The sequence below is a fragment of the Tympanuchus pallidicinctus genome, unplaced genomic scaffold, assembly GCF_026119805.1.
Source record: "Tympanuchus pallidicinctus isolate F22 unplaced genomic scaffold, pur_lepc_1.0 scaffold2, whole genome shotgun sequence".
In the NCBI taxonomy this organism is placed as follows: Eukaryota; Metazoa; Chordata; class Aves; order Galliformes; family Phasianidae; genus Tympanuchus; species Tympanuchus pallidicinctus.
Window position 1 is genome coordinate 14553618 of NW_026294721.1, and position 136383 is coordinate 14690000.

Sequence of the window (136383 nt, forward strand, 5' to 3'; positions counted from 1 at the left end):
AAAACAGGTCTGGAAGTAACAAAGAACACAGGAAGAAGAGGGCTATGGCGGAAAACTGTAGAGAATTTATCTTACAGCTCCAGATTGATTGTGGACTTTATCTTCCATTTTCAACGCCTCTTCCCATTAGCCAAATAATTCTTCAGATACCAGCATCTCAGTCACAGTCATTCCCTCCCTTTCTCTCCCCATTCCTTTCTCTAACTCTTCCTTGCACCTCTAATATCTTCACAGCAATAGTAACTGTTTTGGAAAGCAGGGAAGAAGATGCCAATAGTCAAAAGAACCCCATTTCAATCTCTGTAGTGATCTTATAGGTATTCCAACTCCCAATGTGAGCAAAAGGATGTGGAATTCAAAGGCATTTGTTTGCCCTGGTTTCAGTTGGATGAGACACAGCCGGGGTCATCTCACTCAACTACATCATCAAAGAGACATGCTCACCACACATTTCTTTGCAGCCAAAGTACATAGTACATAGATACTTTAAACTTAATTAGAAAGACTATTTTTTACCTTACCTTGATTGCTATGAGCTGAGATGGGCAGAGCCTTCTTTCGGAAAGGAAACTTGAATGTTTTCCTAGCAAAAACTGAATGTGCTCAGGCTGGGCAGAATATGTGAACACCAGAAAAATGATAGAAAGGGAGAAAACCCGCTGGGGATTTAGCAAACCCGTACTCTCACCACTCAGGCAGAGAACAAAAGCAAAGACCACCCTCAATCTGCAACTTATTATCTGTAACTTATCTTCAAAGCCTTTTGTTTCACCATATTTCTCGCATTCTCTTTGCCTTAAAAGCTAAAAGCTTTAGTGTGTGATTTAGCCAAATGTAACATAAGGGTGCAGCAGTCTCCTGCAGTGCAGCTTTCAACACTGAAGTCTATTTTCACAAAAGCATGGCTGCCTCGGAGCTTTTGCACAGAAGATGGGTAGTGAAAAAGCAAGAAACAGAGTTCTTAAAAAAACCACATACTTTGGAAAAGATCAAGACATGTTGGAGAGAAAATGAGTGTGAAAATCTACAGTGAGCACAAGACTCATACTCATTTTTTGTACAGGGGAGAACATTCCCATCAAACCAGTGTACTGTCTTGCTCCCACATAAACTACAGGTAGCTTTGTGTTACTACAAGAGGCAAGTTAACAACATACAATAGCCTAGTTTATTCAGGAAATAAAAATCCAGGGTTATCATGTTCTTTTTTAATTGTTACAAGTACACTGCTTCTATCTTCTGCCTGATAATAACTTACTCTGCGAGAGCGACCAACTGTAACACAATGAAAAGCACAGCAATGAAAGCAGAGTAGCAAGGTCCTACAGCAAGTAAGGACATACTCAAACGCAACAGCTGTGGGCACAGACACAAAGGAAAGAGACTGCTTACCTTTGGAAAGCTTCAGGTACACAGGGGTCAGCAGCAAGATACCTTTGTCTCTACTTCCAACCTTTAAATGAGGTCAGGCAAGGGGTGCATCCTGGCTCCAACCCTTTCAATCACTTAGGTGCACTACATGCACCTGAGCTCCCCTAGGTTGGCCCAGCCTTCCCACCTGGTGCTCAATCACTCAGGCCACCCTACACCAAGCTATGTGATATTTTCACATTTATATTAAGAACACCTGGTGTCTTGGTTCCTTAACCCAGAAAGAATAAAGACAATAAAACACCTCATTAAAATTCATGCCTGCTTCATCTGACTCCTAACTCAAAAATTACCTCTTCCAAGCTTTCTTCCCCCTCTTGATCTTGAGCTCAGATTTTTTAGATCTTTATATAGAACCTTCTGTATGACGACTATTAACTTTCTCACAAAAATGTGCCATTTACTGCAACTTTAAGAACTCTGTTTTTCAATAGGAGAACAGAGGTGTTACACAGCTCAGCTTCTTGTATTACACTGGTGTTTGTGTAATACTTCTAACTTGTATTACACTTCTAACTTTGATTTGAAGATTAGCCCCCTTCTTCCTCATATCTTTGTTTGATTTTCTCAGTTCTGTTATCTGCTTTACCCACGTATGCAGTATCACCACCACCTCCTTGTACTACTCACATTTGTTCTGCATTAGAATAAGCTGTGCTTTAATGTACTCATGTTAGGCCACCCACACCAGGGACCTTCTGTTGTAAGCAGTTTCACTTTGCTCAGCAACCCAAAGCAACCTACAATCACTGCCGTTGGAGTCATGTCTCACATAAAATGTTTTTGAATGAGATTAAAAAATAAAAATAAAAAAAGTTAATGGGACAAAGAATAATAGGTTTAACAATAAGCAAGTGGAACAAAACTACTTAAGATCACACCCTTTTTTACCTGCTGAACTTAAAAATTACCTTGTGAATGCCACCCTCAGTGAAAATCATTAAGCAGAAAAAAAATACACCTCTAAACACTAAGAATTTTCCTAATCACAGCACGTTTAGTTAGATTCAGTCCCTGCATGAAACCCAGAATGCAGCACTGCGCAAAGCAACTGTTCTGTTCTAGTCTGTTCCCCATGGAACAGATGAAATTAATGATTTTAACTATGGAACATAACTCACATCTGCTGCAGTGTTCAGAAGTTTGTCTTCCAGAAGGTGCCCACCCAAGTCACTGTATTGTAGCTGCTGCAACTGATATCTCTGCAAATGGGAAGTATCAACTGGAACCACTTAACTCCTGATCCAGAAGAACATGAGGCGCCCTCCCTCCCCCATTGGAAGTCCAGTGTTTTTGGTCATTTGCTAACTGGAAGGAAGTAATTTGCCAAAGTGCAGTGATTCTGGCAAGTTAGAAACTTGGAATTTGATGGCTGAACTTGACCATGGAGGCTTTCCCAGCCCAAATGAGTCTATGATTTTAAGCATGAAGAATAACAAAAAAAATATTCACTTGAAAATTCAGCCCACACTGAAACTGAAGCGTGAGCATTTCAAGGGTGACAATTTCTGCTTGTTTTGTTTTGTTTTTGAGTTTTTGAGTTTTTCAAATTGAAACAGCATTTCAAAAGGCATCAGATATCAAGATATCAGACGTTCACAAGGAAATTAATTGTTGCCATGCCTGAGAACTCCACTCCTCCTCTCTCAAAAAGCCTCTCACCACCCTGGTGGCACTGGCCTAAGGTCAGAGCTCACAGCCATCTGAGTGCCTCCACACACGGTTTGCATCACCTGGTGGCTACTGGAGCCCACACAGTATTCCACTTACTGATAAATATAACAAAAAGCATTGTGAGAGAATACATAACTGCATGCCTACTTTCCTCTCTGTATGTCTTCCACATGACTTTCAGATCCTTTATCCAGCATTCAGAATATTTCTGTGACGTGTGACTCACACCCTTCCCTGCACCAGCACAGCAATGCCCTACACCAGTAACGTGGTGCATATACTGTAAGCCCCATTTCATCTTTAACTCATCCTGTGACCAGAAGAAAAAAATCAATAAAAACTCACCTTGCTGGTTCCTCACGAGGCTCCCAAAGCAGTCCTTTTTTAACCATTTCCTGTGGTATTCTTCCCTCTGCAGCATGGAAAGGTATAGAGCAGTGGGGCACGGCAGCCATGTTAGGGAGCTGGCTGGGGCAGGCTGCAACCCCTTCCAGCCAGCTCAAGCACTGCTGGAAACAAACCTCCGGGCCCAAACCTTGTTAAGAAAGATCCTGGTAGCAACCTCCCCCAGACGGGATATCAAAACCGAACGCAGGTTTTCACGAGGAGAACAGCTGCCTCAGCACCTGAGGGGCTGCTACTGCCCTGTGTAGGGAAGGGGCAGCTGTGAGGGGAGTGCAGCTGTGGCCCTGATGGTGCACTCAACCAATCTGGGCTGAGAGAGCGTAGCAGCAAAAACAGGAAGGCTGAGATTGGGGAGAATACACATCTTTATGCTTTTATGTAGCATCATATTGCTAATAGCGTGATCTCCATACTCACAAACTCCACAGATTGTGTTAAGGTTAATGGGATAACGCTTTGACTGAAGATGGGCCTGCAAACAGGAAGTTTGGGGGTTTTGGGGATACTAAACAAGAATAATAACAACAAGTTGTTATTCATAAAAATTAAAGCCATTTTTTTTTCAGGTAATGTGCATGAAGTAGTTCTTCTCTGCCGGCTGGATGATCTACTTTGTTAGTGCAATGTACACATAAGGCTCCTATTGCAGCCTTTCAGTATCTAAAGGAGTGCTGTAAGAAAGGAGGTGGGCTCTTTAGTAAGATCTCTTGTGATAGGACAGGGGGAGAGTGTTTCAAACTCAAAGAGATTTTGATTGGCTACAAGGAAAATTGTTTTTATGATAAAGGAAGATAGGGAAAGACCAGCATGGGCTGCCTAGAAAGGTGGTGGGTGCCCTGCTCTTGAGGGCACACAGGGTCAGGCTGAGCAGGGCTCTGAGCAACTTATCTGTTTGTAGGTGTCCCTGTTTATTGCAGGGGAGTTGGATGAGGTGGTAATGAAGGGTCCCTTCCAACACATACAAATCTGTGGTAAGAGCATATGCTCTCCTTGGCATTTATTTTAGGTGTACGTGGCTGTTCCCTGATGTGTGGGATAACACAGATGTAGGTGACTAACAGCTGGCATTTTTAAGACTCTGGTCATTCTTCACATGAAAAGTGCAGGAAAAAAAACTGGGAGTCTGAGCATGCAAGAATGAGCTGGAAAATTTACTTACTTGGAGGTCAAAGAGGTCCCTTTCTTCCATGTGCTGTTTTTGTACAGTCTTACATGAAAAACCTAACTTTCATGTTACATTGTGTGGATCAAGCATCTAGTATGGGCTGCATTTCTGTTATTTACTCAGCCACATCTTGCTGAGAATTTCAACTTCTGGTATTGCAATTGTGAAGAGAGAATTGTATTTCATTCATACGTCCTAGTTTTCATCTGTGGATCTCAAAGCACTTTAAAATCATCTTTTATATGTCTGGGAGATAAAGCAACAGGTACAGATTTAAAGATGTGTTTGAAATCTTCCTGCAGACCAGTAGCCAGAGCAGGAACAGAATTGAGGGACCCCAGTCTCTGGGTATCCTTCTCATTTGTAAGAATTCTGAAGTACCTATTTAGTAACTGTATTTAAGAGGAAATTCATAGATGAAAAGTACTATGATTAGCAGTGTAGTTCATTTATCTACATGAGACATTGAATAATGAATATCCAACTATAGAAATGACAGTCATATGGCTTGCTACCTTTTTTTAATCCTATCTATTCTTTCATTCTGCAGGTAAAGGAGTTAAAACTTTTACACTTAAAACCGTATACTAATTAACTTTTTGTTTGCAAGTTCCACCTGTTTAATACTGGTCTTGTGTGAAAAGAAGTCAGATTTAGGGAATAGGAGATAAATAGAAAATTTTATGGGTTCTTATAATCCTTAAGCCCAGCACAGGATTTTATCGCTCTTTCTCTTCCTCTGTTCAAGCCCTTGAAGCTATGTATCAGAATATTGACTGACAATGCACTTGCTGATAACACATCAACAGTAATGCTCCGCTCTGATGTGGGACCCCACACAGCCTGGGCCTCTTGTCTGTCTTCTTGGGACAGAAGAACAGCAATCACTGAGGGTTTTTCTGTTTGCTTGTTTGTTTTTAAACAGAAGGAATGCTTTTCAGAATTTCTGGATGCAGGACATGTAACATTCCTACTTGTACTGAAGTGTACAGAAGTCCACGATGTTTGGGCAATAAAGCAAGAAAGGAAGATGAGCCCCTCAATAGAGACTGTGGCACAATTAATATCCTGACAAAAAGAACGTGTTGCATGTTCAGTAAAGAAATATCCCCGATGTATTGGAAGTTTCTGCCCTCTACTGGCATTCTTGAAGATCAGTCTCAACCCAGCTGTGGCTGTCTGTGATCGTAACCCAGAAGAGTCATCACAGACTGTGATGGAGACCGGCTGTATTTATGAAGCAAATCCTTTAAAGCATGGTGCTTCAGGAACTGTAGGAATGACAGTGTCTGACAGGGATCTAAATCTCAGCTGACACCTGTACTGACTTCTGCAATGCTTTTCAGATGTCTGTCTACTTTTCTCACATTGTTCAGCACCACGAAGGTTAGACTGATGCATCTTTGCACACCGTTATAGTCTCCATCTGTTTTTTTTCCATGCAGCCATTGAAGGGAAGAACAAATACAAAAATAAGTGCTACTTTTTATTAAGGTGGGGGTTTCCATTTTTCCATTTCACTACTGGAAGGAAAAGTGCTGGTTTAATATAATGTATTATTTAAACAAATGATTTCACTGTGCGATTTGAGGTTAATTTAGAACTGCACCTGCTAACTCAGATACCATAATATTCAAAACCATTTCATGATGTCGAGGGGGAATCATTTATTTGTGTGCAAAGCATAATTTTAAATCTTCACTTTGTGGCAAATGTTGTTAGCCAATTTGAAGAAAGCTGATTTTGTCATAAAAATACACCTTGGAAAAACTAGTTAAATCTGTTGATAAGTGAATTCTAAATGTTCTTTATCACTGACTGACTTCATAGTGAAACATGAAAGCATTTCAGATGCAGCCCTGCAGTGATCCAAAGCTTCTGTAAAGCAACTGGTCTGTACGTGGATCATGGTTCACAAGATGGAGGGCTCAGCCTGAACAGCAGCTCAAGTTCTCACCCTCTCATCTAGAAATGTTTAAAACAGCTTATTATTCAGTATTCTCAGATACTTTGATTTTCAGTGATGCTCTTCCATACAATCTTATTTTGCACTTGTTCTTTATTAAAATTGATATTTTCTAAACCTGAGGGAGAAAAAGATTTACGTAGATTGGACTCGTCCCTGCTGTCAAGGAATTCAGGAGAAGTTATACTTCAAGAGGTATATCTACACCTAGTGCTACTGGGTCAAAGCTTGCTACAATTCACAGTAACCCACCTGTGCATACCTGAAGGCACCATGTAATTGCCTCACCTTTTTAAAGGCACCTTGGCTCAGGTCTGTAAACATTCTTTTTCTGAGAACAAGGGGTAGATTGCTACATCTGTAGAACAAGAACGAAGAGGCTTACAGCATAAGAGAAGGACTGATCCACATGGTATTATTTGGGTTTTACTTTTCTCCAGACTTCACTTCTTCAATAAGTATTACATGCATCATCAGAAGATTGTATAAAAATGTGCCTTACTAAACCGGCTCTATACACGTGAATTTTTGAACATGACACCAGCTGTATTATGCTAAATATAAAACTGGTATATTAATCTGCTTAATACAAGCATTTCAGTTAGCATATTTCACCACTCTCCCATTGCTACAGCCAACATACTGTATTTTCCTATTAGATGCATCACCACTTCTTACCCAGCACAAACTGAGTGAGGACACCGAGGTGGACGCCTTTTGTACAACAGGCATTTTCTACCATTCTTCCTCCTTAAAGCAAGAGTGAAAGAAGGGAAGCTCTGTTGCAGATGTACCTGTTGTTATATTCACTTTCAAAAAGGATTTATTGCATCTCATGAGCTTACACAGATAATCTTACAGTAACTGGGACCTCTCATTTAATTAGCTAGGAAAGAAAGCAGTACCCGTAGCTGGTTCAGTGCCGGATGGATTCAGGGCTCTGCACTGGAAGCTCCAGGGGCTAAAGACACTTCATTTTCAATGCTATCCTGACACAGCTGTTCATCTTCTAGACCCACGCTGGTCCCTTCATACACCTTGATGTGGGGGAGAGGCAGCTGATGGGTTTCCTTCCCACAGGCTTAGCAACCCTCTCCCTAGCATAGTGTACACACCACTCATTTTCCAAGCTCTGACACTGGCACCTGAAGCAGCTAAGGATAAACAACAGATTTGCTCCAGGTTTTCCTATCAAGACTACCAGATCTTCCCAATGGAGAAAATAATCTGTGCAATGGATCCCATATCATTTTCTTTTTTTGATATTTTGATCTCTTCGGCAAAACAAGACAATTTCCATCTCTCCCCCTGTATAATCTCAGGATTGGTTATTTAAGACCTTCAAATTCTATTGCCACATGACAAAAATCCATTGCCTTTTTTCACCAGGTTAATAACAACATTAAGGTAAAGGTATGTGTTTGTAATTCAAAGATGCTTGAAGAGCCCTTGTAGCCTCTAGCAATTAAAAGATTCTCTGTTCATGTCTTAAGTCCCATTCACCGCATTACTGTCTCCTCTCACAACATGTTCGACAAAAACACCTGAACCCAGCTGTGTTTCCAATGCAAAGTTTGATCTGTTCTTTGAGGGAACTTCTGAGACCCAATTCAGTAACTTTGCAAGAAGGCAACACAAGCAAATTGAAAGCAACTTGGAAATTTAGCTAGCTTGGCAAAGGGAAGCCTTCAAATAACGTAAGTGTGTTCTCCAGAATAGTATCAAACACCTTATGCTTCATTCCTCATCAGTGCCTTGCCATTTTTATCTGCACTCTGAGCCTGAAGAAATTGCAAGTCAAACAGAATGGTTGCTAGAAATCCAGTTAAGAACAAAAGCAGCTCCATCATTTGACAGTTCTTAAATGATTTGACAGGACATCAGATTTCCCCTCCATGCTCTCCAGAAAAACAAAAGGAGTAAAGGGACTGTCATACAATAAGAGGCAATCACACAGCCGTCCGATCTGCTGAAACTGGCATGGACACATGTAAGTTTTTTTCTGTTGGGAAGTGGGGAAATGTTTCCTGATAGATGGCAGTAGATCTATGCTCAACACAACCCAGAATGCAATAAATAAACTTTTTTTTTTTTTTTTTTAAGCACATAGATAGAGTTTGATACAACTTCATGTGTTCATTTTTCAAGATGTTCCCAAAAAAAACTTCACGTTGGTTCCATGAAAGCCTGTGCTCAGAAGCAGCAGCAATACTTTCATTCTGCAATCAAACTTCCCACATAATGTAGCTGGATTAAGGAACACATTTTCTCCATCTGAAGGCCTGCCCCTGTGCATGATTAGCAGACCTTCTGCATCCCTACTACATCACACACAAGCCTACTTTACGCAGCATGATCGGAAGGAAGCAAGACGAATATGAATTCCTTTGCCATTTCTGAACTGTAAATTCAACTAACAAATTGATCAAAATATTACAGATGTTTGGATTACAGTTCAATATGTAAAACAATATATATTTATTTAGCACAAAATATTCATGTTCAAATAGAAGTATACACTTTTTCCTAGTATTTATGTACTAACACAAAGGCATTTGGCAAAACTGCTGTTTCATCCTACAACTGTAGGCCTGACAGCAGTTTATAAACTGTAAGGCAAATTAGGAACTCCTCAAGTTAGTAATCCCTATACAGTGCCACTAACTCCAGCAGAACATACAGAAGAAAAGTGTTAGAAGACTAGGACATACGATCACAGTGTTTCCTATAACTACAGCCAACATAACAGCAGGGGTAGAGCTATATTCCCAGACAGAGAAAGAAAAGACAACTGACAGATTCACGGTAAATTGCTAGAAACACTGACTGAGAAAAGTAACATTACATATGAGATCACACAACGTTAATGCAATTCCCATTTCAGAGAAATGACCTTATAATGCTCAGGATTTAGGACATCTGCAGACTCCAAAGCCTGCAGCTTCAATTTAGAGACAAATGCTTGATACTTTCTGGTAAATAAGCAGAGATAGCTCACAATGGACAGCACAGAAATATTACTTGAAATTTGATTCCAATAACGACATCGTTACAATCACTGGATACACACGAGCACTCAAATTATGCCGGCAGACAGACTTTCCATAGCTTCTCCTTTGCTGAAGTTCCAGTCTTAAGCATCCGACATCAAAGATGTGCTGGAACGAGTTCAGTCTTCCCTTTGGCAGTTATCACCTGGATTAGACTCCCTGAGTTTGGTCGATTCTTTCCTGTTATCCAGTCATAAAAGGTTCTATTTTTAAATAAACAGATAAAATAGGATGGGGAGGATAAAAATAAAAATAAAAAACACTATCAGACACATCAACAAGAAGTATAAAATAAAGGCCCAATTATTTTCCTTTTTTTTTTTTTTCTTCCCCCTGTAGCAATTTCTACATTATGTCAAACACTGCCAATGTGATCATCAGATTCAGAACTTCAGTTAGATGGGGAATCTGGAGAAATCAGAAGCCCTGTAGAGCACACACGGGATTTGCAGAACATCTCAAAGGAAAAGGCCAGGTGTTTAAAATACCAAAGGTTTGCCCAAGTTGAAAAAGTAAATACACTGAAAGGGGGAGGCAGGAGCTACAGAAGTTGCCTTTATAGCATACATCATAAACACAGACTTAGGGCTAAAATAGGAATTGGTAAACCTTGGAGCTGTTAAAAGTTGCAGATAAAATGATTGGTTTTTCGTCCCCATATCTCTGTATTCTATTCCTATTCTCTCCTCACACATCCCTTACTTTTCAATCTATCTTCTCCAGTTCTTCTTTCTTAACCCATTATGCTGCCAACAAGGCATCTTAAGTGTGAAAAGAAGTCTTGGCAGAAGCACATAAAGTTTAAGATACCCAAAATACGCCAAGTGAGATGGGCTCATTCTGGACAGCACACCAGAGCACTTCTTAGCAAAATTAATTAAAAAAATATTTTTCAGGTCCATCAACCTTTCCATCATTGCAGACTTAGTAGCTACCATTTTGGAACATCCTGCCATCTGACAGAGTAGTTTCCAGGATACAGCAGACCTCAAAATGCAGACACAATACGAGAAACATCCTTCCTGAGATGAAAATGGTACCAATGTTTGACACCACTGGAATTATTGTCTCCAACACCAGTGAAACTGTCAGTTTTCAAAGCTAGATTTAAAATTAAGAGAATTAGAAGCTAAAAAAAAGCAGAACATTCAACCTAATTGTCCCACAAGGAAAATGATCTTTAGAAGTCAAAAGTTAATTTGTACATAGACAGATGTTAAGGCTTTTAGAATACAGAACTTTTTGGGAACATTTTTAAACTAATTGAAATCAACTGATTGGACCCTTGTAGACAGCCACATTGAACAGCTGCACGGGCTTCTTGCACCAAAAACTAATTTCCACTCTGACACGCAACTGAAAAAAAAAAACCTCACATCACAAAGAAATCAAATGCCAACACTAAACTACTCTCTGGGAAATTAGCATAAGGTGATAAGGTGAATGTTATTTCAGTGCCAGTTTTAAAAGCTTTTAAATTTATAAGAGTAAAGACACATTGTCCTCTACAATATGTGAAGGCAGATACATCTGTCCTCAAAAAGGCAAGACAACTGCGTCCGTGCTTTTCTGCTTTCATGTGACCAACCTCAGCAGAATGTTTGCTACCCCCCATCACCTCACAGAAGGCAGTACTTCTCTGAGAGCAATTAGACACAGTAAGTCTTTTAGTCTCAGCCTGTTGTGCAATAAGCTACAGCTGAAATTTCTGCATTTTGCAACATTATGCAGGACCAGCCTTTGTGGATAACAGAAGAAACAAACAAACAAACAAAAAAACAAAAAAAAAAAACCAGAAAAAACCTCTGACTGAATTATGCTGAACAAAACTAGGAATTTTCCCAGCTTTAATAAGTGGATTAGCACATCAGAAAGTGGGCAATAAAAAATATCAAATCAAACAACGTTGAAGTTTACATGCTTATTTGCAGTTTACCTTTAAGCTAAACTACTGACTCCTGCATCTGCAATTTAATTTGTCTAGAGCCTTTACTTTGGATTTCAACTGCTTAAGGCTCTCTTATCATAGTAACTGACGTAGAGACACTGAAGTTGATGGAGCTGGGCTAATTTTTTCCATTTAAGGAAGCTTGCAGGCCCAACGTCATCTGAAGATCTACAGAATCAGGGAAATTATGGGAAAAAATGCCCAAACCCATGACAGCCATTTAGAAAGAGCAGGCAGGAAGATGCAACAGCAAAAGTGACAGTAAGAATTGCTTAGTTATCACAAGCATACTCACTCAGCAATGAATTCTAAGGATGTCCAAGAGCTGAAATCTGCATCAGGCATTGATTTCCTGTTCGCTGGTGTATCCAAGGTAACTCTGTGATTAAAACAAGATAAACCTTTATTTATTCATCATGTTTCTGATAAGAGCCACCTGCTTCTTTTCGTTGTTGTAACATATGCTTGAATTTTATACCACGCAGTACAGATCTCCCTTGTTTTCTCTACATGTTAACAGCATAAAACTATCAGTTTCAGTGTACATCAAAGGCTAGAGCCTATAACCCCTTAGCTCCCTGCCTTGCTGATGACATCCAGCCCACCAGGCCTATAACCCTGCACACAGCTCCCTCCCAGCCTCTCTCATGCAGTCCGTAGCAGTAATATTCTTGCCCATGTGTATCACATGCACGTGCCCTACTGCTATTGCCCTCAATCTCTGCACTTGCAGCTCGCTCAAGTGAGTGCACAGGACCAGTAAGTTTTGACTTTCATGACATTAAAGGCTGAAGTCTTCAGAACTGTCTTACTGCTATGCTGGGGACAACACAGGGTATAATTACTCTCAAGAACTCAAGAAACTCAAGCATAGGGTTTCACAGGAGACCTATGCAAATCCAGAATGGCCAAAAGCGCAGTGTTCTTGGTGTCTGCCTGTCTGCAAAGCTCTGCAGAACACTGCGTTAGTGATCCCAGCACTCTCAGAACTGTTGCTTTCTGACCTGAAGGAGTGTGCGTAACAGTAAGCGTATGAGGAAAACATGCTGCTAGATTTTGGGCAACATTCCAAATACCCATACAGAGCTGTTTAGTCTTAAGTTTTGGCTCCAAGTATGAACCTGGCAAGATAAATAATTCTTGCAGCAATACCAATGGACTTTGATACAGTGAAGACCTACCGGTCCACTCATTTTTTACTAACTTTTCTCAAAGCATCAAAAAGATAGCTATGACAGGCAAATACAAACTGGATTTCTTTTTCTTGCAGAACCTCAATACTGATCAATCCCAGGTGCTTCTGTAGAAAATGTTCATATCTTCATCCAAGCAAAAACTTGTCCAGTAATCCTTTCTTTGCTATAATCACACAATTCAGTCTAAAATTGTTCTGAACAGTCCTTTTCATCTTCTGACTGTACTGAAAAAGTTACCCTTACATTGTTTAAAGCTGAATCAAATTTTAACCCCAACACCCACTGCTGTTTTGCACAGCAACAGAAAAAAAGTTATTCAATGTTAGGACAACTTGTGGACTGCTACTTTCATATGTTCGAGACACTTCTCAGTCTAAGCTATTGGAGTAGCGGGGACAGGACATCACAACCACACCAGTGGGACACCAGGTTACAGCAGTAATCAAACCATGCAGGCAGAGGTAACTATTCAAGCACTTACGGTAAAATAGCAACAGCAGCAGAGCCAGATGGCAAACCGCTATTGGCACCAGCCAAACTCTGACACAGCTGGTGCACTGCTCCCTTAGCCATGCCATAGCCAACCATCCCTAGCAACAAAAAACAGGAAAAATAAAGCACAGTTCTCAGTACTATCAGTAGTATGACACAAACTCACATTATTTAATTAATAATAAGTTTTAAATCACTTACCGTAGCCAGAACAGAATCAGATTTAAAACATAAAGAAATATAATTAAAGAAAAACAAACACAACCCAAATCCTAATAGGCATCCAGGAACAACAAAAAAGCTTTGAGCATTACAGAACTGACAAACTTACTGCTTTCAACATATTTAATTAACACTTCAGAACATACCCTGAAGGACCAACAGAGTTAACCATACTAGTTTAGTTTTGCTGTTTTCTAAGTGTGAAGAGACTCAATGACTTTAATCAAGCAATCACCTGTTAGCTTTGAGCACAAGATTGAAGCATTTACAGGTCTGGACCTGAGCAGACACAACACACTTCTCTCCAGAATAGTAATTCACTGCAGCAGCATCCTAATTCTGACGGGCCCTCTGGACAAAGCTACAAAAAACTAACAAGCAGAAAACCCAGTCCTGGAAGAATGCAACTAAACAACCTGCGTGTAAATCCAGCTTCTTCAGGAGCACTGCTGCTTTTTAGACAGCCAGTACTCAGCAGTGTAAGATGTATGGGAATGAGAGCATGCAGCGTACTGCTCAAGTACAAGAGCTGGACAATAAGGAGCTACAGATCTCAGCTGTCTCATGGTACACACCTGCCAAGCAGCCTAGACATGACATGATTGAGCACACAGGAAAAAGATAAATGTATTCTGTCTACTCCAACTGGATGACTTTCTACATCTTTGTACAACTCCTTTTCAAAGTACCTGAGGAAGCATTCTGCAATGAAGGTACAAAGATAATTTTGCATTACGTAAATGTTTCCATTATATTCAATTAGATACACTGTATAATATCCACATTTATTAGGAGGAATCACTCTCAGCAGTAGCTACCTCATTTTATTTTATTGTAAAATATTTACACTTCTATCACATTCCCCTCTTCTGTAAACCAAATACCAAGTCTTCTTAAACCTTTTCTATGTTTCTTAACCATCACTGTTGAACTACTTACTGTAGCTATTGTATTATTTTCAGTTTTCTTCAATTGGCATTGAATAAGTCAACATTCTCACACAGAAAAAGAAAAATCACAGGAAGAGCAAACAAGAAAAAGAGGATTCCTTCCTTAATGGCTGGAAACAACAAGCCAGCAAGTCATATTTGCAAAAGTTGAGTAACAATTCTTTCCCAATTCTTCCTGAAGTTAATAAGCTGCATGTGTTTGCCCAAAGCACTGCTGTGTTTTTCGTTTTTTTGTGGTTTTGTTTTGTTTTTTTTTTAATCCAGACTCATTGAAAACTGCTAGTTGAAAACATGAAAGCAAATCACTGATTCTTCTGTTGTGGTCCCTACCTCCCAAAAAGACCCAAAAGACATTATGAAAGTTTGCCAAAGTTCACAAGATTTAATTTGTAGATAGTCAGTAGTAGACAGTAAATTATGCATCTGTCTATTCACATAAGCCTTTTGTCTTCAGACCATACCAGATGCAGCTGTAAACTTAGAAGGTAAATCATTAACTAGAAAATACAGCATATTTCTCCTGAACCACTTTAGATGTGGCTTTCAGGAATATTCATTAATTTTATGATGTGCTTTACAGCATTAGTAGCCATGTCTCATCAAAGTATTGTTCAGTCTCACTAGTAAATTGGGAAATAGAAGCATTTGTCTCAAAAAACTTTCCTTGCCTGTGGACTTGTGTGCTTTTTTCTTTTAAACTGCTCCCAGATTTCTTTCCCCACGCAGATGGGAGTGAGATTTATAAAAAAAAAAACTTAGAAAAGTTTGTTCTAAATAGGTTGGAGGGCGAAGCTAAAGGTCAACAAGCTTATCTGTGCCTGAAGCGAAGGTGGACTGGAATCAGAACATGAACAGGACAAGCACAACTAATAGAATCAGCTGCGTCATCACTAGTAGAAAAAGTGGGCAGCGAGGGACTTTACTTTTTAGAAAGCAAATAAGAGATTTAACTTCTCTTTAAGCACTACACTTACAGCTTGCTGCGAACTTTTATTCTTCACTATTTTCCAAATTATTTTTTACTGTATCCTATATTAGCCAAGTTCATTTCACCAATGCATATCAACTATTAACTAAATACTGATTCTGTTTGTGCTCCAGCTTCAAGAAATTCAGTGTTGCCACCTGTAAAATTACACCTACATTAAGCATTTCAGCAGCAAATTTCCATTTGTAATGAATGTCAAGAAACTGGCGAGTGAAACTACTCTTCATGAGCAACACTGCTGAGATTAGCACAGAGGTAGAACTACTCATGTCTCAGCAGTTACCACACACAACGGCATTTTACCTGGAGTTCCAGATAAAGCAGCTTGAGCTCCTGTCAAAGTCAAGAGACCTCCTTCTTTCAGATGTTTTGTGGCTAGGTGACTGGAAATAGTGGATGTCCAAACACTTTGTTTCCACATCAGATCACAGTTTTTGTACAAAGCTGATTAGAAAGATAATTAGTTACAGTAACCATAAGAAAAAGGATCCTCAATTCTGTTTCCTTCCTATCACACATAGTACAACAGTATTACACAAAGTACTATAATGATATCTCAAAGGATATTTTTCACTTACACATTGAGTAAAATATCAATTCATATCTTTTACATCTCTGGGTGTCAAACCCCAGTTCTACAGCATGTATTCTAGGCAATTACCTGCTTTCTATAAAAAGTAAAAAATACTATATATAACCATTGGATAGTTCCACCATTAATGCTTATACTCAGTTCAAAGACTTCCAAATTTTTCAAATTTTTGTAAGGACTGCTTTAATCTATGTCAAGGATCTGAAAATTCACACATTAATTCCTTCTCACTCTGTAGCAGCATGATTTCTCTTTCCATAACTTCCCCACTGGCTGCATACAGTTACCTCCACTAGAATGCAGAAAGAAGACTCCAAGAGACAAAAGAGTTAAACAAAAATATTTCTTATCACCAGATTATATCACAAATCAAGAACAACACACGTGAAAGTAATCTGTTGGCATAAATGTACTAATCTATTAATCTACACTATACCAAGCGTGCATCCCAGTGCCTCTATACACCACAGAGCAAATTCTACTTCAGCAGCCCATTAGGACCAGGGAGAACTTCACAAGCAAGCCAAATTCAAGCACTCATCACTGTTTTTTCTCCTTTCCATGCAGGTACTGCAAAAATGCCTAGCCACCGTTCAGAAAGAATCCTTTTCAGAACGCAGCACAAACAAGTATGAGCAACGCAGTGAGGTAAGCTGACCACTTGATTCCAAGATACCCTGCTATCCCACCAGAAGAACTACTATAAATCAGGGTTATGACCAACCACCTTATTTCCAATACTGTGCATATTTATTACAACCCAATATAATGTAATTGTGGAAATGCATTCGCTTTGATTAAACTGTGTATTCCGTCTCACATTCTCTTCATAGGTGAAAATTTTGCCTATGATGTCTGAGCTGAGAAATGGGAGGAAAATACATTTTCTACTATTATTATTATTTTTTGTACTAGTAGGAAAAGCAAAAAATTGCTCTCCGAATATTACATGTTTAAAAGTTTTGTAAATCTGTGGACTTTTTTTTGTCCTCTAGAGTGGTGTTGAGTTGTTATCAGCTCTGGATTATATAGTAACAGCTCAGAGAGCTGCAGCAAGCAACTGCAGCTTTATCAGCAGCTATCTTATGGAAGCTGCCTGCCTTGTCAAAAGTTAGTTCACAGATAATAACACTGCACTCCTTTATATGGTGCATCAAGATTCACCAGTAGAAAACGGTGCATTAAAAAAACCTCTTCTGAGAACACTGAAAATGTAACAGGCCCCAATAATTCAGAAATGAGCTAAGATGCATTGTGATTGAGCTCTTCTGTACTGTTAGGCTAGCATCCTCTTCCAGACTCTGGAAGAAAGACGATCTCAGACTTTTATAACCATGATTTTTAACAACTCCTCTGAGATTTCATTCCCATATAAACTGACATGCACAGGCTTACATTTAGCTTTGGCACTGCCTCCAGCCCATCCTCCTGCTACACATAAGATCGCATCCACCTTCTCTTCACCAAGCAGCTTTCCAACCTCTGCTGTCACCTTCAAAACACAGAATAAAAACACTCTGAAGCCACTGTGAAGATAAAGGAGTAAACGCCAATGTAAAGAAGTAAATATCAAGATTGCTTTAAAGTTACTCAACTATGTAACCAGAGGAAAAAAATACAGCACAGAACAATTTAAACAACTGCAGAAAACTAAGAGGATCCATTAACTCGGAATAACCACATAACTAAAGATGACAGTCAGATCATACAGTGTGTGATGTCACTGGAAATAACTGATTTGAGCAGGATCAAGACATCCAACCTTACCTACATCATAAACCATCTTTTTAAATTATTATTAGACATTTCTTTTCGAAGGTACCTCTCTGCACACTGTCCCGTTTAAGCACATGGGACAAAAAGCTCCAGATCTGCAGAGCCGCTTCCACAACAATTCTGATGACAGCACAAGGAACGAACAACTGAATATCTGCCTTCCCCTTCTGCCTTAACCACACGATCCGTGCATCGCACCCCCGCACCCGAGGCGGAGGCTGATGGATGCACAGCACCTTTTCCTCCACAGCCGGTAACGCGATTGGTTGTAATTCCTGCGCCGCGGGGAAACGGGACCCCACTGCAGCCCGCAACCGCGGCACCGTCCCCGCGCGCTCCCACCTGCTCGGCCTGCTCGGTGAAGGACTCTGCGGCTCTCACCACCACGCTGGCGCTGGCCTCCTCGTTCTCGGACAGGTCGATGCTGGCGACCCACTGCGCGGCAAGAGAGCCGTTAGCGCCGGTCCCGGGGCACGCAGCGCCCCGCCGCCCCGCCGCCCCGCCGCCTCCCCGCACCCCGTCCCGCTCCCGCCCGGCGCGCACCCAGTTCCTGGACTTGAAGTACTGCACGCACTGGGACCCCAGGGCCCCTCTACCGCCGTACACCAGCACCCTGCCCGCCACAGCCATGCTCGCCGCCAGCAACCTGCAGCCCGCCCGGCAACGCAACGCAGCACAGCACAGCCCGACCCTCCCCGCCGCCCGGCGCCGCCTGCGCATGCGGAGCGGAGCCAGGTCCTATCGTGGAAGAGCTCCGCCCGCCTCCGAGAGCTTGGGGGAAGGACCCGCGTTTGCACATCCCAGCGGCGGGTTGTGTTACTGCCCTCGGGGACGTTGGGAGGGTTCATTCATTAATTAATCGACCAGTGGATCTATGGGGCTTGAGTAGCAGTAACCGTGGAAGCCGGCCCGGCCGTGGCTGTGTGCGGGTGGGGCACGCACAATCACAGAACCATTGCGGCTGGAAAAGACCTGTAAGATCACTTAGTCCACCGCCAGCCTGTCAGCACCGTGCCTGCCGACCAGGTCCCTCAGTGCCACACCTCCATGTTTCTCGAACACCTCCAGGGTCGGTGACCCTCCCACCTCCCTTGCAGCCTGTGCCAATGCATCACCACCCTTCCTGAGGACAATTATTTTTTTCTTTGTTATTTTCCAACCTGAACCTCCCCTGGCACAACTTAAGGCCCTTCCCTCTCATCCTGCCGCTGTTACCTGGGAGAAGAGGCCTACCCCCACCTGCCCACAACCTCCTTTCAGGGAGGTGTAGGGCAATAAGGTCTCCTGTGAGCCTCCCCTTCTCCAGGCGGAACAATCCCAGCTCCCTCAGCTGCTCCTCATCAGACCTGTGTTCTGCCACATTAGCAGTCCCCTGAGCTCTGGCAGCAGTGACATTTAGGCTGGCACAGAGTAAGCACCAGGAGAAGCACGCAGCAGAGACGTCAGCAAAACTCTGCTGTCGATTTCCATGCTTGTAGTGCTTTGTAGCTATTTATGCTTTTAATAGTCTTAAATAAATACAATTCTAGTCCTCATTTTCTTCCCATGTGGTTAAGGTATAGATCTCAATGTCATTTGAGCAAGACAATTAAACCTCTGGTGAAACATTAGCTTTGCAATAGATATAAGATTACTTTCGGCAGAAAGAAGCATCGCGGCGCTGCAGGGTAATGAAGCCGATGTTTGCAGCCATCTCAGGATGCTGTCGTAGCAAGATGTATTTTTTGACTTGATTTTTAACCGTGCAGTTTAATTTCTGGAGCTTCAAAATATAATGAAATGTATTTCAAAATACCTGCTGTTCAATTGTGGATTTTGGAGCATCAGAAAAAATTGGGAATGTGCTTAATTGCTGCAGAGAGGCCTTGGCGATGACTCCCTGAGACCACTAGGATGCCTGGCTGTTTCAAAAAGACTTTATTTGCCTTGGCTTCTGCAATAAGTTTTGCATCTTTTATCTTGATTGTTGTTGCAATGGGGACCCCGAAGTGGATGACCGGAAAGATCCTGTGCAAAACAGGAGCTGAATTAGTCAATGCCACAGATCCAGAGCTGGTCAAGTTCATTGGAGAAATTTACTATGGACTCTTTCGAGGCGGCAAAATACGTCAGTGTGGGCTGGGCGGGCGACACTCCAAATTCTCAGGTAAGTGCAGTTGTAGTTGAATCCCTAACTTGGATGTCTATAGTTCAACTCTAAAGGCACTCAGTTTTGTTTGCAGAGCTTGCAGCATGCAATTCATTATTATTAAACTGGCTTTCTTGTGTTCCGTATGGTTTGGGATTTGGGTGGGTATGTAAACTCTCTACCATTTCACGCTAGTTTTTTTTCTCTGGTTATGTTCCATAATCCTGGAATCAAGAAACAAAACCCCTAGGGCTCGATTGAGGGTTTCCCCTTTAGTCTTGAAAAGTGAGTGAAAGTTACTGCTTGTGTTCCAGGCTGAGCTATAGAAGGAAGTACATTCAAGGTGACCCTGTAAGTCACACTATCCCCTTAACTGAAGCTTTCCTCTGATGAGTGTTGCTCTTTAGTATTTCTGCGCCTTCTCTAATGTTGCCTTCTTTGTTGAGCTCCTCACTTTCTTTATGTGCCTGTGGTATTTTTTTCCTTTTAAGAAGTGGAGATGTATTTAGCTGTCCACACTAATGCATTTCTCCATCTCTCCCAATGCAGATGTTTTCCATTGCAGATCCTCCTAACTTTGTTAACGTGTTTTAGAAGTTTGTAACTTCTTTTCTGGTAACTCTGAAGACAAAACATCATTGCTGAATGTGGATTAGTCACATTTCAGTAACCAAAGTGACTGGCAAGTAGGAAAGCAGGGCAAAGTTGTTGCTGTGCTTAGCTGCTGTTTCTTTGCAAGACATACAGAAATACAGTCCCATTTCTGTCACTCTATCTGCAGCAGTGACACAAAATGATAAAAAAAAAAAGTAGCCAATACCCTTTTCAATCTTTCTCCAACTTTCTGGACTCATTAGTATACTTCCTGATTAATTACAGTGTAAGCTGAGAGGAAGGCCTAGCATTCCACCGTCACTATGGAGTGTATTGATACATATCTGGAGGATGTGATCCTATCCTTCTTCGACAAACAAAGCTCTCACTTATGCTAATAAGAATTTTCCCAGTTAGAACTATAAAATTGGGTCATTAACTGCAATGGACACAGCTATGTGGTTAGGAAAACAAATGTGCAAGAGATTTTCCCTTTTAAATACTTTAATCGCTCTGTAAAGGTTGAAAACTTTGCAGCACTGGCATCAAAATCGTGGTAGTCCTACAGAGCTGTTAGACTCACCCCCTCCCGGGGGTGTTTCCATTCGCACTGCGTCATCTATATGAGACCCATGTGGTTTTTCTGGAAGTCCTAAGGCACATAAATTGGTGTGAGATACTCATGTTTTGACATCTGAATCGAGCCCTGGGAACGAGCTGGGGAAGCAGACATTTGTCTGTGTGCATGGCAGACACAGCTGGAATGTGTCAGCAGCCCTCACGGCAATGTTCTTCCTGAAGATTCTTTCTTCTTTATTAAACTAGGCTTACTGCTCATGGATTTGGAAGAGAAGCAAAAAAATCCTTACAACTACCCTGGTGCTGGTTTATAATAAAGCTAAATACTTTGCTTTTTTACTGCCAGTTTTTTTTTTTTTTTTTCCTGTGAGAAAGTAAGCCAGTTTCTGGCTTCTTATTTCACAGAATCACAGAATTATGTTGTGAAACCAAGAAGGGAATTTGGAATCTGAAACCTGTGGAATTAGGAAATACGAATTCAGAGTAGATTTCACTGGAGCCCGTAGGAAGAGAGAGAAAGAAGAATCACATGAAAAAATAAATTAGACAGGAGCAACACTTTTTCAGGCAGCAAAGAACTGGATAAGGAAACTGGGACTTCTGTACTTCTAAGGGATGAAATTAAAAGCATGGGACAGAAATGGGAGACTGGAAAAGAGGAGTTTGGAGCAAAAAACGAAGGTGATTTAAACATTAACTGAACAAGTTAAATAAAACAGTACTTAACCCTGAATCCTTACTCACAGGTCCTCTGTGAAGGATTTTTCCTGTGGCAGAATATATCCTGTTTGTCTGAACAGTGAGAAATAAAGCATAATGAACTATGATTAGGGTAACCACCCTTCTTTAAAAATAGCCTTGTTTAGGTATAATTTGAGTTTGTTGTATGAGCATAGTGTGCTGTTTTTATTGTTGTCAAGAAAAATTACACGCTGAATAGATTATTTTTTTCTTGCCAGTTTTCCCACATATGGTGAAGAAACTGAATACAGGCCTGCATGTGATGATAATAATGTTCCTTTGTGTGGCCATTTCCTTTTGTCTGGTCAGTTTTGGATTCTGCATCCTTAACGCAATAAAAGTTCCTTACCGTGCCATTAAGGGTCCGGCAGGAATATGCCTTTGGAATTTCCTTGCAGGTAAAAGAATTTACCAGTATTTTTCATCAGGTCACATTTGTTAAAAAAAAAATAAAAATGTTAACAGCAAAACTCCACTTGCTTTACTAAATATCTCCTTGACTTAAATATTTGTGAATAAAATGAAGTTGCAGTTAACTCTCATCTACCGAAACAGATGTGTCAGATGGCATTTCAGCTTACTGTACCTAGTCAACTTATTACAGGAGCTGCAAATGTTGGTCTTTGCAATCACTGATAAAGGGACTTTGTTGCAAACACTGGTATAATGCTTGGCCAAACAATAAAGGCTAAGCACTTTGAAGATGTTTAAGCCATGCCCAAGTCTACCTCATTTTGCTCACTTTTGTATTTAGTAAGTCTCTCTGAAGCACAACCGAAATGTTTTGACAGCAATGGTGAATGCTGCTTTTGTTTTGTTGCAGGTGGATTCGTAGCTCTTGCAGTCACTGGCTTTATGGCAGCTGTAAAACTTCACCATCTCACAGAAAGGATTGCCAATTTTCGGGAAAATGTCTTTCAATTTGTTATCTTAGAAGAACAGTTTGAAGATTGTTTTTGGATTTGTGTGGCGAGCGCCACAGCACATGCAGTGAATTTGCTGCTAATACCCATTAGTTGTATCAATTTCCCTAAAATTAAGACTAAAACAGAAGAGGCAAATGTTACAGCTGAAGATATCATGTACTAATAAATCTACTTAAGATTTCTTTGGTGAAGAGAACTGTCATTCAGAAACGGCTTCTTGGCTTTTCTGCTTCTGGCTTGGATGGAGAGTTTTGGTTTAGACGTGAGTAAAGATGCCTGGTGTGCAATTCTGCAGTATTTTTTAAGGTCAGTCTACAGCACCAGCAATTAGCACACATGGGAAAGTAGGATGAACAAATGCTACAAACATTATTTTCAAAAATGAGCTGTATGTGCAATATATGCTGCTGACAGTTTTGATAAAACTTACATTTAAAATACTTTAGAAAAATAAGGTGAAGAGTAATTTCACCTAAACCAAATGTCTTCTTTTGTTTAGAAAGAAAATACGTTCAAGCATAAACCTTTGAAAACATAGGATAATTAAGAACAAAAAGACTGGATGTTTGCCAATTGCCTTCTCAGAATTATCTGGAAATGTTTAAGAGAGCCATCAAGGACATATTTGATGATGGTAAACTGATTTGAGGAAGGAGACCTCACTATCTGTGGGGCTAAACTTAGGGGGGGAGCACAGGCTGTGTGACAGTGTTTAAAAATAGAGATTTCATCAAACTCCACAATGTAAAGAAGTGAGAAGAGTGAAGTTTATGGGATGCTGGTAGGCTACGAATAAACGACTAGCTGCATGATGAAGGTTTCAATGCAAGTTCAGGAAGTAAAGTAAATAGAATCTAAGTAACAGTGCTTTTAGATAATCTGAAAAGTGTAACGTTAGTGGTCTTCAACCTGCTTCTGTCTGAAATCAAGCAAAATAAATATATGATGAAAGAGGACAAAAATGAATAAAAATGGTTACGTGGATGGAAGGCACCAGGAAGTACCCTAGTTCTGACAAGCATATAAGCAGCTCTTGCACCACAAATAATTAATATTTCTCTGAAAAGAACATACCATTAAACATGTCCTTTTTTCCCCCTTTAATTACTGTAGTGAACATATACTACCTTTTTAGCAATAGGAACTACAGGTAACTTATGAATTTCTTTGAATGAATGAAAGAAGATATTATCTAAGTTAATGTCAATGAATTATTTTGTAGTCAGTTGTGTGACTCCACTCTTGTGACAAGTTCTTTGTAAAAAATAGTAACGTTTGTAGGATTCAAAGTGTTTTTAAAACATCTCAAGATATTAAAAAAAAAAATATATATTTTTTTCAGTTGAAAACAACTCTTCACAAAAATAGTATTGTAAGGGTCATTTTCAGTAGTGCCTAACACTGTGTTTTATGTACCCAAATAACTAGTTTCATCACTGAATTGTGCAGAACCCTCAGTAAAGCAAGTTACCAGAAAAAGCTGATATTGAGCATTTTTGCTGACTAAGCTGCTTATGTAGATATTTAAATGAGGATAACTCAGCTTAAGTCAATGAGTTTAACATCTCTGACCCAGATACTTACTGTCCTCTCTCTTTTTACTATGTTTACATCTAAAGACCAATGAAAAAGCTGTCTTATGAAGAAAATTCTACTTTCAGTTGGTTTTTTTATAAAATACGTTTTGCTACTAAAATATGTTTTGCTACGTACACAGCAGACTCAAGCCACTGAATGCTGCAGCAGTTTATGTGCATGTTCTGTGGGAGGTAAGAAATTAAAACGATTCAATTAATCTTCAGCACATACTCAGCATGACCAGCAGGCATTTGGAAAGGCAGTATCACAGCTTCAAAGGAAATGTCATAAGCCAAAGTCAACCTATAGCTAAGCAGTCTCTCTGTTACTGTGTGCTATACCATCTCTGGTTTTGGCCCTACAAGGTCAGCAGGATTATGAGAGGAGAACTTTGTGCACCTGCTGTTGCAACAGGTATTTATCATCTCTTCACTGCAGTGTTAGCCATCCTTTTTTTTAGGAGCACAATAAATAAATAATAAATAAATAGGCAGTTTCAAAGTTTTGGTAAGTCTGAAGCACTTCCTATAATTTTAGCATAAAGAGGACTCGATAAAGTAGAAAGAAAAAAAGATTCCTAATTTATACCACATACTTCAGTGTTCTCATTTCAGTGGTGTTTTCATCCATCTCTACAGTAAGTCACAACTGCAGGAGGATGGTGCCATACCCTGGTTCATGGGGAGGCAGCAGGTTAACCCCTTCTGTCATGGTGCCTTTGGTGCTCACTGCAGTGCTTCTGTGGTACCACCACCTTCCCCCCCCAGAAAATTCAGATTGGCTCTGAAATGCAAGACCTTGATCTGACAGATAACTGAGCAAACAGAAAATGGAATACTTGTTATTTGTAAACATTCTATGCACATATAATTCAGAAGTAGTTGTTATACAAAAATAATTATACTGTGACCTGTAACTTAGCCTCTACTAAATGTAATTCTCTCTAGGAAGTGAAAAGGAAGCAGATTAAGAGGTGCACTGTGCTGAAAGATAACTTTGGCAATGCTTTTCAGTAGTAGTACTGTGTATGTACTCCCAGTGGAATATTTAATGCCCCAAGGGTTCCTCAACAATTATCATTTAAACTGTTACTGAATAAGAGCCGTGGGAGTACTTACTTGGATAATGGCAAGATTGCTGGACTGTTGAACTGGATTCCTTAGCAGGTTGCAGTCGCTATGAAAGAACCAAGAGAGAGCGCTGTGTAAGAAAAGAAGGACAGCTGTGTTGACCAGCTTTTGAATCTTGTTTTGAATCTACTCACCAGTGGAGCATGCTGTGCAGTAATAGTCCAAAAGATGTCTGACACCACATCTATGAAATATTTCTGAATCTTACTGTGGGATGTTACAGCTGCCTGAGCTGGATGATGAAATAGCATTACCGTCCAATTACTGCTGGTGAGAAAACAGTATTTTCAGTTCTCTTAGAGTGAACAGAAGTATTACTTTGCATGAATCAAACTGAATTGAACATAAACAAGGCTAAATTAACATTTCAGCTGCACAGGTTGCCACAGTTAAGCACAGCTGAGACATATTGATGGGAAAATACATAGAATGTTTGCCCTTTTGTTCCCTGTTGGGGGAAAAAAAATGGTTAAATGCAATCACACATGGTTAAGCTGTATAATTACAAAGCACTCCTTAAGATTAGCAACAGCCAGTGTTACCACTGCTTTCCCTTTTACATCCTAGAACACTTTCAGAAAACTGGAACTTGATTTATAAAGAATGATTTACATCAGCAACACCTATTAGCTACACTTCAAATAGAGATGTCCCTAATCACATGCATACTCAACATGTGGAAATGAAGGCTTCTTTGGGGGGACTTTTTACTCTGGAAGATTTGAAACCCCAAGTGGGTAAATTTATGAGGTTATCTGCCATTTGTGAAGTATTCGTCCAGAACTTTAAAGAGGTAACACATCAAATCCTGTTCATCCATACAATTAAAGATTACTTCAAATGCTCTGAAAACATTCATATCAGAGTATGGAGATGCTCCATGAAGGAGGTAGGGAAGCTAAGGGGCCATTCCTCAAAGAACAAAGAAACTATTGTTCTCTCCAAAATAAACAAAGATAAGAACTAACTCCTGCTTTGATTCTTTATTACTGTTCTGATTTAACATTAAAAAATGGATGCAATTTCCATCAGTCATTTTCTGAGTGACACTGCTGTACTAAGGCTCTCATACCAATGATACTACATATCAGCAAACCCCAACACTTTCCATGTGGTGATTTTGCTAGATAAACATATATCTACTTCTAGCTGAATTTTTCTGACATAACCATCTTTTTTTTTTTTTTTTTTTGGGGGGGGGGAAGGGAGGAGGGTAGGTTTGGGGTTGCATTTTGTTGTTGTTTAATTCAGGGATTATAACTGCTTTCTCTCAGAACCTAATGAACTCATGCTGAGATGTTATCACAGAATCATTTGAATTGGAAGGGAACCTTACAGGCCATCTAATCCAAGTGCCCCGCACTGAACAGGGACCCCTGCAGCTGCATCAGGTTGCTCAGAGCCCTGTCCATCCCGACCTGGTGTATGTGTAGGGATGGGGCAGGACCAGCTCTCTGGGTGACCTGTGCCAGTGCCTACCACCCTCATCATAACAAACTTCTTCCTTATATCCAACCTAAATCTCACCTCTTTTAGTTTGAAACCATTTGCTCTATCACAACAGACCGTGCTAAAGAATCTGTCCTTTCTTACAGAACCCCTTCAGATACTGAAAGGTGGCATTCAGGTCTCCCTGGAGCCTCCTGTTCTCCAGGCTGAACAGCCCCAGCTCTCAGCCTGTCCTCATAGGAGAGGTGTTCCAGCCCTTGGACCATTTCTGTGGCCCTCTGGATGCACACCAACTCCATGTCTCTCTTGTACTGAGAACTCCAACCTAGATGCAGCACTGCATGTGATGTCTCAGCAGCACAGAGTATTGGGACAGTATCACCTTCCTCGCCTCGCTGGCCACAATTCTTTTTATGCGGCCCAGGATACGGTTGGCTTTCTAGGCTACAAGGGCGCAACGCCGGTTTACACCCAGCCTGAGCACGCAGCCTTCTGATGCAAGCAACCCTGCTCGTCGTGGCCTAACGTCCCCGCGCGGTCCCGGCCTCGCAGCAAAGCTCGCTCTCAGAGCCCCGCCTCCCGCTCCCCGCCCTCCGGCCCGGCCCCGCTCGGCGCGGGCTGATGAGGCGCGCGGTGCGCCGGGGTCAGGTGTCGGCCCGCCGCGCGGGGCTGCGTGCCATGCTGCTGCCGTGGGTGCGGCGGGCGGACGCGCGCCGGCTGGCCCGGGTTCTGCCCTTGGCGTGCAGCTGCTCGCAGCGGAGTGCCCTGCCGCGGGGCTACAGCCAGGGGGCGGGCGGGAAGGTGAGGGGTGAGAGAGAGCCGCGCTGCTCGGGGATCCTGGCTGAGATCCACGTTTGGGGGCCCGAGAAGGAGAAGCTCTGTGTGCTTGTAAATTACAAATCGGAAGTATTTTCGTTAGTAGGGACGCAAAGCGGTCGTTCCTGTAGTTACGCTGTATCTGTGGCGGTTCATCCTGCTCCACCGGCGTCGCTCTGCGCTACAGCGTCCGTCCCAATCTGTTGCCAGCACTAACGCGTGCTCTTCCGCAGGCCCTGCTGCTGGGAGCCTACGCGAGCGAGCGGGAAGGCGGCGGCGCGCAGCTCAGCGCGGCGGGGGACGCGTTCGACGGCCGCGTGTCCGGGAGGCTGCGCGAGCTGCTGGCCGCGTGAGTGCTGCGTGCCGCGCTGGGGGAGGTGGAAGCGCCTGTAAACGCCAGCAAGAGCGGGGCGGTGTGCTTGGTCCTTGTTAGCGTTTAAACACGTAACCCTTCGCAGGCCGCGCGGCTTGGAGGGAAGCTCCTGGGGAAGAGATGCGAAGTATCTGTGGGGGCTGCTCTTTATCGGGATGAGCCGGCGCAGTGTGCGGCGCTGTGTGGCTGTGGGTTGAACGCAGCAGTTTAACTTTGTTACCGTACGGATCTGTTCACTGGAAGAAGCTTCTTGTGTTCTAGATGCGGGGCCCCTCTGAAGAAAGGCAAAGCACGCATATTCCATGGTTTGCATCAGGTACGGGCAGTGCGTTTTCGTATGTGTATTTCTGATGTGTGAGATTTGCCCTTATGGCTTACTTTAAGCTTGGTTCATTGGTGTGCATCACAGATATGACATATCACCCGCTTCAAGGTGTGCTTTTGGTGCCGTTTGAGAGGTCCCAGCACATCTAATGCCTCTGCACGGAGCTAACGAATACGATTTGTGCCTTGCCGAAGTGCTGCTAGGCAGCCGCTAGGTGTCCCCGTGTGAGTAATTGCATCGTATTTTAGGGCTATGTACAGATTTTAAACAAATCAGGTTGTAGGAATTATTGCCTGTCACCTGTAAGTTCCCATGTGCACAACAGACGAGTGATGTACCCAGCTAAAAGGCTGTCATGGATTCGTGGAAGACCCCTGGAAGGTCCCATTGCCCCAGCTGTACATACAGGATGGCCCCTGAAGTAAGCAGTAAATCTCCGCAGGTGAATGCAGTCGAAGGTGACCTTATGCACTTTTCTATGCGTGTAAGATAAAATCAGCTAAAAAAGGATAACCTGAATCATTGATCTTCTGGGAAGTTTGCACTAGTTCCACATTTTCAGAATTAAGACACTTTGTGGTGTCGTAGTTTGAAAGCCAACAGAATGTGACAGAGCTACTATTTGCAATGGAACGAAAAGGAAAGTCTAAGATTAAATTACTGCAAAATCTATTCACATACATAACCTTGAGTATGGTTTTATACAGATTTGAATTCATCCGTAAAGGTCTCCCTTCATCTTTGTTGTCTTTGCCTTTTTGCCTCCCGCTTCTGGTTTGTCAGGCACGTGGCTTGCCTGAATTCTGGATCTGCGTACCCCTGTGCAGCTTTGGTTTGGCACTTGGCTAATTGTGCCAGCTCCACTCCTGAGCTGAACTGCTAGGCTTAGGCTTTGAAGAGACTTTTTTAGATTGAATGTACTACTGAGCTAAAATGGTTGCACTTAGGCAGCTCACATCGGGCCTCTGTTCTGCAGCAAAAGCTGGATTTGTTTTTAAGACTTTTAGACTTTCCTGTAGAAGTATCTTTTGCTGTATGGTGAGCATAAAGCCATATCTGCTACAACAATTAAGTGTAAACAGTGCCCAACTGTTTGGATCCCTGTGGCAAATGACTGAGAGTGGAAGACGGTGTTACCACACTTTTTTAGAAGAAAATCTGTAACAAAGAGAATGTATTTTAATGCTGTTTGGCTTGATTTGGGAAACGTAGTCTTTGTAACAACCCTGTGCTGTGGCTGTAACAATGAGGAATCCATTTGTGTGTTGACTTTGTGTAGGACTTTCCAAGCGTGGTTGTAGTTGGTTTGGGTAAGAAGAATGCTGGAATAAATGACCAAGAAAACTGGAATGAAGACAAAGAAAATATCCGTGCAGCTGTTGCAGGTTAACTTTTCTAATTTTCTTAAGCCTTTCATCTAGAGAAGTCTTTTAATGGTGCCACATGTTCCATCATAACCACGTGAGCTATGAGCTGAGACAAGAGGTCAGTCGCACGCGTATGACGGCTCTCTGTCCCAAGAGCTAGACCAGACTAGCTGCCATGTTATACTGTTCATAAAAGCGTGGATGAAGTATTTTGTGAGAAAAGAATACAGAGCCTTAGCAAAAACTAAATCACAGCAAATATCTGATACCTATACTCATAGTCCATAACACTCCAGAATAATGGAGACTTTCTTTGGTATGGGCCAGGCTTAAAGGAATCAGAAGTTTAGGGCCTAATTGTTGCAATTTATCAAGTTACATTTTTCATCACCATTTGTCAATATGTGGTAATCAGCTTTTAAAATTGTTTTACCACGTGTTCATTTCAGTTAATTTATTTATGAACTTAGGTATCATAAGTAAACTTTTTTCCTGGAGGTGTTACATAGATCGTATCAGACACCTGTTTTGCTTTTCTGTGCAATATGACCTACTCATCCTGTACTGTATTTTTCAGTTGGTTGTAGACAGATCCAAGACCTGGAAATCCCCTGTGTTGAAGTGGACCCTTGTGGAGATGCTCAAGCAGCAGCAGAAGGTGCTGTCCTTGGATTGCATGAATACAATGAGCTGAAGCAAAAAAAGAAACCTGTAGTTACTCCTCAGCTTCATGGAAGGTGATGGCAAAAGGAAAAGTTGCTTGTATATTTATCCATTTGTCTATTTCTTAAATTATGCATGCTTGTTCATGAGAAAAATGAAACTGAAAGAACAGGCCCAGCAGCAATCTCTCTCTTATCTCCTCCTAATCCTTTGAATTTCCTTAATTATTTTACACTCCAGGTACATTAATGGTGTTTGTTCCACACATTTTGTTAGTATGCCATGTTCTGAGGCTAAGAGTAAATAAATTCTGCTTCATATAAAAGAAGGGCAAGGATAAAAATAAAAGCAAAGATTACTTGAAACATGGTTCTGATGTAAAAGGATTTGCACTGGTACTGCATGCCAAAATTGTGGAGCAGAGACCAGACCATAGATACGTTTTACATAGTTCACTTGTTATATTTGCATTCACAGAATAAAATGCAAGGAGAAAAGCTTGGCTTCTAAGTAGATCTCACTGTTGCTTGAGAGGAGAAAGCAGACATTCCCATTTCCTATGCAGTCAGCTCTGTCTTTTGCTAGTGAAATTCTTGAGTGCAATGTGAGATGAGATCCAAATTCTACTCTTATCATGTAACCGTACTTCAGCAATGTGAAAAACAGAATTGAAGGCTTTATGTGGTAAATGAAAACTTTCATAACATGATTACAAATTTTGGAAGGCATATAAACCTTACGTTTAAGGATTTAATTCCAGAATAGTAAGGATTAGGAAAAGACCAAACGTATTAGGCAGTTTCACCCCTGCCTGCTCTGGGATTCTTCTAGCTTTCTCTGAAGCACTTGAAGCAGAGATGAGAACTAGACTAGATACACCATGGATCTCGCCTAGAATTTCTCATAGTCATGGTAATGGAACATTCTTGATTGCCTTAAATTAATGCTGATGTACTTTTGAGAAGGAGAGAACAAATGAATGCTGACATCTTTTTTTAAAGGTTGATGATCACGATTGTTACACATTGTTTTGTCTCTTTAGTGCTGGAAGTGAAGCCTGGCAGAAAGGTGTTATCTATGCGGAGGGTCAGAATCTCGCTCGGTACCTTATGGAGGCTCCAGCTAATTATATAACTCCAATCAAATTTGCTGAATGTATTGAACAGAAGCTTGGAAATTTTGCTAGCAATGTGAAGGTCCATATAAGGTAAAATCCCTTGACACTGCTTTTCTATTGAGTAAAAAAAGACCTTCCATGTTACTGAAATTAGTAGCATGCTCTCATTTTCATTCTGCTATCTCAAATAACAAAAGCAAGTGAAGTCTTTGTTGAAAAGGCCTAAAGGTGCCCAGACTGCAGGCTGCTCTCAGAATTAGGTGAGCAGAATAAGCAGATACTGTGACACAGCAAAATGATTAACTGCCAATTAGTCATGCTGTCAGTTATCTGCTTAATTGACACAAGGGCTGTGAAGGAGGAAGCCTGGTGAAGAATCAGTGAATAAATTACAGATACCAGATCCTTTTTACACCTCTTTTGTTCCCAATCGTTATATATACCTTTCTTTTTCTTGTTTATTTGGGTGTGGTAATTAAATATCCTTTATTGCTTTTTTTTGTTTGTTTGCTTTTTGGTTTTTAAAACGTTGAGATAGGGCCCTAAAAGCCTTTGCAAATTGAATTTGCACAGCTAATGCTTCTTGTCCCTGAATTTCTAGTTACTGGCCTTCAGCAGAAATGGCTGGTTGCATTAATAAGTGCTGCAGGGTGTTCTGGTGAAAGGGAAAAGACTGAGGGAAATCAACTGTACACATAGTATCTGTTCTGATGGCAGAAAGCAAAAAAGTAAGGGGATGCAACACTGTTACTTCGTGCGCCTTCAAAGACACAGCCTGATAGGCAAGTTGAAGTTCAACGTTTCTCATGTAGAAAGTACAGATCTGGTCTTCTTTGAAAATAAAAAAACAAACAGTAACTTTGAGGCAGGACTTTTCTGTTTCACAAAAGAAATAACAGTGGGATTTGAATGATGGTTTCCAGTGTAACTAAAATTGAATTAATTGTGCACAAGCCTTCGAGAATCATAGTCTGTCAAAAAGAAACAAAAGCTCCTTGGTCAGCATCCCATTAAAAATATATATATATATATTTCTGTTCCAGGCCAGAGTCTTGGATAGCAACACAGCAGATGGGAGCATTCCTGAGTGTAGCCAAGGGTTCAGCTGAACCTCCCATCTTTCTGGAGATTCACTATTTAGGAGGTGCTAATGCAGATGACTCTCCCTTGGTATTTGTAGGAAAAGGAGTTACGTTTGACAGGTACGTATGGTGATACTCTAATGGTTTGGGGACAAGGGGAAACTATGCTTTAGTTATTAAAGGGTGGAGCTCAGATGGACTGTGCGTAACTCAGACAAAAGATGTGCACTTCAAAGTGTAATCCTGTAAAACACAGAGGTGAAGCCTTGCTTGTACCTTCCTACTAGTTCTGTTGAATGCAAAGATGCTTTTTCTTTTCCCAGCACATCTTTCAATGCTGTTCCAGTGAACCTCTCTATGTAGCAGATTGTGCTGCATTTCCCAGGAATAAAACAAGCTTCAGTGACTGAACAGTGTAAAACTGATGTGCTTTTGGCTTGTGAGGCAAAATGAAATCCAGGGGAAAGAAACAAAACTTTTTGTCTTTTTTTAATCTGAGTAAACCGTGGGATGAAGAATTCACATACTTCAAATTGCAGTCTGCCCCTGGACACGTAGATCACATTTAAGCCAAGTAGAAACAGTTGGTTCTTTGCAGCAGGTTCTCATGTGGGACAGAAAAAGCAGTTACACATACTGAAGAATTTATCAGTCTGTTCTCCTTCCATATGATTGACTTTACCAAATCTACTATTCTTCTTTTTTACTCTATTATGAAGACTGCAGAGTGCATGAGAACTGGTTTGTTAGTCCACTGCAGATTACCTGAATTCTTATGGTGCAGAGGAAGTAATTTAGGTGTATTTTAGCTGAAAACTAGTCTGCTTGGGTGTTGTAAGAAGAAACCACAGTCTAGTATTTACTGATTTTTATTTATTTATTTATTTATTTATTTATTTTCTCCATGCTAAAACATAGTGATGGACAGAGTGCTTGTGTTTACTAATGTATGTAACGTCTAACATCTCCAAGCTGGCTAACATTTATTCTGTTATTTCAGTGGTGGCATTTCACTGAAGCCATCATCGGGTATGGATGCGATGAGAGCAGATATGGGAGGGGCTGCAACGGTCTGTTCAGCCATTGTGACAGCAGCAGCTTTAAATCTGCCTCTTAACATAATTGGTAAGTGCTTGGTAAGTGTGAGAATCTGAAAGCTTTCATTCTACAAGATTCTCTGTAGACAAAGGCATTTTCTATATCAGCAGTGATAACTTGTAAGACACTGTCTTACAGAAATGTCACAGGCTCTTACAGACCTGCTTCTCTCATTCCCTACCTCAGCCTCTCTTCTGTTTTCACTTGCTTATCAAAAATCCTTACTTTTGCAATATAATAATGCAAGGCAGAATTAAAAAAATAAATAAATAAATAAAAAATTAAGGCATGATTTTTAGAATTTAGAAGAGGGACTGGGGCACCTCACCTGTGAAGAAAGGTTGAGGGAACTGAGCTTGTTTAGCTTGGAGAAGGGAAGGCTCTGGGGAGATCTCACTGCAGCCTTCCAGTACTCGAAGGGAGCATGTAAACAGGAGGGGGAATGGCTGTTTATGAGGGTGGATAGTGATAGGACAAGGGGGAATGGTTTTAAATTGAAACAGGGGAGGTTTAGGTTAGACATTAGGAGGAAGTTTTTCACACAGAGGGTGATGATGCACTGGAACAGGTTGCCCAAGGAGGCTGTGGATGCCCCATCCCTGGAGGCATTCAAGGCCAGGCTGGATGTGGCTCTGGGCAGCCTGCTCTGGTGGTTGGTGACCCTGCAAGTAGCAGGGAGGTTGAAACTAGGTGATCAGTGTGGTCCTTTTCAACCCAGGCCATTCTATGATTCTGTGACTTGATTGTTAATAAACCTGTTTTTAGTGGGTTTTGTCCTGATGCTTTGTTACAAGAAGGAATTTGGATACCTATAAAAGCCATTAGAAATGAAAAGGAGTTAGCTGAGCTACCTCTGTTTGCCAAAGCTGAGGAGGATGGTGTATCAGCTTTTTCCTTCGGAGCGTGTCTCAGCAGAAATTTTAAAACAACAGAATAAGCTGTCTGATACTAGTTTGTAGTTATGAACAGTGGTTATTGCTTCTCCAGAAATGCTGTACAGTTAGAATTAAATCAGTTGATTCAGAAATTGTTAAAAAACCATTCCCTGATGAGATGTAGTCCGTTCTAGGTTAAGTTTTATGTTTGAAAACTGTAGCTTCCAGGTAATATTTTAGTTGCTGACGTGCTTCAACCAGTAGAGGGCAGCGAACCACACATTCTCACAAGATTCATGCTTACAAGTATCCCAAGGGAAGTAGTAAGCAAAAATCTGCAGAGCAGAAATCTGTGTACTTAACTCCAGTGAATAGCAGCAGTTTGCAGTTCTCTCATTGCTCTCTCAGTGCTTCATGCTTTGGGCAGGACACAGGAGGGGGTTATCCATGGGAATGGGGGCTGTCTTTCATCCCATTCACTGTTTTCACATCGACTGAGAGCTCGTGTTTGCTCTTATGGTTGGCATTCTATGGCAATTCCTTGGACCCCTCTTGACATTACACAACGAGGAGAGCTTGAACAGCTCAGAGTTCAGAAGTCTGATTTTCAGAAAGAAATAACTCCCTTTATATGTTACTAGTTCTTCATATATGGAAGAGATAAGGTAGTACCTCTTGACAGAAGCTTCGGTGAATTTTAAAGCTCCTCTGCTTTTGCTTGCCGGAGTATATGAAGTAGAAGTAAATCCTAGTGGTAAAATGGTGTAGGGGAAAAAAAGCTCTGGTGCAACACGCAGAGAAATCCCACTGATTGAAAATCAGACCATGTGACTTTCAGCGACCAGGAAAATTCAGATATTGAGCAATTCAAGGTGAAAATCCTACTGCTTTCTTAAGTTTGTTGTTTGTTTCCTAACTACTTTTTTAAATCTCTTTTGAGAAAGATGCTAGTAATGCACTTTTTTTTTTTTCCTCTCTGAGGTTTGGCACCCCTCTGTGAAAACATGCCCAGTGGTAAGGCAAACAAGCCTGGGGATGTCGTTAGAGCCAAGAACGGAAAAACAATCCAGGTATGCCTATGAAACTTGGATTTTTGAGTACTCTGAGTGAATTGGTTCAATCAGTTGCATCACTGTAGTCAGAGGATATGCAATGCAATGTAAGTTATTTACAAATGTATGTTATTAATTAGGAATTGCAATCACAGGCTTTTTTCAAACATATTTAAACATATTTGAAGAGGTTAGACATGTTCTACACATCCCTAATAAAAACTGGAAAGTATGGTAACAATGAACATGCTACAAAATATTGTCAGCTCAAGAGGCTGCAACGATGCTTATAAACACGGGCTCTCAGAATGAGAAACACAACTTGCTTCTGGCACACCTTTGAGGACAGTCACCTGCTGTCTGGAGTAAGATGTAAGTGTATTAGTTCCCTGTTGATATAATTAAGGTCTTTACCATGCCAGCTGCTCTGTACAAGCAGAACATCGTAAGATCTGTCAATTCAAAGCACACTGCCATACTATTATTTCATATTTAATCCAAGCTATACTAATTCAATATATTAAATGGTGCAGAAAGTTACTGTGCAGTAGACTGCTGACTTTGTGCAGAAGAAGATGGCTTACTCAATATTTCTGTCTGGATTTCTGTGATTCAAGCTTTGACCTTGAGGTTCTCTCTGCAGTACTGAGTTTGGTGGCATTCAGCTTGGAGGGAGAAGACTGCATGCATATTCCTCCTGCAATGAGAACTCTAGAAGAAATAGCTCGTGGGTCAGAGTGCGTGCAATTGATCTTGCAGATTTCATTATAAGCTTTCTCTGAAAGGAGAAAAAATCAGTAGCCCATGCATCTATTTTCTTCTTTAGAGGAAAAAAGTTTCAAGATTCAAAGAGAAAGCAGTTTCACAAGGAAGCACTTCCTGGCACACATCTGTGCATTCTTGCAGATCCCTCTCCTTCACAGTTTCTATGAGCCATGTTTCACTGAGTAAATTTTGATTAATTTCCTTGGGCTTGTGACAGTGTAGTCACAATCTGACAGCTGTTTAAGAGAATGTGCGAAAAATAAGTCGGTTAATGGGGTGTTTTCAGTAGTTAATCTCTTTTTATTGATTTTTTTTTTTCCACCTGGAGGTTGATAACACAGATGCAGAAGGAAGACTGCTATTAGCTGATGCTCTCTGTTATGCCCACAGTTTTAATGCAAGGGCTATTGTGAATGCTGCAACATTAACAGGTAAGCAGTCACCCTTCCCTGCTTCACTTTGGAAGCCAACTTCTTGTTATTCTCATATTAAATATTCTCATATTAAATGGTCTGTGAATTTGTTGTACTATGCATACAAAGACAGCCTGAAGCTGAAAGCAGGTGAGATGACTTGGCATGCTGCAGGACAAGAGCTTGTCCAAATTCTGTTCTAACAGCTTGTACAGCTGCAGCATGTCTCCAAGACTGGGGGTATTGGCATGCATGGAGCACAGTAAGCAATGTAGATGAAGTTGGGCCTGGCCCAGCTGAGCTGGAAAGGATAAGTCCAGGAGGACTTATGCAGACTTGAATGTCTCTGCACAAAGTTTTCCCATGCTTCTGTTTCTGGCTGAGCTTAATAGTAGATTCCAGGCAATTATGTCACTCAACATCTTGCCTAAGCACATTCAACCCCCAGAGATGGCTATGTGGTGCAGAGATACTGGTGAAGCTGTGGAAAACTTTGCTAGTTCTGGCACTAGCCGTGCTGAAGCCAAAACAGCTTCTTTGTGAACAGCCTCCTGGTTGCCTGAGTTCTGACCTACCCAGCACCACTTCTTCCATTACCTGAGCTATCTCAATCTCCATGATCCTACCTAATAGGAGAATCAATACCATCTTCTCAGGAAGTCACTTCAGTGAAACATCACAGAATGGCCAGGGTTGGAAGGGATCTCAAGGATCATGAATCTCCAACCCCCCTGCCACAGGCAGGGCCACCAACCTCCCCATTTCATACTAGACCAGGCTGCCCAGGGCCCCATCCAACCTGGCCTCGAACACCTTCAGGGACGGGGCATCCACAGCCTCTCTGGGCAGCCTGTTCCAGCACCTCACCACTCTCATAGTAAAGAACTTCTCCCTGAAACATCTCTTATTTCATGTGCATATTTTGCATAGTCGCAAACATAAAACATTCTGTTTCTTCTCAATAGTTATATGCGAATGGAGTTATAATTTTAAACATGTAAAAATTAGCACTGTGTACGCATCTCATGAACTGCAGCAACAACCTATCATAGCTACAATCACTTCAGGTATGACAGATTGTTGCTGAAATGTGAGCAAATATGGAAGAACAGATCAAATAAGAGTCCATTGTTTTGCTTAATAAACAAGCTGAGAAAAATAATCACCTCTCTCTCTCTGCTTTAAATCATGTTCCTCAAGCTTAACACATTCAAATGTTTGGAAAATGTTTATAGAGAGAAGCAATATTGATTTTAAGATGGTTGACTTGTGTAAAAGTATTTCCATGACAGGAGAAATGGGCTTCTCCCACTCCAGGCTATTGTTTGGGATCCTTTGGCACCAGGCAGGAAGGAGGACAGCTCCTGCAGAAATTTCTGACACTGAGTATTTTGCTTTTTAAATCTCCCTGGGATTGAGTGCCTGAAATAGCATCAGCGTTAGAGAAGCACATCTGTGACAACCAAAAAGTAACTGTGTATGTGATCGCTCTGCTTTAGGCGTGGTTTATTATTTTGATGGTGATTATTGTCATTTAAATTAAATTTGTGTATGCTGTGCAACAACCTCTGTGGGTGAAGTTCACAGAAGGAAAAGTACCAGATAGAAAATTGGATGAGTTCATAAACTTGAAAAAGTCTGATTTTCTATGTAGAAACTGTAATTATCTGTAATCATTTAGTGGGGTTTTTTTCTTTCTTTCTTTCTTTCTTTTTTTTTTTGAAAAAGACTTATTGCTGAATGCATTAGATTAGGTACATTACTATTAAGCTGAAAACAGTCAATTTTTATGAGATCTGGAATGCAATTTTCATGAATTCTTGTCCTGTTAGTTTAGCCTTTAAGCAACTTTAATTTTTATTTTTTTAAATAAGTGAAAGTGCACTAAAATCTGTAGGTCTTATGGACTTCAGAAATCATTGGTAGTGAGAATTAGAAAAGGAAGTACTGTGAGGAGTCTGTATGCAGGGTAATAACTCCAAAGTCTAACTAATGTAACTGCAAAGTCCACCTTTGCACTCACTGTATAAATTTCAAGCTGTCTTTCTATAGGTGCCATGGATGTTGCACTGGGGTCTGCTGCAACTGGAGTGTTCACAAATTCATCTTGGCTTTGGAATCACCTTTATGAGGTAGGCCATCAGCATTATTATCAAATGATAATTTTGTTAATAGCTGCTGTTTCTAAAAAATTAGTGACTTTCTTTAAAGAAAGTCTTACCTGATACAAATCTAATTGTTACTGTATTTGAAATCTCGTAGGAATGTGTTAGTATTGTATTTAATTGAAAAATACATAATTAAGACCCTTAATTGCTGCTTCCTGGATTTATATCACACAGCACAAAGCATGCATCATGATTTTGAGTGGTGTTGGCACCCTTTGACAACATACTGCATGTGTAGAAGCTCTGGATTATTGACAGTGATTAGATTTTGTTAAAAAGGTAATTGGTGTTGTTAAAAGCCAGACCAAAAGAGACATTCACACCTTGCAAGTGCCTGAGATGTGATGGACATGGGGAGTCTCTGAAGGGAAGGATCTGTGAAAATGTATATTACCAGGAAAATATGTTAATAGGGAAGAGAAGTATTCTTTATATTTTGCTTTTTGATTACCACCACCAAAATAGGATTCAGTTTTGTTTGCACTGTATTTCCAAATAGCTGACATTATTTTGGACCATAGAAAATTTTACAGAGTGGTCAAAGTTAGAAAAGGATAAAAATGCACAATGCTGATGCTTATAAATGCAGTTTAAAAATGGGAGGGAGAGGAAAAAACAGCAACCCCCTCACACAAAAAAGAGCAGTGAACTTTGCCCAGAGTCACCTTTTCTTTTTCAGGCCAGCATCGTGACAGGAGACCGAGTGTGGAGAATGCCTCTTTTTGAACATTACACAAAACAAGTAACAGACTGCCCTCTCGCAGACCTGAGTAACATTGGGAAGTACAGCAGGTAACGCTGCACCATCTCTCACACCCTCTCCTCACAGCCTGCAGCCCAGCGCTTGGGCTGGCGGTGTTGCTTTAGAAACGATCCCTCTTTCTGCTTCCTGCAGAGCTGGAGGAGCGTGCACGGCTGCTGCCTTCCTGAAGGAGTTTGTGACTGCCCCTCACTGGGCTCACCTGGACATTGCTGGTGTGATGGCCAACAAGGACGAGGTGCCATACCTGCGGAAGGGCATGGCTGGGCGCCCCACCAGGACGCTCGTGGAGTTTGCGGCTCGGTTAAGCCAAGACAGTCACAGTCCCAAATAAAATGCTTAAACGTTCATTCTAAAATCATCCGCTCTGCCTTAAGGAAAAAAAAATGCAGTAATGTCTGGGTAAGTGAGTGCCCCAGACATACTTTCACAGAAGTGATGAACTGCACATTTTATAAATCACAAACATCTCACTTGTGAGACTTTTCTTCCTCTGTTATACAGCTTTAAAGTAAAAATACGCTGCTGGACCTACCTGAGGTATTTAATACCAGACTGTGACCATGGGAAATGCTGTATGTATGAAGCAAGCACAGTTCTTGTAAACAATAAATCTTGCACAGTGTGTTTTGATTAAGAGAGAACTGACGGGGGGGGGGGAAGCGGAGCTGTGCGTGTTGGGGGTGCCCTCACCTGTGGTTGTGCTCCTGTGAGCTGTGGCAATGCTTGCAGAACCAGCGATGCATCACGCAGACTGGGCGTGATGTAGGATAGCGGTTTTGGTTTCAAGAACGGGGGAGGTGCCGTCAGGGAGGAAACCAAAACTGAAACGCGAAAAGTGGCGAAAAAGCCGCCGCTTACCTGTGGACCTGGGGAAGGCAGGGCTGGGGGCGCGGACTCCCGCCGTGCAGGCCCGCCTGCCGCCTTCGCTTTCTCCCGTCTCCGCCTGGGTCCGAGGAACGCCCCTGAGGAGCCGCCCGCCTCCGCCGTCGGCCTCGGCGCGCACGCGCGCTCCGCAGCCAGCAGCCGTGCGCCATGGCGGGCGCGCTGGGCGGGATGTTCGCCAACCAGCCGCCGGGACCCCCGCCGCCCGGACCTCCCGGCGGGGTCGGGCCGGCCGGCCTCATCCCGCCTCCAACGGGGCCCCGCAATCCCAACAACACGCTGGTGGACGAGCTGGAAGCGTCTTTCGAGGTGCCGGGGGGGGGAGGGAGGGGGGAGAAGGAGGGGGAAAAGGAGGGGGGCGGGGGTCCGTCCAGCGCCGCGCCCTCACCTCTGCGCTTCCCTCCCCGCAGGCCTGCTTCGCCTCGCTGGTCAGCCAGGACTACGTGAATGGCACCGACCAGGAGGAGATCCGCACCGGTGAGGCCCGGCGCGTGGCCGAGCTCCGCTTTGTGGCTGCGCGCTCGGGTTGTGTGCGCGGGTGGGAGAGCGTTGGTAGCGGCGTGGTGCGAAAGGGGAGCATCCTGTCAGTACGCTGTATTGTGAGCCTTACACTGAGCCGGCCGCTTGGGCTTGCTGCCAACGTTTCTTGTTCAGCCACAGTGCACGGATTATTGTACCGCTCTTTATCATTGTAGAAAACATGATAAAACTACTGGGGAAAAAAATGTTTTCTTGCACCTTTAAGGTAAGTGCTGAGAATTTGCGAAGCAGTGTTTGATGCAGAGAGTTAATACACACCTTGTGCTATTGCCGTGTGCCAGAAATCCCATCCAGAAGAGCGTAAGATTTATTCCGGATGGTGTAGCGAAAGGTGTACTTAGCAGCATGCACTCAAATGCCGCTATGGGCCTGCGGTGGCTTTCTGAGAATCTTTTCTGTCTTTCCCTGTTGCTGTTCTACCTGTAGGTGTGGATCAGTGCATCCAGAAATTTCTGGATGTTGCAAGGCAAACGGAATGCTTTTTTCTACAAAAAAGACTGCAGCTGTCTGTCCAGAAACCGGAACAAGTAATTAAAGAGGTATGCTAAATTATAATTGAAGAGGTATGCTAAATTGGTTTACCTTTGTTGCGCTGGACCAGACACAGTGCGCAGCAGTGCAGGTAAATTGCCTCATTTGCACTAATCTTGGGTTTCTCACTGTGCCTGAAGTTGGTAAAACCTGGCTGTCAGTGTAGCTCTCAGCACAAATCTAAGGAAGTGGGATAGGATGCCTGGTGGTCTGGGGAGAACAGAGCGCAAATAATGTTGATTCATCTGAAGAAACAAATGAGTTTGGTTTTGCTAGAGTAATGAGCATAGAACTGTTGGTTGGAAGGGACATCAGGAGACTTTCAGGTCCAACCCCCGTTCAAGCAGAGTCCCCTGGTGCACACAGCCCACAATTGGCCTTTTGAGTAAATCTACAGAAGGAAACTATGCAGCCTTTATCACCCACACAGCACAGAAGTGCTTCCTGGTTACTTCCCAAGCTCTGACATAGGTAACCTAGTGTATGTGCAGGAACTTGTCACTTAAGGACTTTTAAGCATCCCTTTAAGATTAGCTTGAAAAGCCAGGCTTAAAAATTTGATGTATGTTAAGCAAGGTTCTTTATTACTCCTAGCATTGCTGCCTGTTTACTAATACCTATTTTTTTCACCCACAGGATGTTTCAGAGTTAAGAAATGAATTACAAAGAAAAGAAGCATTAATTCAGAAGCATTTGAGTAAACTGCGGCACTGGCAACAAGTCCTGGAAGATATCAGCGTACAGCACAAAAAACCTGCAGAAATGCCCCAAGGTCCCTTAGCATACCTGGAACAGGCATCTGCTAACATTCCTGCTCCAATGAAGCAAACATGAAAACCTGATAGTCTTTTTACTTCATCTGTTTTTTTGTATAATGTAATTTGTACTACAAATATAAACAGATAAGATAGAATTAAGTTAAATAAATACTCTTTTTTTGGAGAAAAAAAACACTTTGGTTTTATACTTAAATTGAAAGTATACAGAGTTCCTGTTCAGAATGCTTTCTGGTAGAAGTGTACTTTCCACAGTACATCCTGTTCTTTCTGGAAAGGATGGTCCTAGCTTTGCCCTGATTGTATCTTGCTAGTATGATGCAAATATACACAAAGGTTCTTGTTAGGATGGATGGATGTCTCTCTGCAAGTGCTTAATTTCTTCATGTAGCTGAGGAGTAAAATGGGATTCAAATCCTCCAGCAGTTGCAGATGAGCTACCCAATGCATAACACTAGAGTGCTAGTTGGACAATTCCCTCTCCCTGTGTTTGTTGAGGAATTACCTGAATGTTATTTTATTTACAGGTGCCTTTTTGTGAATAGCACCATTCCTTCCAGCAATAAGGTGGTTGGTGTGGCTTGATAAATTCAGTCGTTCACCCACGAGGCATTTTGCTGGGCATCAGAGCAATATGGGGACAATGCATGCAGTTCCCATAAATCTGGAAGTCTGTGCCTCAGTCTGACTCACACTTCAGCATAACAGCACTATTTTGCAAGCCGTGAAAGTTGGTTACTTACAAGCAAGTTTTAATGTTCGTACTTACATACTATCCTGATTCATCAGGCTGACTGTTACATAAGTTGAAGTGCACCAGGAACATTACATGACAACGCTATACAAAACAGTCCATTAAGCTAAGCAGAAAACATTTTTAAAACAGCTTGCTGTAAACTTGCTATTCTTAGATGTGTATCACATGCTGCTCAGCATAAAACAACTTTACAAGAAACCAATTTAAAACAAAATTACATTACTATGCAAAAAACAGCTGATGAAGCAAGCATATAAACCTAGAGAAATCACTTACTTAGAAGTAATATCTTCATCTGGAGTCTGTAGCAGGACATTAGAGGACAAAATGAATATTTAATGTAATTGTGGAATGATACATTCTCTTGAGTAAAAAGTAATTTTACACAGCAGTATTAAGAATTTTGCTTTTTCTTCTTTTTTTCTTTTTTTTTTTTCAGAGGTTATTACAAAAAATGCATTTTGCTGAAATCTATGCCTGTAATTCCATTATAATTAGATGTAAGAGAGTGCTGTTGTTCCTAACAATATCCTTGGAAATTATTTCGACACTTTTTGTTGCAGAACTTATTAGATTAACATTCCCTAGCAGAAAACAAACAGCTTTTCTGGTAAATCTGAGGAGTATGTAAATTATCTGCTTTAAAAAGAAAAGTATTTAGTAAACCACTCTTGATGCTCAGGGTCTTGCATTTGGTCATCTTTGGTTTGTGGTGGTTCACTGCCATGCATCCTGTGCAAACAAATAAACGTTAGCATTGCTTACAATCTTAACAATATTTAGTATGTAGTTTGTTGGTTGTTTTTTTTTGTTTTTTTTTTTTTTCTTCAGAAAAACATTAAAATCCAATGAACAGATCTGTGTTCACATAACTGTGGAATCCGTGCCAACTAGACAAAAACTGGGCTAAGAGCACTGGAATTAAGACAAGGAGAGTGTGAAAAGGAGCTAAGCAGCAACAGAGGAATGTTTGAAAGTAATTCTTGACATCTCAGAAGTATAATAATAGGAAGTTTTGAAAAACAAAATGGCAGCTGCAATTCACTTAAAATATTCAGTTGGTGCATGAAAATTGGACAGAAGTTTTATTTAGAACTGAACATTTTATCTCAATGTTAATTGGCCTCTATAACTGATCCTATTACATAATCCCCAAATTTTCAGGATTCAAGATGCTTTTAATACACTTGTGTTAATTTCACTTAGTTTACGGTAGCACATGAGTTCATATCATAGTTCATGTTATCTAATCCCAACCACCCTGCTATAGGCAGGGACACCTCCAACTGACCAGGTTGCTCAAAGCCCCACCCAGCCTGTCCTTGAATGCCTCCAGCGAAGGGGCATCCACAGCCATGCTGGGCAACCTGCTCCAGTGTCTCACCACCCTCACAGTAAAGAATTTCTTCCTAATATCTAATCTAAATCTACTCTCTTGCAGTATGAAGCCATTTCCCTTCATCCTGTTGCTCCATGCCCTCTTAAAAAGCCACTCTCCAGCTTTCTTGTAGGCCCTCTTCAGGTACCAGCAGCTCACTGTAAGGTATCACAGGAGCCTTTTCTTCTACAATCTGAAGAGCCCCAGCTCTATCCTTGCAGGGGAGGTGTTCCAGCCCTCTGATGATCTTAGTGGCACTCCTCTGAATCCGCTCCAACAACTCCATGTCCTTCTGTTTGAGGCCCCAGAACTGGATGCAGTACTCCAGGTGGAGACGCATAAGAGCAGAACAGAGGAGCAATCATCTCCATCGACCTGCTTGTGACAATTCTCTTGATGCAACCCAGGATACGGTTGGACTTCTAGGCTGCAACTGCACATTGCTAGTTCATCTTCAATCTTTCATCAGTTGACACTCCCAAAGTCATATTGGTTACCACTAATCACGTCATCTTTATTTTCCATGTACCCTAGTAAGGCCTGGAAAATCTGCTCCATGATCTTGCCAGGCACAGAGGTAAGACTGACTGGCCTGTAGTTCCCTGGATCTTCTTTTTTTTCCCCTTCTTGAAAATTGGGGTTATTTTTCCTTTTCTCCAGCTAGTGGGAACTTCACCAGAGTGCCATGACTTTTCAAATAAGATGGACAGCAGTTAGGCAGCTTCATCTGCCAGTTTCCCTTAGAACCTGTGGATGAATCTCATGAGGTCCCACGGACTTGTGCACTTTAGGTGGTCAATCTTCATTTACAGTGGGCAGATCCTTCCCAGTTTTTACCTTTGCTTTCTGCAACCTGGGCAGTGTGGATAGAGCCTTTGTTGGTGAAGACCGAGGCAAAGAAGTCATTGAGTACATCAGCTTTCTCCATATCTCTCATGATCATGTCTCCAGTTTCCTTCCAGAAAGGCTCCACATCTTCCCTGGCCTTCCTTTTATCACTGGTAAACCTGTAGAATTTCTTCTTTTTCCCCTTTATGTCTCTGGCTAGATCTAATTCTACCTAGGTTTTAGCTTTCCTAACCTAATCCCTGGCTGCTCAGACTTCTTGGTAGTCATCCTAGATAACCTGTTCCTGCTTTCACTGCCTATACACTTCCTTTTTATGACAAAGTCCAGGAGTCCCTTGTTGATCCATGGAGGCCCCCTGGTATTCTTGCCTACCTTCCTCTTTCTTGAGATGTACTGCTTCTGGGCTTATAGGACATGATCCTTGAAAATACTGACCAGCTTTCTAGGGTCCCTCTTCCCTCTAATGTTTTATCCCATGTCATCCTGCCAAACCACTTTACGACTGATGGATTTAAAAGAATAAGCAGCAGTCAAGCTACTCTCAATGTCCCTATGTATTACTCTTTAAAATACAAATTTGATTTGCCATGGCAGTCATCTGGCATGACACAATGCTTTCAACTCTAAGACGTAGGAATTGCCAAGCTGGATTCAAGCCAGCACTCTGTGTTACTGTCTTTGGCAGGAGTCAGCACCATCTGCCTTCCAGGAAATAACTCCACAGTATTCAATGTACAGAGTAATTACTGTCCACTAGGATGTAGTTGGGAAGGCTGGCTTTTGTCCTGAAGTATACTGGTAATTTTTTATATGTAAGTATTATTGTACCTATATATAGTATTAACTACATATATTTTTAATTCTTTCCTAGAGTTAATTTACATTTGGAAAATCTTAAACCTTTAAATAATAGCTCATAAATTTGAAGAAAAAACAAGCTTTTCAGCACAAACCCACTAAACTAAGTTGTTTGAAATCAAGAACAGCAAAAGATCTTGATGTGACACTGAGAGACCACTAAGTATCTGCTAATCAGTTTTTAAGTCTCCAAACCCTTTGCCAAATGATTAGCCTAGGGTCATTCAAATGTCTCCTAATATAAAAGTTACATCAACTGGGTGCAAAACAAGGAGACAAAAGTAAGAAACACATCTTCAACAGAATTACTGATAGGGACTCAAAGCTTTAAACAGCCACATTCATTATTAACCACTCCAATATTTCCAGTGCTTCTCCCTTTGTATCTGGCATGCTTGTAATGATAAGCTCTGCTGGGCAGTTATTAGTCTACACTTGCAGTTAAATTCTGGGTCTATCTAGAGAAAAATTGATCACATGGAATTCACTAAGAGACAGGAATCTTGCATCACTGTTTATTTCCAGACCTGTAATGTGCTTGGATGTCTACAAGATTCAGAATACAAATTCACTGAAATTCCTTGAAACCACATCAAAATAAACAAATACCTTATGGAAGTGCTGCTGTCTGAAGTCTGTGCTGTTGGAGAACCCACTCTGAGGCATCCAGGACTCTGGTCTAAGCTCGTTGATTTTGTTATTTGAGGAGCATTTCTTTTTGATCTCAAGTCACCACTCAAAAAGCTCTTTGCGTAGGAAGCTAAATTTGGTACACTGACAACACGACTGGGCACCTCAACTGGTCTCTTCTGCTGCTTTAAAAAAAGAGAACTATCACACGCGTTTTTTACACTTATACTATAAAAACAATACTTCATTCCTAGGCAATGTGAGAGGAGCATGCAAAAATGAAGTTTCCCATCTTTTTCTAATTTAGAATACATTCTTTCCAGGGTATGCTGTAAGCACCTATGGGGTTAGGTAGTCTGATTAAAACAACTCGTATATTTAACTCTGAGGTTTTAGATATACACAGAACTCAGTTAGGGGCTGATCAGGGACAAACTGCAAGTAGCACAAATCAAAATTCAAAGTCCTTCTTGATACATACAACATCAAAGTAGCTTCCAATTACTTGCAATCGATAGCAGTGCTTCATCCAGTGGAAGACTGAACTGCTTGGGAATCCACTGCTTTGTATTTGCTTAAAAACTTGTACCAATGCACTTCTGCTGAGTTTATGTTTTACTCAGAACCTGCTCACAGGTGAGCCTATTGGAAAGAATTCTACCGAATAACATTACTATAGGAAATTAACAGGATCTTTTCTGTTCTGGTTATTTGTATGACTCAAAAAGGGGCAAAACATCATGATCTGTAATTTTAATTGAATTACCTATCTTACCTTCATAGGAGTCAAACACCCAGGATTAGGGGTGAAAGAAAAAGATCGATTTCTGTAAGATTCAGTACTGGCTAAAAGTGAATGCTGAAATTTTCTTCCTTCCTGAGGGAAAAGAAATTTATACGTTCTTTGGTATGTAAACATATTTATGTTAGATACTTACAGAGCAGAGAGAAAGTATCAATCTGAAGCAATGTGCAAAACACTGAACAGCGCCTTCAAACAGATGCCAAAATACGTACCACCATGTAAAAGTGTATCTTACCACCAGCTGCTTAATAATTTCCTCTCTCTCACTTAGTTTATCTTGCAGGCAACTTATAAGGTGTATATCTTCTGGTCTGGATTCTGGTTTTCTTGTGTTTTCTTCTAATTTTTTAAGTCTGTGCCAAAGAAAGGATGCAGACCAACAAAAATTTTCCTTAAGCCAGGTTCAAGAGATACTTGAGCTGTAGTTTAAATTCCAAGACTAAAACATGGGGACATAATTAGGAGTCTTCAATAGAACAGTACTTTTAAAAATGGGCACGTGTACGTAGACTGTATATAAACACAGAACACTGTGGAGTTCCAAACCAAACTGCCTACCCACTGTAAAAGCCAGCCCCAGTAAAATACTAATTAAGCTTGCACATCATATTACCTATCTAGTTTACTAACGAGAAAAATCTGTACTGCTCTGTCTATTCATATCCATATCTATTTACTTGTTCTCTTTCTGACCCAATAATTTTGGAGTCTACAGGCCAATTCCAAACATATTTGACTGAGGTCTCAGAAATACAAGCTTCCTATAACTTTTATTTAAAAAAGAGGCTCGGATGGTTTGCTGCTTTAGTGAATCCTCTAAGGCAATGCCTGTAGTAAGATTACTGCTCTTTAAATGCCTCAATCAAGGAAAAAGATTCAAATTAGAATTTACACCTTCTTAAAGATGGTGTGGAAACATATGTTTGATTAAACCATGGAAAAAACAACTGATTATTTCATCGGCCAATTTTATGAATTTTGCTGCTCAGGAAACAGAGCCATGAAGTTCATTTCCTTTCACTGTATAGTGAAGTTCATTACAGAATACCTTTTTTTTTTATTTTTTTATTTTCTTGGTGAGAAGAAAAAATTTGAATGAGAAAAACCCAATATTACACTTTTGATTTAGTGTATCTCACAGTTTAGATATGAACATACAAATGTTCAAAGACCTGCCTACTTGCAGGAAGGTCTCTGCTGGAGCTATGCTGCACAGCTGAGATTTGAGTAAACGACAACATCAAAAACAAAGGCTATTTGTGGGAGGCCTCTAACGTACAGCCTGAAGAACCACAGAACTACTTACATCCAAAGAAGGCTGCAAAATGCATCTACTTCCATGATAAAGTGGGGGTTGCAGTTCAAGAATATCCTGAGAAATTTGAAGGGAGGGAGAATGAGGGAGAATGAGTTCAGCTGCTGTGCTGAACAAAATTGAGTGCAAGATGATCGATCAAGGTCTCTGGAAGCATTTGTGACAAAGATGATTTTACACATCATAACACTGTAAGATGCTAAGCACAGTGTTTAATTTATTATTCTAAAACTGTATAATGGTTTCCTTTAAACAGTAATCAGTTTATTACAATGCATCTTTATTTTTGCTTGCAAAGGAAAAACCTATACACTTCTATTTCAGTGCTCATCATATTCTATCCATAAGTAATTTAAATATATACATACAGGAGGAATAATAATAATTTAAAACAGAACTCACTGCCAGTATGAGTCACAGCTTATTTAAATGACATACCCAGATTCTAAGGAGAAGCTCTTTGCTTAGAGATGTGCCTGGGTGCTGTTGAAATCAGATAACAGTTTTGTTTTCCTTCTGGTGATCTTGTTTCAGTACATCCAGTTCTTTTTTTACGTTTCATTTTGAGGCCTGCTACCAGTAACCTTTCATTAGTATTAAAATAATTCTGAATTCTCATGTTTTAATACTAGTTTATCATCATTGATGAAAGCACGCAGTTTTCAGGTCTTTTAGTGGCTAGAAAGGCAGCTGACAGCACAGCTCTGGGGCTTCTGCTGACTGATCTGACTTCATCACATCACTTGCAGTCTGAACTATCCTAACAGGCTGAACTATCCTAACAGTGAGAAAGCCAAGTTCTTTGGAGAAGCAGCGCTCGTTGTTCAACCTTCAGGAAGTGGAGGGTTTTTTTTAATGTAATAATAGTGGTTTCTGTCTATGGCTAGTTTATACATCAATCCTAATGCTCAAGTGTGACAAAATGTAGATTCATATATTTAATATAATATGAATTCAGTAAAATTAGATTGGAATCTCTGAGATTTTAAGATGAGACTTTGATGCTATACTTTGATCCCATCATAGCAAGCAATTAGAAATAGTTAATAATGCCTACCACCATTCTAAACATAGCAAGAAACATTACAGAAATGCCTTCACAGTGTTTGTCTTTAACAGACAATACGTTCTGAAAAATACTATTATTTCATTAGCAACATCAATCAAAAACTAAAAAATGCCCAATACTTTTTTGAGTCCATCCATAACATTGCTTTTTGATGCCAACCCCCAAGACGAAATACATTGATTGAAGAATCATATTATCTTACTGCCTTTTGTTTGCTACTGCTTCATCGTACCCAAGAGAAACTTTTTCATTTGGGGATTTGTTTTCCCATTAAAAACAAACAAACATAAAAAACCTTTCACTGTTCTGATCCTAATCCTTATAGAATGTTTCTGTCCCTGAGGTGGAATTCTCACAACTGAGGAGAACAGAAAAGATTACTTCAAGCAGATTACTGGCTATACTTACTTGGCAACAGTAGCAGTGTTAATTTTAAATAATCAGTTACAAAGATTTGGCAAGTTTTGCAGATAAAAAGCCACAATGAGCAGAAACAACTGTACAATTTAACAGCAGAAACAAATATATTAATGAAGACAAGGTGACTGATGTTAAGGTTACAGTAAAAAGCTGTTATTTTTATACACTCACCAATTTAACTATTGCCTTACCTGAATTATTGGCCCTGCAAAAGCAAAACAAGACCTGCAGGCCGATGTTCCACATTTTCTATCAGTTAACCTCAGAGCAGCTGTATCAGATGCCTACAACCATTTGAGCTCTTTGATTTTCTCCTCTTATTTGAAGGATTTCTCCTTACATAATTTCCATTAATGCTGCTTCTGTTTACTACAGTAGAGCTACACCATCTATCCCCTGTAAAGATTATCCTCCAGCCAGCAGCATTACCATTTTGAGGCCTTTCAGACCTCGTCGCTGACACGTGACTAATTCTTCTCTTCATGAACAGAAGTTCTCAACTCCTCCAAGGCAGCTGGAGGGCACTGATGAAACTCTGCTTGCAATTCTTTCTGTTGATCTTGTTTCAAAAGCTTAAAATGAAAGACGCTTTCAGTATTTCTCCAAAGAACGCAGAGGAAAAAACTTTCTCTCTCATTCTTTAAATATCCACCAACTGGTAGACAGCAATAGAATTACTCTGGCCACTCTGACAGCCTGCAGAGAGACATCCCTTGAGTGCATTTCTCTAGACTATGAAAGCACATAATTTAAAAGCTCCTCTTATACATATAGATGGAGTAGTGGGGAGCATACATTCCACACAGCTGCAGAAATGAACTAAAAGGCATTTCTGTGCCAGATCACTCAACCCCTTTGCAAACAGAACATGTTAAATATTATGACCCAGAAACTTCAAAGGATTCAGTGGCCATAGAAACGCACTGGCCAACTGCAATCTTGTTTCCCACGTAAAAAGTAAGTACTCCAGTTTCTTGTGAGGACATGGGGACACTGCTACTACTGCAACACAATGCATGCTCTGAGCCTGTGGCTCAGGATACTACAGGATGCAGTCCACCTTCTGAAAGACAGGCAAGACTATGAGCTTGCCCTTCTGTGCCCGGACAGCATGTTACAGGTCCAGACTTTTGTAAGCACAGAGGCTCTGTCAGTTTCTGCTCTGACTGCCTCACCCTACAGGGCAAAACTGGCTGCTACAGCCACAGTAGAATCACAGAGAGTACATACAGTGTTCCCAGGTGTTGCTTTTACCATTGTTTTCAGCTACAGAGAATGGGTTTAAAAAGCTAACATTTATTCTCAGAGACTTCTACATTTTTTTAATATGTCTTGAATGACTTTGGGATTTACTGTTTCCAATCCTTTTCAAACTCAGTCAGCATTATGCAGCTTTTTTCTGGTCACCCCTGTGAGGCCACACTGGACAAATTTCTCCATGATGTAGAACTGAACAGTTATTTCAAGTGCTTTTCAGAATGGTTGGAAAAAAGAATATGATACTACTGGTTTTGCAGAACTCCCAGCATCTATAAGTAAAATTAGTACTTAAAAAAAGAAATTCTAATATTACAGTTAGAACATCTCTAATACTAGCTTCAGTAAAACACTCCCTAGAAAGCACTGTGAAGTGAAATTAAGGCAAACCTTTTGTGTTGCTTCTCCTTATCCTGAAGCTGTGCAGGTTCTTGCTTCTGTGTCTCCAACTCAGCACTGAGTAATTCCATTGTGTCCTTCAAAAGTGAGTTCTCTTTTTTGAGCTCAGAAATTTCACTCTGACATTTTTCCAGTTCATCATGAAGAGATCTAATCTGGTTCTGGCTGCTTCCTTCCTAAGAAAAATACAAAAAATATTTACTCATAGTCTCTTATAATTTAACCTGAAGACCTCATTGGACTTGCATGCGTTGATTTTGAGTGAACTGATTTATCAAATTTATGAAATTCTATGTGTGTGACAAAATCTGTGATCACATTTTCCCAAACACGCATTATATTCTCCATAAAACATACATTTTTGTAATGCTTGTGTTGAAGACTCAATCTTTAAATCAAAAAAAGTCTGCCTGTAGGGAAAAGTTGATAAGCAAGGTTAACATTTTTAAGTACGACATGAAGAAAGGAAACTGACTGTATTTCTGCAAAAGAATATTATGCTCTGAGAGAGAAAAGTGATGTTACTGCTTTCAGAAAATATAATAAGATAATGAAGTAGGAACTGGATTCTTGCCTGTTGCTTCTTCAAGGTCCTCACGCTCCTCAACTCCATTTGGAGCTCTTCTATTTGTTTTTTGAGATTTGTGCATGATGTCTGTTGCTCAGAAATTTCTACCCTTAGAGATCCTAATAACACCAGAGGGATAATAATTAGGGCAGTTGGAGGCCAGGTGGGCAGGGGAGGTAGATATAGACAATGCTGATGCAAACATTAACATTACATTTTGCTTTCTCCCTTGGTGCCTTTGCCATTAGTAAACAGTAATAGAGGGAAAAAAAAAAAAAAAAAAAAAAAACACATCCTCACTGGTAAAAGCCAAACCTATTAATAGACAACTCAACTAAGCAATAGTACAAAGATGCAGAGTTACAACTGCAACAACTCAGTGTCAGAATCAGAGAAGTAAGGTCTGTGTCACTGCAATTGCTTCTTCTAACCTTGGATTTAACTGCAGCACTCTTGAGCTTCATTGCAAAGTCCACTGCTGTTTTGTAAAAAGCCATAATGAAGGCTGAGAGCTCTGTTTGTGTTATCGAAATGCAACACTTAAATAAGCAGATCTGTCATGTACTGATATTTTGTAGACTGTGTAAAAGTTCCAGGATGGATCAAGTACAAGGAGAAAGATGTTTGCTTCTCTCATTCTTACAATTTTCCTTGAAGAAGCAGAACATAAATTATCTATTGAATGTATTAACTTTAGAGAGCAACAAATCTTTCTAATAAGTTTGAATGATTGAAAAAAAAGCAAGAACAGATCCTCTTTATTCTTGAAGTATTTCTAAATTATTATTTCTTTAGTTAAGAAGCATTTTATAAGTGAGCTTTAATAACCTGAATGTAGGCCTGGAGATATTACACATTCTCATACCGCAGTGTTCTGTTTAGATCTGAACTATCCAGGGAGCTTTGTAAACTGAATAAAGAATACATATGTAGCCACAGATCTTACAGCTGAACTCAGCAGAAAGACTTGAATCACATATAATAATTCCCCACATAGAAAAAAAGAGGGAATATATATACCAACTACAATCTTCCTAATCAATACATCCATTTATATATACTTGTATGCTGTATACAAGCTGCTGACAGCACAGTGAGGTCAACAAACAAAGGCTAAGTATGTATTGCTGGAAGTGTAGGGTATGGGAAAGGAGATGATCCAGAAAATGGGAAGGAAAATGAATGGGTTGAATACCACCACATCAAAGCATATCATCAAGCAGTAGGAGCTGTGTATGCATAAGGCATTATACCTAGCAACAGAGTTTGCTGCTTCTGTATCTGCTCGAGTTCATCCTGTAATTCTTTCTTTGCTCTCTCTTCCAAGGTTTGCATTTCCAGCCTATGAGACTGATGTTGGATTTTGAAAGTCTCATTAAACTCCTTTTTCAAACGCTCTTCTGCCTCCTGTAAGCAAACACCCCCCCCCCAAAAAAGAAAGTAGTCAGAGCCTATGTATCACCTTATTGGTTTACTTGTAAACCTGGATGAATCTGGTCTTTCATTGCAGAACTTTCATTATTTTCATCATCATTTTGTGTGACACTTCATCAACATAAGAATAAAAATGACCAGAAGATGAAAATGAAAACTTAATATGGACAAGATAAACTATCACAATATCTTCTATTAGATTTGTTGTGCAAAATGAAGCAACAACAGTGACATATTTGGCACTAAAAAAATGTTTTTACCATTCACCAGAGACCCAGATTTGAACTAAATACCTCTTCTTATCACACTGTGTCAGACAAAGGCTTCTATCTTTCATTTAGTCTTTCTTGGACAGAACTTCTCATTGTCACTGGAAGTGCTACTGATACCTTGCTGGAGTAGTTGCTCTGTAGTGGCTCTGAGAACAAGCTCCTATTACCAGTTTCATTTTTATCAGCTACTGCCTCCAGCTTGGTTTGATAAAGCTGGGATTTGATTCTCAATATGTAAACAAAACATTAAATCATTTTTATAGGGGTTTTACCAAATGCATTTAAAAAGGTTTTCCCTAACATATGCAATACAGAAAAGAGATATATTAAATCCAAGTGCATTTAGACTTTTAAGCTTTTTTTTTTTTCCCCACTCGAACAGATATTTTCTTCATTACTTCATTATACTGCAATAACATTTTGTCACTGAAAAAAATCCCCTTGAACCTTTAGAAGCTTTCATTATCTACCTATAGAATTCATTTCTTGAAAGCATCTGATTCCTGTTAATAAAACAGGAGCTTATATATAGTATAGTATAAAAATAAATTTGCATTCATCTTAGCCTAACTACAGACTAGGACACAGTATTTTATAGAAATAATTTCATTCATACTGTGATCTCAGTAAAAGAAGTTAAAATGAAAACACCATCACCACAAACCAACAAAAAAACCCAACCCTTAAGATAACAAGGTTTCAAAAATCGCAGAATAGCTCCTTATGAGCCACAACGGCAGCATACAGTTAAGGTAACAGGTAATAACTGAGCTGATATCAGGGGTTTCCAATACTGTTTAGCCCACTCTTCTGTGTTTTTTTTTTTTTTTTTTTTGGTTTTTTTTTTTTGTTTGTTTGTTTTTTTTTTTAAACTCATGTCTCATAAACTGACCTTGAGTTCCTGTTTTTTGTTTTTCTCCAACATTTTTAAAACTTTTTGATGTGACGCTTCCAGCTGCAGTTTAACGTTCTGGTTTTCTTTAATGGTGTTTTGAAGATCCTGCAAAAGCTTCTCCTTTTCTTTGCTGGACTGCAGATTGTGTTTCTTCAGTGACTCCTTGAAATTATCTGCTTGTTGGTCTAGTATTTGCCTCAGCTGAGCCACCTGCCAGAAAAGCAGGAAGGGATTAATGGCTGTACTAACAATGGAGAAGAATTACGTAAACCTGAGCAAATTCTATGATCTTGTGATGCTCTGTGAAAAATAGCAAGATGCTTCATACAATGAAACAATTGAATACAGTTTGATGCAATGAGCCCCTTGCTTCACTGAAGAAGGGAGCTAAGTGATTTTTTCCAGATAGCCAATATAGCAATCCAGAATGGTTACCCAACTGAAAATATTCAAAGGCAAATTTTAAAAGCTTTTTTTTCATAGCGATGCCATTAAGCAGGAAAATTTGAATTCATCATTTGAAACATTTTCATTTAGAAACTTAATTTCTTTATTTAAAATGACAGACAAAATAAGGTAATCAAATGCTACTCAATTTTACTCTTACTATGGTGCTACTACATCAAAGCAGTAACACAGTAGAAGTAGTAACAACATAATAACAGAATGCTATTTTATTGCTGTTTTAAGGCTTACTTCAGTTACCTCAGTTAACTTCACAGTTAACTGCTTCCCAAGATTTATGGCAAGACCTGATTGCAGGGACAGGAGCAAGCACAACAGGCACACCTCTACAGCTGCTATAATTGTTTGATACTCACAAGCCTGCCACCAAGGTTCTGATGAATCCTGCCCTTCTATTTTATGTACCTTGTAATTCCAGAATAGTCTCTTTACAGTTGTTGAACAGATCTTGTAGTGCAAAAGTAAGGGATTGGAGGACTCCAATAAATTAGCATTCAGTCCACACGGGACTTTATATCTTTCCTTTCAAGGCACCAAATAGGTGCAAATCTGGCTTATTTATCAAGAAAAAAATAAAAAAGTCAGTGATATGGAAATATTGCAGTTTTGAAGTGAGTCTCCAGAGAAGACTAATTATCATGATTCTGTCTACTCTGCACAGTACTCTAGCTATGTCAGCCCAACCAAAAATATGCCTTATGCTGCTAAGAAAGCTATTTTTAGATGTGAAATACCATCCAGGTTAGAGCTGGATTAGTAACAGCACATTGCCTAGTCTCTGAGGCGGAAGCTCTGGGCTGAGCCACTGCAAAGTTCCCAGCTGGGAATCACGCCCTGTGTGAAACATAATGTGATACAGTGAATGGTTGTTTGTTGGCTGTGAACAGCCAAATATCTATAAAAGGAAAGTATTGTCAGTTGAAACTACTTCATTTCTCTGGTGAAGTAATTTCAATTGCTTAGAGGCAATACCTCCAAGTAACTGGTTCAGAAAGTAACAAAAAATACCAACAACAATGCAAATTTTTGCTTCAGAGGAACCATTTCCATTTTCACACCACTGTTAGACTGCAGGATGCACTAGATTGTTTTTTAGCGCATCTGTTCATACTCACATGATATTGTGAATATAACATACAATATGATGCACACTATATTACTTGCTTTATGTAGTTAGCAACAATATTTTCTCAGCATTCCTTGCATCTACTATGAACTCACAGTATCATAGGACTAGCAGATAGGAAACAGGCTTCCTCTCCTGTTGCTCTGGCCTGAATTCATGACTTCAAGAAAAGTAATTTGATGGCTCATTGCTTTACTTTTCGCATCTGCAAAACCTGAACAATAATTATTTCATTAAATAAGCCTTTTGATTTCTTTGAGGCCTCCCAATGGAATATATATGCATAAATGTATGCAATAGTATCAGGTTTCCCTTATACCTCAAATCAGTACAACTTTCAGGCACTACGTATGCCAGCATACCACAGTAAGTTTTCAGCTTTGAATAGACTAGGATATTTTTTTCCCTTAAGGGAAGATTAGAAAAGAATAAAGATGACTGATTTCTAAGAACCTGCACATTGCATTAGATGCAAAGAAGTCACTTGGGTAGGCCAACACAAGTTGGATTGATCTGAAATTCTCCTAATGAAGAACACTGTAGAAAACAGTGACATGCAGATGTGTAATAAAACCTAAAACCAGGACTTAGCCAGAAATTTAGAAGATTAAGAACTACATTTATATTCTGCATTTGTAACAGTGAGTAATGGATAGACTGTCAGAATGCAACTGTTTGGTACCGGAACAGGCAGAGGACTACATTTCATTCAGAACTATCACAGCTGAATGGGGAGAAAAGCAGATATTATATAGTAAATGACCACAACAAATGCTATGATTGCTGATATATACAACACACCAAGCAGTATAAAAGGAAGGGGAAAGTGAAAGCAGGTGGGACAACATCTTGCTTACGCCCCTGATGGGTCTATCTGTTCTTTCTCTGTCTTTGCACACCGAAAGAGGTCTTATTATAGCCACTCAGAAATTGCAAAAGCCAGCTGAGAAAATCTCAGGTTTCATCTCTTGCTATGCAAGATCCTACTGAACTTCCTGGAAGTGAAACTGCTTAGAAGCAGTGAAAATACAAAGTGATGGAAATTAGAGTCAGTCACAACAACAGCGGTTACCTCTAATTCACTTGTTCAGCAGTGTTAGCTACCTAATTCCTGTTGCTGTCCATTACTTTAAACTAAACAGGATTTTGTGTATTTGGGAATATTCTGATTTTCTTTGGTAATATTTTGGCTTCTTAAAACCCAGATTGGCAGGAAAAAGTAGAAAACACTTCTCATGATGAAAGCACTCTTTACCTTGTTAAGCAATTGCTTTACAGGGGTTCTGTTTTGTTTTTTACAGAAAATTATCCAACCTCCAGGCATGGCTTTTCAAATCATGACATTTTATTGTACAAATATTTTGGCAGATGAAGTAGTCTGGAAAATTTGCATTGCTTGGCTTGCACCTAACTATACCCACAGGTGGATAGTCTAATAGCAGAACATCTCAGGTACTCATTTCCAGATTAATACATGTTAGCAAATTTCTATTGCAACTTAGCTATAACTGGAACAGGGAATAGTACATAAGGTACATAATCTTAAAAGTTACTTTGGAGTCATGATGCTTTCTCTACTTCATTTTTGATCTTGAGAACATAGACACGTAAATAATTGCTAATATATGAACTACTGCATGCTCTAACCTGCTTCAGTCACCCCATCAGCTACTTCATCAGGCAGGAAAAGCAAAAATAATGAGCCACTCAATCTTTCTTACCATTCAATTTTCTTGCTTAAGGAAGCAAGCAAACAAGAAAGCCCTTTTACACATCTACACACACAAAAACAGAAGATTTCAAATCCACACAGCCCCATAGGTAAACAGTCAGTCACCATACAACACAGATAGAGCCAAATTCCTTAGCATAAAGCCATAACATAACACCAGAGACTGGTATATTATGAAATTTATCAAAATAAATAAGCATGTCAAAAATCTTCATAGACATTAAGGAACAAGTGTTTTTTGTTATTTCTACCTTGCATATTTTCTTGAATGACAATGACAGCAAATATGATTACACAGAATTATAGAATTGTTTGCGTTGGAAGGGACCCACAAAGGCCATCTAGTCCAGCTTCCCTGCTGTGAACAGAGGCATTTATATTTACAGAGCATGGTCCAGCCTGACCTTGAATACCTTCATGGATGGGGCATCCATCACATCTCTGGGCAACCTGTTACACATGTAATCAAGAGTCGTCCAGAAGAAAAAAATGAAAAGCCCTTTTATTACTAACTTACATTTATGACTAAGCTTACCTCAAGTGAAGAGTTTTGAAGTTTCCCAGTTAGGGCTTCTTTTTCTTTCTCTAGTTGCTTTATTTCACACTCAGATTTTCTTTTAAATTCCTCTAGCTGCGTCTGGAGTTCCTTAAGTCCAGAAACAAAAGAGTACACAATTTACTTAAGATTTCCTTAGTAACTTTCTGCAACGCTCTAAGAAGAGATGATTATAAGCAATAATATTTGTAGCCTAGAAGTAATAAACATCTACTTAAAAAAAAAAAAACTATATTATGAAATAATCAGCATTTAAGCTTGATCTGGCTTGCGTGAAGAGCTTGTCACATCATTTTAAGTATAACTTGTACAAAACCATCCTCATAAAACAATACTGCATGTAACAGACAAAGTCCTTTTAGTAAGGCTTACACTTCATAGTGCAACTACGTTCCTTGAAACACTGTATCTTCACACACAGATCTCTCACAACCAGATAAAATAATTTACTCTCATAGATTCCTTTATGAGAAGTGGTAGTGCACAAATGCACAAACTTCAGCAGTTTCATAAACAGAAACGAATTCTTCTGAAGAGCACTGAACACAATTCCTAGCCTCCAGAATCTGGAAGGGACTACAAAACATAGCATTAAGTGACAGAACTCCTTCCATGACTTCAGAACTCATCTGCAAGAGTTTTGATTATTCTCAAAGAGATGTTGAACTTGGAAAAGTACAGCAGCATTAAAACTGAGAAAAAACAAAAAGCAACAGTAGAGGTCTATAGAACACTTGGCCAGCCTGATTGTTCAGTTCTACAGTCTGCTCTAATACATGTGTTTATTTCTTCTGTCTAATAAGATCCTGAGAAACACATCACACAAAATACAGTAGGAGATGAAGAATAGATCTGGCCTTAATCTGCACTCTAGTTTGGCAAACTGCTTAGACACACACTGAGTGTGAGCATCACTGCACATTAAAACACACGCTTAAAATTAAACACATTGCCCTACATTCCAATGCATTTCTGCCCCCACTGGTGTTCCTACTGCACAGAAACATTACAGACTGCAAATCTACAAAGGACTGCTAGGTAAGATAACAATTTATCACAGCACTTCTCACAATGGTGGAATTCTCTGAAGAATGTCTTAAGTCAATTGTTGCTAATGTGTACCAATAAGAAAATTAAAGCTCAGCCATTTGCAACACAGTGAGAGAGGGCACTGCTCAGGATACTTGTCTGAATCCACAAAGACAATCATTCTTTGTGACTTAACTTAAATAAGGTCATGCATACACACTCATGTTTTCATTTGTAACTAGTGGTCGTGTCACTAAGAACACCTGCCTTCCAAATCCATTTACTAACACTTCGTAGAACTAGTTCCTCAGCCTAAACAATGCCAAATTTTGATTAAATCAAAGTATTTGAGTATTTCATAGCAGAGATCCATGGAAATTGAAGTCAGAAATTGGAATACACCCACAATACATATTTCTTCAGGAGTGAACTCACATTAATCACTCCAGCTGCCACATGAAAAGCATGTAATTCTAAGTGTTGCTAAGAAGGCAGTTCGTCACATCAAGGATAAAGTCACCTCCCTGCCTCTGGAGCTTTATGCAAAAATACATCAGCTTGACGTTTTTTCCCCTCCATTTTTTTCTTTTCCTCTTAGTAAAACCATAGCAAGAAAATCCTCCATTTTATGATTCAAAATGCCTCCAGTAAGGATAAATCAAATGATGTCACTGTGACCAATAAGATTAAAAACAGATGAATTAGAGCTTCTATAAATAGAACACTTCTACCTCCTGCTTTTTGCAGCTTGCTTGAAGTTTTAGATTAAATTGATTACCTTCATATGCTTCATTATGAATCTTCCAACCCATTTAACAGCATTCCTTCAGACAAGTCTTCCCCTTACGGAACTGATAGTTGCCTTTACAATGCAAGTTCTTTGTGTCTTTTAATTCATACCTTTTTTAATTAGCTACACCTTTCATAATTTATAAATCACATTCGTTATATAACTTGACAAAACCAAGGTGAAATTCTGGGGACCATTACCCATCTTGTAGGGAATACTCTACTTCAGTGGGTATCCTCTGTTGAAAAGTGCTGTATTTCAGTAAACAATATTGAACTATAACCATGCAGGGTTGTATGACTCATCTTCAGCCTAGGTCTGGTTGGGGTTTTGTTGTTGTTGTTGTTTTTCGTTTGTTTCCTATTTTGCTTCAGCTTTGGGTGCGTGTCTCATTTTCAAGTATGGAGGCTTCCTCGAGGACAACTTCAGTTCTTCGGAAAAGTACAGGGGGTGATTTTTTTTTTTTTGTTACATTCCCAATAGCAATTCTAATTTTACACAACGCTAGCATTAACAGACTTCCAGGAATTAAATATATATTTCTGTATCTATCTATACATCCTCACACAGAAAAGATTTGTGTCTGGACAGTCAACAGGGGAAGACATTGTACAGAGGGAACTCTCAGGATACAACCAGTCATCGTACTGACTATTTCTGGTATTACTTCTGTTTAGCTTTTCAGAAGAACAGACTTTGTTCTTTACCTAAAAATAATTTTAAAAGTTTGTGTTTCAATTGAACCTCAACAGAGAAAGTCTGATTTGTTTCCTTCCACTTCTTAGTTATAGAAGTTGAATGCCACCCTGGTCCAGATCAATTTCACTTTAAGGATATCAACAGTTCCTTTGCTATCACTGAGCAACTCTTGAAGTTATGAACATGAGTCAGTGTTCCATTGAATGAGGCCGGAGGTCTAAGAATCCCACAAGATTGATTTCTATAGAATAACCCCCAAACAAGAAAGAACATTGCAAGAAAAATGACATTGATTTCAGTATATTTTTGCATGCTGTGGCTTTGAGTGTTTAAGAGCAAACCATTTGATTAAGCTCTCACATGTGTTCAGAGCCTCTCTTGTTTTGGCTTTGTTTGGTAGAAATCATTTGCTGCAGTTGAATTATTTGATGCTTTAGTTCATCTACTTCATTTGCAGCTTTGCTCTGGGAATTCAATAGAGCTTCCCAACCTTCTACAGAAGCAACATTTGCATTTCAAATAGCATAACTAACTTGTGGAATTTCCAATGAGAATGAGTAACAAGGGAAATCATTCAGAATGACATTAATGAGCATTTATTTTATATTTTACCTGCTTTTTGCAGGATTTCCTTCTGCTGAAGCATATTCCTCTCTTTTACTACACTTAGATCTTCCTCCACATTTTTTTGATTCCAGAATTTCCTGCTGTATTCCCTTAAACTACACCTCAAAATCCTAAAGCATGTATTGTGCTTCATTATATACATTCATTTTTTTGTCATCTGAAATAGTTGGGTTTTTTCCTCTCTTTTGGTGCAGTTCCATTATAATGATCTTTCACCAAAAGAGCTTGTTCAAAATAACCTTCTTCTCTTCCATACACTTAAATTAACTCTGCTGCTAGAACATTTGTAACGTGGAGCCATTCCCTCAGCAGGCGTCATTGTAAGGTGAACACCCAAAGAGTTACCATCTAAAATATGCCTATAATTACCCTAAACTCGTAACAGGCCATAACTCCTTTAATTTCCTGACAATCCGTACTAAAAGTTAACAAATGAGATTTTTGATGAAATTTTATTTTTCCTTCATCCTTGAACACAGTTGTTCACAAATATACACATTGCCCAACAATGATTATGTGAATAAAATGTGACAATTAAGTGAAGAATATTGATAAGCTCTTTCTTAGCAGAAAGAAAAGTCCAGTAGAGAGACACGTTCAGATTTTTTGAATTGAATGTCTATACATTCCATTTGAAAATCCGCAGGTGGAGTATTTATGCTGGCTGAAAATGGAATCACAAATATACTAAGAAAAATGATAACTTTTTTGCAATCTTGAAACTTGTTCTCGAATTCCATTATCACAACGGAAAGCACAGCTGCATATTTTCTGCTGCTCAAAGAACTGTGGTTAGCCAATGTATCTAAATTCCTACCATTATTTGCCACCACTTGAGTTAACTCTGCACTATTCTCACTCCATGTCCTGGTTTCAGACTAGATAGGGTTAACAGCACACTGATGTTTGGTCATTGCTGAGAGATGGGTTTTGCCAGCCACTGGCCACCGCTATGATGGCAAGAGGCAAGTGGCACGGGATGGATGCCCCTGCTTTAAAGATTCAAGGCAATTTCTAAGTTGGTCATAATTCAGCCTCATTTCACAGTCTTAGAGGATCTGAAGTGTACATAGGTTGAGTATATGTCTATCAGAAAAGATTTCAGTTTTATCTAGCTGATATTGAATGTAAAAAAAATCAAATCACCAAAGACATCGCTTATTTCCAGTTTCTACTGCATTCTGACTTTTTTTATACCTGAAACACTGTTTCTCTTACATTGTTAAGCAAAAGAGTAAATCACATGCCTATATTCTCATGAATGCTATGTACTAATTAATCATTTACAGTCATTCTTTAAAACTCTCCGCACTATAACCTTCCATTTCTGCCCCGAGTCTCAAGCACTGCTCTAATGCTTACAAAGCATTTAAATCAAAATGAAACTTAGATTTCTCCTTCCCCAAATCTTAAAGAATTATAATTTGCACTTTAATAGGCAGAGATAAAGAGCACAGTCTTATACTTTACCTGTATTCTTTCTTTGAGCTTCTGGGAATGTTTCTTCCTCTCATTTATCTTCTGACTTTTCTCCTCTAGGTCTGCCTCCAGTTTCTTTACCTGCTGCATCCAAAAACCTTTCTCAGCCTCTGAGCAATTTCTTTGCTCCATTTCTCTTTGCTGATGATGATTCCTTGTTTCTGTCATAGATTGCTGTGTAGACTTTTTCAAAGACTCTCTTCCCCTCTCACAGGAGGCTCGCAGTTGGCTTGTTTTCTGAGTATATTCTTTAATTGCTCCTTGGTTCTCACTCCTCAGGTTTTCCATTTCCTTTATTAGAACTCGACCCTCCATGCTCAATTTTTCAGCAAAAATATCTTCATCTAAATTTTCTCTCCTAGATAGTTTGCATTCATTTTGTTGTCCATTGGTCCGTTTGTTTTCAAATTCTGCATTAGTATCTATTGTGTCTGTGGAAAGGGCCACATGTGTGACTTTTACTTCTGCTCTTGGTTCCCTCTCTTCCACCTGCTTCTTGCACAACGTTAACTCTGCCAAGGCTTCTTCCTTTAGTTTCCTGTGTTGTTCTACTGCAGTTTCAAGGGCTTGAATATGTTTTCTCAGCAACTGTTCTTCTTCAACTTTACTTTTGTACTGGAGAATAGTTTCCTTCATCTCAGCAAGAATGTGCTGAACTTCTTCTTCATGAGCTTCTCTCAGAGCCTGTATACTATCTTCGTGTTCATCATTCTTAGTGTTCAGTGCATATATCACCTACAACATGAAGAAGAGCAACAGGAGATAATAGAATCTAGTAAACAACAGTGTTATGAATTCAGTTGCTATATTTATAAAAAGAATTACAGTACTATTAAATATTTTTTGCCTTTTTTCCTCACTAGCAACAGAAGGGATAATTACAAACTGCAAATCCTTGCAAGGAAAGAAGACAATACTGTGAGAGCTTTTTTTTTTTTTTTTTTTTTTTTTTTTTTTTAAGATAATGCTTTTTTTTTTTCCCTTAAAAAGTTATTCCCTCATACATCAGGTTTAATCTTTCATACACAGCCCCTCCTCAAGCTGACTGACTCCACATTAGTAGTTCAGTTCATCTCACCTTCATTCCAGCAGCACCTTCTGCCACACTGCCTTTAGCATTATCTAGTGCTGAGAACCTACAGAGGCAAAAGTCTGCAGCCTGTGTTGTATAAAGCCTGAATGTTTTTCCTGGATTACTGAATTTGCTTGGATGCATTTAACCATTTTTGAGCTGTTCATATACTGAATAACTTGCTCCATTTCAGTTATCCATAAATGAAAGCAAGCAAACATCTTGTGCAAATTTACTTCCTCCTTGGCAATAACGAAATAAATCATAGAATCACAGGGGTTGGAAGGGACCTCAAGAGACCGAGTCCAAACCCACTGCTAAAGCAGGCACCCTGCAATAGGTTGCACAGGTCTTGAATATCTCCATAGAAGACTTCACAACCTCTCTTGGCAACCTGTTCCAGTGCTGTCGCCCTTACCACAAAGAAGTACTTCTGCATGTTTGTACCGGCCATCCTATGTGAGGTTTCAGGCCATTACTCCTTGTCCTATTATTACTCACCACCTAGAAGAACCTGGCCCATCCATTTGCTTCCCATCTCCCTACAGATATTTATATAAATCAGATCCTCCACAATCTTCTTTTCCTGAGATTACTCAGTCTTTCCTCATGTGGGAGGTGCTCCAGACCCTTCAACATCTTTGTGACCCTCCAGTGGACTCCTAGGAGATCCCTGTCTTCTCTGAACTGGGGAGCCCAGAACTGGACACAAATATAGAAGCTGTGAAGAATCACAGATGCAAAACATGGTCTGGATACATTTCTGAATAAATATGTGGTAAAAGACAGTAATGACATCATATTCCAGAATACAAGCAGACAAGAAGTCATAGTCTACACTTAAACACATGTGTTGTTTGACCTTAGATTACACATTGTAAATATTTCTGTTATTTTTGATAATTTTTTCTATGAAACAGAAATAGTTACAGGATACTAAGCAGAATCCTTCACACCACAAATGGTAACTGAAATTCCACCACAAACTTTTTTTTTTTTTTAATTAAACTTCCTCAGGAAACAGACTTAAAACTACAAGAGAACTGTGAATTTTGCCTGTGGCTTTAGAATGACCAGTAATTATCTCAGGCAATTCTTCAACTAATTAGGTCAAATTAGTAATCACATATCTGTATTTGATTTCAACAGCAAAACAAAAGATAAGCACTAGAACACCCAGCCTTTGTGATTTAAAAACTTCTAGCTTTAGCAATGAATTTATCTACTAAATCCGCCTGCCTCGTATTGTGTCATATTTGGTCTGACAGTGGAATTTGGATTCCTCCAAAGTCTGACTTAATTGTCAAAGTTCCTCAAATTCCACTGAGCATTAGAACAAATTGGAGACATTCTACAATAATGGTTATCACCAACTCCTTAAATGAGTCACCTAAAAGCTCTGGAAGAAACCCATCTCCCCGCTCTATCGGTTATTCCTATCCATCAGTTCAATAGTGGCTAGAATCACAAGGAAGAATTCTCACTTGAAAATGCATGGCTTTCAATTTAATATTCAGGCTTGACTGTTGAAACCAATTCTTCAGTATCTTAACCTTCTTAAAAGATTCAACTTTCAGAGGGCTGCTGGCACGTACTTTCTGAAATTTAAGCCCCTCACAAATGCCTTTCACTCCCTACTGAATGTAGCAACTGCATTCCTATTCCAGACACCTCATTTTAAGAGACTAGAGTTATGTGTAGATGAATCTGGGAGTTTATGTGCATTCTGCTGTAAGGAAAAATACTGAAAAATTATTTCAACACCTGCACATTGCAGTGCACACACTGCTTACTAACGTGGTACAAGACTCTCAATAGCTGTGTTGATAAACAGTTCTTTAAAAGGATCTCTAAAACAGATTGGTTAGACAGCACAGAGAATTGCCTTCAAATGAAAGGAGCACTAGTTCACACCATGAGTAACTAGCTTAATAGCAATGGCAGCCACTTCCTCCCAGTCTCTAAAGGCATTTGGGTATTGTACTGATTTTACAACAACTGAGTTACACAACAGGTTGGTAAAAACACTGTTACACACTACACACCACCAGAGCATTATCAGCACAGTGAATATGTCTAATTAGCCTTATTTTATTCTTCTACTGATGTGAATCTAAATGGCATTTTATTTCCCTTCTGCTTTTCTTTATGCTGCAATAAATAGCAAAAAATAAAAAAAATCAGCTCTACCTCATTAGCAAAGACAAAGGTAAAGTATTAAAACTCAGAAAGACTTCTGTATTCCTACAGTAGCATCAACAAATACTATTAATACAGTAGCTTAACTACCACAATTAAAAAAAAAAAACGGTTCTAGCAGGTTGCCTTACTAGCTGAATAAGAATCGAGACAGTTTGGGATGGAAGATAAGGATGATAAGAAGAAGCAAATAAAGGATTGCAGAAGGTTGTCCTTTGGACCCAAGCTAGTATAATATCTTTGCTTTCTAAAAGTGGACTTGCAGGTAGAAATACCAAAATCTCTACAGTAAGTTTTCAGATTACATAGCTTACTATCATCATGTTCAAGAGAAAAAAAAAAGCTATAAAATACAATTATTTTCATAAGAAATTCATGGCTGTTTTATCCACTCAGTACATTAAAATTTACTTGAATCAACACAGACCATATTGAGGTTGATTTTCACTTGTAAAACCCAATAAAAATACCTTATTTCAAGCTTTTAATTGGCAGCAAGTTAAAAATATTTTTCCAAAATTTCCCACCACTCAAACTTCTGTCCATCCTTGTGTAATAGGCACAGCTAACAAATTAGTAAAGGCAGAGATGCAAAGAGCCACAGCCAGGATCACCAACATCCACATTTAATGCTAGACCTGGTTGCCCAGGGTCCCATCCAACCTGTCCTTGGAAACCTCCAAGAACAGGACATCCATTTATTACTGTTCCTTCCATTTTGACATGGAAACCCTAAGAAACAGACGACTACCTTAAAGCACAGCTACCACAGAAGGTCCACGGCAGCCACCAGTAATTACTGCAAGAAAATAATAAGAAGGAAGTTTCCTATACAAGAGATGGGATTAATCTCCCCTAACACCACTCCTTCCATCATTACACATCTGATCCAGGTTAATCAAAGGAGAAAGACAGGTGCCCCCAAAAGGCAACATTCCTGTTTCCAGTGCAGTTGTCTAGAACAGGTAATGTAAGTGAAATGAATTCTTCCTAGTGTTTGACTGGTTTTGATGTGGTTTTTTTTTTTGGTTTTTTTTTTTTTTTTTTTTTTTTTTAATTCTGCACTCCCAGATTCCCAACTTTTTCCTCTCTGTAGAGTTGACAAAAATCACACGTAGAGGGATGAGACAAGTTTGAATTCTTAAAAGCTGAAACTACTTCATTTTCCTCTGCTCCATTCTTCTATGAGGTTTCCGTAGGCTGTAGAGAATCTCACTTCACACTGTTTTTATGTCTGCACATCCACTTCATGTTGCCCTGCAAACTAAAACATTTAACATTTAGATACTGTACAAATCTACTTTGATGCAGGATCTTGGAAAAGTCAGCCTTTTGCAGCTTCCCTTTGCTTTCCATCTGTTATTTTTTTTTTCTTTCAATCTTGTTTTGGTGTTTATGACTCTCCTTGAATTAGTATCACCTGAGACATTTAGTATGCTATTTGTTTTTACTTCCAGATAACTCATTTGTGAAATAAGGTGAGCTCACACGCAGATGATTTTAGCTTCTGCCCCCTACAATCTGTTATCATAAACTTTTTTTTTTTTTACAGTTCCTGATTCATGTTGCATCTTCTCTCTCAAAATCCTTTCATACGTAACTCTGAAATCACTTTACAAAACTTAAACAACAAAAGCACCTTAATTTTAGATTCTGAGTGCAATTAAAAAAAATCAGTTCACGTGGCATTTACATGAAACTTATTTCTATTTCTTTGCTCCCCTCATGATGAATCATATTAAACAGGAATATTTATCAAGTTGAGCAGCATTCAAATGCTTCCATGGAGAATAATTATCTTTCAGTAAGAATAGGTGAAATTTGTGTCAATTAAAATCCACAGGTTAGATGAAAACTTTTAAAATAATGCTTTTTTGAAAAAAGCTTTAAAATGCTTTTTCACTGATAAATCCACTGATGTGTTTGATATGCAGATACACATAAAAGCAGTGGTTAGGAGCAAATAGATTTCAGAGTATTTTCCATTCACCTACTGCAATCTCCGTCTTGGGAAAATTCTTGCATAACTCCTGAAGACCTCAATTACCCCATAAATCTTTTGCTTTTACAGTTCTGGGTAAGTTCATCTTGCAAAACTGTTTCATGCAGTTAATATGCAGGAAACAGATGCCTTCAAAAAAAAATCACTTTTATATCTGTCCCATCTGTCTGCTTTAAGATCACTGTAGTGCAGGTGAATTTTCAGTACAAACGTTTAAGGGTTTATGCTAAGAAAAGGAATTAAAAGGCCTTATCTCCGTGTATCTCACTGAGAATGTTTTTTGTTGTGTTCTTTATGCTATAAATCTTCAAGGTGTCTAAAATTGTAGATACATGTTTAGTTGTTTTAAAGACTTGTTGGCTTTTGTTCTGTTTTGCTGATCATTCTAGGCACCTAATTGAAACTTCAGCTTTTCAAAAGAGCTTTAACAATGTTGGTACAGATTAATGCAACATCGCCCAGTTTTACAATAAAAGAAGTAAATCAAAGATGAATTTCACGGATTTGATTTCTGCTTTTCCAAAATATTTCCTTACTTTAAATGCATAATTTTCAAAATTTGCAGATACAAGCAGCAGAACTTACTGTGTCGTATTTATGTTGGAAACAGTGACTGCACTACAGGCCCAGGAAGCACTGCCCTAACTCTGACCAGACTGCACTGCCTGGCTGCACGACTGGGCAAAGAGCTGCACTGTGCTTCATTCCTCACCCAGAAAATCGTGGATAAGAACAGCAAGGAGCACTGCCAAGAGCACCTGCCCTGTAGTTTTGAGACATTTCATTATTTTTATGAAATTTTTCAATATACTAGCTAAATAGTAAGAATAAAATTACGCAATAGCATTTACAAGTACCAGCTATTGCTTTAAACAGCTCCAATATCAAATTCCAGTAGTGAAAAGTGAAAGATACTCAACTGTAATCTCATAATTACATTTAAAGGTAACACTCCGTCAGTATATAGTCACAACCAAACACTGTAACTTCCAAATTCAATTATAATAGAAGACTCCTCTGGTAGCAATCTGTTTTAAGTTAGAACTGTCTTTAAGTATTTAAAGACCAAGTCATACAAAGTTCTGAGTAATTATATTAAAAGGGTGCAATGAGTTCATTATCTTAACAAAAAGTCCTGTTTGAAAACAATTTTATAGTTTCCTTACAAAATAAAAGAAGTGCTTCTTCAGTAATAGGGTTACATGATGCTCTGCTTTCCATGAGCACCAGAAGACAAATGAATATACAGAACCAGCACAACCAGGCCTGCCTGAGCTAATGTGCTCCACTTGGAGACAAGATGAATTGACCCAATCTTGGCACTAGACTAATTAAATTCACACGCTTTGTGATGATTTTAAATACCTGTGAGGAAAAACTCAAGTGTCTACTTGTTTCTAATGAAAGCACAGGTTAAGTGGTCTTCAGCAGCAAATAGAGACTGCCTGGTTGTGTACACTCAGGAAAAAGCAAGTAAACTGCTATGGTGAGATAGCCAATGTCATTAAGATCTGACTGTAGATGCATGCATGCATCTTTAAATGGTGAGGAGCCTAAAACATATAACATTAGAACATTTAAATGAGAATGTCTTAAACTGACCTTTAACTCAGGTGAAATCTTCATTGTAGAGTGCTGACCTCCACATACTGCTTACAGAAATTGGTAGTAGAAAGGTACAGATACAATGTCACTGAGAACTGTACTTAATGTGCCCATCCATGAAGAAAAGATAAAATGTGAAAAACTGTAACTTCGTAATTCTTCCCTTAGCAATCAGTAGGTCACTAGATATTTTATTCCCATTGCCTGTAATACATTTATTAATAAAACACATTTTGTTTATAAACAAGTAGTTTATATAAGGTTGCTTCAAATACTAACTTGAATTTAATATCCAGTTTCTATTATAAAGTAGCTTTTGCTTATTGATTACTAAGGTTGTTCATTTTCTGCAAAATGACCAGTTACAAATTTGTATGTTAGGAAGATATAACACTATAATGTGATGGAAAGCAATAATAGCAACGTGGTAAAGTCTCTGGCCGCAGTAAATGAGAACAAGCCCAAATACAGCAGCTGTAGATGCAGAAACAACAACAAAAAACAATTGCTCACCTTTAGAAGGCCTCAGGTAGGGAGAAACCTCCAGCAAGACCTCCTCACCTCTAAGGCCAACCCTTAAATGAGGTCTGGGAATGGGTGGATCCTGGCTCCACCATTTCTGGTTACTCAGGTTCATTGCATGCACCTGAGCTCCCCTGGGTTGGCCCTGCCTTCCCAGCAGGTGCTCAATCACTGCTTCAGGCTGTGACTTTGCATTTCTGCTACAGAAGGTAATCCCGATACCTAGATATTCTTAAACCTTTTATTAATTTCAGCAGTAATGTCTATCCATCTCAATAATAAGGTTCGGAGTAATTTCCCAATGGAAACGGTGGTTTTAGTACTGCTTTTAACACAATTACATGATATTGTACATAGACTGAATGAGCTAGGAGTTCCCATCAAGTTCTGTAAGGAAATAATAGTGCTGACAGGTAAAGAAATTGTAGTCTATACATTTTCATCAGCTGATAGTCAAAAATAATGATATCTTTGAAATCCTGATAGAAAATTGTACATAAAAATAATTAAAATGAATAAATCATCAAGTAAAGTACATGGGGATATTGATAGCTAAGGATCTTTTTAGGACCCATTGTAAGCAGCTTTGTATAATGATTCTCTCCTTCTTTCTTTCTTTCCCTATGTGGAAGCCAGTTTGTTTATATTCTTTTCCCCAAAAGTACTGTTGCTCCAAAAGCCTGATCCTAATTTTTACGCTGTTCCATTTTGCTTCATTTCTGTAGAGTACTGAATACCACTCCGGAGTACTGGCATCAAAAAGCCTCAAGCACACAGCAGAGCTCTGGTAGCACACCAACTACATGCACGACAGCTGAGTCACCCAAAGTGCTGGTTACTGAGTATCATCAATACATCATAATAAATAAGGTCAACAAACCTAGCCAAAATTTCCAAAGAAAAGCAACATATTTCAACTGGAAACATGAGTAGATAAAAGGAATGCTCAGACAGCTACAAGTTGCTCAGCTGATAAATGCTTTCAGAGCAAACCACTGGGATTTGACCGTGTTTCCAAGCTAAATATATCAGTCACTTTTTATGATACATAAAACAGGAAAGATAAATGATCTGATATGCTGCAAAACACTGAAGTGGTGTAAACAGCTGACGTGCTCACACACGCACCAGATGACTTGGTAATTCTCTCCAGAATCTTACACCTCTAGAAAAAAACTGATTGTCATGGGTTACTGTTAATTAAAATAAAAGTGTCATGTTTGGGATTTTTGATGAAAACAGTTTTGATATGTCTTAGTTGATGGATGGCAGTACTCACACAGAGCCAAAAACTCTTCTACTTCTTGCACTGCCCTGCCAGTGAGGAGCTAGGGGTACACAAGCAACAGGGAAGGGACACAGCCAGGACAACTGACTCCAAATGGCCAAGGGAATGTCCCATACCATATGGCCTTCCAGGCTCCAAGCGTACACTGCTGGCTTTTTGTCCATCAGTACCGCTGCTATCCTCCTCCACAGAGCTGAACAATAAAAGAGTGTATTTCATACACTTTTATGCTCAAGTTAGACATTCTCCTTTATATAACTAATGAAAATGGTTTTTACGTATCTGCTTGATTTCTCACTGAAGCTTATTAAATAATGTTCATATTTTCTACTCTCCTGACTGAGCAGAGGGGCAACAACCCCCCCGGCGACTGGTGGTGATAAGCAGCCAGAGTACATTGCATTTTCAACTGCTCCACATAGAGCCATTAAAGAACATCTGCCTATGCTGCTTCTTGTAGAAAAGGAATACACTTTCTCCCACTTGACATTTCTTTCCCCTGCAGGTGAAAAAAAAAAGAGTTCTTATTGTAATTTACCAGCAATTAACTTTTCCCTGCATTGGCACTCTGTTCCTCCACTTAGGCCCATAGCATTCAGCACACACAGAATTCTTGCCAGACCACTTGACTGGTTTTAAATAACAATCTGCTTAACCAGAAATACTGACATTTAAAACATATTTCTTGCATCAAGGCTCCCAACTTCCCAATACAGTCAGTCACATGAATCCCTAGGGAAAGTGAGCAACTATCTCTTCTCATTAAAAATACTCCACCATTGTTGCCCAGAAAATTGTTTATAAAATGAAAATGACAGAGTAGCTCTGCTAACCAGGTAAGATCACCATCCCTACTTCTTTATGCTAGGCTTAGTGCCAGAAGCACAGTTCAGAACATTAAGTTTATTTGAGCTCTTCTGGCAGAGGTTTGAAAAGAAGCCTGAATAACATGGATATCTGTTATCTGTTCATTATCCAGTTCTTGTGTCCTGCCCACACTGCTTTGTCAGTGAAAGCTGATCTCTCCTCAGTGCTCTTGTCCATGAATTCATTTGCATTTCTCATCCCATTTCAAGCAATTGGGACAGTCCTGAATCTGTAAGCATATGAAAGTCCTGGAAAAGACAGTGGATGTTAGAAGAACTTGTGACAGCAGGGAACCCAATGCTTATAAAGTCACCACATATTTTAAACACTACTACTGCTTAAGCACACCAGAAATACAAAAAATTGGCATGCACAGAGGAGCATACCAAGGGTGCAGTGTCTGATGGAGGAGACTAAACTTAATTACTGGCATAAAGTTGTGCATTCTGCTACAACCATGAAAATGCACCACCTTCAAGTAATTCAAATGCACAAGTGTTGCAGAAGGTATCCACCAAATAAGTGTGTGATCTGTGTATAAGAATGACAACTACAGATGTGCATTCCCATCTGGAAGCAAAACATTCCTTGTCTGAACTCTTTTAGTTCTTAAATCTCATGAGCTTTTTTCTTGAAACTCAAAGCACAGCTCACTGGGACACAGCTGCAATGCAACCCGGTTTCCATGTCAAAATCTAGAAGACATGGCCTCTTGTCATTCAAACTCACTAATTTTACCAGGTCTTTTAAATTTTTTACTTGCATCCATGAGAATAATAATTTAAAAAAAAAAAAAAAAATCAGGTTTAATTCTTAATTTCTTCTTTTATATATATAAATATATATTGTATATATATATATATATATATATATATTTGTTTTGGTGTTATTCCTTTAACATTGTGAGCTGATGCTTTAAAAGAAGAAACTCAACTGTACAATGAACTATAAATTATAGTAATGAGTACATGTCAGCAACTACTGCTATCACCATCTGAGACCTGCACATTTCATTTCAGACTCCCAAGCCCTAAGTTCCTGTACAAGGAGAGCCCTGTGCTGGCTTGGCAGAACAGAGTAAATGCAATGCAGTCAAAGTTGAACACCTGGGACATGCAACAGAATAAGTGTGCTTAGTGAAATAACAACAGTGGAAAAAGTCAAGCATCTAAAAACACTGCTAAATGGCTCCTAATGGGCTACAAAAGTATAAAAACTTACTCTCCCTAACTTCTCCAAAAGCAGAAATAGCAAGGCAGTACAATGAGAGCTGCTTTCAAGATCTGTGTTTGGATTACTTACAGAGGGTCCCAGCACCAACACAGGTCTTAAAACATGATCAGCACTTCATGCAGGGACAGAAACTATCATCTCAATCAGTTCAGTTCTGCTACTGATAACTGCACACTACTCCTCTGCCCCTGAGTAGGAGGCAGCCACTGCTGTTTGTACAACACAGAAATGGAACTCAAGGCTGTCTCTGTATCATACACCTGATTAAAACATCGTGTACTTATTTCTCCTCTTGGCACAATGCACAGTGGATGAGTAATCAGATTTTATTTCCCCATCAATGAAATCCTGTCATAATTGGAACAGAAAGTCGTAGCTGTGTATCAAAAGACAGCAGTATTTCATGCTACGTTAGAAACAGGAGAGTACTACAAACAAACCAAAGTCAAAGGAGAATTCATGATGATGATACATCCTGACTGTAATATCGACAATAAATGAGAGTAATTCAAAAGGGAGCTCTCAAAGTTCCTTGGCCAAAAATGAATATACCAAATGTGCCACAAAGCAATTTTTCAGCTAATGCAGTCTCAGATCCTTCTTCTTACACTATTACTATATGAACAGTAAACATCTAATTCAGAATATAGAAGGAAAAGCATATTATTAGAATTCCAGCTGTGTGCTAAGTTCTCTGTAAGCATGGCACTGGAGCAGAGAAAATTGATACTTAAAAGCTGTACTCCAAAACAGAATAGTTTGCTTTTCAGAAGAACTTCCTGAGCTTCAAGTATAAGGCATCTTTGTTTCAAATGACTTAGAAGTACTCAGATGGGGAGTTAAATTAAAAGAATAAATTGCCTCATTCACTTTTTAACAGTAAAAATTCAGCAGGAACATACAATTTGATGAAGGCTTTCCTAACATTATGCCAGGATGCTGTGCACTGAGGTGAATTTTTTGTCTTTTTGCTGCTAAAATAGCTTTCTAGTTTTTTTTTTTTTCCCCAAGCCAAAGACTATAAAGTAACATAACAGGTTTTAGAAAGGAATAATGTATTTTATTCCCCTCAAAAATACAGTTGAGCTTGCAGAAACTTCAAAAAGAATTGTTATATAAAAAGGAAGGCATAGAACTCTCTATGGAAAATGAGTGCAGCTTTGGAAAGTTGAACAAGGGTTTCATTTTTCAGATCTCATCGTTATGTTCTCAGTCTGCTGCTGAGAAATGCAACACTCAGTAAGAGGAAGCTGGTGACCGGTCAGCTCTTCTACTGTGAAGTACCATCACAGAATCACCAAGATTGGAAAAGACCTACAAGATCATCCAGTCCAACTGTGCACCCATCACCAGTAGTTCTCACTAAACCATGTCTCTCAACACAATGTCTAAATGTTCCCTGGACACCTCCAGGGTTGGTGAGTCCACCACCTCTGAGCAGCCCACCACCAGCTACCATTTAATGGAAACACAGGTGCTGCTTATCAGTTGAAAAAAGGGATAATGTGATAATTCTTTTTTTGTTTTTGAGTGATAGTTACAGACGTACTTTACCTAATGTGCAACTGAGTTCTGGACTGAAAACAAGGAAACTGAAGAAAACTTAATCCAATTTACAGTCGCCTTTCACACACACTTGACTGTAGTTGAAAAATCAGTAACTGTTAATGAACAGAAAGTTCTTCTCTGTGAGAGTACTGAAGGAACGCTCACTTATTTGGAAAAACAGCTTGCCATCACTGCAGAATCAAAGTGTACTTTGAAGTGTAATGTACATTCATGGGCAAAAAGTAGAGATAAAATTCAAACATACAATCAAAGCACCAGTAAGTAAGCATTGGCATATTACAGTAGACTGAAAATAATACAACTAAGCATACGTGTAAGTACAGGTAGCTCCTGTGTATGTATTCATACACAATACATGTTATCACATATAGTTATTTTTAGGAGAGAACAACGACATTATAACTAGCTAGCATTTCTGACTCCAACAATTCAATGATTTCCTATCGTTTGACCTGCATTTGCAGTCAGTGTTCTTTCATTGCAAAAATGTCTTAATCAATTGCAGTGAGGTTAATGAGTACGTAAAGCTGGGTTTTTCTGACCGACAACAATGTAACACAAAAATAGCTTAAAAGGTTAAGGGCCACCTGCTACAGATTTCTTCTCTTTTCTTAACGTAGGGTGGGAAGCATTCAAAATATTTCGTAGCTCAACCTGGTATCGACTAGAAGTGGCAGTGCCGCACGGCACGGCAGTTAGACAGTGAGTTCTCCTCCCTCCCGTCCCAAGCTCATCACAGCGGCTACGTGTGAGCCGCGCACTGCCAGCCGCACAGCAGCAGCGGCCCGGGGCGAACCGCTCGGAACGGTCAGAGCGCAGCGGCACGGCGGGGCGGCGGCTCCCAGCTCCTCCCGGAGCCCCGGCTGCCGGCTGAGCCCCAGCGCGGGGCAGCCTCACCTCCCCGGGAAGCGACTTACCTTGGTGAGCTGGGCGATCTTCTTGCACATTTGCATGTGAATTTCCTTATTGTATCCTTCTGCCGAAATGCCGCGAGGGGCTTTAGATCCATTGCAAGTCCCGGGTTGCCGGCTCTTGTTTATGCCGGAGGCCATTAAGCTTTAAATATTCTAACCGAGTCTGTCTTTATACGCTCCGGGCTGCGCTTTCCCGTCCTGCTGCTCGCCTCCCTCTGCGCTCACTCCAAGCCCGAAGCGCTGCAGGAAGTTCAGCCCCAGCCCCGGGCTGGAGCAGCTGCTTCTCCCATGCGCGCAGATGTCCCGCTCCTTCAGCACAGCACTCGGCCGAGGCAGCGAGCAGCACGTGCGAGCCTCACGAGCGGGAGTTCTTTTTCTTCTCCACTTCTAAGGGTGCTTCCGCCAGGAGGAGATGCCAGCGGCTGGATGCTACGCTTTCCCCACAGGACACGCCGAGCAGCGGCACAGACGTCGGTGGGGATCCAATAGAGAGACTGCCTGCAGATTAAATCGCGTTGCCTTTTTGGGCTGCTGCAGGGATCATCTGAGAGGATGATTCGGGCACCTTTCATCAGCTCTGTTAGTTGGCAACCCTTTGCAAGTCCAGGTGGACCAATAAAGTGGCAAAGAAAATCTTGATCAATTTTTGCTGCTCTGCTGAAAGCAGAATGAAGGGGTGCTTCCACCTCCGCCCCGTAGCTGAGCCCTGGTGGGCCTGCCAGCTCCCCTGGGCTGCCAGCTCCCCTCGGCTGCCCTGTGCTCACATAGGAAAGGCAGGAAGAAAACTGACACTGCTCACTTGTCTTCATTTGCAGCCATTCCCTCTCTTCAAAAGGCCAAGCACTCCACACTTAAAAATAAGAAAAAAAAAAAAAAAAACCGCTGAAAAAAGCAGGCAAAAAGCAGAAATATGCAAGATACTAAAGTAACATCTTTTTTTCTTAAAAAAGAAAATCGTTAGTGAACACGTTTAAACAAGTCTAGGAAAGGAGAAGAAAGCAAAGTAAGGTGAAAATAAAGAGGTAAAGATGAAAAAGGAGAAAGAACAGGTAGTGGAAGCTGAGTGTTGCTCAGCATCCTGTGATTGTCACCGCAGCCCACAGAGCAAGGTAAGGGGCCCGCAGCCACTCGAGGGAACAGAGGCTACTCCTGCCCCCAGACTCACCTCCTGGCAGTGCCTTCCTTCCTCCTGGGCTAGAAGCTTGTGCTGGGCTTGAAAAAGAGCTTCAGAGCTTCCTCAGGGCACTCACGATTGGAAAAGAGGATTATCCGAAGTCAGCTAAGAGCACCGGGAAAAGAATCTGTGAAAAAGAGAAATCCTCAATGAGGGCAAAAAGAGATAAGGCACTGCTAAGCATAAGCACTCATAAGAGGAGACACATTGGGCAGAAGAACGCCTGAAGGCAGCAGGGTAGAGAGGGAAGAGTGAGAAGATATAGGAAGAGAGGACTTTGGACACAGAAACCAAACCCTTTAATTGCTGGGAGAAAAAAGGGGGACCTTAAATGAAGGCTGACTGAGAAAGTCATAGGAGATAAGGGCCAAGGAGAGATTATCACAGCTATTGGGAGATACTAAACTGGGAGGAGAATTTAGCCCAGACAGAACATTCATAAGGCAAGAAACATATAATCTTTGCACACAGCAATGACATTCATCAGTGACTAACATGCTGCTGCTTGAGAATAGAACTTGTTCTATGCTTATGGCATAAGGACACTCCATCGTCAATTGTCTGCTATTTCATATGATGTGTACTCACACTGAAGTTTAATTCAGTTAAACCTTCTCCACAAACTTTCTCATCAATTTGAAGGAAGAAAAAGGTAGAAATATGCACAAATTTGATAAAATTGACAAACTTATTAATTAGTTCTCTGGATTTTCCAATAACAGCATCTTTTTCCTCAGGAAAAATAGAAACAACAGCACACACATGCAAAAGAGTGAAAACAGAACACTATTTAAGAAGAATGTATTGTGTTTTAAAAGTACTTACAATAACTTATCTGTGTTATTGCTCTAACACAGAAATAGCAACCTCTGTTTTTGTTTGTTTTGATTTGTTCTTTTTCATTCTCTCTTTTTTTTCTGATAAACAGCAGAATTTATGGCTGGACCTGAATGCATGCCTAGATGGAGACTTGAGACAAAGCAAGGATGCCATAATGTGTCATTCAAGTGTGTGCTATATAAAAGTGGACCTTACGTGAACCCTGCAGAACACATAAGTGAACGTGAAAATTTTTGTTGAACGTAGAGCTGTATATGGCACAGATACAGTTTAGAATAAAAACTAGAGCAGTTTAAACAGAAAACATACTTCTGCTTGAATTATTATTGTAGAACTAGTTTTACATTCATTACGAGAGAGAAGATAGTCATCACACTATCATCTCTAAGCCTGTGAGCAACTGTATATACAACTGTTTACGAGGGTGGATAGTGATAGGACAAGGGGGAATGGTCTTAAACTGAGACAGGGGAGGTTTAGGTTAGATATTAGGAGGAAGTTTTTCACACAGAGGGTGGTGATGCACTGGAACAGGTTGCCCAAGGAGGCTGTGGATGCCCCATCCCTGGAGGCATTCAAGGCCAGGCTGGATGTGGCTCTGGGCAGCCTGCTCTGGTGGTTGGTGACCCTGCACATAGCAGGGAGATTGAAACTGGATGATCATTGTGGTCCTTTTCAACCCAGACCATCCTATGAAACCTTAGTTTACAGCTTTACTGTTCAAGTGCATGGACTGATTTACTTTTAGGAGTAAACAACTGTTTGTCTTCCACTTTTGGTACCTGCTGCTTGTTCTAAAGCAGACTGTACAGATTTTGAAATCTATATCCTCCTCTGTAGTTCTGTTCACTCAGCCAACTGTGGTTTGCATACTGTACAGACTTTTGTTCCACAAGTTTCAGTCTTCTCAATGTTAGAGTTTAGCAAAATACATTACATAGATTATCATTACATGAGAGGATGTTCTTTCCCATACTTCGATGGAAGACTGGGCTATTCTACATTAAAAAAACCCAAAAACATTCTGCTCATTGTACTCTCCCAAAATTTGTTAGGTCTTTTTTTTTTTTTCATAACGTAATACTGAGGTAGTATTTACCATCCCCATTCCGTATGGAAGTCAGTAGGACTTCTGATGAGCTCTGACTTAAAATCACATTCCTTGTTGTTTTAAAAAGCATGTGCAGGAAAACAAGCAAACAAACCAAACGAAGGTTCTCCTTCTATTATATTTTTATATCTTTCTTCTTCTGTCTGAAGAAAAAAAAAAACAAAAACCGAAACAATAAAAAATTTAGAACAAAACCTGAATGCGATGTAAGTAACTTTTGAGTTCTCATCCTTTCACTGTGTTACCAAAGCAATTTGACATTGCTCAGTTAAAAATTGCACCTTGTCCTGTCACGTATTTAGATTATAACAGTGACTCAGATGTCAGAAACGTTCTCTGGTAGTTGATCAGTCAATGTCAGTGAATAAGGAAAAAGCCCTAAGTTGACATCACTGGGCTCTCATCCTGATTTCAGCCACTCAGATACCTGCTGGGAAAACAACGTGGTGAGCTGCAAGCGGTCCATGAGACTCCAGGAACCTATAGATGCTAACTTTGTGGTTCAGGACAGATTGATTGGAGGTAGAGTGTTGCTGGTGCTCACCAATGAAGGAGGTCATTATAGACATTTAGATTAGGCAGCCTGTGCTGCAGCAACCATGCCCTGGGTGAGTTTGTGATCTAGAGGAATGTGGGCCTGGCAAAGAGTGGAATTAGGACCCTGAACTTCAGGAAAGGCTGTTTAAGGAATTGTTGGACAAGATCTTAGAAGCTGTCCTTAGAGACAAAGGAGTGGAACAAAGCTGGCTACTCTTCAAGGATGCCTTTCTGAGAAAGCAAGAGCTCTCCATCCCTCAGAATAAGAAAGCATGCAGAGGAGGCAGGAAATAGGCATGGCTTGGAAAGGATCTGCTGGTCAAACTGAGGGAAAAGGGCATGCACAGGCAGTGGAAACAAGGACCTGGGAAGAATACAGGGATTCTGTCCAGACATGCAGAGATGGGACTAGGAAATCCAAGGCACGGATGGAACTGAACTTGGTGAGGGATGTTAAAAACCACAAGAAGTGGTTCTATAGGTACACTGATAAGAAGAGATAAGGCAAAGAGAGCATACCTCCTTTGAAAAGCGAGAAAGAAGAACTGTCTACAACAGACATGGAGAATGGTGAGATACTCAGTGAATTCTTTGCCTCTGTCTTCACTGGCAGCCAGGATTCTCCTATTTCGCACAGCCTGAACTCTTGGTGGGAATGGAGGGAGCAAACCTGCCCCCACTATAAGGACAGAGCAGGTCCAAGATCACCTCATGAGACTGAATGTCTATGGTGCACCCCAGGGTCCTAAGAGATGTGGCTGATGTGGCTGCCAAGCCATTCTATCACATCTGAGACATGGCTGTCAGGCAAAGACCCCAATGATTGGAAAAAGGAAATCAACACTCACATTTGTAAGAAAGGGATAAACGAAGACCTGGGGAACTACAGGCCAGCGAGCTTCCCCTCTATGCCTGGGATGACTATGGTACAGATCCTCCTGGATGACATGTTCAGACACATGAGGGTCAAGCAGATGGTCTGAAACAGCCAGCACAGCTTAACCAGGGGAAGGTTGTGCCTGATCAATCTAGTGGCCTTCTATGATGGAGTAATAGCACCGGTGGGCAAAGAGAAGGAAACTGATTTTATCTGCTTGGATTTCTGCGAGGCCTTTTACATGGTCCCCCACCACATCCTGATGTCTAAGTTGGAAAGATGTGGATTTGAAAGGTGGACCATTTGCTGGATACAAAATTGGTTGGAAACTTGCAGCCAGAGGGTTATAGTCAATGGCTCATGTCCAAGTAGAGGCTGGTGACAAGCAGCGTCCCCAGGGGTCTGTCTTGGGATTGATACTCTTTAACAACTTCATCAATGACTTAAATGATGGGACCAAGAGCACCCTCAGTGATATTGTTGATGACATCAAGCTGAGCAGTTGATATAGCAGAAAGAAGGAATGCCACCTGGAGGGGCTTTGACAAACTTGAAAGTTGGGCCCATGTGAACCTAATTAAGCTCAACAAAGCAAAGTGCAAGGTTTTATATTTTGGTCAGGACAATCCCAGATATGTATGGGAGAGCTCCTCGAGAGCAGCCCTGCTGAGAAGGACTTAGGGACACTGATAGATGAAAAACTTAATGTGAGCCAGCACTGTATGCTAGCAGCCCAGGAGGCCAATGCTATCCTGGGCTGCATAAGAAGATAGGATGTCACAGGACAAGGGAGGTGACCGTCCTTCTCTACTCTGCCCTTGTGAGGCCCAATCTGGAGCACTGTGTCCAGATGAGGGGACAACAACATAGGAAGGATGCTGAGCTTTTGGAGAGGGTCCAGAGAAGGGCCATGAAGAAGATCAGAGGGCTGGAACACCTCTGCTATGAAGATAGGCTGAATGAACAGGGCTCATTCAGTCTGGAGAAGAGAGACTGCAGGAAGGCATCATTACAGCCTTCCAATATTTAAAGGGAAATCAACTTTTTACATTGGCAGATAGTGATAGGACAAGGGGGGAATGGTTTTAAACTAAAGGAGGGAAGAATTATATTAGATGTTGAGGAAAGTTTTTGACCAAGAATGTGGTGAAGTTCTGGAACAGGCTGTCCAGAAAGGTTGTAGATGCCTCACCCCTGGAGGTGTTCAAGGCCAGGTTGAATGGGGCCCTGGGCAATGTGATCTTCTACTTGATCTACAGGTTGGCAATCCTGCCTGTGGCAGGGGGGTTAGAACTTGATGATCCTCGAGGTCCCTTCCAACACAAGCCATTCTCTGATTCTCTGGTCAGAATTAGCAAATGGGAGAAGGTGCAATTCTGCGTATTTTTATAGAATCCTTCCCACCAAGCATATTAGCTTTTTGCTCACATAGCTCACATGTCAGGAAGGCTTTTGTAACACATCTTTCTAATTCTTAACACCTTGTGTGATATAAACATCAGTATAATTAAAATAAGGTCATAAAACTCATCCACTTTACCTCACTATCTCAATTGAAACCAAAGTCAATCAATTCATCATTATTTACTGCCTACACAAATCTATGTGTCATATGCAAAATAAGATCCACAAATCCCAAATTCTAAGACACGAAGAAGATAGCTCTGCTGCACATGTTTAATGCATAAGCTTGGTCCTTTGTTAAGTGTATTACAAGTAGCTTTCACAAACCACCGTTAATACAGAGCCCTACTCTGCCACTATGCAAGTTTCACTGAAGTCAGCAGGATTTTTTATGTGATGGTAAAATTAAACTGATACCACAGGTTAGACTGTATTTCTGTTTTCCAGCTCAATAAAATTTTCATTTGAAAGTGGTACAACAATACAAGCAGTCATTAACTGTCATGATACATTTCAAATGACAGTATCAGTAAAACAGACTTACAACTTCTCAAGTCAGTGTCTCAGCAGAGGAAGATGCATCCCTAAGCGAGATTCCAATTTAATGCATAACTCACTATCCTCATTATTAGTCTCTATTTAAATTCATATTGATCCTTAATAAAAAATTCGAGGATGTTTTTTTCCTTTTATCAAGGAAAAACAAACCAAACAAAACACTGTAAAGAGAGGTAAAAGTGTCCAGAAGACCCATAACAGCTATCCTTCCCCATTTAGTTCACTATCCTATTTCCTATAAAGCTTGTCTAGAGGTTGAATGACAGAAAAAGGACAAGTAGTTCAGCCACCGGTAATTTCAATGGTGGGATTATATAACTACTTTACAATTTTTCTTTCCTCCCCCCTCATAAAGCAAACAGCATTTGAGAGCCCCATTCAAAATACACCAGAAGTGGTGCTGATTTCCTCACTGACTAAAAATAGGAACTATTTGAAAATGTGTATACAGTTTTATAGCTGACAAACACAAGCTATGGAGGAACAGAATCTCTAATTACTACTGCATAATGATGGCTCTATTATGGATGAAATATTACTGTGTGTATTTTTTAATATGGAAATTGAAACAGGAATCAACCAGATGCATCAGTTATACGAGCCCTGGCACACAGAGGAAATAGGATAGCATCAACTTTCCTTTTTTATGCTGTTCTTTACCCAGTGACCTACAACTGAACTTACTACAGAGTGAATGGCACGCAGCAAGTCTGGCTTACCCTGTGTCATTCTGTATTTGTTCACACATCACCAACAAAGGAAGATAAAGGATCTAAAACAGTGACACCAGAGGAGGGAGAGACAACCAGAAAGAGACAGCATAACAGATGAGGGGACTATGTAGAGGGACAAGGAGAAAATCTTCATCGCTCTTCCCTCCAAAGTCTGGTGCAGCATCTGACGTTCTGATTTTCATCTTTCCTCTTCACTACCTCTTGGCCTGCTCTGCCCACCTCACTCAGGTGAGCTCGAGCTGCTGTGGTTGTTACTGCAATGCCTGTTTTGTCCCCCCACTCAGCTCCTCCTCCCTTAGGAAGCAGCTGGCTCTCACTGAGGTCTGACATTTAGCTCAGATGGGAGTGAATCCCAAAGGGTGAGCTGAAGTGAGGAACATGGGCCTATGGGTAGGACATGGCTGGAGGCCCTGGGGAGGCTAATCAGGGCCACGTTAGTGCACCTGGGGCTCTAAACCATAACTTGCAAAAATTCTGAAACCAAATCTCTCCATAAGTTAAACAAGGAAGCTAGTATCACAAGGACACATTTACGCTTATGGGAATCTGGATGCCTGTGGCATATTTACCCTGAAAGACGCTATGTCTAACCAGACTAGGCTTCAATTTGTCACAACAGAAGCCTGACTTCCATTTCAATCCTGAAATAAAAAGCCTTGCAGAAATATTTAAAGCAGACTGAAGAAATAAATCTCACGTCTTGGATGAAATCGATCATAAGGAACAACAAGGTATTCACAAGGGAAAATCTCTATTTGTCCATCTGAGATTCTGAGATGCAGGCAGACATCATGAATCTAAAGTAATTCAGTTTGCATTCTTCATTTAATTTAAAATAAAAATCCTGGGTTTTAAAGCCACCAGAATCACACAATTTTACCTGCTCTTTTCTTCCTATTTCAATCTTGTTCTCCATAACTAGACTTCTGTATTGGAAAAAAGCCGGATAAATTCAATTTTCTGGTACAAATATCTTAAATGGAAAGATGATTACATTGATATTGTCCTAAAAAAATGAACTTGTAATCAAAACAAACACATGCAATCCAAAAAGGAACAAAAAACCCTCAGTGAGGATTTGCTGTTGATTATCATATTTTTATAGTGTAACTGTTTCTCTGACATTAAAAAAAGGAAAAAGTTTTCTTTAATGTATAGGATTCTATGTTATCATTATTATACTTGAACATATAGAAACTTATTTCCTTCTCCCTAGGAGCAGAAGAGGATTATCCAGAACGGTAGAAGTGACAAGTTAATACAAACTACAAATTACTCATCTAATAAAGAAGATATCTACATTAACATATAGCAGTACATTTATATGTGCCACATGTATAAATCATTTAAAAATTATTTTTATCTATTTTTTTCCCTGTGCTGTCCTCCATTCTCCACACATACTCATATAATCCTTGACACATTTGTAAAGGCAAAATCATTCCATTATTTCGTTGATAAAAATCTACTATTTAAAGAAACATTGTGACAATCCATATATGAAACAATACTGACCCCTAGTGCTTACCTGTTTTATTCGTTGGATTTTTTTCTTCTCAAACAAAAAGTAACTTTTCTTTAGGATGGGTTCTGCATATTTCATGCATTTTTATTCATAATGGTATATCATCCATCCCTACTAAATAAATGCTGTCACTAGAGGTTAATCAGACATGTTTCTCAAGCCCAAATGCAGATAGACATCAGCGACCCTAAGCTCCTACTGTCCACAGTTCAATACTGTGGTTCACATTTTTAAATGCTTTCTGTTTAAAATTAATAAGCACTGAGAACGTTTCCTCTCAACTGATCATCCACTATTTCGCTGCTTGTAAACTATCATCTCCTGCCTGATAGCATGTGCTGTGAACAGCAAGTCTGGAGTTTCAGCTTAGTTAACTCTCCACTTCTTAACAAGACACAAAATTTATTCTCCTGTTAAATAACTTCTATGAAAATATTATGTTTCATAACAAATAGCTTGACAATTTAGTGGAGAAAAAGTCTTTTACTCACATCAGTAAAAGATGCAATCTGGAGAGCAGAAATATTCTTTGCAACAAGGCAGGTAAGACCTTTTTTGCCCCATTACAGCTGAAACAAATTAGAAAGATGTTTCAGTAAGAAATGTAGAATCATTTAGGTTGGAAAAAAACACTAAGATCACCTAGTCCAACCATCAGTCCATCCTCACCATGCCCACCTTGGCCCCCTCAGTGCCACGTCTCCACATTCCTTGAAGGAATCTGAGGACACTGACTTCCCACTCCCCTGGGCAGCCTGTTCCAATGCCTCACTGCTCTTTTTGAGAAGCAAATTTTCCTACTATCCAACCAGAACCTTCCTTGGCACAGGTAAGGCCATTACTTCTCACCCAATTACCTAGGAGAAGAGGCAGATGCCCACCTCACCATAAGGTCTTTGCAGAGAGTTGTAGGAAGCAATGAGGTCTCCTAAGAGTCCTCCAGACTAAAGGAGAAACTGAGTAAGACACAGAATCTATTCTCATGTTTAATTAAAGGATTTCTTTGAAAAAACGATGCTTACAACAAATGCTTAAAAATTTGGGGGGAAACTCACACCAGTAAAAGATGCAATCTAGGAGGCAGTTGTACCCTTTCCACTGAGGCAGTTACAGCCCTTTTATGCCCCCTCAGAGCTGACAGAAGACAGAACGGTGTTTCAGTGGCCTGCAAATTCTTTTAAGCTTTGACAGTCCACCCAGACAACTACACAGACACCAGCTGTACCAAGTGAACTTGATTCCCCTTGTTACTCTTTACAAAAGGTGAAAATAAACTTTAAATATGGTAAAAAAAACACGTTGCTCCAGATAGATTAGCGTTTTTAGTTTGTCTCACTTAATGATCACTCCCCAAAGGATTTTCATTACGTCTGGACACAAGCCGGCCTGCCTTGCTTTGCCATCCCGCTTGCTCGGCCTGAGGCTCCCGCTGCAAAGCCGCCGCTCTGCCCGTCCTTCCGCATCGCAGCTAGGAGGGCTTTGGGGCAGCGGCTGTGGGCAGCATGAAAGCTCAGCGCTTACTTAGCTACATGTGCCATTAAGCACTCTTCTCGGCGCTTAGCGTGTATTCAGACTATTAAGACGTCCCGTATCGTTTTAACTCCAGCTCACTACTGACTATACAGAAAAATCCTCCAGCTCCGCTCTCCTCACAGAAAGATGGCGACATCCCCAATCGCTCACCGCGCCACTCCGCCCGCCATTTCCCGGCCTGGCAGCCGCGCGCAGTCGCGAGCGTGCGCGCACTCCCACGTTTCTCGCGAGACTTGGGGGCGGCACTCGCGCCGTTTTTGAAGCTGGCGGCCGTTGCAGGGGGCCTGGCTGCGCTCCGCCTGTGCTGTGCTGCGCCGTGCTCCGCGCGGGAAGGGTGAGCGTCCTGTTCGCAGCCATGTGTCCGGCGAAGAAACCGTTGCAGATACAAGAGGCGTTCCAGCTGGCCCAGAAACCCCACCAGAACCCCGCGAAGCTCGTTGTGGCTTTGAAGAGCGCCTACAGCCAGGTACCGGCCTGAGCGTCTGAGGGGAAAACTGTGGGACTGCTTCTGAAAGGTTATAAACTACTTTGGTTTGGTGCTTCTTTCAGTTACAAGATAAGGAAGACTTCCATGAGAAGTTCGTTCATTTCCTGAAGTATGTTATGATCGTCTACAAGCGGGAGCCAGCCGTGGAGCAACTGGTCGATTTTGTGGCTAAGTTTGTGACTTCGTTTTATCAAACGGAGGAAGAGGAGGGTAGTGAGGAAGGAGAAGAAGACAATTCGCTTCTGAATTATGTGTTTAACTTTCTGCTTGAGGTACAGTAATACTTGCTGTTAAATCTTTAACTGTAAAGTGGAAGCTTTACTTAGTGGTACAGGCTGCCCAGAGAAGCTGTGTACACCTTGTCCTTTGAGGTACTAAGGCCGGGTTGGATGGCCTTAGGCAGCCTGAGCTGGTGGGTGGCAGCCCTGCCCGCGGCCGGGGCTTGGAATAGGCTTTAAGGTCCCTTCCAACTCAAACCGTTCTGTGATTCTGTTTATACACAGTAGGGAAAACTTTCTTGCATTATCTACAATCTGGAAGCTTAAAAGTGAAAGCAAGGCAAAGCTTTATGATTTGAAAAACTAAAACCAAAACAATGCGTACAAAAAGCACACAGAAATGAGCAGGTAGTCATTGGTGGGCTGTGTTGGTGTTAGATGGATGGTTGGAGTAGATGATCACAGAGGGCTTTTCCAACCTTAATGATTTTATGATTCTTATGATTATGACAACCACAAAAACCCAAAGCAAAACAGATTTTAGAAGTTAGGTCTGTGAGGAAAATATAAATTGTTTTCTTATTTGGCTATCAAGCATGTCATTAAGTGTTTCACTGTGGGTGCGTTTGCATACATGACATTAGTTTATACTGCTTCATTGACAAGTAAAAATAATAAAATGCTTTTCACACATATGATTGGCATTTGTGTTATTAATTCCTGCTTGTTCCAGGAGTTTATGTATAAAAAGAAGACTGTCAATTCTGATAGTGTGAGACCACAAGTAAAATTAAATTCTTTTAAATTAATATTTTGTCATGAAAAGTTATCAGTAATGCCAAGAGCACTAGCTAGTCATTATCCCTATTTTCTTTCTCTTTTAATGTTTTATGGGGACAGGAGGAAGCTAGCTCATGTCTTCTGATTAGTGGTATAGTTTTCTTCCTTTCTGAGGGCATTGCTAATTGTGTACAGTGTGCTGCTGATACAAATGATGAGCTATAAATATTTTTCAATTCTGTGAGGTTTTTAGTCTTACTAAAGAATAGGAAGAGCTTCTGAGATATGAAAGTGTGTATTTTATCTTCTGTATGGAGTGCTAACTACTTACATATGCATATTGATGATCTTACAATGAAAATAAGAAAGAATACTTTTTTTTTCTCTCCCTTCCCACCCCGCTCCACTTCCCTGCAGTCTCATGATGCAAACAGCCATGCAGTTAGGTTTCGAACATGCCAGCTTGTTAATAAGATTTTGAGAAACATGCCAGAGAATGCTCAGATTGATGACGAATTATTCGATAAAATTAATGAAGCTATGCTGATTAGACTTAAAGATAAGTTTTCAAATGTGAGAATTCAAGCTGTCTTGGCCCTGTCAAGGCTTCAAGATCCTAAGGATGAAAACTGTCCTGTTGTTAATAGTAAGTAGCTCTTATTTTCTTTTTGTAAAAGGTTTGTTGACTTATGTTAGTTTGCTTTGAAACATTTTTTGAAGCTTCGAGTAACGCTTTCTTAGAGGGTGTTCTTCATGCAATTGTTAGAGCAGTGGTGGGGCTCGTAGTCAATGGAGCTTGTATAGGTAGGGCTGGTGTACGTTCAGGGGGAAAGAACAGAACAGAACTTGTTGAATGAGAGATCCACTGGGAATTAAATGATTGATCACCCTGTTCTGTGAACTCAGTGCAGTTGTGGGATGGTGAGAAAGATAGTGTTGTTGCAAACTGAGATGGAAGAAGGATACATGCTTGCTCTGTTCAGACCCTCCTAGGCTGCTTTTGTACAACTGAGTTGAATCTGTGCAAAAATGTTCAGAGGAGTAGAAATGGCAATACAAAGGCTGATTTTTGTCCAAAATGACATCTGCCTTCTGTATCAGCGATGCACCTGGTTACTGGCACTGTTGACCTCTATGTGTTTTGAGCCATTTTTTTTTTTTTTTTTTTTTTTCCTCTCCTGTGCAAATCTCACCTTGCTCATAAATCATAGCATCATAGGATGACCTGGGTTGAAAAGGACCACAATGACCATCTATCTGCAGGGTCACCAACCACTAGACCAGGCTGCCCAGGCCACATCCAGCCTGGCCTTGCCCAGGCCACATCCAGCCTGGCCTTGCCCAGGCCACATCCAGCCTGGCCTTGCCCAGGCCACATCCAGCCTGGCCTTGCCCAGGCCACATCCAGCCTGGCCTTGCCCAGGCCACATCCAGCCTGGCCTTGAATGCCTCCAGGGATGTGGCAATCAGTTCCATATAAGAAATTAGTACTGCTGAAACCCAGTTTTCCTTATGCTGTTTTGTACCAACTTGTGAACTTCATTTTGGATGGTATGCTTTTTTTATTAGACCTTACTTCTCTTGCTTCAAAAGACAATGGTAGATGGACTATACGTTTGTAAAATTATAGTGTATTATTAGCTTAGTTTTTTTCTTGTTAAGATGCCTTTTTTGAAGTTGTTATCTGAAAGTTTGTTTATATGTTTCTTGTTTAGGAACAAAAATTTCATAACGAGTTGCAGATCAAAAAGGAAAAGACAAGTATTCTCTGATCAAATCTTATGTTGTCACTTTTAACTTTGAAAAAGAGGCAAGGAAAATAACAATTACATGAGGATAATAATGTATTTTGGTAGGCTTAATGCAGTTGTCAATCTTCAGTTGTTAGGAAAAACTGAGGATTCTCCTCAAAGGTGGTAAGGATGTATTTCCAGTGAATAGAGGTCCAACATTTGGATACTTTTTTGTCCAGTTAATGACAAAGTGGTTATTTTATAGGGAGGATCTAGAGTAGCAGTTTAATTAACTGAAGATCCTAATAATAACAAATAACTATTCTTGCATTTGACTTCAGTTCTATGTACAGTTGCCTTAAAATCTTGGGGCTGTCACCCTAACCTGATCCCTGTGTTTATATTAGCATTGTGCAAAAGGGGAGAGGTTTCAATAATGCCTGCTCACCTTCTTGAGTATCGTCCTTTTTTCAGTAATGTGAATGCCTTACACCCTTACAAAAGCTGACTATTTTGCTTTCAGTTTACAACGTGTTGCTTGAAAATGATTCAAATTCAGAAGTGAGGCGTGCTGTGCTGTCATGTATTGCTCCATCAGCAAGGACTTTGCCAAAAATTGTAGGGCGTACAATGGATGTGAAGGAAGCTGTCAGGAAGCTAGCATATGAGGTAAAGTGCACCATTTATAATTAATTTCCAACAGTGGCTTAAGAAAAGGCTTTAAATCTTCTATCATATTTCATTGGTTAAACTGTAAGATTTCTCACTTACCAGAACTTTGGTGGGGTGTTTTCAAGTACGCAAGAACTTGCCTGATAGAAATCGCATTTCTAATATAATTCAGTTCTTCAAGGTTGTTTATACAGTCCATAATCTTCTATGCCCATTTGTGAGGTTAGTGAAACAATTTTTCTTCTGTTTTATACTACAAATAATTAACTAATATTAGGATCACAGCCATACTAGTGTCAAATTATGCATAGTTTTCACGTTCCCTCTTTGTGAAGTATCAACTGCTGTTTATTTTTACATGTAGAGGTAAAAGGAAAGAAGGTTGCTACCATAGACATTTCTTGTTCAAGTGCCTTAAAAATCACAGAACAGGATCTTCAAGCAAAATGTAACACAGCCACACACAACCATATTCTCTTCTTGCTTAACTTAGATTAAGTTTTATTTTTCTTCCATGAACAGGAATCAGCTTACTAGTTGATAGAATGCTGATGATACAGATATTATAGGCTTTTACTGACTTAAAGTTTCTGTGGATTGGATAAAACTGAGAGCTTGGATTCACAGATAGCTCACGAGTTCACTAAAATGTGTAGAAATGTTTTTTAATATCTTCTTTTTTCTGAAGGTTTTGGCAGAAAAAGTTCACCTGAGAGCTCTATCAATAGCACAGAGAGTAAAACTGCTGCAACAAGGACTTAATGACAGATCTGGTAAGTGATCATTTTAAAAATATCTTAATACCAGTATTTGAGAGAATATCTTCTAACGCAGTGGAGATTACTGATGTGGAAGCCGTGATGGCAGTAATAAGGAGCTCAAAGGGAAATGCTGAGAAATGCTTAAGCACAAGAAATCCTGCTTACTGCTTCTGTTCTTCCAGTCATCTGCTAGTGGATAAACCAGAAGAGAATTGCATTTTCAAAAAACAGGAAAGCCATTGAGCTCTAAAATAAGAATGAATTATTAAAATTAAAATTAAAGCTAGGAAAAAAATAACAAAAAAAATCCTCAAAAATAATGTTATCAAACACAGAAGTAGGAGAAATGTAGTTATTTAATTACAGGTATTTTTGAAAAAAAAGATGCTTCATTCCAAATATCTTTGACTGTTGCATTTATCAAAGAATTTAGTATCAGGCTGAAAATTGTTTTAAAATGTTTCCCATGTAAGTCCTGAGAGAAATTTTTGTTTGTTTGTCATTTAACTGGCATGAATATTACTTAATGCATTTTTGATCGACTCATTCATTTCACTGTGAAGTGGCTTTATTGTTTTTGAAATCTTCTGTGCTGTCTCATTTTCATGAAGAGCTGCTCAGAACGTGCCAGTATTTCTGTGCGCTCTGTCATCAAACCATCACAAGGCCACGTGCATCTGAGAGAGGTTTGCCTACACAGAAAGTGACTTTTCTTTCCAGCAATAGCATGGCATGGAATTCCATCATAAAAACTGCCAGTTTAAGTGTGGCAGTGTGATTCGCACACTTTGGGAAGCCTGTGTGAAGCCTTGTTAGGTGTTACTCTGTTTTCTGTAGTGATGTACTGCCTGTGAGTTGTGTGAATTGTGACCGATGTGGCTGTGTGCCTTCAGAGAGCAAAAGAAGTACGTTGCTAACTGCCAACAGAAGCTCTTCAAAGTGCATCATATATGAATGTGATCTGAGCTGGGGACCATATGAGCTGTCGAAGCAGAAGTTAGAATCAGCTGAGCTCTCTTGTGCTGTATTGAACTGTGCTTACAGAGAAGTCATTTTTCTGCATGATAAGTTTTAGTTAGTGTTTTTCCCACCTACTCTCAGTTACTGTATAGTAACTTAGTGAGATTTCTCAAGTTCTGTTTCTGAATTCTAGCACTGGAAAAGAATACATTCTGGACTGCTATTTTTTTTCTTATCTGTATATTAGTGTGTGCAGTTTGACATAATCAGGCAATTCTTCTTCACTTTTCCTCCCTACTAAAAAAGAATAGTACTTAATCTCAACTGATAGCTCTCTTGTCTTTGCATGAATGCGTTTCTTTTTTAGTAAGCTTTGCAAACCAGAGGAGAAAGCTACCTTCACTAGCTTTTTTTTTTTTTTCTTTTTTCCTGTGGTCCTTCATCTGTCAGGAACAAGGATTAGCTTCATTTCCTTACTGAGAAGGTACCGACTTTCTATGTGGTTTATGTTTTGGTGACCTTGAAGTGTTTGGCAGAGAGCTGCCTTCTTCATTTATGCAGGGAAGATATTTCCTCAGCTGGTGTCTCTTCCTTAGGATGATTCTTCATCCCAACTACTGAGAACTTGTTCTGTGTTTTGGTGGTTTTTTTTTTGTTGTTGTTTTTTTTTTTTAACCCTTGTGTATCTGCCAAGGTAGGCAGCTTCACTGATGCTGTATGCTCTTCACTAGGCAAAAGAGCTTTATGTTCCATGAAGTCTGTATTTATATATACACCCACTAGTTTCCTCTCATTTTGATCTTTTTGCAAACTGTAACCTTGAATATGGGTATCTTTTATTGAATTTGCTCATGTGAACATACTCCCAAGCTAACAAAGAACAACTTGTCCATTAAAGGTTGCTAGGCTGGAATGTCTTTCTTACTGGCTTCAGAGGCAGGGTTTATAATTAAACCAGATCTAGAAGGCATAATCCAGATTTTGCCTAATTCTACTTTGCAGGGTGCAAAACCAATTCAGCTGTCAGTTCTCCACTTGCTTTCTTTCACACTGCTACATTCTGATGGTTATGCCTTTCACTTCTTGGAGATGCTTCTCATTCTTAGAACCTAAATTTAGTGGGTTGTGGTTTTTTTTGTTGTTTATTGTTTTTTGTTTAACAGATCTTCAGCATCTTTTAGAATTCAGGGAGTGCTGTCTTCTATTATCGTGGGTTATATAGAGTAGGAAGGTGAATATTGTCACTGTTTCCCTTATATTGGCTATTGTTTTCTAGGCTTCCTAAGAGCATACTTCAGTCACTCTGTAGTTATCCTTTTTCCACCAGGCTGTTAACCTTTCTTCCTTGCTGAAATTGATAAAGCTTACTCTGCTGATCCTGAAGTTATTTGTTTGCCTCAATAGGGAGGAGGTACTGGAGGGATTTACTTTGGATTCTGAAACACACAGTTGGATAATTGAATTAACGCAAGAATTCTGTGTGGCAAATCGGAATAAAAGTCTGTGCATCTGTCTCCTGCCTCAGCAGTGGCTAATTTATAAATGCCTGAAAGAGGGCAACTGGATAGACATGCTTCCCTAGAATGTTCCATGGCTTTAATAAAAGAGGTCATGACTGATGTATTTTCTGGGGTGACGTGTTGGTTGTAGATGTAGCTGGTTTTGGTTAAAGAGCCTTTATTCCTTATAGGGGAAAAATGATGTTCCCTCATACAAGTGTTAGTTTTCCATACACAGTTCTTATTTAACTCTTGTGCCACTTCAAAAAAAAAAAAAAATAATAATAAAAAGAAAAAAAGGCCAAGTTCAACTGTATAATAACTTTATGGAACAGTGACTGGTGTGTTGAAAACATGTTTTTTTTTATGTGCTCTGACATTATCAACTGTTTCAATTTCTGTATTATTAGATGCTGTTAAGGAAGTAATGAAGAAGAAATTGCTTCAAGCTTGGTTACAATTTACCGAAGGCAATGTTTTAGAATTGCTTCATCGACTGGATGTAGAGAACTGCCCAGAAGTGGCCGTCCCAGTACTGAATGCTGTGTTTTCATTGTCCTCACTTAACGACTGCATTCAGAACTGCAAATACCTTGACAACAGGTATGGAGATCAGCTCTCTTGTCTGTTGCTTATGAGAAGGCTGTGATATTTTCGTGTAAGCTGTGATGTATCCCTGGTGTTTGTATCCTGAAGTGTTTTGGTTACATTTTGTTTGTTTGTATTTCTAATGTGTTTGGTAACCGAAAATGATTGTGAAAATCACAGGGGAGAGTAAACTCATCAATAAAGCAAGCTCTGCTATGAGTAATAGGACTTAATTTCTTTCATTTCCCTGTGCTGTCTCCAGTGCTTTAGTTTACACCTGCAAAACTGTAATCTCTTATTTTAATCTGTGATAACTGATTAAAAGAATCAATATCACAGATTCTGTGTCACCTTTTCAGATTCTGGATATTGCCTTTTGTCTCTTCTTCCCCCTCATTATTGACTTTTTTTTTTTTTTTTCTTTCTGTTTTTTCTCTTTGCCTTGGCTTCCCTCAATCCTTTTTGCTGGCTTAGGGCAGCACAATTTGAGTTTCAGTTATTCATGTACTGTTTAGGCAGTCTGTTGGCTTGTTTTTCAGCCTTTGTTTCAGTCTGTTTTAGTTGTTAAAGGAAGCTTGATGGAGCTTAGAGGCTTCTTTTCCTGCATTAATTTTTGGTAGAATTTGTTTAGGTGAGTTCTAATCCACGGTGAAGAGAATGTGATATAAATATATTACATTTCAACAATAAAATGAAAGGAGGAAGGGAAAAAATAGAAACTATAGGAAATTACTAAGGGAGGTAAGAAATGTTTTGATTTAATCAAAGAAACCGGAGTGGAATGATTATCTAAGTCTCATGTGATAAACTTAAATGACAAGTAGTCACTGATTACAAAATGCAAACAAGGTTATTCTGTATTTTGGAGGGAAAAAAAATGTAATTCCGTCTTACAAAATGTTTTGCCTTCTAGTAGTAGCTTGTGACCTATGTTTTGAAACCAGCAGATGATATATTGTACTTCAAAGCTACAGGTGCAGGCCTGTTTGGATTTTAAAAGCACGATAAGGGGGAAATAACATTCTTACAGCTTTTGGAAATGTGCCAGTTTCTAAAGTTCAAAGGAAAAATCCTTCTAGACTTGTCGATCAGACTTTGATCCTGCACAAAACAAAGGCTCCTTTCTAAAAGATTGGGTTAACTGAGAATTGTAAGTAATGTTTTGAAGAAGTGGATCTGTTGGGCTAATGGTACCTTGGGAAGCAAGTGAAATGATTCAACTTGCAATGAGGTTATTTGATTTATGCAAAGCACTTAGCTTTTCTTTCATGACACTTCTGATTACACCTTGTGGTTTCATTTAAGTGTTATTAGGGTTTGAATGTGCTTTAGTTTTGTTTGGGGGGAGCAAAAAGTTTTATAGAACATAATGTGAAATGCTGCAGTCAAGAACAGAACAAATAGTTTATGAACAGAAGCTGAAAAATAATGCAACTATATTTCTACAGATTAGTGGAGTTCAATCTTCCCCAGTTGTAGTCATGGCAATGTTTCATAGAGTGCAAGTTTAGCATGCTGTTTAGCATGCTGTGATTACTTTTGAAGATCTGAAAGGCACAGCAGATTCTCTTCTGCAAATATAAAGCTTTCATACAGAATACCCAACACAAACTGTCTTGGTGTAAAATACTGAAGAGCTCAGTGTAGTCAGAAGCTCTTGCAACTCCACGTCCTTGTTTACAAAGTTATTTTTGTCAGTCCGTAAGTACGGCTGTGGAGAATATCTTTGACAGGATTTTTCTTCTTAGGAAATAATGTATTTCTGTGCATTTGTATATTTTCTTCATTTCTGTTTATTTCTTGTTGTTAAGAAAATTGATTCCTTTGGAAAACTTAACAGCTGAGAATGTGTTGCACTGGAGATGTCTTTGTGAACATCTGAAGTCAAAAGGTGAAGAAGGTGAAGATTTGCTGGAACAGATGTTGCCAGAACCAGCCATATATGCAGATTACTTACTAAGGTACATTGCATTTAAAACACGTTTTTTGTCTTGCACCAAAGTAATTATTTTTGAAAAGGTAGGTCGTATTTCTGTGCTTCAGCTATTGAGATTTCTTTCAAAGCCAAAGATCTGGGTTTTTTTGTTTGTTTCTTTGTTGTTTGTTTTTTGTTTGTTTGTTTGTTTAGAATAAATAACTCTTTTCAATCTTTTTTAAAGCAAAAAAGCCTAAAAGGTAATGGAATATTTCAAAATGTTGTTTTCACGTTACTCATTATGAGCAAGATGGACTTGAAGATGAACTGTATATAATTCTGTGTCATTAAAACTACTAGAATGATTGTTCTGTAACATGCAGCTCTTTTGGCTGTTAGTACCCTGGTTGCTGTTTGGTAAAGAGCCTGCAGAAACTGGCACATTTTTCATTGTGGTAACTTGTGAAAATAAAGTAAAATTTGGCTGCTGTTCCTGTCTTTCTCCCTGGTACGAGGGCATGCTTCACAAAAACTTATGTTCTCAGCTAGTGGTAGAACTGCCATGGAAGGCAGTTACAGGCTGGTTTAATGAAGGAGAAACAATGAATGTTTTGTTAAGTCAATCTTCTACCTAAGTGAAGAAAAAGACTTTTTTTTTTCTTGGTGAGATACTCAGAGAGAAAAGCTTTCAGTCTTCACATTAATGAATATTCTGTCCAAATTCTGTGAGCGCAGAGAATGCTAGGAAACCTTAATTGATGTACTGCACTTGTAAGCTATGTAGTGAAGATTGCTAAAATACAGATAAATCAGATCTGCTGAAGAAAGTGTTTGTAGAGATATTTCCAATTAAACGTATGCATATTCTTTGTTTCTCTGCAGTAGAGTAGCATACTTGTATCAGTCATAGAATGGCCTGGGCTGAAAAGGACCACAACAATCATCCAGTTTCAACCCCCTGCTATGTGCAGGGTCACCAACCACCAGAGCAGGCTGCCCAGAGCCACATCCAGCCTGGCCTTGAATGCCTCCAGGGATGGGGCATCCACAGCCTCCTTGGGCAACCTGTTCCAGTGCATCACCACCCTCTGAGTGAAAAATGCCATACAAATCATTGCTACTTTCCAGTGTTTGGTGTGCTGATGTGTTTCTTAAACAGAAGTAAAGAGTCATGAACACTTAATATAGAAATATGGGTCCGGTCTAGTGAGTGTAACTTTATGAATTCATAATTGGTTTGACAGTTCATACAATATTTCTTCTCAGAAAAAAAATTAAAAAGCTGTTCCACCCAATCTTATTCAGTAGGCCTTCAGTAATCCTCCCCTTAAGGAAAAGGCTGACTAAAATTAAGTAGGTGCTGATACTTGATTGCAGTATTGGCAGTAAAGCTGCTTGTTGGTGAGTATTCCCATCAGTTGGTTCAGTTAAGATTTGAGAGTCTAGTGAAATCTTTGATGTATGTGTGCTATGACAGCATCACTTAAGTTAGAAGCTGCAAGTCGCTGACCCTTAACAACAAATACAGGATTGTATGTTTTATTTAGGCATTTCTTTTTTTGCATTCTCAAACAAGGGATTAGTTTTTAATGGAGTGCAGTGTTCTCAAACTGTACATTATTGGTAGTATTTATCTATGAGCATTATTGGAAATATTCATCTATGAAAAGGAGAGCATTAAAAAATTAGGCCTTGTAGGCAAGGTAACTAGCTTATTTATACATGTCAGGGAAGTGTTTTTGTTTTGCTGTTGTTGCTTTGTTTTTTGTTTTTTTCATTGCAACCATGATTCTGAATGATGATCTGTTCTATTTGGATTCAGTTACATACAAAATATGCCAGTTCTTGGAGAAGAACAAAGAGAAGACTTCGCTTGTTTTGAAAACCTGATGACAAAAGAATTTATAGGCCAGCAACTGATTCTTATTATAGACTGCATGGACACCACTGAAGAGGGAGGAAGGTAAACTTGGGTAGAAAACCTGCTATTGAGTGGATGGCACTTATGCCAATCCACAGACATAAGGCCTCTGTTGGGAAAATGACCGGATCAAACATGACATGTGAGTCTCTGCTAAATGGCAAAAAACAAACAACCCAACACCATCTCTTTAATGGAATTGTGCCCAAGTGTGTGAAATGCTGCCTGCTTGCTTTTATGGAAAAAGTTTCATGCGTATACAAGACTGTTAATTTAGAACTCAATATACCAAAAATTCAGGAGATAAGTGGATGATTTCTTCACAGGTGACTTGTAGTGGGTAGCCTATGAGTATCTTGAATTTGCTAACTTGCTAAGGCCTAAAAAGGAGAGAGTTTAGATTTCAGACTGAATTAGAATGCATTAACTGAGTCGTTCAAACAAGCCTCCTATAGTTTGAGTAACATTTTCCTGTGAAGTAGTAAGAATAAATTTGGAAGCTTATCCCATCATGGGCATTTTCTGAAACAGGACAGTTATGCTAGTATTATCAGGTTGTCATTTTCATCCCATCAGAGCCTAATATGCAATGGCAGCCTGTCAAGATATTTTTTGCTGGAATGACTTTTAAGCAACAGTCAAAACTGATTAAAAATAAAAACAGTATTTTCTAATCAAGAGAAATGGGGTAAAATTAGGAGAAGATGAACTCTACTAAGGAACAAAATAGTTACAGAGAAGCTTATCCTGTGATGTATTCATCACATTAACTCAATTTAGGTAAAATAATTAAATGCCTAACAATGCAAATTGTGGTTTTTTTTTCCCCACCTTAATGCAGAAAGCATCTGTTAGTTCTCTTAAAAAAGATTCTTATTCTGCCTGCAACTTCAACAGCTCTTGTATCTCCACTTGTGGAAAGATTACTCAGGATCATTGAGGATGATGCCAGAAGGATTCAAGTTGTAAGTAATTCCAAAGACTTACTGTTTTTTGGGTTCTGCTTTCCCTGTATGACAAACAGTGTTTAGAAAGCATTGCAACAGAAATATCAGGAATTAAAATGTTTTTGGTTTGGAGAAGTATTTATGTTGTTCTGTGCTATGCACCTCTACCTTTTTTTTCCCCTCAACATGGCTGCATTTTGTGCATATTTGATGAAGAGCTCTGTTTTCAGAGCACATTGCTGATTTTGTAAAGGTAACCCTCAAAGTAGGAAATTACTGCTCTTCAACTGCCTGTTTCAAAATTGTTTGTCTTACTCGATCCAAACAGTTTTAAGTAGAACATTCAAATGAGAAAATGAGAATACTTTACATTTCCAGATTGCAGATTTTTTTCCCTCCTTTCTGCTGAGAAAAGACCTCAAATGTTAATAAGAAAAATATTCTTTTTATAGTAAAGTCCCTATGTAGTATCATAGAATGGGCTGAGCTGAAAAGGGCCACAATGATCATCTAGTTTCAACCCCCTACTATGTGCAGGGTTGCCAGCCATTAGATCAGGCTGCCCAGAGAATGAAGAATGTTCCTATATGAGGAATGATTATTTCAACTTGTCTAATGAAAAACAAACTCTTGGTTTTGCTGAAATAATTTAAGTAATTTCTCTACTTTATGGACAGAGCAGTTCTGGAAAGTCTCAGTCCAGTAGGTAAAGCTGGGCTGTTTGTTACATGATATTTTGGAATACCTGTAGTAACCCTGGCACTACAGTAGTGCAACACCAACAGAATGTGTGATTCAGTAATACACAAGTGAAATGCACTGATTCAGTATGTCCTCTGTTTGGGTAGAGGCTAAGAGGAAGCTGACTGTGGAAATCTGGTGCAAGATAAATCAAACTGAAACTATCCCCGTCTCAATGGTCTTTTAGTTTTCTTTTTTTTCATCTCATTTCTTATTAACATAACAGGCCTGTCCTTAATGAACTCCCTTAAACTGAAAAACCCTCAGAATAATTCTGCTTCCAGTTCCACACATGTATTTGGCTTGGAATTAAGTTACTTGTGTGGCTCACTGTATTACATATGTAGTTTATAGAGCTGGAAATGACAGCGTTGGTGTATTTTGACGGCAGCAGTACCAGGTGAAAAGCCTTACTGGTGTTACCAATCTGTCTTTCTAAAGCGTGTTCAAACCTAGAGAAGACAGTGCCTGTGAACTGCAAGAGAAACTGTTCAGCTCACCTGAGGATAAGCAGTTCTGTTTTCTTGCTTAACTAGCTGACTGCAGATAGGACTAGACTTTCATGATTAGGCTGCTCATTGTTAAGTCAGTCCTCCTTGAGGACTTAGTGCAGTGATGTATTGGTTAAGGAAAGCTGCACAGAAGTTTCAGAAGGATGGTATTTTAGATTTGGATAAGTTAAACTAATGCTTGGTATCTGATATCTAAGCCAAAAATCACTGGCTGAAATCACTAACATTTTGTTTGTAATAGATTGCAGAAATTGTCTCAGAGGTTCGTGAGCCAATTGTTTCTGTTGACCAGCCTGTTGATGCTGCTGAAATAAGAAAGCAACAGATTAAGGTAAGCTAGTTTTAGCTATCTGGAAAAAAATGATCCTTGTCCATCAAGTAAGAGTTTTGTATAGTTGTATATCAGTAACTGATCTCAGTAGTGCATTGTTGGCTAATACCATATAGGTTTTATAGTCCTGCGTAATGATAATAATTATTTTCTTTCTGCTTTACGTTTCAGTTGGCTGAAATAAAAGTGAAACTTTTTGAAGCAAAAGCAGCTTTGGAAGAGTGCATTACTCTGCAGGATTTTAATAAAGCATCAGTATTAAAAGAGAAAATAACTGAGTTGGAACACACAAAAAGTGATCTGATAAAAGCAGCAGAGCAATGTGAAATTAAAGAAATGCGTGTGGAGAAGGTTTCAGTTTTTTCCTTTTCTGTATTCACAAATGCTGACTGTTTTTAGTTTATTCAAAATGGATTACAGTAAACTGCTCTTTTGGTTCTTAAATAACTGCAGAATTCTAAAAGGAGCTTAGTTATGCTGTATTTACTCTTAACTGAAAACATGAAACTGAATCATTTTTCATTGTTTATAGATTAATTAAGTTGCTAACTTATCAAATCTGTAGTGGGTAAGAAATGTTTACTTGGGTATGAAATAACTTGGCTTACTGTGCCTATTCTCACCATCACAGCCACCATTGTTAGTAACACAATTTCTTCTTTTTTTCCTGACTCACCCTGAAGGATGATCCTGAAACACTGGTGAAGTGTCTATTGATGTGTCACGAGCTTCTCAAGATGATGGCCCTTTCTAAAGGAATTGATCCAACCATTAATGAAATAATAGAGTCTCTGGTATGTAGCAATAAACACTGTTGTAGGTTATAATAAAAATTGATCTTAGTTCACAGGCAGGATGGTTTGTGATTGTTTCAGAATCATTTTCTATATTTGCAGTACTGTGGCTAGTGCTTCTGAGCTGTTCCAAATCATGCAAGTGCAGCCCAGCTGTGAGCTCAGAATCTACACCAGAACTGAATGCAGCAGGGAGTCACCAAAATAAATCGAGACTCTCCCTGTAGCTGAGTGTGCTGCTTCAAAGAATTTTAAGTCTCCTCTGCGGATAACAGAGGGGGGGAAAATGGGAAAAACCCAGTATGCTACTGTGAGCATGTGATACACTCCCAACTAAATGCTATTGTGCAGTTTCTATCACACCTATCTAGAAAGGTCATAGTTGAATTGGAAGTGGTCAAGAGAAGGGCAGAAAGGGAAAGTATTGGAACAGCTTCTGGGTGAAGAACGGCTAAATGAGTGACTTTTTTTTTTTTTACCTGAAGAGAGGACTGAAGATAGGGTCTGAGACAGGTCAGAAGTCATGGGCATCATGGGGAATGTGAGTGAGGATTCTATAATCATAAGGTAAAGCTGGCAATCACCAAGCTTAAAATAAATGGAATGAGTTGATTCTTCTAATACATAATCTATGGAATTCCTTGTCAAAGGATGCGTGCACGCTGAGAACATGCATAAAATTTAAGGAAACTGAATAAGTTCATGAAAAGAAATATTATGGAGTAATTAGGTATCTAGGAACAGCCTCACATTTCTAGAATGTCTCAGCTACAAATCGTTGGGATGTTGACAACAATTCAGGGGAGGTATCTACCTATCTACCTCACCTGCTTATGTAACACTCTAGGAATTTGGTTTTGATCTTTATTGTTAACAGGGCAATGATCTGCAAGATCTGACTCAGTGTGAGCATTTTGGCAATTTTCTTTCCAGTTTGAACTTTAACACCAGTTCAGAGTAGCTCCAATACTGTGAACAACACCTGATTTCTTTCAGATGTAGAACAATGTTCCAACAAATCATAAGTAGTTTTGATGTGTCCATCATAATTTTTTTAATTAGTTCTTTAATTTCCATGTTTGTTGTTTATTCCACTTCTGTGTTTTCAACATCCTGCTTTTATATTGTTTTTCTTGCTGGGTTTTCTTATGTTAGGTGTTTTTTAAGCTTTCTTCATTAAACACAAAAATATAGATTGATATCATGATAGCATGCATCCTGTATGCAATCTGGCTTTTCTTTCACATGGATTCTTATAGTGACTTCTTAAAACTATTACAGGTAAAGAAAGTAGTGTCAGTATTCTACAATTTAGAACTGCGTACCATTTCTTTGCAAGAATGTCAGTGTATTTCCATGAAGAACTGTGCAGGTTTGTTTTTTGTTTCAGTAGTGGTCAACTATTCTGTCAGAAAATAAAGTCTATTAAAGCAAATACTGGGCAAAGTGCTGGTGGTTCTACTATTATTTTATGTACTTGAAAATCTGATTCTGTTTATATCGAGATAAATGGAGTAGTTACGATTTTCTGGTTTTGCATCACACTGTTATTTCTAGTTTCGGAGTATAATACAATACAGTACACAGTACAGACAATTCCCTGCTTTTGACTTGCATATTTCAATGACAAACTGAGTATTGTTTTTTCCAGATACTTCCTGGTGTAACCAATGTCCACCCAGCTGTGAGAAACATGGCAGTTCTATGCTTGGGTTGTTGTTCCCTTCAAAGCAAAGAATTTGCTCGACAGCATCTTGCATTGTTGTTGCAGGTAAAATTTCTGTTGGAAGATGGAATGGTGGTGCACAGTCAATAAATATAAAGATGTTATAATTATGAAATAAACAAGAGAGCTGGGCAGAGCAGATTATAGTAACAAGAAGAGAACAGATAGAATGCTTACCTGTATCCTGGGCTTGCTGCAAAACTCCAAAGGAGGGATCTCCAGAAAAAATCTTTTCCCACTGGCAGTCAGCTCTTAAATGGGTGTAGGAGAGGTGCAGCCAGGCTCCACCCCTTCTGGCACCACAGGAGAATTGCCTTCAGCTGTGCTCCCCTGGCTGACTCAGTGCTCGCCTCAGGTGATCAGTCAGAGGTTCAGGCTGTGATTCAGCAGTTCCCATACGGGTGGTCATGGGACAGAAAATAAAACCACCTTATATCATACGTAGTTCTGGTGCTCGAGTACCAGCAATTCCTGACTTCCTGAAATTCAGGAGAATGTCTTTTCACGTAGATATTGCTGATGTCTATGAGCAATTAAAACCCTTATTCTTTATGTAGGCTGCTGTCACAAGTAGTGTAGGGCTAAACTGACAAGGGCTCAGTCTCGAGGCTAACCCACCGCATCTCTTTGATTTGGATGTTAATTTGAAGCATAATGCACGTAGTAAACTATAGACCTTCATGAACTTACCTCTCAGTCCCTTGGTGTAATTTGCATAATGTTTATTTTAATTAAGCTACATGGTCTTTCAGAGCAAGGATTGTCTTACACGTTTTTTCTGTAGTGCCTAGCACTATGGACTTAGTACAGATAAATAGCTTTTGTTTGTTAGATGTTTAGAGGTTGAAAGGTAAGATTATGTCTCATACGTGCATATGGTGAGTGAAGCTGCATTTTTTTCCTTATTAATGGAGATCGCATAGAAAATTTGATAGATTATTTCTTAGAATATTATAATTTCAAGTTGCTTAGGCTTCAGCTCAAATCCCACCTTCTGTCTGAAGTTTGTTTTACTTGGGAAACTTTTATATGAAACTTCATGTATAGATGTATAGATCCTGGGATAATCTTACTAAAGAAAAAACTATCCACTGCTATTATTCTAATATTAAGCAGTGCTGCTCTGCTATAACATTATGTTTGTATTTTCTTTATTTAACCTAGGTTTTACAAATAGATAATATAAAGGTAAAGCTCAGTGCTTTAAGAGCAGTCTTTGATCAGTTGATGCTGTTTGGGATTGAGCCATTCAAAGCTAGAAGAGACAGTGAGCCTCAAAGTGAAGAAGTACATGTTGGAACTGAAAGTTGTGAGGAAGAAGGTGAAACAACGGAGAAGAAAGAAGGGAGTGCTACAATTCACAGCTTCCTGCAGCTTCTTTATGGTTTCTTAGACAGTGAGGTAAGAAATATTATAAATCTTGCCTTGTTTTCCTTCTAAAATAATTTCTGCAGAAGGCTTACCCTTCTGCTAGGTTGCGTTTGAACTTTACAGGATGTGTGTTACATAGTCTCGTGTTAAAATACTTAGTTGCCCTAGAAAATAACTGCCACTGATACAAGTAAGTGTGACTTCCGAGCCAGTTAAGCATTTTCTGCAGGTGCAGATACTGAAATGTAGAGAACTGATTTTCAGAATTAGATGTAGACTATGCAGCGCAATAAAGTATTAGTGAAAATCACTTCGGTTGGTGTTTTGTCTCTGAGATCAACTCTCGTCAGTTTTCAGAGCTCAGAACAGAAGCTGCAGAAGGCATAGCCAAACTGATGTTTTGTGGGAGGCTGACAAGTGCCAAACTTCTCTCACGTCTTGTTTTGTTGTGGTACAATCCTGTGACTGAAGAGGACGCTCAACTTAGACATTGTCTGGGAGTTTTCTTCCCTTTATATGCTTATGCAAATAGGTATGGCTTCATATTAAATATTATGTGATGATGTATGTTGATCAAGCAGCTTTGCAGCCCTTTTCAAAATGGCATAAATGCTTGTTAGACCTGCTTAGTTTAATCTTCTATGCAAATTACTTTTGAATATATGCAGACTCAATCTATGGCCATTCTAAAAACTTTCTATGAATTCCCTCTTCTCTGACCTATTTTTTTTCTTTCCTAAGACTCTTTGAAAGTGTTTTTCTGTATATCGAATTAAAAAAATGATTTAAAAGATGTCCTTTATGTTCTTGAATACTACTTTAATAGATGCTATCAGGAAAGGTTAAAGTAGAATGGACAGCTCCCAGTAGGTAGCAGAGAAACAGGATATTTTTGTTTGTTTTATTAACTGAAGTGTGTGCCAAAGTAAAGGCACAACAGATTCAACATCTTTTGGTAGTGGACAGATATTTATTACCCTGTGTGGCAGCTGATTCAGAGCAGTCTGCAAAGTTGCCACTCAGAAAGGGAAGGTAAATGTGTGAGTTGTGCGGAGTTTTGTGCCTAATTTTGGTGCTGATCTGTCACTGAAATTTAAATTCAGTATGTTTTGTGTGTGTTGTCCAGATGTTCCCATCTGATCACAGCTGTAGTCCAGAGGCTTAATTTTTGAAATGTTTATAAAATGTTGATGGCTTTTATGCATAATATTCTGTTGCATCATTAGAATGGCGTGGTGCATTAATGGCAGGGACAGTGTCCTGCAATCAGTGAACAATTCTTAATTCTGAAATGTTTATTAAAGAGTAATAATTTCCTTGGCAGCTTTGTGTGTATGTACTACAGTATATCTTAAAAATGTTGTTTTTCTAGCTTGTAGGAAATAATCTGGATATGTCAACTGTGTTTCACCCAACTTAAAGCACAAATCATTAAGTGGGAGAGTTCTTGCTTCTGTACGTTCCTGCCCCACTTATAGTGCACAAAAAGTCTTGTGCAAAAAGACAAAAAGTGCACATTTGAGTCAATGATCCAGAAGCAAACAATCTAGTGTTTTTAAGTTATTTATCTCATCAGTTCTGTCCCCCAGTTAATTGGGTTCAAATAGAAGGTGAGCAAGTATCTGAGATTAAAAAAGCAAATAAACAAAAACACCAAACAAGCCAAAAGGGCTTTGCTTCCCTCGCCAGTACTTCATATGATTTGGCACAGTACCTTTTAAATTGTTTTGACCCGTGGAACTACACCTTGCCACAAAACCCTGTGCAACTGTGTGGGTCATAGGCTTGGTTGGCAGGGGTCCTGAACTCTTCTGAGCTCAAGAAAACACAAATATTTCTTTCAGAATGCTGTTGATCACCACGTTTTTTTTGCCAGGCTTCATTGCTTTCTTACAATGAGATGTATGCCCAAAGAGAATTACTAGCAGAAAGGAGGAATGAGCAGAAGAAAAATGAAGATATAGGGAAGTGTGTTTCTGTCCCTTGAAGAGAATCTGTGTGTATGTATCAGTTAGGCTTTCTGTGGTAAGTGGTTAGGTGCAGAAGTAGGGAGTGTTACATAACATTTCCTAGGAAAAAGCCCAGTGAGCTAAAGCTTTAGAGGAGTTGGTTCTACAAGGCAGGTTTTGTGATCCTGCTGCCTGTCTCTGGTGAGATTGGCCTGTCCTCTGACAGCTGAAATATATGAAGTTGAAAGCTTTGATTGTAGAAGAAAAGATTTAATTCTGTCTCATTATGCTGCTAATGCTCGATTCAACTGAAACAGATCCAACCAGGAATGCTTTGAGGAAGCTTATCTTCCAACTCTGCGGACGCTGTTAAACGCTCCTGCAACTTCACCCTTGGCCGAAATAGACATCAGTAATGTTTCTGAGCTGTTGGTGGATCTGACCAGACCCAGTGGACTGAGACCTCAGGCCAAGAAGTCTCAAGAGTATCAGGTATACAGAGGGTTGAACTGGAAGAAAGCATTACTTGTAGTTGATTCAGAGCACTGATTAAGCAAGTGACTGTTCAGGCTATTAAATATTTCTCTTTCACTCTTACACTTTGGTAATACTAAAAGGAATTTGCACCATCCTTATTGACCCATGCTGGGAAAAGCAGCTTTGAAAATCAGTTAGTGAATGTACCCAAAATTCTGCATTTAAAAAAACAGATATTTGCTATGCAAAATTATAAGCTGTCTAAATTAGAATGATGTAGTTGTTGCATGTATTTGATTTCTTTCTTTCACAGGACTTAACAGTGCATGATAATTTAGCACTGAAAATTTGTAATGAGATCCTGATGGACCCAACTGTGCCCGATGTTCGTGTTTATGCGAGAGCGTTAAGTTTGTTGGAAATCAGTAGTTCTTCCACAGAGAATCTTCTGCTTCTGCTTGATGAGATTCTGGAGGTAGTATATAAATAACATGGCTCTTTCTAATGCCAAAAGCAGTCTAACATTGTGATGTACTTAAAAATGAAGTGCCTGCTGTTTGTTATGATAACCTGACTGAAGTTTTTCATTGAAAATGAATTTCTCAAAAATTGGTTAAAGAGGCGTTTACAAAAATCTGAATCTGACAGAGAAAGATAAAGCTATGTGAAACGTTGAAGAGTCCTGCTCCCCTACAGGGATGCCATCAAGAAGTAGCAACATTCCATCTCACCTTGAGAGGTCCTGTAACTTTATTATCTCCTCAGATTGCCTCTTTAAAAATAATAAGTCTTTTGGGGTTGCGGGGCCTGGTGGTGATGGAGAAAATCTTTCTCCTTTCAACCAGAATAATCAGCTTCATGTGATGCTTTTTGTCGTTCTTAACAGTAAATCCAACTAATGCTTGTAATTGGTATACTTAATAAAATAGTCGTAAAATTAAGTAGCTGTTAATGTTTAGTGTCTCTTCCCAGAAAGTGAGAGATAAATTGTGCCAAAGAGCTATTGAGAGGATCAAGAAGAACTTGACCAAAAGTACAAATGTGAGCAAAGATCACTCTGAAGGCATGGAGGAAAGGGGAGTTTCTGAAAAGACACTGGAAAATGGCAAGACATTATCTGCAGATTCTATTCAAAATGAGGAAGGTAATTCAGGAGAAGTGTAAGATAGGAGACGTGCAATTGAATGTCCTGCAAGGATTTGTATGAAGAGAAGTCTTGGTTATTCCCCTACCAAACAAGTCTACTGTTGGGGAAAAAAAGCGCAGAAAAATAAATATGCGTACTGTTGAAAGTAACTCAGAACAAATAAATATCTTATTATTGTTACTTGAATGTAAGCAGTGCTGTATTTTGTAGGTCTGCCCTATAGTTCTTTCTTTTTAAAAAAGACAATATTAACTTCTGATGTTTTCTTAAGCTGCTTGGCACTTCTCTGCCAGCCAAACCTTGTGCTGTCTTACAAGGAGTGACATGTGACTCCTTGCATCTTTAGAACGCAGTTCAGTAAGACTCCAGTGGACTTGGACTCCAATGGAGTAACGGTGCACTTCTGGCAGGCTGTGTTACAGTTATGTACAGTCAGTGCACTGAACTGTTTACATTGGTCTCTTATTCCCAGTCCGTACGTTGAACCAGGTTTGTTTTTATTGCTATTTGAGCTTATAGTGGAAGAGGCTGGAAAACTTTCCGCAGTCAGCACAGCTGATGCAGTGGTGCACATCTTAGCAGTGTATGTTGTGTTGGTGGCACAGGAAATCTAATCTGTTTCAGTTGAAAAGCAATCGGATGAAATGTGCTCAGACTTCCTTGGCTTCCTCCACAAAGACTGACACACAGCTATTTTAAGCAGGATATCACTTTAAAAAAAAATAAATCTTAATTTTAAAATGAATGCTGTTTATATCCTAGTAGATTACTCCAAGACTTTAATCTGCTTCTGAAGGCATCAAGTGTCTTCTGTGTTACTATCTTCTATGCTTATGTGTTGGATGGGAAGCTGGAACTCTAAAGCAGCTTCATACATCTTTATAAAATGTTGTGCTCACAGCAAATGGTATCTTGGGATGAATCTCTCCCAAAAGAGGGATTTTGAGAGCTTTAGGCAAGCTGTAGGAGAAAAGCATTGTTTTCTTTCAAAATACGATCACTGAAAGTCAAGGGGTGTTCTTCAAATACAGAAATGATGGATGAGAGCAAAATGAGTTACTTTTTGTCCTTTGATTCCTGCAAAGGAGATACGATTTTGACCTTAAGAAAAAAAACTTCCTAGCAGTGGCATAAATTGCTGAAGAAAGGGATTTCCTGAAGTCATCAGTAATTTTAGGGATGGGGGGCAAGCAGTTCTCAGGGATAGTTTACTTGTGACTGTGGGAGCATTTTATAGCTATGATGGGGTGATGTTACAGCTGAGTGACACCTTAAACCTCCTTCTGGCCTTATTATTTAATTCATAGTTAGAGGAAATTTGTAGTTTAAGGAAAATGGATTTAAAACTGTATGGATTTTTTGGGTACTGGTTAATGTGCTGATATTTACAGTAAATTGAAAGCTGATTATCTGACTTCTGCACGTATCATTCTGCTTAACAGAAAATACTAAGGATGTTCTTCATACTCCAGTCACTGAAGTGAAAAATAAAGAAACTGCAAAAGTGAAATCCACGAGAAACAAAACTGGCAGAGGTATGCATTGGGTTTTTCTGGCTACTATAATGGCAGATTCAAAGATTAACTCCTTGTGAACCTCTTTTTTCATACAAACAATGCAGTCTTCATAATATGCTTTTAAAAAATGTATTGAAGGATGAAAATAGACTTTTCTGCTTTTAAAACTTTTCTGCTATCAGAGAAATCAATCAACAACAAAAACAACCAAAAAACCAAAGAACTTCTCTGCCTACAAGGTTTCAAGATGGTCGCAGTTGTTTACAGTAACGTCCAGGTGACTGTGAAAAGTCACCTTGTCTGTGGGTTTTCAGTTGTTAATGTTTTGAAGAAAACATTCCACTCAGTGTTGTGACTGCATGTCATGTGCATTTCAATACATCATTGATCACTAACTGAAAGACGCAAAACTGGTTTAACAAAGGAAATAAAGTGATGTGAAGAGGTTTTTGCTTCTGCGTAGGGCAAAGAAAAGCAGCAGTGGGAACAAGATCTGTGAGCAGAAGGAAAACTGGCACAGCTGTGAGATCTGGTAGTGAAAGGTAAATACTACTTCTCTCTGCCTTCAAAAGCACGATGTCCATTCTAGAAAGAAACTTAATTCCTTCCTAGAAAGGAATATTTTTCTTTCCCCAAACCTAATGCTTAAGAAAAGTATTTTTCTGCTGATACTTTAGAAGTTTTCAAATCTACTGCTGTTTTTCAAATGCTATTATTCCTCAGAGCTGGTACATTTTTTTTTTAGATCTTTTGTGTGTAGAATTAATATACGTTTATACGTTTTGTCTGTCAGAAGTTCCATTTTTTGATTGCATTTCTTTTCTGACCACTTCTCTGCTTTTTGTTTTAATACCATTTCTGTGCAGAATTCTGAGTATTCAATGTTTTTTCCCCTCCACATTTCTGGCTTCTATTTCTGTTTCCTATCTTCCAACACTTAAAAAAAACATCTAAAGTGTGTTCCTTCCCTTCAGATCTTGTAGGATAGAAACATTGAATTATCTCTATAATTATCAGTTGCTTTCATCCTTTTTCAAGCAAGTAACCCCCAGATTGAGGATCATCAGGGTTAGCCATTGCAGTTTGCCTGTTCAGTGTTTGCTTTGGGGATTTTACCTATTTTGCAACTGCTGATCCTTGGTTATCTTACAATCAGAGAATCACAAGGCTGGAAAGGACCTACAACATCATCTAGTCCAACCGTCCTCCCATTACCATTATCTTTTCTGATGCTGCTGTATCACCTGGAAAACACTCATAAATTCTTGTTACTAATTACATACTTTCTATACTTGAGCTTTTTTTGTTAAGGATTTACTGTACAGTGATTTCAAGTTTTCTATTAACAAACCCTTTCATTTGTTTAGTCTTTTGGGCCTTAATCTTAAAATACTTTATATTTCAGCGATGATGAAATGCCAGAATCAGTCCCAGTGCCAAGTTCAAGGCCTTCGAGACGAGCAAAGACTGCAGCACTTGAAAAAACAAGAATGAACCTTTCGACCCTTTTGCGTACGGAATCTGATGAATAAAGACAAACTGAGGGGAAATGTCCCCTGCTAATGCTGCTTATTAACAGCAGGCTTGAAAAATTAAGGTTTCTCTTGTCATTAGTGTCATTTAATTTTTTCAGTATTTGATCATTTATAGCTCCATACTTTTCTAGGAACTTTTGAGTAACTTCCCCTTATGAAGTACATCATTGATGTAATAAAAACATATTAAAATATTACCTGAAGAAAAAAGGAGGTTTTTTTTTTACTTACAAATGTAAATTTTCAGACTTTGTTTAACATGATGTTAGTATTTAATGTTATTCAGAGAGAACGCTTGACCTGGAGTGGTTGCGTGATGGCAGCGCTTCTGGCTGTACTGTTAACACACCTACTGTCTTTCCTTCTTAGCCTGCACATCTGCTGTCCCTCAGGAGGCCTTTATGGTTTGTGTTAATTGGGAATTCTGCTTCTTGGAGATAAATGTCTGCTTTATTTTAAATGACATCAAAAGGGCAAAGCCATAATTAACTCTACAAATCAAAGCCTGGAAGCCTGCTACCGACCGGAGGGGGGCAGGAAAGGAGGAGCACTTCCCTCCCTGGAAGTGTTAAGACCAGGCTGGATGGGGCCCTGGGCAGCTTGTGGGTGGGGCATGGAACTGAGTGGGCTTCAAGGTCCTTTCCAACCAAACCGTTCTGTGATTCTGTGACCTTGTTATATGAAATTGCTAATGTGCTTTTAGAAATCATAAAAGAAGTACCTGATAAGTATCCAATTAAGTAAGGTATAGAAAGGGCAAAAAATATAAGCTTCTGCATACCGTCTGTTTAAAGTGGCGGACAAAAGTGATTTCTATGACTCTGAAGATCACAGAGGTTTTTCTAATGACATATTTAGGAATAGTCAAAAGTTTTACAGAGACAATAGAAGATTAACTTTAAAGTGTGCCAAACATTCACTGTTGGCTGAGCACATTAATTCTGGAAATGTTAGGGGTTTGGTTTGGAAACACTCTGTCGATCGTATCCTTCTGTGTTACCATTTAATTTCCAGGGCAGTCAGTTAAAACTTAGGTTGACTGTTCACTCTGCACGTGTCAGTGCAACTTTCCAATGAATTTGTTTGAGATAGATTCATATGTGGCTCTGATCTTCGGTATTTCTCTGAAATGGCTTAAGGACTAAACAAGTGAAAAGTAGCGTTCTCAAAGCAAGGTGCTCCAGCTACTATGCTGTTTTCAAGTTTGCATACAGAAGAGACAGGACTATGTTCCTTTTCATCCCTTTCAGTTTTTGTTGGAAATCTTTCAAACCACAACATGCCACAACACATTTTTGTGCTGTGATATTTGCTATTCAGAGGCTTATGTAGCTATGAATTATTTTTTTATTCATCATTTCAAACTGAATTTTGAAGTTTGAGTTCTTTCTTTAATAGTTCTCTATCAAACGGTGTTCCCCGGTGAGTTTGCAAGCATGCAACCACTTGCAATCAAAGATGTGGGCTTGAAGGCTACCTGAACAGAGCTCAAAGGATACACACACCTTGCAGATTTTTTCAGGTGCTTGTCAGTCAAAGCTTCCCCCACACTTTAAATACTACTGTCTTTTTTAAATATATGTGTGTGTGTGTGTGTGTGTGTATGTTTCACATGAAGCATGCACTCTGAGAATGAGTGGTTGATGCTTCTGCCACTCATACACTACCAGCAGCTGCTGGTAATCCCTTTGTTATTTTGCTTAAAATGAGTTTCTAGAAAAAAAAACGAAAACAAACAAACAAAAACAAACAAAAACAAACAATAAAAATGTTTAAAGGCTTCTGTAAATGCTTTTCTGAATAAATTGAAGATCTTCAGTTCTGCCTTTTGTCCTGCCTTGCCGCACATGCAGGTCCCATCCCTGGAGTCTCTTCAGGAATGCTGTACTGAAAGACCAGGTTTCTCTGAAGTGTCAGTCAGTGGATCTCAGCTGTGCATGTGGTTTCACTGGTGTGTGTGCTAACAAAGGCATCGACAAACCGGACTGAGTTTGAGGGAGGCCCTCAGCCTGGCTGGGGCTGGAGAGCTCCCCTTGTGAGGGGGAGCTGGGCTTGGGCCCCAGCTACCTGCAAGGATGTGGAGCTTGGTTCTTTGTTGCTGCACGTCATGAGAGGACAAGAAACAAGGGGACTGAAGTCAAAACTCAGAGCAGACACAGGGAGGAATGGGCAATTGGACAAGTTGCACGAAATGGCTGTGCAGGGTCAGTCCTAGGAGGTTTTTGAGACCTGACTCAGGAGTCCTGAGCAACCTGGTCTGATCCCACAGTTGCCCTGGCTTTGGGCATGTGGTTGAAGCTCTTCGGGTTCATCTCTACCTGAATTACCCCATGATGTTCCTTCAGGCCGGAACTTTCATCAGGAGCCAGGAGGAAACTTCTGTCCCCTTTGTGGGTATTCCTCTGCCAAGGGAAGGGTTTGCAGTGCAACAGAACATACGGTCAAAAAACCACCTCATCTTCTGAGAAAGGTGCTTGCTGAATTGCAAGGGCAGTATGGTTAGGTGTGCTTCTCAAAGCTAATCGCTGGCAATAAGGGAGGTTGATTGTTTACTTGCAGAATCAAAAAAACTCTACAAAGTCTATAAAAACTAAAACATTTTCTCCTGGTGAGAGTTTCCTTTGGCCAACTGCTATCTTAAGGTGAAGAATGAGTGCTTGTACTCTTTCTAGTTGTTTCTTGTACCTTTGAAGTGGTTAGTGAGCTTGTGTTATGCGGATGCCTCACTGCTAACTGAAAGCTTCTGAACCCATCAATGAATTGAAACTCAATTTGACAGAAAGTAATGGATCTGAATTTTTACAAGTTCACAGAAATAGATGCTTGGAAGTGAGACACTTCTGTAATGGAGAAGTTCTGCTGTATATTTGGTATATCTGGATACCAGATATTCTGGTATTTGAGAGGATGAGAAATCTGCATGGTACCTCCTTCAGACACACAGGAATAAGGACAGGATGCATCAGTTCCACGGCTTTTATGACTTTCTCCATTCCTTTTAGTTCCTTGTACCTTGTTGGTGCTCCACTGAAGTCAACTTCAATGTCTCTCTCTCAGGAAGTTTTATTCTCATCTTTTTGCTCCCAGAGAATCCAAATACATTAATTGTTTAAGATACATAAGGACCATCTAGAGGGTGCAATCAAGAATGTTCATTCTGTACCTTGTCCTGCTCTGATGTCTCAGGGACTCAGTGGTCTTGAGGGAACTTGAGAGTTACAGTGATTCACAACCATTTTTTTAACTTACTTACAAATGCAATCAGTAATTAAACAAGCTTCAGCAGAGAAGAGTTGCATCATCTTCTTAAGTACTGCGATATTTTTAAGTGAATACTCAAAAGATTTGTTAGATAAAATACAGAATTTTCCAAGGAAAAATTTTCTTCTGGGTTGGTTCTCTGCAAATAAAGGCAATGCAGTGAACTTAAAAACCTCTACTCTAGCTATTGAATGTATGACTCCAGCAAAGAGAAGTGTATTGTATGGTTTTATTCTAACACTTGTTATAGCTCTATTAATAATCAAGTTTGGATGAATAAAGTACATAAACCTTGCTAAAGCTTATTTAGGCATGGAATGTCTACAATGTAGTCAGCTACAACCATTCACTACTTCTTTGAGTAGAGTTTTTTGATGATTACATTGAATTTCCAAAGTACAAGTAGAAAAAAAAAGAAATAGGAAGAGCATTTACATCCATTTTAATTGGTGTCAGGCATAAATTCATTAAAACAAAAGGGGAAGAAAGACCGTTCAGCGGAAACCTCCAAAAGTGCAGATACAGATTTGCTGAATGACAATCGTTCAAGAGATTCTCCTGCAAGCTTGGCCTTTCTTTGAGACATTACGGTCATTAAACACTGCCACACAAAAGTTCTCAAGATAAATGAAGATGAAAGCCTACTGCAGAAACAAACTGGCTGTTCGTACATTTCAATCCATTTATGAAGGAGATCTTGGATACTTTACCTTCTCGACACAGCTTTGCTTCGAGGTAGTCAGTCTCCACCTGGTACAGATTTGTTTGAATTGTTATTACCATAAATTGTTACATGGTGACTTATGCCACAATTACGTAATATATTAACTTTCGTGCACAAAAATAAAATTGGGAAACAATAATTAAACTTAGAGAACAGAAAAATCACAATACTATTGAAGGGGAACATCTGATTCTGATATAAATCTGTACTGCAAGAATTCCATGAGAGTGAGATGTGAAATTTCATATTTAAAAACAAAAAAAAGTACATCAAAATGAATAATGCTAATAGTAATATAAAGCCAAATCACACAAGATCAGTTCATGATCAATGTAATAAATGCTTATTGTTCAGCAGAAAAAAAAATCAAGAACAATGTACAAAATAATAGTGCAAGAACAGCTGCAATCTATTTGTTCTCCTCAGTTTTGAGATTTTGGTTAAAAACTTTACAGCTGGCAAGAGATGCTGTTGAAAAACTCAGATTCCACTCAGTGGGCTGATTAAGGCACATCTTTATGGACTTCAAATGTTCATTTTCTGTGTTCACATCTATTGAATTCTGCGGCTCAGAGACTTTCACTTGTAGCGTGCTGTGAGGAAAGAAGTGGGGGTCGGAGAGGGGAGAAAGAAATGAGAGAAAGTTTAGTATGCTTTCCTCTTTGCCCTGCAAACAAGCAAACTGATAAAGGCGAGGTGGTGGCAGGCTGCCTGTACTGGTTTATGGTTTTTTGTTTTATTGCAGTATGTTCCAGAAACAGCCCAGGACCAGCAGACCAGAACATAACTGTGCTAGGCTCTCCATGCTGCGAAGCTGGGTGGGGCTTGTTTGTGTAGGAGCAGCTGATTTTGTTCGTTTACAGAGACTGTGCTAGGTGAGACTCCTGCCACCAACATTCCTTTGCACAGGAGCAGCAGTCTGCAGCCTGGCCTTCCTTAATCCAAATCCACTGTAAAACCACAGAACAGGAAATGGGCAGAAATTATTTTGTCTTTAATGACATTATTTTGTACGGCCATAAAAAGACTAATATAGAGACAAATCTAGGACAGTAAGTAACAGGAGAAGGAAAAGAAACCCGGTTCTCTGTGGGGATCACTAAGCAAACCAGGACATAAATGTGGATTGAACCATGTTGCCATGTAAAGCACTGTAGTGGTTCATGCTCAGGTGAGGAAAGAAAAAGGCAGAGTTTGGAATACTGTCCTGCCACTTAATGAAAGAAAAACAAAGAAATCAAATCAAAACCTCAAAAAATCCTCAAGGAATGAATTTCAAACCTCTCCATCCCTACTCTATTTCACTGCAGAGATCTTTGTCCCACGTGCAACAGTGTTCATCACCATCCTTCTCGAAGTGCAAGACTGGTAAAAAGTGGGAAACATTCCTAATTATTGAGATAGCAAACATGAAATTCAATGTACTGTAATGAAGGTTAGGAGCTAACAATCATGCAGTAAAGTACCTGCACCCTCTTGCTGCTTTTAAAGGAATCTTTAAGCAGCAGAATACCCCACCTTCTGCATTTCAGGAAGCCAGGTCTATCGCAGAGCTTAAGTGCAGATTATCAAGGACTGACTGCGCTGCAGCCTGTAGTGTTCACTGCAGTTCTAGTTCCTGATTATGTAACCATACAATTAACTTTGTAGCATATGTGAAGACCTAAGCAAAACTGCTTATAACATGGGTGAACAGTAGGAGGATGCCAAGTAGTTGAAAGACTCTACCCTGAGATGTACTGGTTTGCATTACTTAAGTACTATTGGCTGATTCACATTAAAGTTTTTCTCTTGATGGCAAGAGGGAATTATAGCTTTTTTAACAGCTGAAGTGGCAATTTAATATTTTTCACAGATCACTTGAAACACAATTTTCATGCTTTACATTTTTATGCAAGCTCTCTGGAAAGTTTTGTGCCTTTGTAATAATGCAAAGAAGGTGCATAGCACTTCTAATTTACTAATCCTTATTCCTAACCCTCTGTAAATGGGGTACTGCCCCCCAGCCAGTATTTTGTTTGTCCTTACTCTTCAGAGCGATCCTTTGTATTGTTTTTGCCTTTGCACCTTTTTCCTTCATGGCGTTTCAGGTTTGCACGTGCTTTTGTTACTCTGATCAATTCTTTCCCATTGGAAACAGAGCACGCAGTGCTCTGTGGAACCAACAGAGAAAGACATCAGTCAGTAGGGTTAAATTTTTGCATTTACAGCCTCTTCAGATTTGAGACTTTGCCCTCTTGCTGTGAGGAAAATCAAAGCCTCAGGATTAAGAACGTATGACAAGGAAGTAGGGCTGACTTCTGAAGTATTGCTGCCTTCCAGGCGTGGCCTGGTATTAAAACTTGATCTGGGAGCAACCAACTGAAATACTCAACAGCTAATTGAAGTGATAGTGCAGGAGTTTTTGGTTTTGTTTGTTTTGTCCTGGTTAGCTGAAAAAAACATAAATGCTGTGGGAGTCTAGAATTTGCAAACTCAAGGGCCGGGCAATCACCAAGTGCATGAAGTTCAACAATGGCAAGTGGTAGAATCTGTACCTGCTGTGGGGCAATCCTCTACAGACTGGGAAATGAGAGGCTGGGAAGAGACTTGGGGCTTCTGGATGACAGCAAGTGGAGTCTAAGCCAGCAGTGTGCCCTGGCAGACAAAAGGGCAACCATCCCCTGGGCATCAGGCCCAGCACTGCCAGTCAAGAGAGGGAAGGGATTGTCCTCTGCTCTGTGCTGGGTGGCCTCACATGGAGCACTGGCTGCATGTTTGGGTGCTACAATACAAGGATATAGAACTCTTAGGGTGTCCAAAGGAGGACTACAAGAACAGGGAAGGGTCTAGATGGCAAGATGTACGAGCAGTGTCTGAACTCCCTTGGTTCATTCAGCCCAGAGCAGTGGGCCCCAAGGTGCTGGTCTCTGAGGAGCATTTGGACAGTGCTCTCAGAAGTATGGTTTGATTTTTAGGTGGTCTTGTGTGGAGCCAGGAGTTGGACCTTAATATAAGCAAGGAAAGAATAAAGTTAGAGAGCTGCATTAATATATTTTCTAAGCAATGTGAATCTAGTCTTTCATCCCACTTTTGGTTCTTTTACCTGTAGTGATTTATTTTCTAGCTGTTGATGTAATAGGAGGTGTGACAATTGTGTATTTCAATAGCATTTCTAAGTAGATACTGGAATTAATTTTAAAATTAATAGAAGCAGTTGGATTTCTCCACTCAGATCCATCAGTATATTCTACTCTAAATTTTATCCTGTTCTGCTTATGAAAGGTAAGTGTGTATAACACATTTCTAGTCAGAAAGATGCTTTGTACAGTGATGCTTATGCTAGAAAGAACTGTGGGATACAGTCTGATGCTACCAGAAGCTACAAAGCCTGTTTCGGTAGAGCTTGGAATTGGGTTGTAGGTCATTATCTCCTCTCTATATCCTTTTGGTGTCCTCTACTTCGAAGGTGTGCACTGGGTGGAGAATGGAGCTCCTTTTAACTTCATTAGGTGAAATGCCTTGACAAAAACAGACATTTTACTGATCTTAAATGTCAGTCTCTGAAAAGGTTAAAGTTTCCCAATTCTGAAGCCATCTGTTTTCTATTACAGCAATTATCATCTATTTTCTTTTAGTCCACGTGAGAATGACTCAGTCGCTCAGCTTCCATGCACGCAAGTTTTGGAGGTCGGATGCAGGTGCTTCTTCACATGGAGCGCTGCAGCGCCACTCTGCGAGGCGCACATGCAGTCTTAAGTTTTCTAATTCTGAATATAGGAAGTGAGTGCATGTGAAGCAGTGGGGAAGGAGCAGGAGGAGCAGCTGGCTGCTGCGTGTCACTATAGAGCGCTTTGCCTCATCGCTGAAGAGTGGGGATGCCTCACGACCCATTGGCTTTTTTTGGCAGCAGTGGTACATGAAGCAAGTGGTTCTAGGAAGCTGTCACTGAGGATACCACAAGATTTTTATTTTATGAATTGTAACAATTCCCAAGTTGCCTTTACTAATCACCTCTGAATTCCCTTTTTCAGATCTGCTGGGACAAGAGCAGGTGCCTTTGCTATTCTAACAAATCAAAGAAGACAATTTAAATTAATGCTGCTGGATTCTGAAGTTCTGTCTACTCAGCCGTCTCCATGCAGAAAAGCCTATATGTGGCCAAGTATCCAGGCCTGCCAGGACCTACAAGGACTCTCTCCCCACTACATTTCCCACCTATTGTTAAGGAAAAAGGAATTAAATAGAAAGGTCTTTCAATTTATGTTTCCATTAAATATATAAGTATTTCTTTCCGAAGTTTTCTTTTGTTACTTCAGTTTTGCCCAATCATCCAGTTTCAGTAATACTGATTCTTACTGCTGGCACTTCAGACCAATTCTGTTTAAGATGATAGGCTGCCAAGCACAAAAGAGAATAATATTCTTTGAGCTCTTTATTCTCTTTGCAGTTTAAAACTGCATTCCTGAAGAAAACCAGAGGAAAATGACACCTATTGTATGAAAACGACAAAGTTAGAATAGTCTGGATAGCTGAAGTGCATGCATTGGTATAGTTAACCTCTGCCTACTGTATGTGAAGGCCACACAGAAAAAGTAGGCATAAGGATAATTGCTATCTGTTAGGAGACTTCTCAGCACTAACTGACAGAGATTACCATCAGATGTTGTGCATCTGTAGGCTGTAAAATGTCTGTGCAAGTGTTGCTGCAGGGTTATGCTTCTCTAATCATTAGCAATACTGGTTTCGTAGCACAGTGTATCTCCTTGACTGGCTGAGAGCTGTCAGTCTGTTTTTGAATTCTCCTACCTGACACAAGTTCTGCAAACCAGACTTGTTAAAGAAAACAACTATTAATGATGTCCAAATCTATACCTTAGAAAGCATACAAGCATTCTTGATACATTGCATTTGATACAAAGCAATGAGACTTTTAGCCAGAGCATTCAAAAAATGGAGTGGAAATAGAAAATATTTTATGTTGTTTAAGTTATACATGTACAAACCACTCCATGATTTCCCAGAAAATGAAGCAGTAGAATCTACACAGCTTAAATGCACAGTGACTACAGTGCCTTGACAGGCATTCAAGCAGAGGCTGATTCGCTAACGCTACATACATTGAAACAAAGGCAAATCAAGCACACGCTGTCAGATTTATTGTCTCTGAAATCTGAACTTGTCTTTGCACAATGCCAAAATGCAACATCAAAGAAATGTACTCAGAAAGATCTTTATGCCTCATTTCCATTTATCAAGTGGGTTCGCATCGTAATAAGAAATAAATATTGTTCAAGTGAATGAATGGAATTGTGTTTGCTAGCGCATGAGAGAGAAGTGCCCTGACAACAGATGGCACCCCCAACTAGATCACAGGAGGTTGGGGAGACAGCCAACATGAAGGGAGTGATCTAAAAATGAGATGTGTGTTGTATTTAACACAGCTGGAACACTAAGAAAAATAAAACAGTAAACAAAATATAAGTGAGACTGGAAGTGAACTGAGGCCAAAATACAGTGTGAGAAGTCAGAATCAGGATGGGTGCGTAAAATCAAAGAAAACACAAAGCAAATACATATGAGATACATGAGAAAAATAACTAAGAGTTGCTTTGAAGCAGCTTGACTATCTAGTATCGTGGTTTTTAAGGTTTTTGTTTAGAAGAACCACCATGCTTTGTGGCGATACACATTATCAGCACAGAGCACAGAATTCTTAAAGAAAGTGAAATATTAGGGTAAAGTGTCACCAAAACGGTGTGAAGAAGTGATACAATTTTCAAGCATATTTTATTAGCTTTACTATTAAATCTTTTTAAAGAAAAAATAGTCCTGTCTCTAATCTTTCATAGCATACTGTCATTGAAAAACCTTGGAAGCAAAAGTAGCTAATAACCTAACAGCTGGAAGGAAGCATCACTCATTTCATGAGGAACACCATTAATTTTTAGTATCTATTTAGGTATTTTTAGTATCTATTTTAGTATCTATTTAATAAATATATATTTATATATCTATTCACTGCTGTGAAACAAGTTGGCCTCTGTTCCACAAAAGAAAACAATTTCTATGCACTAATGGAAGCTAGCAGCATACAAATCAATTTAAACAAAACAGAACAGCAAAAAAATAATAATAATAAAAAAAACCCAAACTGCTGTGCAGTTTTCTTTAGAAACGTTATAGCATACATGTTTGCTATTTTAACTATACTTATTCATACTGAAAATGCATTTGTGCAAGGTTGGATGTTGGGGCTTGGGGTTGGACGTTCAGAACTGAGGATGTTGGTTTGCGCTGCTGTTGTCCACAGAAACAGAGCACCACCACCTCCAAATTACAGTGAATACAACTACGTATATTTGTTATTTGAATTGGATTAATCTCCAACCTTTAATTCAAAATATTTTTTGGCATTACAAGCGCAGTTATGTTATGGAGGGAGATCATCTCAGAAACATGAGACAGTCCCTGTGCGACTTACAAGGCACCAGGCTTCTGAATTAAGGAAGGTCAGACAATAATTTGCAAATTAGTAATTTCCTTTTCTGAGATTTCTATTATTTAAATATAATTTTAAAACAGCTGTGTATAGCGAGCTGATGGACATGCACTCAAGAGCAAAGATACCAAAGAAACAAATATCTGTAACTGGAAACACAGGTAACCAACTCCACCCTAATTTTAACAATGGACGCCTTACCTATAGCTCTTACCTCTTAGTTCACTTTGTAAATAAGCTTCTTACATTTAAAAAACATGTGACTGTTACTATGTACATTGCAGTAACAATCAATATAGTCATTAAGAACACTGAATTCTAACTGTAAGTACATGTTTTTCCCAAAATTTGGGAAAAAGCACCACTTAAGTGAGTATCAGACTACTTTTGATTTTCGAGTAAGAAAGAGTAAGAAATACTGTATTTCATCTCATCGAATTTTTCTGCTAGGCTTATATTTCATATACAGGAAAATAATCCATTATTTTGAGAAAATAATCAAGATTTTAATGGTTGAAAACATACAAGCTTCAGGGCAAGCCTGTATCAGTAAAATGCCAAATATAATCTCTCAATTACATGATAGTGAGAAACCTGTGAGAATGTCCATCCTAAAAGACTGACTTCCCTAAGTGTTCCTAAGTCTTTACACATGAGAGTATTCTAACAAGAAATGTGGAACTTTCAGTGTAATTCTCAGCAGGACCACTGTGTAGAAATATTCCACCTTGAGCTACAAAGTAAAAACAAAAAGAGTACTTACCTAAGAACTGCTTGGAAAAACATGAAGAATGTAATCGTGTTACTCACTAATGGATTTAAAATATGCAACTTATCTAAGATCTTCAAAACTAAGTAGAAATGAATAGGCTTATGCCCTTGAAAAGATTTTATGTGAAGTGTTACACTAAGACAATTTCTATGGACGAGCCTAACCTTGGTCATCACTGAAGAAAAAGCAATAACCAAATCAGGCTTCTTGTCCCTCTTACAGATACACCATGATAAAAGACAAAAGCACTGGTTTTCACCTGTATGACTGAAAGGAGCGTGAAATAAGAGGATGGAGAGGGGTGAGCTGGCACAGCCACTGAAAGAAACGTTTGTGAAAGGTATGTCTGCATTTTGTTTTTTGGTAAAGAACAGATAAAGATGAATGCAGACAGAAGTCAAGTTTGACTACTGAAAGAAGAAAGTGAAACCCGCCAGGCTGACAAGAAAAACAACAGAATACAGAAAAGAAACTTAGATCCCAGTAAACACGAATTTCTTAATAGATACAGATTTATACTTAATAGAGCAACAGATACCATTATACCAGAGAACACTGAAGAACAATCTAGAACGTGACACGTCTACAATGTGCAAGAAATCATCAGAAAAAGGTCCCCTTTGTGCAGTTAAGAAAAAATGTAAAGAGAGACATAAATCGCTAGACCTATTCCACAAGAGTACAAACAGAAAGAGTTCTAGAATTCCGAGGCATCCAGTGGCCAAAAGCACAGAAGGAAGGAAGACAAAGCCTGCGTATAGGCCTGCTTTGGAAAAGACATGTATCCCTCTTCTGCAGGAAAAAAAAATAAAATTACCTCCTCTTAAGAAGAGGTGGATTAACAAGTAGTCATGACTACTCAGAGAAGATTTTCCATGCTTGGATTTGAAGAAATCTATGATGAAGGCTGACTGAACTCCTGCTGATATATATTATAAATCTATCAGGTATAAGAGATAAATTAGAGAATAGCTAAAGTACACAATGAAAAATAAGCAGTTAAAAAATAGGATGAATTTGGACTGGTAATTCTGCAGCTCTCGCAAAACTGTTTTGGCATTCACAAACATACAGCTTGGAAATAAGAGCTGATGCCTTAAACAAAATGCTGTCCTTAAAATACGCCCTGAATTTATTTATGTGAAATTACTACCGGGTTACAGAATAAATTCAATTAAGAAGGAGCATGAAAAAAACAGAAATGTAATTTCTAATAGCGTCTAAGTGTTGTTTACCTAAATTGAAACAAAATTTCAGATAAGGTCATAGAATTCTTCACAACTCTACGCAGCACTGCAAACAGTGCTTAGAGTACTGCTAACGAAACATTAAAAAAAAAACAGAATAACTTCTATTACTCCCAATTTTTGTTTAAACAATGTTTGTAAAGCACAGTCCTGCAGTTATAGCAAAATAAGCAAAAAATAAAAGTACTTTTTAAAGGGTGAACTGGCAATTAATGCAGAAATATATTTGGCCTGAAAATCTGAAGGATTCTGATCACTCAAGGAGAGTCTGTTGATTGGGTGAAAGAGGAGGGAAAATCTACCCAAGAATACATGCAAAGAATAGCTCAGTCTTATCAGCCCATAAGTCTTTCCCTTGCTTTCTAAATCTAGAACATAGCTTTTTTGAGTGTAAAGACCACTGAGTACTCATCATATCTTCAAAATTGCTAGGAAAACTACTAATTTCTTTTCCTGAGAATGGATTAAGTAAAAACATAGGGACACGTTTAGATGGTGTTATTAATTCCCTACACAAAGCTAAATTCTATCACTTTATTCTGAATTGAGAACAAATCAGAAAGCATGAGGTTCTCTGTTTCGGAGGAAATAGAATTAAAGTGATATGATTAACAATACTGAATAAAATGAAAAGAAAAAAAATTTTTGTAAAACTGGGTATACAGATCCTACATAAAAGCATAGTGAACACAACACTAAACTACCGAAATTTCCTGCCATGTGAAGGAAATGGAAGACTTGAGTTGTGCTCTTTGAAATAGGTTTTCCATTCAAATAAGCTCAGAACCTTCAAAAAAGCATGACAGACAGCATATCCCAAGGTGGTATGTAAACGATCACAACTTAAGACAGCACCCAACACTTACACACCTCTCAACTTGTAAGTGGTTCTGTTCACTAGGTCACGTAATGGGAGAGAAAGCCAAGAGAAGGAAGGACTACAGTACTGCTCGTGGCTTATGGAGATGCGTGCTGTAAAAGAAGCTGAAGCATCAGACCATGGTATTAGAGCCACCACTGCGGTGTTCAGGGGGATGAGGCAGAGATCATCAAGTCAAATAAATGAGGCAGGATTTATTACACACGTGTAGTCAATTATAAATCAAGTCTGCACTTCTGCTTTAATACTTCTGCATTAAAAATGGTACACTTAATGAGAGTAGTCATTCTTTCCACTACTTTTGCTATGCTTTCAATCAATTTTCTTACTTTGTTTCATGTCTGTTTGAAAAAGAAACTTACTGTCTTGGAATTGCAGTTATGAAAATTTTCATCTGCACCATACTGAACCATCCTGAAGCTAAGTACTTCTTAGAAGAAGTATCTTTGTACCTTTGAGAAAAGAGCTAAGATATGGCTGTTAAAAAGTGTTTCTTGAAATCAGCAGATTTAATGATTGCTTTGGTTTGTCTCTTGCACTTTACCTCATCTAATATTTTACATTTGTTTTGTATTAGGAACGTAGAGCATTCTCCTTTGTGAAAGAGATAGCTGGGAAATCTCTTTCCTAAAGAGATTTCCTAAAAACCTTGGTTTTCTCTCTAGGTTATTGCAATATCTTCTACAGCAGTAGAAGTTATTCACATTGTATAGCCTCCTCTGTTGGACCGGACCACTGTAAGTCAAATAAGCAACAATACTGGAATATTAATGCCACACTAATACTCATGTGTATAAAAGGTTCACACAGCATTGCCTTCCAATTTGAAAAAAAAAAAAAAGTCTGTCAAGGGAAGTCTTGTTTGTGGAAAATTTTGTTTGTTGTCATAATAATACAGAGGTTATCTTACACAAACAATCAAGAGAACAATTAAACTCATAAAAAAAGTCCAGGTTTCAGTGTGATTCATGACTCCTGAAGTCAACTTTGAAATGACTACAAAGATTAGCAAATCCTCATTTAAAGGGTCATGCTAACTTGATCTCAATAAGGAATATTAAAGCATCATTCAAATATAATGAAAAATTAAAATAGAAAATTTATATTCCCTGCCAACGAAATACATTAAATTTTTCTCTGAAACTCCAGACTATTAGCAGAAAAGCGAAATTATTATCAGAACACACTTTTAAAAGCTCTTCTGTGTGAGATCCCAGCCCGATACCAAGCCTAAGAGGACAGGTATGTCATGTCATCGCAGCATGCAGTACTGCCCGCTACTGCAGGAGGTCTATGATCTCCTTTTTAGCTCTGATAAATCCACAAATATTTAAAAATATATTAACTATATTCTTATAGTCGTTTATTCCATTTTATTGAACAATAATAGTTTCTCTCATTTTAGCTTGGCTCTACTGCAGCTTTTACGATTAAGCTTGGCGGACTTCAAAGCACATGAGTGTGGTCTGAACCATCCTCATGGAAAGAAACATAAATGCTCTCCTAAACGATTTTTAACACAATTTACTGTTGTGGTGGCAAACACGTTTCAGTGTTCTTACAAAAGGTAATTTAAATGATCACAACATACATCAACAGCAAAAGGAATTGCCCTTGAGACATAAATGCATTGTTGAAGCAACAGTTGAGAAATTGAGTTGTTTATTACTCATTAAACCTCACTTTGAATAAAACAGGTAGTGTAAAAAAAAACAAAAGATGATTCATTCTCTCCTCTTGCTCAATTGACTGCATGGCTAGTTCTTGTTTCTTGGTACTACCTCGAACCGTAAAAACTCAATTGACAATTCCACTAGTATGCTTTAACAAAAATTGACTATACACAAGATCTGACAACATTCTGCCTACTTGTCACAATGCTTCATAATAAACCAGCATCACAATACCTCCATCTTTTAAGAATACACCAAGATTGGAAAAACTTGAAGAAAAACTTTAAATATTGACTGCGTCACCATAAGAACATTTCAAGCACGGCAACAGAATGATGATATAAATTATGATACCACATCAACAAAAATACAATCCAAAGAACATATGAACAAGTAATGATGCTTTCATGTGCATTAAACTTCAGATGCAAGAACTATGTTTGAAAATGCATGCATGCACAGCTAGAAATCATGTTCCTTCTTTTTAGCCAGTAGCTACATGCTAGACTAAAAATATTTTTATGATTTCCTTAACTGGTGCAGACAGTACACAATGTTGAATCAACATGCCAAAACAAGACAATTTCTATACCAAAACAGCACCCTGAAAAAAGACATTTACAAGCATGGAGAAAGCTCCAGAATTGTAATTTTTTTCTCTTTTAACATTTCCTTTATCAAGGAACTTTCTGTTATATCCATTCTAAAGACAACAATTGATATGATTAACTATGAGTAAGAGGGAAAATAAACAAAAATTGTAAATGAAGTAATGTAAAAGAGTTATCAGATATTTCCAAAGATCCAAAACTATGAGAGGAAAGTTATCAGGTAAATAAAATAGAGTCCCAATTAAAACTAACATGAGACCATATCACAGTAACAGGTCTTACATTGCTATGGCAAGAAAAAAATTAAATATAAATATAAATTGAATGCAAAATTTTCTTGTCTACAGTCAAAATTACAAAATAAAAAGAAGAGAGAGCTCTTTCTTCATTGGTAAAAAGAAACAAATAGATGCTACTCTTTCCTTTTCTAGTTCTAGCTTTTCTATAGCAACCTTGTGTCAAACTTTGAACTTCTTAAAAACAAGTTGTGTTTTTTTTATGTTATTTGGCCCCATATCAGTAAGTTAAAAATAATAGTATAAATGTAAAAAACTCCGTACCTCAGAAAAGCACTGTATGATTACACCAAATGAGCTTAATATGAAGAATTGTATATTACATAAAGTACAAAAGAAACAAAGTATACAAAGAGCCATAATACTGTTTATATTACAACTTAAATTAATGCCTCAGTTTATTATCTGGGATAGTTTTCTACAAAATAGAATACAAAGGGGGACATAAGATTTTGCTCTGATGTTTCAAATTTTATCTTTATTCTTTGGGCAATAAAGTCAGATTAGCTTACAGGGTTGTTTCTGAAAACAAGTATTTCTGCAGTAACTGAATTCCTTCTGCAGAACTCTTTTTCTGCTTATGTGGATACCTAACATCTTAGTTATTTTATTGAAATTAGATGAGACTTCTGGTTAAGGAGATTTCTTCATATCACAGAAGAAATAATTTCACAAGTGTATCCTCTTTGTAAGCATATACCAGCCTTTCTGAGATCACAGTTGTATAACAATGTATTATAAATATCTAGTTTTAAAAATAGATTGAACTCACACTAGCCTAAAAGCATTCCAAACAAATGCATTCAGCTTGATAACTGTATACTGTACTCAACTAGAATAATTTTGTATTTCCAATCGTTCTGTAAGGATTCAATGCACAAACCCTTTAGAGTCAGCATATTTCATTTGGCATTGAATGGATACTAAAACGGATCTCTGAATGAATACTTCTCAGAAGTACGTAGTGCTATTTTTTACCACTTAATTACAAAACCATTACAGATTTACATTAGAAATACTTAAGAAAAAAAAAAAAAAAAAAAAGTTTTGTTTTCAAACAACTCTGTTGGTTAATAAACTGAATTTCTGTTTCATTTTATAATTTACCCTTCCTCAGAATATGAGAAGCTATACAGTGGAATGAAATTCTTCATGTTGAAATTAATAACCAGCTGCCACCAACTTCAATATGTCAGAACTGATTTGCTGTCTCTCTGGACTGTATTACTTAGCTTTTTTCCTTTCACCTTGCCACGCTATAGCCATAAAAGAATGTAACAAACCTATTACAACTGAAAAATTAGCGTAAAATAAAATATTTTATATATATCGAATTTGCATTTCTGAATTATTCTGTTAGGTTTAATTTCATTACTGCTCTGAAATTAATATGAATATCACTAAAAAAATCCAAAGTGCTTAGTTGCTCGACCTCTCTAATTATTTAAGATTGCAATTTAAGGTGAGGGGGGGAACAGGAACTTACCTACTTGGCACTTTGGGTAATAAGCTGCCATTTGTCCACTATTGTATGATTGTCTCTTATGCCTTTTTCTTACATTTGTATCAGTGGTCTCCCATTGTGGACTTTTTCTTTTGTTTATTCTGATAAGAACTTCAGAACTACCAGTAGGATTATCATCATGGTTTACACCACTACTTAATTCTCTGCTGTGAAACTGGTCATCCAGTCTTTCAGTCACTTTAGAAGAATTAGATCCTTTAGGTGTTTCCATTTCATTCTCTTGTTTCTTTAATGTGTTTTGCTTAGTAGAATGGGACCTCAAAAGAGGGTGTCTTTTTTCTTCCAAATAGGCCTGATGGCTTTTACTTTCAACAGCTTCAGGAGAATAAATGACATTATTTAATTTAAACGAATTGTGCTGCTCAATATGGTTGATTTTCCTCAGAAATATTCTACAATCTTTAAAGGTTTTGGCTTTCCATGTATTTGGAAACAGTTTATCTTGGCTTTGTCCTTTTCTAACATTTTGTTGGCAACAAATTGTTCCATTTGTCTCTGCATGTGACTTAAGTATATTTGCTAAACCGGGATGTGGGTTAAAATCAGAAGATCCCATCATCTGTTGAACAAATGCATCTCTGGCTTCATTCTCAGTTGGCAAGAGGCTACTCTGAGATTCTACCAAAGTTTGAGTGGGCTGGATTTCTACTGTATTTTTTTCCTGGAGCACAGGCATTCCATCACTGCTTTCCTCACTTGTACTTTTAAACAACTGGCTTTGGCAAAAAAACTGTAAATTTTTCTTTTTTGATTTCCAGCCTCCAGGAGCCTGGCTATACAGCTTTTTTTTGGGTTGTCCCCACCTATCATGCTGTAACTTTTTAAATTCATTTCTTTTTAATCTGGCTAATGCGAAATTACTTTTCATGCTTAAGACTGGAGACCTCACCATGTTATGTAATATTTGTAATTTCCCTGCGGGTTTTGAAGGAGAGGATAGTGCAAACTTTTTAAAGTGCTTTCTGAAAAGGCAAGTACTAAGATCAGACTGCTTAGTTTCCATCTTTATCTCTCTAGTACTAACTACTTCTAAAGGATTGCGAGCATTTGCCTTTCTCACTAGTGAGAGAGACTGTGTTTCTGTAGTTTGCATAAACCAGGTGCAGAGTTCATTCATGTTACACTTTTTCTGAAACAGCATTTTTATAGGTGATGTTTCAATTTCTACAAGGCAGGAGTCTAAAGGGTTTGACATTTCACTGTTACAGTCTTGTTCAGTGGGATCCCTGTTTTCACATACACATTTATCAAACTCATTTCCCCCCACTCGCAACCAGGTATTAGTTATCTGTTCAAATCTATTATTTAGTTCTTCCATCAAAGTGTCACTTGAAGCGGAAGTAGCCCACCACCTGAGAGAAGGCTTTGATGAAAAAATGGGATCCGATGATACATCATTAATGGGCCCAAAATCACTGTCCCCAAGATTCTTTTCTGAATTTTCTGAATTTCTCATTTCTGAGGTATCTGTGGATGTTATGCTCTGATTTGATTGCCTGCGTTTTTCCTTTTGATCTTTAGCTTTTCTCAAATGGAGTTTGTAAGACTTATGCAGCAAGGCACTTCTACAAGTAAATGCACTAGAGGATGCTAATGAATGTAAGAAATGCAACGAGGGCTTTCTGTCTCTAACAGAGTGTCTCAATGGAATCTCGCGTTTTCTTGACACTGTTGTAATAACACTGTTTGATCCATCTTCTCTAGAATCTTTCTGCACACTCTTTACTTGACTCATATTATTGCACAGCTGATTGTTTTTCTCCTGTGATATGCTTTTTTCTAATAAGTTCTGCTGTTGTAAAGGAGGCAAACAGTTGCTAATGCTCACTTTTCTTTCCTGAGGTGAAACTCTATTAACAGTCACAGATATGCCAGAGATTTTTACTTTTGCTGGCCGACCAGGTTTTCGAATGGCAGTTAACGGTTTCTTAACTGGCCGTATAATATTGCTGCAAGGATGTGGTGATGCCAGGTTGCTCTTGATAGGTCTAACATAGTCATAACCAGAGACCTCATTTTCAGTAGAAGAATTCTGCAAGGCTTTCACTATTTCAGTCAAAGCATTTTCAGTTTCTGTGCTATGCCTCACTTTGCCGTGGTCATTGGCAAAACTGAAGTCAACCTGTTCTCTGGGCAGAGTACTGATTACATTTAGATTACCTTCAGAAACATGTCTTTTAGTTCTTCTTGACCTTCCAAAAACAACCGTCACAGTGATATTTTTGTTGCTATTAACTTCTTCCATTACTGATGCATCAGATTTGGTACTTTTACCATCACTGTTGAGTTCAGCTCTACATTCTCTCCTTTCAGTTATATCTACTTTTGGTTTTGGAGGCCGCCCAATAGGTCTCTTAACCTGCTTAACAACTTGAGGACCTATTTTCTTTGGTCTACCAGGCTTTCTTTTTAAAACAGATTCACCACTATTGCTTGATTTATCCACAATTTCATTTTGTTTTGAGTCACTTGAGTTAGTTTGACCAACTGCACAGGAGCTTGTAATTGCTTCCGCACAAACACAGCTTGATTCCTCCTTGGCACTGTTTTCAAAATCATTGACACAGATTGCATGAGAAAGATTTTCTGTGGCCTGTTTGTCTAACACAGTGCTTGTGTACCCCTGAAACGAACAAACATCTGTGCTTCCTTTAGCAGACGTAGTTGCAGATGTCAGAGTATATTTGATGCCTTCACTGCTGTTAACCTCTGAGACAAACATAAGCTTAACGGGACTTGAGTAGCTTAAGAAAGATGGTATTTCCCTAGCTCCAGAAGTTGTATGCAAGGCCTCATTGCTAGATGCAGAATTAGATGAATCAATGCTCAGAGACTTCAAAAGGCTGTCATTAATTTCTTGATCTATAACCATTTCTTGCTTGCTTGTTGTCACACACAGAGTTTTGTTTTTATTGCTGTTTGACAAAGGTGAATGTGGAAGGAAGCTTTGTCCTGTGTATTCCATTTCATCGGCACTGAAAGGGAAGTCACTTTTAGCAAGTGGGTTCATAACCTGTTCATAAGCATTATCTTTTACTTTTTGGCTTATTTTGTAACTATTCAACCATGAGCTGTTAGACTTTTTCGCTAAGTTAATTGTATCTTCTAAACGCTCTACGACAACTTGCAGATTCGTGTCTCTCACAATTTTGCTTATATTTACATCACTGCATCTTTCAGCATGAACATCTTCATTTATTTGCATTTTTTCCAAACATTCTAACGACTTCTTTGCATCAGATGATTTTCTGAATACAATGTTGTTTGTTACGTACACAGAGTACCATCCAGGAGGCACAATGTTGCGTTTAGTTCTGCCTGGGGTTCCATTACTCTCCCCATGCAAAGGAAGCTGATCAGTCTCTTTTAGAGTTGCAAAATCTCCTTGAGTTTTTGCAGATTTAGCCTGGTTGGCTGCAAAAGCACTGTCTTCTGAAAGAACTAGAAAGTCAGAGCTGGTTTGAAAATTAGTAAGAGGTAGTTTGAAAGACTCTGTTTGGTGTACTGGAAAACATACTTGTTTGGTATGGCAATTCATACAAGGATTACTTTCAAGACATTGCAAATCTTTATCTTCTATCACAGTTAACCTGTGCCTTTTGTTTGGGTATATCTTATCAAAATTCTTTGCAGATTTCTTTGCATTTCTCTCAGAAATTGACTTTTTCCTTACAAGAGTTTCATCAAGGCTTGCAAGCTGCCTCTTGATTTGCAAAGACTGTCGTCGAATATACGGTGAATCAGGAGAATTATACATTGCAAATAAAGTTTCCTGACGCTTCCGAAATCTTGTTTGGATTATTTTATTTTCCATTTGCTTATCATGTTGGCGAAGTAATTCCATAAAACTATAATCACTTGCCTTAGCATTATGCAAAAGGGAGGTTATAAAGTCTCCTAATTTTACATCGTTTTCTGGTGCCCTGTCAATGCTAGTAAGTTTTACAAGATTTGCTGCTATGTCTGTAGTGTCTATTGATTTTAACTTCTCATTAATACGGTCCATTAAATCTTGGAAAATGGCATAATGTTCACCTTTCTCAGCTTTCTCAGAATTCATGTAATTGTTGTCTTCTTCATCTATTGACTGCAGTGTTCCAGCTGAATATTCAGTCACTTTTTCTCCACATGTTTTGTTTTCATATTCAAATTCTCCATTGCTTCCTTCAGCTGGCAATAGGTATGGAGGCTGGTTGATGGATATTTCAGGCTTGTTATTGTCTAAAATTGGAAAATCCATAATTGATTCTTCCACTGTCTCAAATTCTTTATTCTGCACAGGTGACAGTGGTGGTGGTGATGGGCTGCGAGATCTACTTGCATTTTTAATGCTATTTAATAGATCACAGTCCTTAACTGAAGATGCACATGCTACTGCTTTCACAGAATGCTTGGTAGAATTTTGCAACTGTTCAGCACAATACTTATGAGAACTACATGCTTTGTTCACCATGGTCTTAATACATCCAATCGCTACAGCTTGGCATGACAAAGAATGGAAATCTTTAATACAAATAGGCAGAGGTGGTAAATAAGTGTTTGGTATTTGATTTTGTAAACAGCAACTTTTTGTTATCTTATGTCCTTTGCAATTGCAAAATGAAACATGAACATCTTCTTCAGTAAGGAAACTGGGAGTTTCAGAGTGGACTGAATATGTTTGTTTGCAACTGCAAACTATAGGAACACTTTCATCTTGCATTAAAAATTTTAACATAGCCAAAGTCTGTTGCCAGTGATATGAACAAAAAGACTCCAAAACTTTGTTTAATGCTGATTTTCCTTTTTCCAAACTAGTAGTTTCCTCTGAATTTGCATCAGCTGTTGAGCTTGAACTGAAAATGAAAACAAATCAAAACAAAACATAAATTACAGTAAAACACCACATCTACTGTTTGTTACAATGGCTAAGCTTGAAACTAAAAACCTGAAGTTTGCAAAACAGTTCTGTTCTATTTGCACAACTCTCTCAAACTTGCAAGTTTCACTAGAAATGATGTGAATCTTATATGTAGCTGTGGTAATCCTACCACAAGAAGAAAAACAATCAGAACTATGGAACATAAAGAATAGCTCAAAACACAACTTCTTGTATTTAAATGTAATTAAGCAGTGTTAACTTCCTGATGTTTGAGATCACCATGAACCTGGGGGCTCAGTGCTACTGCCATTTCACAAACTGAGCAGTTGAAGCACAGAAAGGGATGATAAATGACTTGCCTAAGCTCACAAATCAAGCTTGTGGCTGAAGCAAGAATGGATCCATTTCTCCTGAGACACCTCCTAAGATATTCATGTACCAAAACACATTGAATGCTCTTAGGATAGTCATTAAATATTCTTTTAATGACAGGGTTTTCTCCATCTTTCTAGAACAATTAATCTTAATAGGCTCATAGAAAATTTTAAAAGTAGCCATTTGCTACTGTTTCTGTTCTTTTCAGATAAAAATTTTCCTTCTGGTATTTAAATAAACTGTAGTGGTGCACCAAGGGCTCTTCAATATGTTACACACACACATATGCACACACACAGATTCCTTCCTCATACAGAGAGAGATAATCACCGCTGGAATAAGGAACTGCTCTGACAAAAGTTAATATCTGTTACATCTCAAATACAGGGTAGGTCTATATCTGAGAAAGACTTCTGAGCAGTTATACTCAATATATTAACTCAAAATAAAATCACTCACGAAACACTACCTTAACTATTTAATTCATTCTTTATCAATTATTAAAACTAATGTCACTACTTACCTAATCAATCATTTATACTGAAAAGCTGAAATTTTCCATGGTAGAAATTAGTACAAATATTTCTTCATTTAAATACAAATTGGATAGCAACTATCACCAGATAGTTAATACCTAATTCAAATGTTTTACTGAAACCAATTGCATGACCAGAAAATATTAGAAGAATTCTGTTTTAGAAAAGTATGTATTGTTTAAACATATCACCAAACTCTGAACATGACACTAACTTTTTGATCTAATACTATTTCGCTTAACTTTTTGCATTTAAGCCTGAACTTTGGAATAACTTAATTTTGTTTGGTATTATAATTGTTTTGAATAAGGAACAGACATTATTTAAACATACTATATTTATATAAAAGTTACCTATTTTTTTAATTAGCTCATACTCAATGTTATTAACATCAATAACTTCCAGCTTCAGGTTTCTTAACAGAAATTATGCATGCAAATTTGTAGTTTTATTGTCCCTCATTTATAGTTCAGAGCTTTAAAACAGCCAACTATGTTCTCTCCTTCTCTTGGAATATTTACTATGAAATGGAATATATTGAAGATCAATGAGTAGATAATATTGGTAACTCATAGAAGTCTAAGATAATAGTGATACTAGTAATTCAAATTGCAATTATGTTTAAATCAGAGGCATAAAAATATTAAACCCCTCTTTGCACTTGCAATCTAAAATAAAAACATTCAAGGACACTATGTCAGGATTTAAATGATTTTGAAACACCTCTGCACTGAAGAGTTAGAACATTACTTCTAGTTCCATCTTATTAGAGATCATCCTATGAATTCAGGAGTCACAAGATCTTGAAATATATAACTATGTTTGTGAAAATAAAGCATATTCTTATAAAAACAGTTACAGGTAAAAATTGCCCTACCCATCACCAGGAATTTAAAGAAATAATGTATCAAAAAGCTAAACAGAAGTGAAAAAAAAAACCAAACAAACACACCACTAGGTCATGGATATTTTGTTTGTAAATCACAGTAGATTTGTTACAT

General features: G+C 39.1%; 7 protein-coding genes across 14 annotated transcripts in view; 4 read left to right on the forward strand and 3 right to left on the reverse strand.

The window, feature by feature from the left end:
• Positions 1-9095: 9095 nt before the first annotated feature.
• On the reverse strand, positions 9096-18718 carry QDPR (quinoid dihydropteridine reductase). Its single transcript, XM_052682312.1, is given in 8 exon segments — positions 9096-9894; positions 11935-12018; positions 13317-13425; positions 15791-15931; positions 17475-17571; positions 18198-18290; positions 18399-18524; positions 18527-18718. Coding segments are annotated over 8 exon segments (933 nt in total). The 5' UTR covers positions 18704-18718; the 3' UTR covers positions 9096-9788.
• Positions 18719-19741: 1023 nt separating this feature from the next.
• CLRN2 (clarin 2) lies at positions 19742-24984 on the forward strand. Its single transcript, XM_052682846.1, has 3 exons — positions 19742-20001; positions 22116-22295; positions 22721-24984. Exons 1-3 carry the CDS (start codon positions 19749-19751, stop codon positions 22984-22986), a joined length of 699 nt encoding a protein of 232 aa, XP_052538806.1. The 5' UTR covers positions 19742-19748; the 3' UTR covers positions 22987-24984.
• A 2609-nt stretch (positions 24985-27593) lies between these two features.
• On the forward strand, positions 27594-40481 carry LAP3 (leucine aminopeptidase 3). The gene is made up of 13 exons (XM_052682822.1): positions 27594-27781; positions 28030-28145; positions 28431-28485; positions 29774-29879; positions 30439-30598; positions 31567-31731; positions 32685-32843; positions 33724-33848; positions 35678-35766; positions 36842-36944; positions 38979-39058; positions 39774-39886; positions 39990-40481. Exons 1-13 carry the CDS (start codon positions 27602-27604, stop codon positions 40186-40188), a joined length of 1650 nt encoding a protein of 549 aa, XP_052538782.1. The 5' UTR covers positions 27594-27601; the 3' UTR covers positions 40189-40481.
• Positions 40482-40852: 371 nt separating this feature from the next.
• Positions 40853-42761, forward strand: MED28 (mediator complex subunit 28). The gene is made up of 4 exons (XM_052682845.1): positions 40853-41048; positions 41150-41216; positions 41706-41818; positions 42447-42761. Exons 1-4 carry the CDS (start codon positions 40890-40892, stop codon positions 42642-42644), a joined length of 537 nt encoding a protein of 178 aa, XP_052538805.1. The 5' UTR covers positions 40853-40889; the 3' UTR covers positions 42645-42761.
• Positions 42762-43316: 555 nt separating this feature from the next.
• FAM184B (family with sequence similarity 184 member B) lies at positions 43317-86146 on the reverse strand. Of its 4 annotated transcripts, none has more exons than XM_052682819.1 (14): positions 86030-86146; positions 78432-79482; positions 77270-78116; positions 63987-64730; positions 59351-59461; positions 55490-55702; positions 54145-54298; positions 52898-53010; positions 52315-52499; positions 49170-49235; positions 48099-48216; positions 47834-47935; positions 47038-47240; positions 43317-44075 (listed from the first exon to the last, which is right to left on the reverse strand). In XM_052682819.1, exons 3-14 carry the CDS (start codon positions 77402-77404, stop codon positions 43985-43987), a joined length of 2235 nt encoding a protein of 744 aa, XP_052538779.1. In that variant the 5' UTR covers positions 77405-78116; positions 78432-79482; positions 86030-86146; the 3' UTR covers positions 43317-43984. The 4 variants fall into 4 exon arrangements, with proteins under 4 accessions (XP_052538779.1, XP_052538778.1, XP_052538780.1 ...); XM_052682818.1 differs by having other exon boundaries at positions 47038-47243; XM_052682820.1 differs by lacking the exon at positions 49170-49235 and having other exon boundaries at positions 47038-47243.
• Positions 86147-87801: 1655 nt separating this feature from the next.
• Positions 87802-113335, forward strand: NCAPG (non-SMC condensin I complex subunit G). Its single transcript, XM_052682817.1, has 21 exons — positions 87802-88025; positions 88109-88318; positions 89462-89690; positions 91301-91446; positions 92138-92222; positions 95080-95272; positions 97069-97218; positions 98995-99135; positions 99935-100058; positions 101535-101624; positions 101796-101975; positions 102308-102418; positions 104070-104189; positions 105309-105545; positions 105866-106047; positions 107782-107956; positions 108255-108416; positions 108914-109085; positions 110531-110623; positions 111069-111147; positions 112011-113335. Exons 1-21 carry the CDS (start codon positions 87915-87917, stop codon positions 112135-112137), a joined length of 3117 nt encoding a protein of 1038 aa, XP_052538777.1. The 5' UTR covers positions 87802-87914; the 3' UTR covers positions 112138-113335.
• A 2491-nt stretch (positions 113336-115826) lies between these two features.
• The window catches only part of LCORL (ligand dependent nuclear receptor corepressor like), a 73065-nt gene continuing 52508 nt past the window's right edge, over positions 115827-136383 (reverse strand). Inside the window, exons 7-8 of one of the 5 annotated variants that reach the window (XM_052682803.1) lie at positions 129572-134445; positions 116566-119111 (exon numbers count right to left, since the gene is read on the reverse strand). In XM_052682803.1, the coding sequence (XP_052538763.1) occupies positions 119059-119111; positions 129572-134445 (4927 nt within the window). In that variant the 3' untranslated portion in view covers positions 116566-119058. Of the gene's footprint in view, positions 119112-129571; positions 134446-136383 lie in introns of those variants that run through there. The other 4 variants (XM_052682805.1, XM_052682804.1, XM_052682808.1 and 1 more) reach the window with 4 other exon arrangements.

Coding starts and splice junctions, on each gene's coding strand:
- FAM184B (XM_052682818.1), bottom strand. CDS start 77,404: ATGGCCTCCGGCATAAACAAGAGCCGGCAACCCGGGACTTGCAATGGA. Junction 52,500..52,897: donor GGACCTTGAAGAAGCAACAG/GCAAGAATCCAG, acceptor TATTTTTCTTAG/GAAGGAAGCAGCCAGAACCA. Junction 49,236..52,314: donor AAGGAGAAGCAACACAAAAG/GTTTGCCTTAAT, acceptor CAAATTTCTCAG/GATATTCTTGAACTGCAACC.
- LAP3 (XM_052682822.1), top strand. CDS start 27,602: ATGAGGCGCGCGGTGCGCCGGGGTCAGGTGTCGGCCCGCCGCGCGGGG. Junction 30,599..31,566: donor ACTCCTCAGCTTCATGGAAG/GTGATGGCAAAA, acceptor TTGTCTCTTTAG/TGCTGGAAGTGAAGCCTGGC. Junction 31,732..32,684: donor AATGTGAAGGTCCATATAAG/GTAAAATCCCTT, acceptor TTTCTGTTCCAG/GCCAGAGTCTTGGATAGCAA.
- MED28 (XM_052682845.1), top strand. CDS start 40,890: ATGGCGGGCGCGCTGGGCGGGATGTTCGCCAACCAGCCGCCGGGACCC. Junction 41,217..41,705: donor CCAGGAGGAGATCCGCACCG/GTGAGGCCCGGC, acceptor TTCTACCTGTAG/GTGTGGATCAGTGCATCCAG. Junction 41,819..42,446: donor CGGAACAAGTAATTAAAGAG/GTATGCTAAATT, acceptor TTTCACCCACAG/GATGTTTCAGAGTTAAGAAA.
- CLRN2 (XM_052682846.1), top strand. CDS start 19,749: ATGCCTGGCTGTTTCAAAAAGACTTTATTTGCCTTGGCTTCTGCAATA. Junction 20,002..22,115: donor GCGACACTCCAAATTCTCAG/GTAAGTGCAGTT, acceptor TTTTCTTGCCAG/TTTTCCCACATATGGTGAAG. Junction 22,296..22,720: donor CCTTTGGAATTTCCTTGCAG/GTAAAAGAATTT, acceptor GTTTTGTTGCAG/GTGGATTCGTAGCTCTTGCA.
- NCAPG (XM_052682817.1), top strand. CDS start 87,915: ATGTGTCCGGCGAAGAAACCGTTGCAGATACAAGAGGCGTTCCAGCTG. Junction 104,190..105,308: donor ATCTTGCATTGTTGTTGCAG/GTAAAATTTCTG, acceptor TATTTAACCTAG/GTTTTACAAATAGATAATAT. Junction 110,624..111,068: donor GAGAAACAAAACTGGCAGAG/GTATGCATTGGG, acceptor GCTTCTGCGTAG/GGCAAAGAAAAGCAGCAGTG.